At 32.0% G+C, this 144,179-nt stretch overlaps 7 protein-coding genes, 1 long non-coding RNA gene and 1 pseudogene across 21 annotated transcripts; 4 read left to right on the top strand and 5 right to left on the bottom strand.

Moving 5' to 3' along the window:
* Nucleotides 1–1,759: 1,759 nt before the first annotated feature.
* LOC121119686 (uncharacterized) lies at nucleotides 1,760–3,866 on the bottom strand. The gene is made up of 2 exons (XR_005864821.2): nucleotides 2,281–3,866; nucleotides 1,760–2,042 (listed from the first exon to the last, which is right to left on the bottom strand). It is a non-coding gene; the product is annotated as an uncharacterized lncRNA (long non-coding RNA).
* Nucleotides 3,867–25,797: 21,931 nt separating this feature from the next.
* On the top strand, nucleotides 25,798–35,509 carry LOC121119676 (uncharacterized). Its single transcript, XM_040714414.2, has 4 exons — nucleotides 25,798–25,828; nucleotides 26,026–26,117; nucleotides 33,768–34,254; nucleotides 34,755–35,509. Exons 2-4 carry the CDS (start codon nucleotides 26,037–26,039, stop codon nucleotides 35,033–35,035), a joined length of 849 nt encoding a protein of 282 aa, XP_040570348.1. The 5' UTR covers nucleotides 25,798–25,828; nucleotides 26,026–26,036; the 3' UTR covers nucleotides 35,036–35,509.
* A 22,299-nt stretch (nucleotides 35,510–57,808) lies between these two features.
* Nucleotides 57,809–94,593, bottom strand: LOC121113500 (PF03932 family protein CutC). Of its 4 annotated transcripts, none has more exons than XM_071888770.1 (3): nucleotides 94,246–94,593; nucleotides 58,319–58,768; nucleotides 57,809–58,261 (listed from the first exon to the last, which is right to left on the bottom strand). In XM_071888770.1, the coding sequence occupies exons 2-3, from the start codon at nucleotides 58,755–58,757 to the stop codon at nucleotides 57,936–57,938; spliced, it is 765 nt and encodes a 254-aa protein (XP_071744871.1). In that variant the 5' UTR covers nucleotides 58,758–58,768; nucleotides 94,246–94,593; the 3' UTR covers nucleotides 57,809–57,935. The 4 variants fall into 4 exon arrangements, with proteins under 4 accessions (XP_071744871.1, XP_071744875.1, XP_071744882.1 ...); XM_071888774.1 differs by lacking the exon at nucleotides 94,246–94,593 and adding an exon at nucleotides 76,286–76,480; XM_071888781.1 differs by lacking the exon at nucleotides 94,246–94,593 and adding an exon at nucleotides 59,452–59,522.
* On the top strand, nucleotides 79,983–85,269 carry LOC121119575 (uncharacterized). 10 transcript variants are annotated; one of them, XM_040714317.2, is made up of 5 exons: nucleotides 79,983–80,138; nucleotides 81,252–81,443; nucleotides 82,142–82,900; nucleotides 83,376–83,526; nucleotides 83,592–85,269. In XM_040714317.2, exons 4-5 carry the CDS (start codon nucleotides 83,457–83,459, stop codon nucleotides 84,989–84,991), a joined length of 1,470 nt encoding a protein of 489 aa, XP_040570251.1. In that variant the 5' UTR covers nucleotides 79,983–80,138; nucleotides 81,252–81,443; nucleotides 82,142–82,900; nucleotides 83,376–83,456; the 3' UTR covers nucleotides 84,992–85,269. The 10 variants fall into 10 exon arrangements, with proteins under 10 accessions (XP_040570251.1, XP_040570226.1, XP_040570221.1 ...); XM_040714292.2 differs by having other exon boundaries at nucleotides 81,523–82,900; XM_040714287.2 differs by having other exon boundaries at nucleotides 81,252–81,453; nucleotides 81,523–82,900.
* Nucleotides 93,718–94,032, bottom strand: LOC139906933 (dynein light chain roadblock-type 2 pseudogene; annotated as a pseudogene).
* A 14,766-nt stretch (nucleotides 94,594–109,359) lies between the features above and the next one.
* On the top strand, nucleotides 109,360–117,470 carry LOC121119548 (venom protease). The gene is made up of 8 exons (XM_040714250.2): nucleotides 109,360–109,518; nucleotides 110,713–110,787; nucleotides 111,232–111,321; nucleotides 111,768–112,002; nucleotides 112,182–112,327; nucleotides 112,383–112,575; nucleotides 112,629–113,123; nucleotides 117,223–117,470. The coding sequence occupies exons 1-8, from the start codon at nucleotides 109,491–109,493 to the stop codon at nucleotides 117,299–117,301; spliced, it is 1,341 nt and encodes a 446-aa protein (XP_040570184.1). The 5' UTR covers nucleotides 109,360–109,490; the 3' UTR covers nucleotides 117,302–117,470.
* Nucleotides 113,121–116,264, bottom strand: LOC121119567 (serine-arginine protein 55). Its single transcript, XM_040714268.2, has 4 exons — nucleotides 116,018–116,264; nucleotides 113,817–114,072; nucleotides 113,653–113,752; nucleotides 113,121–113,592 (listed from the first exon to the last, which is right to left on the bottom strand). The coding sequence occupies exons 1-4, from the start codon at nucleotides 116,161–116,163 to the stop codon at nucleotides 113,342–113,344; spliced, it is 753 nt and encodes a 250-aa protein (XP_040570202.1). The 5' UTR covers nucleotides 116,164–116,264; the 3' UTR covers nucleotides 113,121–113,341.
* On the bottom strand, nucleotides 117,465–118,944 carry LOC121119557 (uncharacterized). Of its 2 annotated transcripts, none has more exons than XM_040714262.2 (3): nucleotides 118,515–118,944; nucleotides 118,287–118,459; nucleotides 117,465–118,101 (listed from the first exon to the last, which is right to left on the bottom strand). In XM_040714262.2, the coding sequence occupies exons 1-3, from the start codon at nucleotides 118,829–118,831 to the stop codon at nucleotides 117,554–117,556; spliced, it is 1,038 nt and encodes a 345-aa protein (XP_040570196.1). In that variant the 5' UTR covers nucleotides 118,832–118,944; the 3' UTR covers nucleotides 117,465–117,553. The 2 variants fall into 2 exon arrangements, with proteins under 2 accessions (XP_040570196.1, XP_071744865.1); XM_071888764.1 differs by having other exon boundaries at nucleotides 118,287–118,475; nucleotides 118,515–118,942.
* A 24,193-nt stretch (nucleotides 118,945–143,137) lies between these two features.
* On the top strand, nucleotides 143,138–143,934 carry LOC121124425 (uncharacterized). Its single transcript, XM_040719613.2, has 3 exons — nucleotides 143,138–143,377; nucleotides 143,428–143,630; nucleotides 143,706–143,934. The coding sequence occupies exons 1-3, from the start codon at nucleotides 143,159–143,161 to the stop codon at nucleotides 143,770–143,772; spliced, it is 489 nt and encodes a 162-aa protein (XP_040575547.1). The 5' UTR covers nucleotides 143,138–143,158; the 3' UTR covers nucleotides 143,773–143,934.
* The last annotated feature ends 245 nt before the right edge of the window (nucleotides 143,935–144,179 follow it).

The following is a 144,179-nucleotide window of genomic DNA, read 5'->3' as shown; positions in this document are numbered from 1 at the left end:
ATAAAATATGATTAGATTTTACCTAAAATTATCAATAATTATAATACACAACTCATTAAATGGCAAAAACAAGTGCTTAAATGGTCACAACTGCGGGAGTAGTAGATTTGGATGGTTCGCAACTAGTTTATCTGACATTAGTTTCTTCACTTAAAGATTTGGGTATGATCATTAGGTTTTCCAATATTACATAGTCAATAAATATTACTTTTTTATCACTTAAGGATTAGCTCTGGTTTATAAACTCCAAGAAAAGGTGCTCAAAAAACTCATAAAAGGCAAAAACAACTACTTAAATGGGCACAACAATGGGGGTAGTTGCAATGGGTATAGCATTATAATTAGCAATTGTGTGTATCCTTCATGATAATAATATGTTGTTATACAAGCATAAATAACGGGGAAAAAATCTTTTTTGATGCTCTTAATCAGGAGTAATATCGCCGGACATTACTACATAATTAGCTTTTGCACTAAATTTTTACGATGAATTTCATTCTAACATTTTTTTATTAGTATATTTATTGTCTAATTTTATGATTTTCACATTTACTTTATTATTGATAATTATTTAGATCTCATCCGTTGAGATATATATATCATGTGCACAATTGTATATAGCAACTTCCACATTAGGAAAAAAGGGTGATGATCTTTTTTATTAAATTCCACATCTGGCTTTTGTTTAGCAACTTAAAGTTATGACATATATAACTGAATTCATGTCAGAACAAGAAAATATTATTTGAATCAATCTACTATTTCAATATTCTGTATATATTATTAATATTGTTATTTGTCATATGATTCTAATTGTCTAATTTTGTATATTTAACATAAATGTATGATGGTTAATTTTTTAGTATGTACATGGATTATATTTAATTTAAGCCTTCTTTTTAAACTTGGAACTTCAAATATATATCGAAATACTCTACTTTGTCGTTTCATTAGTTGTTATTTTGAGAATATGGTTCATAATGAATTACAATTTCATGGAGTGTAACGTTTTCAAAGCTAGTAGTATATATTCATTCAACATTTTGCTAATAGATACTTTCGTTATACCCTCAAAAATTATAAAACAGCAGGCAGCTGATAATCATATCAATATTTTAAACAATGATACCATAAGTCTCTCTCCCACTCTTCTTGCACGTGTTTTTCTCTACAGAATTATCAAATTTACCCATAATATACAGACATTCCTGCTATTTAAACTAGGTTTTCAAGAAGATAACAGCGTGTCAGAACATATTCTATCAATATCCTGTGAGCATTTGAAGCTCCACCTAAACTTAAAATAGATCAGTTCGGACTTTTACAATCAGGGATGGTTATAGTTTTTAGTGGGACAAATATATATGAGCGGACCCTTTTTTATATAACTTGATTTAAAATATATATATTTCATCACTTTTTTAGAAAGCAAGATGTTTTTTAAGAGATAAAAGTTGGAACAGCCAATTTTAATTAATTTATTCACTTTTGGTATAAGTGAAATTATTATTTTTTATTATTATTAGAAATAAGTTAATGTTTAGTATTTCAGCTTAGTGTATATATTATTGTTTTTACAAAACTCTACCACTACTCCCCCCTAAAATCGAATATACTAAATAATTGCTGCGCATCCATGAATACTGGACAGTGGACGTTTATTCTTACTCCTAACCAGGTAGAAAAGCTTTTATAAAGGTAATTTCTATATACCAACTTTTTCCTAGATGGTCTTGTATTAATAGTAAATAAAAATAACTTTTCATTGACGTAATCTAGATTTTTATTGTATATGCTTTTATGGAACACAATTAGTAATTAAATATGTAATGATGTCCAACATAAACATATTGATTCATTCATAAAGAACATTTCCGTAAGAATACCATCCTTATTGCCAGTCTCACGGGGTTAACTACTTGTTCTCGCGAGATATACATCTTTCAAAGTTAACACGGTTGAAACAACCGTCCACTAAATTGAGTCACGGATTCATCTGAGCGATTCAATGTTGTAAATATAAACAAATAGCTTAGTAGGTCCTAAAATTTATAAAAGAAACAAATATAGATTAAGAGGTCTAATACATAATAGTAATTAATGTAGAGCTTTTGGGTAATCCTTGAATGATATTTCCAAAGTCTATAGACTGATCATCCAAGGGACCATTAAGCACATGAATTGATTTTGCCTACATATTTGACTAATTATTGCATTGAATTATTTACAAGAATTAGCTTCGATAGAGGCTTTAGATATTTGGTAGAAAATATAACTTACACGCTGCACAATTTAATTCCTGATGCGTCCATGGTGGATTCTATCTCTCAACTGATAAAGCATTCCGAAATCCTTATAAAAATTAACATTAAGAACCACGTGTTTCTTTATATGTGTTGCTCTCTTTCGATGCGTGTATGTGCTACAGACTGTTACAGTTAGCTACAAATATTGTTTTCCGTTAATAATAAAACATTTGTTCTATGAATTGGGAAAATTTCCATGGTTTTTAACGGTTTTAAAGTTACACTGAGTGAACTTAAACATTTTTAATCGGTATTGTTTTACAATTCTTCATGGAAAGATATACGCCACAACAACGTGTACAAATTGTTCAATTGTACTATGAAAATCAGCGTTCTATGAAAGAAGTTTTTCGCAAATTACACCCAACTTATGGTCCACACAATTGACCTTCAGAATCCACAATTCGCAGAATAATCGAATAATTTGAAGGGGTAGCAACTTGCTGGGATGCCCCGTCGACTGGTAGGCCACGTAGAGCTCGCAACGTAGAAAATCTTGCGGCTGTAGCCAAGAATGTAGCCGAAGATCGTGAAGAATTGATTCGCCACCGCTCTCAACAACTTGGCTTGTCGTATGCAACAACCTGGCGCATTTTGAAGAAAGATTTGGATTTAAAGGAATACAAAATACAGCTCGTGCAAGAATTGAAGCCGCCGGACCTTTGTTCGCGTCGTGTGTTCAGGGAATGGGCTCTTGAACGTATCCAAGAAAATGCGTTTTTTCCGCGCCAAATTTTGTTGAGTGATGAGGCCCATTTCGGGCACAATGGCTACGTAAATAAGCAAAATTGCCGTATTTGGGTGAAGAGCAACCCGAATTGTATCAAGAGCATCCATTACATCAATTGAAAACAACAGTTTGGTGTGCTTTGTGGGCTGGTGGAATCATCGGTCCATATTTTTTCAAAAATGCTGCCGGCCGACACGTTACCGTCAACGGTGAACGTTATTGCGTCATGGTAACATACTTTTTGGTACCTCAAATTGAAGCACATGCTCTCCACGACATTTGGCACACGTAAGAATAAACTTATTGGGACATCATTTTGGTGAGCAATTAATTTCACGTTTTGGCCCGGTGAATTGGACACCAAGATCGTGTAATATCACACCTTTGGACTTTTCTCTTTGGGGCTACGTAAAAGCAAAAGTCTATGTGGATAAACCAGCGACGATTGAAGCCTTGGAAACAAATATTGAGTGAGTTATTCGGGAGATTCCGGTCACAATGCTCGAACGCGTCATCGAAAATTGGTACGAAAGAATGGACCATTTAAAGGCCAGTTGCGGCCAACATATGAAGGGGATTCTTTTCTAGAAATAATTGTAAAGGATTGTTTTTCCGGTTAATAATAAAGTTTTGACCATAATATAATATTTTATGTGTTTTATTTCTACAATCCAAAAACCGGTCGTTTTGAATCTCCCTTTATATCCGAAAATTGAAGGATAATGTAAGTCATAATTTGTTTCCTGAAATTAATTCAGCAATTAACAAATCTTTTGCTCTTACATTTTGGGGCCCATAGTCACTCAAACCAACAACCTCAAGCTTCAACCTCAGCCTCCACCTTGGCCCTGAACCTGTCATGGGCCATTATGAGGAAATCTTTGTCCATGTTGACCACTTCTTCGAGAATGGAAGCCGCAAGGAGTAAACAGTGTTAAGTGGACGTTTATTGTAGTAATCAATGGCGTCTGCAGCATATATATATTTTTGGTTTTTGGAATTTTAACTTTTTTTTCAAATATTACAATTTTTCCTCCGTTGCATACATTGAATAATGACCTTTCCTTTTAGAAAAAAAATCCTTAAATAAATTTTATCCTTATTTTTCTTGTAAAAATTTATCAGCTTGACAAAAAAAAAAAAAAAAAACCCAAAGAGCATTTAGGAAGTCTGGAGTTCGTCTTTGCTCTCAGAAAAATCATGAGCAGGTGTTTCTAACACATCAAACTCCTCGAATGCCTTGGAAACATCATAAATAATGGATTTGAGCAGCTTCGTAAACTTAATAATCTCACTGGGCGTATTCAGAGGACATTTCAAGGATTTTGTGATCTTTATTACATACTTTTGTTAGCGCAAATGTGTGTGTAATACAAAATGCCAAAATAATAGGTACCTTTGCGTAAAAAAGAAAGTTAAGTGCAATTCAAAATGCCATTCTAGCCTTTCCTGCTGCAAAAAGTATTTTGTATAAGTCAGTTTCTCCGAATGCAACAAGACTTTTTACGCGAAATATGTTTATGTGCGTAATATCAGAGTGCCAGAATAGTTTTTTGTGAATAATATAATAACTAATACCCAGGGCCGTACGTCAGTATTGCGCTTTGTCCGCTTCAGCGGACCAAAAAAAAAAACCTTACTCAACCGTCCACCAATCATATATAAATATAGATGAATTAAGTCATAATTAATTATTAAAATCTATTATATATATATAACTTATGACCAACTCATAATAGTACTGAGTCATTATAATAAAATTACATATTTGTAGCACGTCCACCCAAAAGGAAGCTAGATAATTTTTCTCAAAATTGAACATGGAATACATTTTCCAACAAATTATAGTTCATTTAAATGAAAAAATGATTCTGATTAATCCTTTGGAGGCACCACAAATTGTACTTAAAGTAGCCAAAATTCACCGGCACATTTATAGAATTAGTAAATTAATAAATTATATCTCTAAGACAATATTGGGGCCAAATTAAGTCAGATAGATAAAACGGAGGTTTTAAACTACAGTTAACACTCTCGGGTATCTCAATTCATCGCAGAAATTTGAATTCAAATCCTGTAATTTACCGTAATATCTCTTTCAAATATTGCCTGTCATTTTATAAATATAAATGATTGAATCTTTGGATATAAAACGCGTTTTCCGCTTCCCATGATACATTTCTGATAATTAATAAATTACTGCAATTATTTCAAGAGTACTTTACAGCCAAAAATAAAAAACAAAGACGCACACAACATTTTTCCTATGGATTTAAAGTACTTCACATTGAGTGGATATTTGAGTTAGATATTACGTTTAACTTTACTGGTTGCAAATGTGAAGTACTTTACAGCCAAAAAAGACGCACAGAACATTTTTCGTATGGAGTACTCTTGAAATATTTAAGAGCGTGAGAATTTGTTTCATTGAATACATGATAAATTAAATTATTACTGCTTAAAAGGGACATAAATAATAGTTGTGTACTTTTTAGAGAGGATTGTTGCAGTAATTTATTAATTATCAGAAATGTATCACGGGAAGCGGAAAACGCATTTTAACAGAGAGTTGGTGATTTGTTCTATCTGTCAGAAGGAAATACAGAAGGACAACTTTAATGATCACAAAGTTAAACTCCATAAGAATGCCCCCAGCTGCAAGTATCAAGTGAAAATTGATCATAAGAAGCAGAAAACATTGAACTTTGCTGTTAAGAAAACTTCCTCTACTACATCCTCATCCTCAGTCACTGCCTCCTCCTGTCCCGATGATCCTGCTCCAGTTGAGGCCTTACTGCCTGAACCAAGATCTGAAAAGTCCGTTTCTGCTGAAGAGAAAGTTACTGAAGATACAGAAAATAATGGCGACTCATCAAATTACCCCAGCAGACGGATTTCTCATGGAATAAACTTCCTAATCTCGATATCGGACCAATTTTCTTTCCCAATCAGCTCTCTGTAGTCAACAACAACAATATTCCCTCTGCAGACGACTCTGAGACTAGCGACAATGTCAAGGGAGGTGAGACGAGCAAGACTGAGGAGATGGAGTTTGTGGACGGAGGCCCAGAGTACCCTGTCGTCTTCACGAGACAGCTGGGTGACCCGATACTTACCGGGCGGGAGCCAAAGCGGAAGGACATCCAGACCAGAAACAGAGAGGAGACTGAGCGGGAAACTGTGCCTAAAGTCGAGAGAGATCATCCTCTACAGCCCAAGTTACAAATATATAGTCCTCAGATAGATGACAAATACTCCAGAGACTTTCAATATGATTGGTTCCGTAAGTTCCCGTGGCTAGAATATGACGAGGTTGAAAAGTCAGCCAAGTGTTTCGCCTGTTCCAAATTTTCCATTTCCAACCTTGGGAAATTTGAGTTCAAAACATGGAAAAACAGTTCCTCGTTGAAAGTTCATTCTAACAACAAAAAACGCAAACTGTCGATTCAAAAGTGGATCAATTTCCTCACATCAAAGAGAAAGAATACCTCGGTTCTCGGACATGTTCAGTCTCAACATGCTGAGGAAGTCGTCTGAGATGAAATCAGTATTTGACCAGGAGGACTCAATTGATTTGGAATTCAAGGAGGCGAAGATTCCAAGGAGAATAAAGTGGAAAGGAACAACTGAATCCTACTTCCGTGAAACACATTTCGATGTTGCAGTCAATAAGATTGTATTAGAGCTTGAGAGCAGATTTGCCACCGACGATACAAGCATCACAATGGATCTCATTGCAATTGTCAATGACAGTGAAGTGGACACCTGTGTCATTGAGCGTGTCGCAAGCACAACAGACTTGAACTCGAGCAGCTCCAGTCAGACCATGCAATCTTCCAGCAATTCAACGTTAATATTATAATGTTTCATTTTGCATTATATGTTTAAAATTTATGTTTCTCTAGGCAGATATTGACACAGAAGACATGGTTTCGTCACAAATTGCTGCGGAGTTAATAAGCTCGGGAGTGTTCCGCCTGATGCCGGAGCTATACAAGGTGATCGTTATCCTGGCCTCAATGCCCATCAGCAGCTGTGAGGTGGAGCGGTCATTCTCCTGTCTCAGAAGGCTCAAGAACCACATGAGGAGCACCATGGACCAGGAGAGGCTCTCCTCCCTCACCCTCTTGAACATGGACAGGGTGATGGTGGACAAGGTGCTCCATGAAGACATGGACAGTTTGATTGACACCTTTGCGTCAAGGAAAGAGAGGAAAAACTTCTTCTTCTAATCATGAAAAAGAACACATGCATTTTTTTTCTTCATTTTTTTCAAACACATCACCATGTATACATACGAGTTAAGAACATCAAGACTTGTGAACATAATTTATTTTCTGTCGATGTAACCGTTTCATGGTATATTATAATCTCGTTCATTATCTTCATCCGTTATTATTTTAAAAATATTTAAGGAGGTTTAAATTGTTTGACTTAATTGTATAGTTCAAAAATTTTCTCTCATTCTTGCACCGTGCATTTTATACTCCATTGACTTTCCGTCTGGAGTTTTTCCTTTTCATTTTATTTTTCCCAATGTTTGTCTGAAGAAAATAATGGTCAGACAGTCCATTGGTCGATATTCTTGCAAGATTTAATCTATGCTGTAGCATTTGCCCTGTTTGAATATCCCACGTTCACCACTGAAAATCAACCGTTCACCATTGTAAAGCGGACCGAAAAATCTTCCTGACATACGGCACTGATTATTAGGGTGACCATATTTTGATTCCTAAAAAGTTAACTATTATAATATTAATAATAAGGTATTTTTCTATAATTATTCTACTTTTCTTGTCCTTAATTGATTCCTCCGAATAAATAATTCGACAAATCCAGCCATTTTTAGGTTTTTAGTACATATTACTTTGATTTAATTCACAATTTACTGATTATCATTGGCATCAAGTAGTATTCAATGCTTTTTTAAGTCTTTGATTATATTCATATTAGCATTTGATGGAGTTTTATGAAGGTTTATTGGAAATTTGTACATTTTATGTAGTAAAAATATCAATTTTGTGTCCCCAAGAGGGGTTTTCCTTCAGTTATGATGCAATTTATGACGTAAGTGAAAATGCTCTATATAGGTATTTTTAAGATTCACATGTTCCTAATTTATTATCATTCTATGGGACGATAAACATTGTATAGAATATAGATTGTATAGCACAACATTGTCAACTAACATGAATCCATGTTATCTATATTTGTCCATAGGATATCAGCGTAACGTAATAGCATCCCAGACCGATTATTTAATTTGATTGTACAGCTAATTTTGGGTTTTATACAAAAATCAAGTTTTTATGTTACGTGATCATTATTTTTAATTCAACGTGATGTATGTTCTTTGGGTATGAGCGTCATTTTCTTACATTAGTTTGTCACAACAGACATATATATGTCACAGTAGAGATTGAAATCCAGTAGGATCGTTGATTCTCTTAGTAGAGATCATGATCATTATTTCTAGCTGTACAATCTGTCTACTAGTAGAGATTACAATCCTATTCTCTCCTAGGACAAATTACAATTTTACTAAGGGAGATGGTAGCATTGAATATTTGAAGAGATTGTATGTTTTCGAAAATAGGACGCAAAGTCGTACCCTCTATGGTACCGTTTCCGGTAATTTCATTCCCAGTAAATTCATTCCCTTACATTTCATTCCAACTTTGAAGAGGGATATTTAGTGACGAAATATCGTTTATGTTTCTACACTAGTTAGTATTTTTTGTTTAGGGCTGTAAAGGGAGGGCATGGCGCTGGGCAGTCGGCAATGAAGATAAGTGTGAATGATTATTAGTGATGGGTGGGATACAAAAATATGGTGCATCATTGATTGCTACACTACGGTATTCATTTGTATCAAACTGTATTTAATCCAAATTGGTATGAAGGAATACAAGCTGACTAGTTAGGCTCAGTTCAACATTCCTTGTACGCTAAAACTTCCATATTGCATGAATATATCATTTTTAACTTGTTCTCTAGTTAACCCAGTATTAATGTAAGCGTTCATTTTAGTTAATAAATGATAATAGATAGTATAAACATACGTGAGTAGCATATGATGTAGATTAGTATTCTTATTATTTATATGAGGAAATTTTGGTTATCATATAGAATTACAAATGTTTAGTTCACCTTTAAATAAAATATTACTAAGCTATATTATAAGTTATAACAGAGTTCTGTACTGTGCCATATATATTGGCAATTTTACTATTTCTATAAAGAAATTTTGGCTATTTCTTCACAGTAATAATATAATAACTACTATGTTTTTTTAAATATTACTAAGCAATATTAAAATTTAGTATCGAACAAAATATTATGTAGCTTATTATAATTTGTAATTTTTTTTAAAGTTGGTAAAAAAAAATATGACAGCGATACTTTGTCGGTATATAAGATATAAATAATGGTTGGAATGATTGACTTATTTGGCTAATTACAAGGGTATTCTGGGTTTGTTTGTTTTTTGTCTGTTTTTTTTAAAAGTAAGTTTGCAGGATACAATAAAGTCTACGACGTGATCTCCCTTCTCCGGGATCACTTACCCTCTCCTGCTTCAAGCTTAACACCGAATTGAATCCTACAAATTACAATTATCAACATCATTCATAGGATCAGGCTGGGACTCATTATTGATTTCTAGAATAAATCATTCATCCCCTTCACATCCAATCACAACTGTTCAAACTTCAATTGAATAGGATAAGGAGATCTCCACAGTTTGAGCTTTAATGTTGAAATATTATGTTCTAATAGAAAATTGGATCTCGTTAACTATGAAATTATAAGTAACTTCCTTCTTAAAGAGCGAATCGATATAGATTATATTAATTCATATTTTTGTAAATATAAACGATAAAAATATACTTAAAGTAAAGATTTTATATAAAATATCTTAACGTTTCTACTAGGGTATCTCATATTTTGGATGATTTGTTGTGTATGGATGAAAAAAAAAAGTTTTGAAAAGTTTCAGTCTTGAAAAACCATTTCTGCGACTTATTTAGCAATTTGAAAAGGAAACTTGTCAAATTGAATTTACTATTAGTTAGGGGATTGAGATGCTTTGATTTTAAATTTATAATGCTGAATTTTAAAATTTTCATGAAAGTTCCTCCTGCAATTTTTACAAAATAATATAAAATGTTTAAATTGTAATTATTCGATTGAAGAAATATCTACGACAATGTCATACAAATTTTTTAATTGTTTCATGAAATGTTTTTCTTCCGATCACAATAGCCACTTAACAAATAATAAAATAAGCATTATTCACAATAACTCATCTACAAGAAAAACTTTGAAATTATCTTCTTCATCAAAATGGCTTCCATCATATTAACTCATTGTGTAATTGTATTTTCTTATATTGTTTTTGGATAATATTAAACATAAATAGGCATACAAAAATACGTCACATACATATTTATTTGTATTAATGACTTTTGAGAATTTTCCTTATCATTTTCTGTTGCACGCTTCTTTTATTCATCTCTTTTAGTTCTTTATTTTTTAGTTTGTAAACAAAGGAACAGAGAGTGATGCCGTCTTGCGGCAAATAATTCAACTCCCTAAATGATAATAATATTGAATATAGGTTTATGTAACTCAAATTGAGGGCGCTGTGAAAATTTTTCAACGAGTTACAGACTGTCACAACACCTAGCGGATAGTATATATATTTTACTTTGCTCATGCCCATATAGCTATGTTCCTACTAGAATATCCATTGTATCTTAAAAATTGATCTTCTAAATACGAGTTATAATTTATACTTATCTTATCTCTGAGTATCCATGCCAAGGTTTAAAGCAAAGTGGCAAAACAAATAATAATAACAAAATAAGCTAGAGACAAAAGTACTTACCGACTGAGCTTTAGTGACACGAGCTTGTTCTTAAAAATGAGTTCTCAAACTATATTTCATAGTGTAGTGTTGCATAGAATATGAATTCACCTAAACACCTTGGAGGATATACTCTGACCTCATCACTCAGTCCATGGATCGACTCTGAGTAACTCTCCCTCCTCGAAATACTTCATAAGATACAAACTCACAACCTTTTCCACATAATGAGACCTTCCATTTACTTTGATGATCCTCCAAAGCGCTAATTGCCCAAATGTCTCGAAAAAGTTGAGATCCCTCTCCTCCTAATCCAATAAAATATTCTTCGCTTTGCCAAGTTATTTCCATATGAATAAAGGCTGTGATATTTGAATTTCAACTATCCGTTGTCGTTGTCTCCAATTTCGAGAAAAAAAAAATGATAGAATCGCCCAAGAATACATAATTATGATACAAAAAGGATATTTGAAGTTTTACAGATGCAATGTTTTGCCAGACATGTGCATTAAATTTAGTAAGCGTAAACCCTTCTACACTACCACCGTTCTACATATAAAACTTCTCCATAGGTAAATAGAGTCTTTACATATTTTGTAACTAATCATAATTTTTTTTAAATAGTTATTATCACTATAATAATTCATAAATAGTTAAATAAATGCTTCTTTAACACGCACTCTCATGTAGAAAATATATAAAGCAACTTTACAAATTAGAAATTGTTTTTTTATTATTTAATGAGTAAGTAATTTTTATGGAGGGGGGGGGGGAATAAATATCCATCCTCATTTAGAACTCAATTATGATATTCAAATATGTAGTATTTGAAATGCTTATATGTACTTAAATTAGTGTTGTGGGAATCTTTATTTAGGACTGAAGAGGCCAGTCCCGTCCAGTAGTTCAGTTTCGGTCCGGTCCAGTTCAGTCCAGCATATTAGTCCTAAAACTTAAAAAGTTGGGTCCTTGATGACCTCATTCAACTTTAATTCTTCTTTTTAAATCAGTTCTAGTACTGAGAGTGGGCTGGAACCACAGTCTTAAAAACCTGTCCAAGGACTGGTCCTAAGACTGAACTGAATAAATAAGGATTTTATTTTAAAGCTCCATAAATTCGCAAATTTTGTCTTAGAAATACATCTGGCTGATTTTATTGAATTCATGTATTAAGATTGAAAATCCTTATGTTATCGCTGGTTAATTTTTAGCTACAAATTTGATTATAGCCTTGATTATTTAGAATTAACATACGAGCTGATAAGTCCCGGGCTTCACACATTGATGGTGGTATTTTTTTAAAATTTGCCTCATTTTTAGATAGTGCCAACATTCCAAAGACATCAATCAAAATATCATGACAATTTCTTCTTTAGGGTCTGAGTTATTGTGCTAAGGTTGATTCATCTTATGTTATTTACACTATACTAAAATGTTCAAAATTTTAGTATCCATATTAGAAAGAATTTTTTAGATCGGAAATTCAGTAATCACCTAATTAACACATAATCAATATCATCTTAATTAATAAAGCAGAGTTATTTTTCGGTATGAATGAAACTGGTACAGTAATTTTTGATCCAAGAAATAACAATTTATGAAGGAACACGCCACATTGAATTACTAACTTCAAACTGAATGTATCTCAACAAAGTTCTCATATAACATATGAAAGGGATCTCAACCTGTCTTGTCTTAAAAGTCCTATAATACTCCTCCAAGAGTCTGCGTCAATTACGACCCATTCATTTCTGTGTAAAATAAATAAATTAGCTACATGCAAATAAGTTAATTAGACAATACCTGGTCACGTGCAAGTTCTTCGAGGAAGGGAAATGCCTCTGTTGTGACCGTTGCTAAGAGCCGTGATAATATGTCCGCTACAAAATTGGACTTGCCGGACTTGTGAAGGATCTTGCAGTGAAATTCTGCTATGAAATTCAGCATGGCCTCGAAGTCCATAATGGATTTCGAGAGTCCAGAGCCGGTACCAACGGGTTGTGGTCAGTAAATATTGTGAATTTAACTCCTTTTAAGGACCAACGTAAGTGAGGTAACGCTTCCTGAACAGCCCATCGAATGCAGAATTAGATGGGTTGTGCTGGGGTGAGGGATTTGGACCAAAAGGCTAACAGAGCCCACGAACCATCAACCCACTACTCAAGTGACGTACCCATACCTTTCAACGAGACGTCGGTTGTAAGTGCTAGAGGTGCACTTTCGACACGAAAGCCCAACAAGGTCCGCTCCAACGGAACCATCTTTATTTTCTGAAAGGCCTCATCAAGTTCTGCTTCCCAATATGATTTTGTGTGCTTACGGAACAACAGATGCAGTTTGACTGTGTATTGTGCGAGATCGGGAACAAATCTAGAATAGTATTGCACCATACCGAGGAAAGTCTAGAGTTCATTCGAGACTTAGGAAGAGGAAGAAAAATGCAAAAATTCCTTAATTTGGGGGAAGGGGGTCTATTTTTTTTATATAACTTAGAAAAGAAATAAGAATTGGAAATTTACCATTAAGTTTCCCTATGCGGTTCCAAATTGCAGAAAAATACCCGATTCTCCGATTCCGATTAATTGTTCCATTAATACCATAAACCAACCTTTATGCAAAGGCTCAAGCGCAGCCGCTACAACTCACTAAAAATTTGGGGGATACTTGTCATCAATATCATTAAAACAAATTTGGTTTGGTTTTTCCCCGACACCTAATAACTCCAGCCATGTGGGGTAATACCACTAGTTTTTATTCAAACAAATAAATAGAATGATGGCTTTTTGTTTTGGAATACTGACTAAAGAAAACATAGACTCCTCAAATAATCTTTAAATCGATTAAATCTAAAATTTGTGAATCCTATAATCCTATAATTTTTTTGTACTTCATTCATCTATCTAGAACCCTCCAGAGCTTGTCAATGTTTTCTTTGACATTTTTGAAAAAATATTTTATAATTTTTTAATATGAAGTTTTGTGTTGTTAAAAATGAGTCATCAACTTATATCTTATACAACTCTAGTAACAGTACAAAGTAATATAAAATAGGATTGACCTAAACACTACAAGATTTCATTCATTTTTACAAATCAGTAGGTCATAATATATTATTGAACATATAGAAATAATTCCTGTTGTTTTCTTTTTTAATATGGCACGCACGCTTGATGGAAATGTTATTTCTTAGATCATATATCTACGTAGTTCTAAGATACACTCAAAAATGACTTAAGGGAAAGATACCGCATATAAATACAAAAAAAGAAACACACTAACTTTGCTTGATTTTTATAGATAAATATATCAACAATCAGCAGCCCATTGCACCACTTCCAATATTGATACTAATATCCTTAATTTAATTTTATATTATTAGGGGCTTAGCCCCGTTCATACGTTTCCTGTTCAACCGTCCATTTTTTTAAAACAAAATGACGACCACGTCATCATTTTTTGCATATATTTTTCTGGCTACTAAATTTTTTTTTTCCTTTTGCAGCCATAATTTTCAGGTAACAGTGATTCATGTATCTTTTTTTCGTAGAATTCCCCTTGTAAGTTTATGTAGGCTACATAGTTAGTTTTGGAATAATTTAGGATCCCCTTAACTGACAAAAAAAGTACTATTGATGCTTATTATATTTCCACAAAAATTGACCTTGTGGTATTCGTCTCACTCATTGGTCCTGGGATAAAAGTTGTCTTTGGACAACTTTGAATAACATATTTCTTATATAATTTGTGCATATAAAAGGAAATCCCCAATAAAAACAAAAAAAAACCTCGAAGAAATAATCTTCAAATGGACGCCTTCTAAAGATTTATTCCATTAATTGTTCTTTTTTTCCCCACGTTTAGGCCCCCTTATTAGGGGATACCTTATTTTTCTACTACATTCAATTATATTTAAAACGTTATGTGACATTTAATTGTGTGTGCACATGAAAGACGGAGAGTAATCTTAAGGATTTGTTGTGACTTATCATTATTAGTCCTTGTTGGACTCAAGGTAGAATTGAGGATGTACAGCAGAGTAATTCTTGCCTATCCCCTTGTTTATTTCCTTCTCTCCCTCCCTCCTCGTCAGAGCTGACGTAATGACAGATAAGCTTCTCTCTTCTAAGACATTCTTCAAATTGTCAGGTTCACCAGGTTAGTTTTTTTTTTTTTTTTTTTTAAACATGTCCAAAATGCTACTGATTAGCCACCTAGACGACTAATTTTTTTTCATAGTGATTTCCAGCAGTAATAAATATTTTAAATCCCCCTTTTTTTTTATCTCTATATGGTGTGTTAACAAAATATCGAACAAAAATCATCAAATAAGAAAATTATTTTTCCTCATTTGAAGTGGGCTTCGCCTGAGCACATAACTCGTAGACGAATTTAAAACAAGCTTTTAGTCTTCACATCTTGTTTAATATGAAACATTACCTCTGCATCAAAGCATATAGACATAGCTTGAGGGGGCAATCCTTACACCAGGGATTCTCAACAGGCGACCTGCATGCCAACTGTGGCCAGCAAAAAGTATTTAATAACAATAATAATAGGACAAAAAATAATTTATCAAAGGCTCGATGTGATCAAAGATTTCTAAACTTCGATAACTGGCATGATGTATTTCAACTTTCTTATGTACCCATTTTAATCCCTTTACAATGGTGTATGGAATGGGCAGGTTCATTAATTTATAAATTATGAAAATGTTGCTGGACTGCAAATGAATTTGATTGACCTGCAATCGAATGATGAATTGAAGTACGTGTTAAAGTCATCATCTTTTACTGAATAATTATGGATTGGATTGCCACCCAGATTTGAGCTTCTCAGATTAGAATTGAGGATCAACATCGGAGTAATTTTTTCCCATGTCCTTCTTTATGTATTTCCTTCTCCCCCACCTAACAGCTGCTTGTAGCTGATCTAATGAAACACCATGAAAGCTGAGCTACTTTTATCCAAAACATTCTACAAATCATTAGGGATACCATGTTCATTTTCGATTTCTTTTTTTGACATACCAAAATCCTCCGGATTAGCAAAACTATGTTTGACTCAAGTTGACAGTTACTACCAAGGTTGTACCCTTATCGGTCTAGCGTTTCCGGTTCTTGAACCTCTAGAACCGGAACTGACAAAGTATAACGGAGACCGCAATATATTGCTAATTGGTTTCGGTTCTTGTGCTTTTGTTCCTCTGTATAGAATATATAAAGAAAATACAATATACCTACTATAAAAAATAAATTAGCTTTAATCAACAAGTAAATTTTATGAGTTTGTTATGTGTAATTTCAGTGTTTCAATGATTTTTTACGTCGCCAATGTGATACACTTCCAAATAGCTAAGGGCTTCTTATGGATCTCAAAAAGTGTTGTTAGGCACCAGACGATGTAAATAAAAGAAAGGGAAGGGATGGGGTAGAATATGGATCCAAGTCCGCTACTAAGCTTGTCTTGTCAGAGCCCTAAAAATGATAACTATAATACTATAACACTTTACATTGCAAAGGCTCCCTTCACCAATACATTTTTAGTTGAGGCCCCCTTATACTGCCAAACATGTGTACTATGTATATGTAGTCTGAAATCTTCAATTCTCTATCTTCCTGCATTATTAAGTAACCTTGGTCTTTGGGGCCCAAGAGGGAAATTTGTTGTAGTACGCACTCTGCGACTATAAGGTAGCTGTAGTCTTGTTTGTATCAAATATCATTTCCTGGGAAGTAATTTTCTAGTAACACCCCTTGTTTTAAGTGCTTCTTACCAAACTGAGCCTGTTTAAAAAAGAACCGAGACCGAAGACTGGATCTGAGACCGAAACAGTTGAAATTAAAGAACTGGGACCGATAGAACCGCTGAACTTGAACCAGGCACAACCTTGGTTACTACTTTATTTTACATCTTTACTAAGGATGGCAATGAATGAAAATTACTCAATGCTCGCTCATGTATATATAGTAAATCCTTCTTCTTCTCATTTGTAGAACAATAAAATACAAGCAATTAGATCATTTTTGTTATTGTTCTTGTTGCATGTACACACCTATGTATGTACTTTTTCAATTCCTTAATCACGTAAAACATAGACAGTCAAGAAAATTAATCCTTAATTCAATTACATGTAAGAAACATATTGGAGAAAGATTAAAAAGAAGAAGAGGAAAAAAAAAGAGCTATAATTACATGCCTAACAAACAGGGAGCAGATAAACTAAAGTGCAATCCAAATAAACAGACGGAACAGTGGTAATTGCTTATCGACTTTTCTTAGTTAGGCAGTTCCAACATTTAAAAATAAAATGCATACTTTACCCACTTACTCATGAGAGGAATGTCGTAAATCTAAACGAGTTAAAAGTTATTGCATGAGGGGGGAAAGGCTAAGAATCTCAAATAATTGCAAGAATTCAATTGATTTATAGCACATCTTTTTCTATAAGTTATGGGGCCCCTCCCCTTAAGAAAAGATTTAATATCCAACTTACTTATTTATGAGTATTTCGAAGAAGGTATGTGAACTCAAAATTGTGCCATACTGTTTGGGAATATGTGCATTGTGCAAACAATATTCCGTTATCAATACTAAAATGTGTGTCCCGTCACCCCAAGAGCATAATGTTCCTTTAATTGATCACATGGAGTTTCACTAATTGGGATAATTAAAGAAGGGATCCCTTTTTTCATTATTTAGTAAGTCCTGGAGGTGTTGATCTTTTCCCTGTACTAATGCTACTTTAAATGTAGAAAGTTTTCTTCTTTTAGCAGTAATTCAAATACCCCCCACCCGAAAAAATTATATAACAAGCAGCTGATGCTAACAAGAATCTTAATTTAGGTGTACCAAATGTTTCGCCCACCCCTTCTCCTTATGCTCTTGCACAAATCCCATTTCTAAGTAATAGTACATAGTATAGTACTACAATTACTCCATCTGACCACCTAGGAATTTCCTTTAAGGTCCACATACAATAAGACTATTTCCTTCTTTAGGAACGACCGAGACGCAAACCTTCACACATTGAGTTCAAGAGAGTAATTTCTCCGGATTGCTTTTTTCATTGAGTTACGTCGTTCCGAAAATTATTTAAATCTAAATAAAGTCAGTACTGCATTTGTACTCATCGACGAATTAGCGACGATTTCTATAATAAAAGATTCTTACTAATCCTATGATGGCACGAAAAATTGTTCTTAAAGTAGTGAAAAATTATAGAAATTGATAGCTTTATATTTGAAAAGCCATATTGTGGTTAAATTAAGCGTCATAAATGCAATGAAAGCTATAAACTATAATAGCAAAATTCTTGAATAACTCTCAAGTTATCCCAGAAATTTGAATACAGAGCCTATAATAGACCACAATTTGTCTATAAAATATAGTGGGCTGCATATATGTATACTACTCTGATAAAAAAGAGCCTGTTATTTTCTAATTTTGAACTCAATTGTCATTCAGTTATAAAATTGATTTTTTCGTTATATTGGTACACATGTCCACAACGTATGTTGTTAATTTTTTGCATGGTTTGTTTGTTTTTGATTGGACGTCTTTTGTTGTGCTCCGCCATTTTTTACTATAGAAAACAACACTAACCAACAAAATCACAATTTTTTTTTAATCACAAAAACAACACATAATCAATTTAATAGAGTTTGATCCCCTAAAAAAGAAAAAGGATTTGCTCAAAGGACTCCCTTGAATGTCCGCTTTTTCGAATCCCTCACTCACTACGGCTATGCAACGAGTCATCTTGTGTCTATGGAGCTTGAAATAACTTATTTATACAGTTTGAAGTATGAGGCTTAATGTTATAGCAAATTGTATACTATATATTTTCTTTTTCTCTCTCTTTTCTTCTCCTCTCTCTCTCTTTGTTTCTACCTCTTGTAGCCTGGGAATACGAATATTTAGGGTATTATATTATGAAATCAATTCAAAAATGAGTTTCATCCTTGAAATATTGTCGTGTCTTTATCTAAAATTGACAACGATATAGAGCGGTGTTGGGGAGGCTCTTTTTTTTAATTTAAAGTTAATACTTTCAGCTATCCAATGATATACTTTTTGAATCTATTCGTCTTGAAGCTATGAGCTTCTGAATAAAAAGCACCTATCTTCCACTTAAAAAAAAGATAAACTGAGTCATAAGTATGATGCAGACATTTTAAAAATGGTTTTATAATGATTTAACATTCGGCTTTACAATATATTAACATAATTTGTCCCTATCTTTAACACCGAGGGCTTAAAACAGTTTTGAAACATTTAAATAGCCAAAAATAATAAGAAATGTATGGCCTTTTTCTGAAGGGCATGGTACTTTGAGAGAAAAAATAAGGCCATATTTGGAATCAGGAGATCAAATTCTATTTAATTAAGTATATACTGTTTTTGTTCCATTTTTGCTGTTGAACAGGGTAATGAGAAGGAAAAATCAATTTAGGAGAAAATCCTTTAAAAACTTTTGAAATATTGTTTTTTTCAACTAAAATACTTATTTTTTACAAAGTGCTAAATTTGAAAGAATATATGTCTCAAATTATGACCATTTTCTGGAATTTGATTCTGATATAGAATTAAATATGAAATCACATCCTCTAACTTAGATAACAATACTGTCCGGCAAAAGGAAAGAAAAAATAAGCATATATATTGCACGTTAATTCCATCGTTTCTGGTAGAAGTTCAGATTTTTCTTCTATTTTATTTGATGCCAAGGAAGGACTCTTTTTTAATGACAATAAGCCTTACATAATTGATAATTCATAAAATTACTTGAAATCATCTTGCCATTCAGGGTTTTCTCTTCTGTTAACATAATCCATTGCAACTTGCTGTAGACTTTTTGAAGGGACTCGTAATTCATTGATATATTTTCAATAAATGAGGAACTCAACTCAGATCTGGAGGATAGTTCGTGAATAAAAATAAATATGGTATATTTCAATAGGTTATCGAGAATGTGGTATGGATAGCGAATATATAGTTGTCTCTGAAAAACTCTGCACATGACAATGTCTTGTATACGTTTTACAATCCCATTTATATGCCCAGTATTTACTGCGGTTTTGTTGCAGATATCATACTAAAATTTTTCCAGGCATAGTCATCAATTATCATACAGTATCAAATAAAATACTATGTAGTACTTTATTATTAAGAAATATATATAATTTATTCATTTTATAAATAGCAGAGAAATAATGATTGTCCAGAGATATTTAAGTGACAAATACTGGGCGCAGTGAAAAATCTTTACACTTTCAATCTAGAACTTTATCAAGATATATTTCCGCAACCAGTTTTGAAAGGGTATGTCAATAAAATAAAAATAACTAATATGCACCCTAATAGCCCCCTTGGCCGCAATGAGGGTTTCCAAGCGGCAACGGAATGCCTAGCACCAATTACAGTTATAGTTTTCAGACATGGCATCTCAGTGCTGGTTGACGGTGTCCTTGAGGTAGTTTATATTTGGATGAAGGACGCTGCAGGCCTTGGACTCAACAAAAATTGAAGTGCACTGGGTTGGCATCTGTAGAGTAGGGAGCCAAGCTGTCCTCCAAACACTTCTGGGCCTTTTTGGACGTTTCTGCAGGGGTGCCATCCTGCTGGAATACCACAAGTTGTTCTGGACCCATGGTAACAACTTCTCCACCAATGCCTGAACTTAGAAGCCTGTATCCGACCGGGAACCATATAGGAGCAATAGCCTTGCCATCTGAGGCAACAAAATCCAGGGTAATGACAGATGCCAGGTGCTTTGTGGTAGTGACAGTCCGGAGAGACTCATCAACCTCCCTATAGAGGAAATACCTGTCATTTTGGCGCTTTCACACGGGGTCCACTGTCCATGTCTTCTCATCACTCAAGATCATAAGCCGACTGCCTTGGTCTTCTTGAGGTCATTCAACAGGGCCTTGCAACATTGGAGATAGGTCTCTTTCATGGCTCAATCTCTTGTTCCCAGTCTTTTTGATGGTAATGCGGACAGTTCGGTCCGAAACGCTGAAGTCCGTGGTGTGCTTCCACATCCACTTCAAAGGGTTGCCCTGGCAGCCTCCTTGACTTCTTTCAGATTCAATTTCATTTTCCTACCCTACCTTCCTTTCCACCGTCTCCGACTTCAGAATGGCATAGACGGTTGGCCTTGAAATGCTTTGCAATCTCCATTGGATCCTTGGCAGCGATCAAAAGTGTGCGGACCGAAATTCTTTGGTCACGTTCAGTTGACATTTTCTCGGCTTCTAAGACCCATAGGAAGATCTATTTTTCATTTTCTTGTTTATTTTTAGTATTTGACGATAACAATTTTACGGTATCCACAAAAGTCTTGATTAATGTAGCAAAAACGTAGTGAAAATATTATTTCGCCGCACCCGGTAGATGTTGTTATGATTAACTTATTTCGTTAACTTCCAGATGATTTTGTGCTTTTTTTTGTTTCTTTGGAGGGAAAACTTACATGATTTAGTAATGGTAACTATGTGACATATAACACTGTTCAACAGCATTTTTGTCCGCCGGCTAAAATCCACATTGATATTGTTATTTAATCCGTAAAACACGAAAATTACTATTAAAATCTTCAACAGGCATAGAGTTGGCTTTTAAAGTATTTTTTTAAAAATCCCGATAATTACGATATACATAAATATTTCAAGTTGTAAGAAGTCTATAGTTGAAAATAAAAGTTAATATTAATTGATAATAACATTCCAGAATATGAAACATAATTTATCTAATTCGTTGTCTCGATTACAATTGCTAAAAAATGTATCTAATTATAAAAAAATTGAGTAAAATGAAGAATCTTATTTAAAAGCTAATATTTTATTCAATTAATTTATATTATAGTTCAAACTAAAGAATAAATTGAATATTACAATTAAGAAAGATTTGCCGTACAAACATCGGTTGATTTGAATTGAGTTTGTCAGCTTTTAATTTTAATTTTCGTATGAAAGACTTAATAAATAAGCAATGTTAGGCTGCATAAAAAATGCTTGGAAATTAAACATAATTAACTTTATTATTTTACTTATTGATTTGATTAAGTAATATTTTAGAGTCAAGGAAATGAACTACAATGTAAGTATGATTAATATCCAATTTGTTAAATTAGTATCTATAAAAAACTTATTTATACTTAATTTTGGGACATTTTTCAGGCAACCTATTTTATTGCTTATTCATTAAATATTAATTATAATATTGAATTTGGTTCTTAAATCAGGCATTGGAAATTTACTCAAAATCTAAAAATCCATTCGAGATATGTATTTTTTTAATCTTAAATTGTAGGAGTCCTTTTTATTTTTTTGCATTCTCTTTTTATAAAATAGGTTGAAAGATGAAGTAAGGATTGTGTTGCACATTAGCTGCTGCTCAACGATTTAAAAAAAAAAATATTAAGGAATTTACTATATTACAACATTTCCATGATTCCATTGAAATCACGCTTTTATTTTTTGTACACTTACAGTGTATCAGTAGGTAGTCGGTCTAAATTAAAATTGGGATAATATAACTTGGGATTTGGCTAGGGCCACCATTTTTAATATCAAGCTATATTGTTTTTATGTGAGTTTTTTGCAAAAATGTTATTTTTTAGAAGAAAAATACAGTATTGGAAGTAAGGAAAAAGAATGACTTGTGGTCAGTGCTCCCTAGAACTCTGGTCCACCTAAAAGCAGACTCTGTGATAACAAAAAAATATTATACTAAATATATTTCAATCGAACAACAGACTCAGTCATAAGAACATCTCGTCTCAATTACTTAATATAGATAATTTAAAAAATATATATATTACCTATAATAATTAGAAATAAATACCAGGGGGTATCGTATGGTATTTTTTTTTTTTTTGAATGTTTTGAAGATTTGATGAAGACAACTAAAGTCTATTCAAAGATGATTCCCGTCCAAAGCCATATTTTTTTCTCTGAATATTTAATTTGGAGCCTCGTTTATGAACACTAAGCACTTCAGGAAGAAATACAAAAAATTGTGCAGCTCCCAATTTTTCATTCTAAAATTTCAAAATAGATAAATAAATCTTAAAAAAAGAGACATAACTACTTTTACCAGATTCAAGGACAAACTTGTGTAAACCAAAAAAATGTTTTTTCATAGTCGACACATTTAAACATCTATTTATTGAGGAAGATTTTTTTAACAATGACTTCTTTCCAAAAAAAAAAATTCTTCTCTCTCTCATTAAATTTTATAATGAATATTTTGTTGAATACATATTAATCTGTAATATTTTAATTTCGTATTTTTGAATATTTATATACTTTATAATTCCAAATTAGTTTCATTTTTGTATCTATTATTATTTTTTATTTTCTTAAATACTTAATACTAACATTTGCATTTTGGCATTCTACTCTACATACATGTACATAAGCAAAAAAGTGGTGGAAATAAGAACAATATAGGGTTGTAGTAATTCATGCCACTTTCATTTCAATTTATGTATCACGGATGATGATGAAAAATGAAGCTATATAAATTTTACAACTACTTTTACCAAATAGAAGGACAGCTTCATATAGCTAAGGAAAAAAAAGCTATATTATTGTCTATTTTTAAGCAGTAAGTGTTCTTAGACTCTGAATTCTTCTCTTAGAACAGTACAGTACGTATTTCAGCCCCAATCGTAAACTCTGAATTTCTTGTAGGTTGTCTTGGAATTTTTATTCACGATATTATTCAAACAAAGAAAGAAAACCTTTAAAAATCGTCCTCCTTTTGTCGTTTAATTGGAATCAACTGTCCCTGGATAATTTTATATGTCTTAGAGAGTCCTACAACTCGCATAACATGAATTATCCTAGAAGCGATTTTCCTGTCATTTATAACAGTAAATACTGGAAGTTGTTCGATGCCTCACATTTACCTTGGTGCCTCCATCACCAATTATATAATCTCCATTTGAAAGTTGAGTATCCTTGAGCAATTCAGATCTTTTAAATATTTGTCGCCTCCATACGCATGTGAGAGCTAAGAAAAAGCAACTATTTGACTTATTTCAACCATTATTTTAAGTATATTTCAGTTTATATAGGAGCTTCATGTCCACCCTTGATCTTTTACATTAAATGGTTTACTTATTTTGATCTCAGTTGCAGGAAACTTTAATTTAAAGTCCTTAGGCATGTAAAGGTCGCTAATATCCTTGGATATAAATAGATCAATTTCTTAAAATTGATAATATAAGAAATTGAACCACGTTTTATAAACTTTCTCATAGATTTTTGATGAATTTGTAACAAAATCGAAAGCTCAAAATTATTTTTGTTTTGAAAGAGCTTCATGAGGATCAAGAAAAGCTCATTTTTTTGGTGTTAAACCGTGATTTTTTTAGTGAAAATGTTTGGTATCAGACCCAAGACATGAGGAAATGTAGTTAAAATGATTTATATCTTTGATCTCTGTGTAGTAAAAATAGTTTGAAAAATAAGTATTTTAATATTTAAGGCTAAATTTTAATTATTTAACACATCTGATGAGTCATGAACAAAATTTTTAAAAGAAAAAATGGGTTCGATGAGATTTTCTCAGGTAATTAATCCACCATTTCATACAAAGACTCCTGTCCCAAACAAATTTGTACCCACATCTTATTGGTTAACCAGGAACAACACAAACAGATGGCATATCAAGAAAACTCTTAGTCAGGGATTGAAGCCTTTGGATCGAATAAAGTGTGTGGCCCGATACAAAATCATCCTCAACATGCTTACAAAACAAAACTCTTTGCCTCCTCACAGCCTCAACAGTTCCCCGTAGACTTTGGTACTTTTGGGCATCTCAAAGGGAAGCTTTTAATAGTCTCATATAATACAAAGGAACAATTGAAGGCCCCCATAATCACTGCTTGGGCCAAACTATAGCCGAGTTTCTGTAAAAACTGCTGTGCAATGTTCCACACCAGGCTGGAATTGATGATTAAGGCAAAATACGGCTTTACTGATTGAGAATATAAATTAGGCGTCCCTTCATAATATTTGTTAATAAAATGTTCCAAATTTTATGGTATTTTTAAAAATATAAAAAGTTTTGTAATTTTCAAAAAGTGTTGCATTTTAAACAGAAGAACCTATATTATAATAAAACCATGAATGTTTTTAGCAAGATATATGCAATAAATATCTTATTTGGCTCCATAAACCATCAATTTTCTTGGAAAAATTCAAAGGGCCGACAGCCCTCAGGATCAATAGGACCAGTCTTATGACTGGACTGGGCCAAAAACATAAAGACCAACTCCACGCTTTGATATATACCTTTGACTTCCCCAAAATATACATTCCGCCCTGCCACAATTGCTTTTGGAAACCCAAAAAAGTAAAGGGAGCTCCATGAATAACTAATGGTAGTCTTAGCATGTATACATATCATGAAAATAACCCAATAATTGAAATTTATTGGAAGATTTGCGTGATTATTTTTTAGTTCATAGTCAAGGAATGAGCCATGCTATATCTTGAAGTTATTTATCAAAAATATCCATAAATATAATTTTAATTAAAGACATGAATGTAGGTATACTAACTTATATGCTTTATTCTTTTAATAATACATTTAGGTTATGTATAAACTATAAATAGATATAGCTATATATGAAAAAGGTTAACCTAATCCAAAAAAAAAAAAAAAACAGAAATCCTCCTTAAAGTAAATTAAAAAATAAATAAATAAAACAAGAGTAATACTCTATCAATATTAAAGAGAAGAGAAGCACGTAAGAAAAAGAAATTATCTGGTGTGGTAAAAAAAGGCATTCAAAAAAACCAATCTCCACCCCTCCCCCCCAAACATTCATACACATACAAAAAAACTTGCTTTATAAAAATGCTCTGGAAGGATAAATCAGATCACAATTATAGACAAGACTACAGAGAGGTAACATATATCCAGACACCATTTTTTAAAAGTTAGATTTTTTTTCTTCTTCAAATTTTATTAAAATCAATAAGAAGAGTCATGGAGTTGATTTTTTTGTTTCATTAATACAATGATTTTTTTCAACAACACATTAAATTATTTTAAAATGAATCTTATACAATAAAATACAAATTTACAAACACCCCCTTTCCTAGTGTTTTAGAACATGAAATATTCCACGGAATGGACTTGGTTCTGGATCCTTCTCCTCTTCCATCAAAGCCTAGTTTTTGCTGTAGATGATAAGGTAACGAATATTGCATGAATATCCAATTGATTCACAATTATGGCTGCAAAATTATGGAAAACTTTCCATGGGAATTTTGGGGAATTAATGGGGATTATTGACTTAAAAGATTGTTAAACTGGGAATTTTCTATGTTGAAGGCTAGATACATAAATACTCTTAATGAAAAATGTTTTTTAAACATATTTAAACTAATAGAGGATAGTTTATGTGTATGCATGTTTGGATGAACATAAGGCATTTTTTTAATAATTTAATCTTGTAGGCGTTTGGATGTAGCTCTGAGAGCTTCTACAGGGTGCACTGTATATAGTGCTCCCTGATGTAAATCATATACATATTTTTGATCTAAAAACAACAACAATGTAGTCATTTATTCTGTTGTGTCTGTCATTTTTTTAGGATCGAGGAGTGCGTTCCAATTTATTTACACTAGTCGATACCTTAAAGAAGATAAAATCGATCCCTGGTGTCGTTATTGAGGGTGTTTTTCCTTTTTTCTTTTTTTATTATTCCATTATATAATAGAACCAATTTAGTAAAAATGTAATATTTTACTATTATATTGCAATATAATGAAAAAAATTATATATTTTTTGCTCTTAATACATATATCTTATTTGTCTTAATAAACCATGGATATTGTTAGAAATAATTCAAGGAGATACAATTAAGGACCGGCCCCAAGATCTGACTGTCTTAAGGACCGATAGGACCGGTCTGGACCTAATAAATAAGAACAGACACAGCAGTAGTCACGTCAATAAAATTTATCAGGCGTTTTGCATTTAACATTGAGCGTGTGTAGCTAAGGCTCCGCCAGATTACACTCTAGAGATATAAGTAGTACTTGGAGTTATCAGTCATAAAGTTATATTCATTTTTTTTTTTTCAAGCTCTTATGATTATTTCATTCTTGAGGAGAGAACATCAAAATATTGAGAAACTACTTTTGAGTGTGCTCTGGAAAAATGGTGAGTAACATCGACGATGATATCTTGGCTAGTTATCTCCTATATTTTTAGAGGAAGTTTGTCTGTTTGATGACCCTTAATAACTCCAGGCAATCCCGGGTACTACCCTAAGTAAACATACCAAAAAAAAAAAAAAGTTGCTACATTGAATGGGTGTAAATATTATCCGGAGTAAACTATTGAAATTTCTTCCGATCGGAATTGAATCTTCTTCTTTATTGTCTCGTTTATATTTATCCTAGACAGCCAATTACTCGCATTCCAAATAGGAACATATAAAAATATCTACAAGTTGGTGAAAAATGACATTTTTTAATATTCAGATAAATTGTCATAACGTATCATGGTAGAGTTATGTGAGAGGAAATTCATACATGAGCTCTACAATGTATTTTTTAAAGAATTAAATCCATCATGTTTAAAGAGGTGGTCCCTTTTCGTTATTAGCCTCACTGTTCCCTGATAGCCTGCCACTATCCAAGTGTTTAAATGAAAACCCCTCTTTCTCTCTTCCACAGCCCTAACCAGTTTGATAAGATCTATCGGGCTAAAGTTTTAATTGAAATCATCTCTAAAATATTGTCCTTTTAAATGTTTACGGAACATTGTAAAATCACATAACCTACTGATTACAAATTTTCCGAACATTTAATGAAAACTTTCCACTTCCATACAAATCTATCTAAATTACAAAGAGGATCTTTATAAATTAACACATTTTCTATTTTAATAAAATATGAGTGTCATTCACAAATGGAGATTACAAAGGTTTTCAAATGACACTTAACATCAAGTTCATATGGATTCATTTTAGTCAATTTGTATACATCCATAAAAAATATTTTGATATGAACAGCCGTAATATTGTAACTCGTACCTACAGAGACTCTAAGGAAAGAGACGACAGATATTTCATTCGGAAAAAATAATTTATCACCTTGAATTATGATAGGTTGAAAATAGTTGAAGTTTTTAATATTCATTTTTTGCTTGTGTCACGATTAGGGGTAGGATTTTTGTAAATAAAGTTTTATAAGTTTTATTTTCCTGACGCTCTATAAAAGTCCCTTCCATAGTCATTGTTTGAGCAAATGAGTAAACATATTTGAGAGACATGTTTTTTGCTTTTATCTCTTTGAGGTCAAATTATGTCCAATTTGGTTAGCTCCCTGATAACGTCACACATATATAATTTGAGCCCCACTTCCAAAAACATTCCAGAGCAGGTGCAATAGACCAGCTAAGACATACAATTATGGATCAGTAACTCAATTCAACTCTGATTTTTGAGGAACTACCATTTTGAGGAATATTTGTGTATTGATATATCGTAAAACAAATCATTGATAGGAACGTATAATTCGTCATTAAAAACCATCAGTTCACTTAATAAAACTTATTTTATGATTTTTTTTTATAAAAAATGGTAAATCTTAACCTTAGTCTTTGATCTTAAATTTTTCAAGGCTTTGGATTTTTTTTAAATATGTAAAGGTAGAAACCTTTTTTTTAATGGTAAAAACTGTAGAGTGGAAAATTCATGTAATTGGGAATAGTTGTGGGATTGATAAAAATTATAACTTCATTTATTTTTTGTCCATTATAATATTTTCATATAAAAGAGTAAATCGATTATTAAGAAAATACTACATAAATGATGTTATTATTTTTATCAATTGAAGTTGGATTGAGTTACGGATCCGAAATTTCATTTCTGAGCTGGTCCATTGTCAAAAATAATACATATTAAATATTAGCCAAATTCGCTGCCACGTGAAAATTTCTTATGAAAATTTGGATACTCCAAAGGATATTGAACGTAGAAAAAAGAGAACGCTTTCAGGTATCTCTTGGGCAGCAAAGCTTCTTTTTTTTTTTGTCTGAAATGTCTATGAAAATCATAACAAAATGATAATCAAACTAAAGTTCAAAAAACTAATAGGAGACTAAAAATAACAATATTTTATTTCCACAAAAGTCGTATAGTTCTGTACGTTGTGATTCATATCAATCTCCTCTTATTCACATTTGTAAATACATATAGATAAATTAAGACATCATTAATTATTAAAATCTATTTCTGACCAACGCTTAATAAAATTGCATATAAGGAAACAAGAATATTTTTTCTAAAATTTGAAAACAAAATACATTTTCTAACAAATTATAGTTCATTTCAATGAACAAATCTTGCTGATGAATCCTTTGGAGCCTCTGCAAATTGTACTTTAAGTAGCAAAAATTTATCGCCACATTTATAGAATTAGGAAATTAATAAATTACATTTCTATGACAATATTGGCCTAAATTAAGTCAGATAGGTAAAACAGAGTTTTTAAACTACAGTTAACAATCTCAGGTATTTCCTCATCCCTGAAATTTGAATTCAATGGCTTTAATTGATGCTAATATTTCTTTGAAATATTTACAATCATTTTATAATTATAATGATTAAACCTAACCTTTGTATATATGATTGCTGTATTTTTCATAAAAATAAATAGGTTTTTTTTAACTAAACCCCGACATGTAGAGTACATTGAAAAAATACATTGCAGTCAAGATTAATAGAAATACTATTAACCTTTATTGTAACCAGTAACGCTAAACATATTATGTATAATTTAACTGAAATTTCCATTCAAAGGGAAGTGCTTTAAATCCATGCGAAAAATTACAGCCAAAAATAAAAAACAACGAGCGTGAGAATGTGTTTCATTGAGTACAAGATAAATTAAATTATTACTGCGAAAAGGCACATAAATAATAGCTTTAAACTTTTCAGAGTGGTTAATTCACATTTACATGAATATTAATATCAGGGGCGTTTGTAGGGGAGGAGGCTTTAGGTCCCTCTCCAATTTCTAAAAGTGCCCCAAAATTTGCTATTCGTGTTTCTAGGATACTTATCCCGTACACAACTACACCCCTTCCCAAATTACTATGACCTCTTACAACCGAACGCTAAAATCTTATTTTTAGCCTTCATCGTTAAAAAAAAAAAAAACGTTCCATTCACAAGCCTGGTCACAGCTGATTGTAGCTGATCTAATTAAAGGTATTGACATCTAAGCTGCTCTCCTTCAAACCTTCTTCAAATTGTCATGTTATCATAGAGAAAGGAACAAAATGTGGTGACAAAGAAGGATGTTTACTTATAAGTGTAATACAGCTGTTGTTTTGGGTCTACTTTTAGATATTATGCCATGTTATAATAACAAGGTTAGACAACAAGGAAACACAGGAGATTTATTAAGTAATGTTCTTTCTTTCTCTTTCTGATGACGCCATTGGGTGCATTTATTTGGTTAAGTGTGCTACATAAAAGGTAAAAATTGTAGTAATTTAAATTAACTTCTTCATGGATTCCTTGTTAATTAACACTAGATTAAAGGTTTTCAATGATTTTCCATCGTTATATTCCTGTATGTAGGGTCCAAATGACGTCATCTGTTTTACTATTAAATTTTAGAGTGAGAACTGGAAATCGTTGCTAACTAAGCTTATTATAATAACATTGATATCATGTTAAAACCCCTTGAAAAAAAATCGGCCTATTAAATTTATGTCTTTTGAAAAATAAGTGCATACCAAAGTTAATAGCTGAACCCAATGATAAACTTTTTTATACCTTTTTGCCTCTATATTGCCTTCATTTATGGTTACCACGTTCATAATTGGTTTCTTTTTTTTTTTTTTTTACATGCCCAAAATACATGCAATTTTCATCACTAATCATGAATATTTATAGATACACCAGAAGTTTCTTTTACACCTGTGAAGACACTACCTTAAATTTTGACTGATAAATAAGTAACACACCGAGAAATATATCACAGGGTGTTTGCAGACTGTGGGTTGAAGGGGCAGTATCTCCCAATGAAATTATTTTTCTTTTGGGCTAGGAAAAATTTAAGAAAATCTAGCCCCCCAAAAAAAAAAAAAAAAAAAAAATAATAATGATATATATATATATAGGTATATTGATATAATCCTACGGACGACCCTGTATACCGTAGAATCAAAAATGTAAGATGCACATATGTCAAGTTTTTATATTTTCTTCATCATTAGAATATAAATTACTCCTAATAAATAGTAGTGTCATCTGGATATTAATGCTTCTTCATAAAAGTACACTTCAATATTAGTAAAATGATATAAGAATATAATAATAAAGTAGAATAGATTACATAATTTAAAAATAACAAAATGTAAATAATTATTATGTTTTTAGTCAAGGAGCCAGCATGAAATAATAGCTACAAGATATACCTATAATTAAATACTTGTATTGAGACCAGGGTTGCAAAGTCGGAGTCCGAGTCTGAGCTTTTTTGTTGTTGGAGTCGGAGCCAGGAGTAGGAAAATTTCTACTGACTCCATCTCCACCTACATTTTTTTTAAAAAATTTAACTAAATAAAACTTATTTCACGTCCTTAACTTTATTGTATCACGCAACTTTTCATAAGAAAAGAAACGGGAGAATGCCCGAAATCATTTGGTAGTTTGTCATGTTATTTCTCAAAAAATTTGAAAATGAATTAGATATTTATATTTTACAATATTAAAATACTACATAGTATTTTATTCGATACAGTATAATAATATTCCTTGTTAATATTTTATTAAAAGCGTAGCTATACATTTTTATTTTTACACGATAGCCAAACTTTCTTCATAGAAATAATTAGATGACCAATATATATGGCAATGGATCAACAAGAAATTAAAGTTTTGTCAGTCTAGACTTGAAACATATGTGTAAAATAACTTATGACTTCGTCTATTTATCAAAAAGAATGAATTATGAAATAGCCCAAGTCGTTATCTTTATTATATCACGCAACCTTTCATCCAAAGAGAAACTGGAAAACGGCCCAAAATCATCTGGTAGTTTGCCAAATCAGTCAATCATACCAACTCCCATTTATCTCTTAAGTACCCCAAGACTATCACTGTCATATTATTTCTTTACCATTTTAAAAATAAATTACATATTATTAAAATTTACATAGTATTTTTTTCGATACTGTATTATAATATTTCTTAGTAATATTTTATTAAAATGTAGTCATGAGTAGTTCTTATGTTATTTCTTTGAAGAAATAGTCAAAATTTCTTCATAGAAATAATAAAATAGCCAATATTCTTTTAGAAACAGAGAATATGAATGGAATACCTTATAACTTTTTGTATTTATCAAAAAGAATAAATTATGAAATAGCCATGACGTATCAAGGGAGAAGAGGGAATCGACAGCTGACACAAAAATACATAAGGTATTTTTGTGTTAGCGAAGTAATGCCGTGATTTATACCTCGGCTTTTCTTGAGTGTTTGTTAAGGTTTTTTTCTAAATAGTTAGAAATTATAGGTATCGATATTGTACCGTGCTCACAATTATAAAACGCATATGACATTATAAACAATTTATAGGTAAAATCGGTCTATACTGAATTTTAAATAAAACCAATGCTTTTTGGGACCGAACTATACAAAATTCTTCCTTTACACAAATCAAGACCGAATTTAACCTTGTGACCAGTTTAGACCAAATTATTCTATGAGACCGGTCTAAACCAGACTATTTGAAGGATTAAATTAGTTAGGTCCACCAAAAACCATAACAGTCTCAGAACTGGTCTAGGATTTTCAGGCCAAAACACAACACTAGTAAATACATACAAAAGTAATTGAGAATGTAATCACCAAACATCTTAATGCTGCTATAATTATAAACACTATTCAGATTTTCAGCTACCTGGGTTGTGTTTTTGTCTTTATGGAAGAAAAACTGTAAAGTATGGAGTATTTTGTCTTTGTTGGAGTCCTTCTTTGACACATGCTAAATACTGAGTTACACAATCACAAAACTGTCTAACAATTTTTTTAAGTAAAAAAGCTTGTCTTTCTAAAGCCATCTGTTGTAAACCGATTACACATATAGAACGTGAGATACACATTACTAAATCCATTCATAGCAAAAATAATGGATTTCTCTTTACTACGCCAATTATTATAATACAGATTGTGGCGTCATAGCTTAATTTTTCCAAAAGGTAATAAAAAACGTTCTATAAATCAGAAAAAAATTATTTGGCTTTCATAATCCACATTTACAATTGAAGTTTTCAAAATCACATAGATAAGTGACGTTCCTCATTGTCTATACACTGAATAAACCAAAAAGTTTACGACCCAATTAAGCTACAAGCAATTTTCCTGAATTTTTATTCATTTTTTCAACATAGTCTCCTTGTAACTTGTAAGGTCGTCAACTTTTCAGAACCCCTCCAGTAAGTCCGTAGTTACAAAAAGGTTGTAAACCACTACTTTAAGTGATCACCATTCATCATATTCGTTGGATTTGAGAAATTTACATTAAAAACTCTTCTTGGTAAAAGTATATGTTGAGAAATAATTATGTCATAATAGAATCACACAATAAATTGCCATCAATTATTTAAATTGATATTTAAAAGGGCATGCAAAATATTTTTTTAAGCAAAATTTATTTGTACAGTCTTTTTTTTAAATGTCTATCAAAATTTCTGGCTCACAAAGAAATAATTATTTAAAAAAATATAATAGAATCTAATCTATACATATGTATAATACAGAACCTTCCTTCAATTCTCATTTTACTAATGATCTCTCTATCATATTTTTTAAGACTTTGTCTCTTCAATCCTCATCGGATTTTTGGGCAACACGGGGTCGTCGTGGAGGTGAAAATAATCATAGCCCCGAGGATCTTATATTTTGGGCGAATCGAGGTAAAAGAGTCAACTACAATCTCCCTCGTCCCAATGGATTCCTATTCCCCACAACACTTTCTATTAATCCCAATGGCAATATACTTGATAAGAGGAAGTACTTCAATTTGCCCCGACCAAATGGATTCATGTTCCCAAGCAGCATAGACAAGAGAGGAAGTCTCAATCCCGAGGAGCAAGAAATGATGAATGCCTATTACAATCATCTCATTAAGAAAAATTACAACTTACCCAAACCCAACAACTTTTTCTTTCTCTCAAAAAATGCACAGAATCCCAAGAGAGGAGATGAAGCATTTAAGAATTACAACCTTCCGAATCCAAACGGATTCCTATGGCCAACAAAGCAAGGGAAAAGAGAGGATTTATTGCCATGGAATCTAGGTAATAATAATGGGGTTGCTATCCCCTTTTTAGGTTTAGGGGTGAGCTCCCGAACATTTTCTAAAGCCCCCCCCCCCCAATTTTTATCATATCCTATATATATTTATTATGCATGCTCTTGTAAACTTTTTTTATGGTTTCGAGGTCATTAAGAGCCTGTTTTGACCGAAATAAACCCTAATTTTCCTTCTCTCTTTCTATATATCTCTGTCTTCCTCTGTATCTTTCTACAATTCTGTATTTGTCTCTGTCCTTCTAGCTTCATTCTTTGTCTATATTCTCATTTACTCAGCCCTTCAACACGGCAACCCTCTGCAAGTATAGATATATAAAATAAACCTACTTATAAACTTAAATAATAATATAACGGTGTTAATCATTTTTGGGCTAAGCCCCCCCCTCCCTGCCCCAAATGATGAAAGTTAGGAAGGCCCTTACAAATAACAAATAATATTATCCATATTTCATTCAATTTATTCATTAAATTATTTTCTTAACAGCCAAGCCAAATGGATTTTTCTTCCCCACCGTCATCAAAAATGGAGATGGGCAACAAATGGGTAAGCGCGTTGCACTAGAAGAAGAAATAGCTAAGCTTTACAACAAAAGAGGTGAAGAAGTGTCTGGAGATATATTTTTTGCGGGACGTGGAAAGAGGGGAAACGTCGATTTAGATACATTCTTTGCAGGACGAGGACGTCGACCGGATCCAGACTTCAACGATGATAACATGGACTCTTTTTGGGCTCTAAGAGGTAAAAAGAGTGAAGAGGAGCATTAAGGCCCAAAAGAAGGATACTTGAGTGACTTCATTTATTTTCATTCTCTTTAATTTTTAACTTTGAGGCTCTTCCAATGATTTATTAATTAATAATAATAAAATTTATACCTACTTATTCATTGTTTGAATCCCTATATTTTGTGATAGGTCATTGCTAATCTCATTCCATAACATTTATTGAAATATACTTTAATTGAATTAAGAGGGTCCTGAAAGGTTTTTGAAGCCTCCATAAACATGCATGACGCAAGTCATTTGTAGCTACTTGGGGTTTATTGTGTGGAAAAGTATTTCAACTTTATTATACCCTATAAGTATAATATATACATGTGTAATCCAGTAAGTGGCTGCGTGTTCCCTAATTCCAAACTATTCTCTCAATGGAATGAGAAACAAAAAATGATATATAGATTTATGTAATAATTTAGCTGTACATTAATGAATACATATTTGATTATAATAGTTTATAAATTATCTACAGCAGTCTTATTATTATATTATAACATACCCAAGTGTATTTTAGTTCCGTATCTTCAAAGAAAATGTAGTGTACCTTGCAGGAGCGGCTATAAGTATAGAGCTTAATTAATTAAGACTAACCCGGTATACAGCAATGTTCTGTCCTATAAATGACTTATAATTACTAAGAGACGCGTTTATTGCCTTTTGTTCTTAAGAAAATTCAGTCCTTCGAGAGGGAACACCAAATATCCTTTGATTGCCTCTTCTTTATAGTTCTCGATACCTATGTAATTAAGCACAATAAACCGCTTACTTATTAAAAGAATTGGACAGTCAAAAATTAAAAAAAAAAAGTTATTTACAGTTATCAAGAATTGAGCCGTAAATTTTATTCCATCATTTATCTTCTAAGAGTGTACAATTTTCTTTTCCCAGGATTTATCAAGGTTGAGAAGATATATAAAATAAACGAGTATTTCCTTAGTTTACATGAAAAGAGAAATTCTTTTGACCAATTTTAAACACCAAGGAGTTAGTGGAAGATGATTTAAATCCATTTTTTGTAAAGAGAAAAATAATTTACCTATATCAGAAATAGAGTTGTGTTTAAGGTCATGGAGAGTAAGTACGTTATCGTCCGTAGCGATTTTTTCCAGCTCACTTGGACCTATAAGATTCTTAAAAAGTTTTTTTGTTCAGGTTTTGGCGAATAAAGTCGATGATGTTATTTGAATTAAAACAATAAGTATTTTCCAAGATGATTCTCTGAGTGACTGCTTATTCCTTTGATAGATAGAGAATCTGGTTATTTTGAAAGGTCAGTGCCAAGTATTAAATATCTAAAAGCATTAGAAGCGAATAGAAAATTTATCCATTCCCAGCGAGGCTTAACAATTATATCTTTAAAAATTTTGAGTTTGATTTTAGGTAAAACATTAGCTAGTAAGACAAGTCCTCCTAATTTCGACGGTCGTCTCTTTAGGACGGGGATGTAACGTTTATCGAACAATGTACCAAACCATATATCTTCCTCAATTAATAACCAGCTCTTTCACTGATGCGTTAAGCACATTTTTATAATTCCCCAACTTAGCACTAGATGACTAGCGATAGAAGTTTTTATCACCATCTGAGGACTTCACATCTGGCCGCAAATCTTCAACAACTTGAGTATTTACACTAAGGCTATGAGACAAATATATCTTCATCCCCTTCAAACCTTTATCAATGCCTTAAACTGATAATCTCTGAGTCACTATAGCTATTGAGTATGTGCTAGACAAGAAATACGCTAAAAATTACAGTTACTGATATAAATAAATAAAAAATTTCACATGCTACATAGTAAATGTGAATTTCAAAAAATAAGAACAATGTCCTCTCCGAGAGGGCAGTGCCAGTTTTAAGGGGGTATTTGGGGCACTTGCTTTATTTTTTGTTTTTCAGCGTAAAAAATAGATACTTCACATTGAACTTTTAATACGATTGTCAAAAATTAAGATTGTAGTGTCAAAAGACATTTACATATTCATTGCCAAAGGTGAAATTAATGCTTTCAAATTTTAATATACACTTTAAATTTGTAAAACATTATGTTAAAACACGCTTATCATAAAAATTCCAAGTGTTGTTATATTTGTTAGTATCAAAAAAGTGTAATTATAAATTTCTCTTGAAAAATAATTTTTAAATTAACATGAAAAAAGAACTAGTCAACCCCCTCTCCCACCATAAGACAAATCTTATTCATGGCTTCCATCCATAAAACTGTATGAGGTATATCAGGGTCCACCATTGGAGAAGGGGGATTTGAAACTATTTATTTTGTAATGCATTTTATTAGCTATCGACTAATATTTTCATTCTATTATTCAATCCTTAAATGAAGTTCGTTCTGGATCAGTTACATAGAAAAATTTGCCAAATATCATCCTCACAAAAAGAAAATCCGTATTTGATCGTTCTGATATAATATTCAGTTTAGACCAATTTTATAAATGAATTGTTGATGAGAGCTATGCGCGTTTCCAAATTGTGAGCATTGGTAGAAAGTTAAGATTTTTTCATATATATAGAGCGTTTCATCGCCCTATAGTGCTCATAATAAGTAGGTGATAAAGGCGCTCTTATTAGCTTGTCTTTCACAAAGATATGTTCTGCTTCAGATAATTCATCGGATCGAATTTTCTTCTCTTTATTGTACGAGGCTTACGATGGCAGATGGCATCCATGCTCTGAAGAAGGACTCTTCGAAAATTACTCCAGGGAGTCGAATGGCTTGACCAAAGACGGATATTGCTGGGAAGAAATGTGTCTCTTCAAATGTGGCAATCCGTAGACTCAGCATGACTAGAAGAATAGCTTGGACCCAGATCTCCGAATCGTTGAGCAATCTGGTGCGGAGGCTAGTCTTAATGGATATGTGGAACCTTTCGATCAGACTGTTTGATTTGGGGATGATAGGAAGTTGTAATTCATATTTGGTGTCTAATGTCTCTAAAGATTTTTTCCAGATATTCCCAGTAAACTGGGTGTCTCCATCCGACGTACTGTGAAGGGAACACCGTATCGAGTGATCCAACCCACGATGAAAACCTTTGAGATCTCATTCGCCGTTGTACCTTTTATGGGGTATGCCTTTGACCATCTGATTTATCAGTCCATGACTGTAAGGATATGTAAATAGTCATCTATGCGCTAAAATGGGTCGATAATGTCGACATGCACATTGATAAAGCGGCCATCTGGAAGGAAAATTTCAGCATCTGGTCTTGAGGATGATTGTGTATGTTTGACGGATTGACAAGCGATGCACTCTTTGGTAAATTGTCTAATATATTTTTTAAGTACAGCCATTCGAAACTCTTATGAGTGTTTCTTTAATTCCGTGGTGGTGTGGATCATGTGCTTGACTAAAAATTTCTTTATTTGAGGGTAAAATCATTCCCTAAGGCTATTTTACATCTATAATTACAGACAAAGCCTAAAATTTCATATTTTCCAAAAGATTTTACTTGACTTGGCTGATTTTTAAAATATGAAAGGGAATTATGTCTAATTGATGTTCTACTATTCTCTTGCAGAGATTATCTTCTTCGTAAACGCCTAATACTTCTTTTGATAGGAAGTATGCGGAGACGTTACATTTACCTTCAATGTGTGGTATGTCAGAGGTAAATTTAGAGATAAATGAAAATGCTTGGCTTGTCTTGGAGTCCATGATGGAATTGACAAATAGCGTTGTTAGCGGTTTATTGTAAGTATAAACCGTGAAAGGGTATCCTTCAACCGCCCACTGAAAATTTTTAATTTCTTCTGGAACTGCAGTGAGCTCTCTATCAAATGTAGAGTATTTACATTGAGTCTGTGAAAAGGCTTTTGACCAAAATTGATAGGGGTTCCCAGCCTTTTCTTGGTTTGAACTGCTCCAATACGGCAAGGTTTCTAGTGAATCTAGAGTTATATTGTACTAATTCTAAGAACTTTTCTAAAGACTTGACAAATGTAGAGACAAGAGTATTTTTAAGAGTCTTAATATGATCCGGCTGAGGTCAAAGGCCTTTTTCTGAGATAATGTGGCCAAAAAATTTAATTTCCTTCATACAAATCTCACAATTCACCGTGGAGAGGACCAGTCCATTCTCTTGTAATATGATATCCAAGCGTTAGTAATGTGTTTCAATACCTTCTAAAGCTACAAGGATATCATCCAAATACTCTTGTAATGTTGTCTAAGACAATGCCAATTCATCGTAGAAATGTTTGGGCGGAGTTTTTTTTAGACCAAAGGGCATTCGTACGTATTCGTGCAGGACAATAGTGTAAGCATTGCAGTTTTATAATTAGAACCGTTCTCCATGGGGATTTGGTGATATACTGTAGAAAGATATAGCTTATAGAAAATTTTTCCCACCAGACAAATAGGACGAAAAATCCCTCAAGTTAGGATGAGGATAACGATCCGGCTCTGACATGCTGTTTAGAACACGATAATCTCCACATTGTCCAAACCCTCCATTGGATTTTTGAACTATGTGAATGGGTGATGAAAATGTTGAGTTTGAGGGCACATTTATTCAGAGACATTGAAGTTTCATTACTTCATCCTTTATAAATAACAACTTTTTGCCATTAATTCGTTTCGTCCTTGCATGGGATGTCATTCTTGGGGTAACAATAGAGTGTAAGACTTTAAGTTTTGCGTCACCCAATGGCTTAAATTCGTTTTTTTCGATGAAAAAACTTGAGAATTTCATTTGAAAATATGAAACATGGGTTCTGTCGTTTCCCGAAACATGAAGGTGCGACTATTAGAGTTTTCTTCTTTACGTTTATGGAATATCCGAAATGCTCCAAAAAATCAGCTCCAAGAATTACTTTTTGTGTGCCCACTACATAAAATGACCAAACTGTTGGATTATTATCAAATATATCAATTGTCTGATTTATTTTTCCGAAGGTTTTCACTTTATTTTCTCCAAAATCTATCAATGAATGAGCTTGGAGTAATTTGTCACACTTGAGAGTTTTGATTTGGTTTATAGGTAGCACATACACTTGAATTTCCTGAATAAACAAAAAAATTAATGCCATTCAAATACTCTTTCTCAAAGAGCAGTTTTTTTTTCTAATAAATTTACCTCATCAGTCAAAATGCTGAGGAATTATGAGTTTTTTTGGCATCGTGCTAAAGAAAGTGTAGGTGGAAATAAAAGTTGTGGTTCTTTTTTTCTATATGAAAGGATAAACTCCTTAGTGAAGCTCCTGATGTTGTAGACAGTCTGAATGGAGATGCCAAAGGTATCAGCAGTCATCTCGGCACTTACACCGGATTGGAGGATATCGTACACGTGTTGCCTATAATGCAGTGATCATGCATTTTTACACTTAGAAACATAGGATAAAAACAAAAACGCTTTACTTTTGTTTCAGATGTCGTTTAGTTGTGTAATGAAATCCTCCAACTAAAAATAACGGAGATGAAATCGTAAATGAAAGCTATTACAAGTGTTGTATGTATAAGAATATTCAAAGACTTGTACTTGTGAGAAAAAACTTGTGATTCAATATGCAATGCAAGGCTTTTTTCCCCACCTCTGGTGTTGTTGATACTAAAATTCTTTGTTTCAATATCGATGTAGGTAATATCAACCACTGTTTCCACTTCTTCAATGGTGTTTAATGCATATGTTTATCTTACTCGTTTATTCAGATATTTAGGATGGGTTTCATTCGAAATTTTGGTGAAGGTCAGAATAAGTTCTCTCTTTAAACCATGGTTTCGAAATACTTTAGCATCAAGCTCAACAGTCTTACCTTTTACCAATTCAAATATCTTTTTAACTCTTGCAACCTATTGTTTATTTTATTTATTATCAAACTCAATGAGTATAATATAATCCACATTACTGCCAAAATGATAAATTCATAAATTATGTACTATAGACTATATGGGCAATGATGCTAAGCTGTTTTTTTTTAAATTTAACAGTAGAAAGCTTGTATGATGGCTCCCCTGATGGAGTCACGATTATATAATTTCCCCTCTCCCTCTACTTGCAACTACATTACAGTTGATATAGATTTATAGATCTCTAGCTCAATCCAACACTGAGCTCCGAAGCATTAAAGATGTAGAAATTAGCATTTTAAGGAATATTTGATTAGTGTTAAATCTAAGCAATCATGGGTAAGTATAATACGTCCTCCGATAACATTCAGTTAGCTTAATAAAACTTATCCTATATATATTTTTTTGATTTACATCGAAAAAAAAGTAAACCGCAGTTTTTGACCTTAATTTTTTCTTGTTCTAAGGTATTGTATTTTTTATTTTACCCATATAAAAGTAGAAGAGCCCTTATTGTTTCTTACAAAGAATTGTAAATTTGGTAAATTTATGGAATAAGGAATAATGGTGTGATTTATAAAAATCCTAACTTTATTTATGTGGTATTTTTTGTAGATATATCATATTTTCATATATAAATAGGTATTTTTATATGAAACATTCTTTTTTTACCGTGTAAATGATGTTGAGGCTTATAACTCACACCATTATTGAAAGTTCCATGAATTTTCCGAAAATAAAAAGTAATACACAGAAGCTTAGTTAAGCTAACTGATAGCTTTTTATTGATGCATTATAATTGCCTAACCTTGCATTGTTTAAGGGTATATCGTTAATGGAATATTTATTATCTTTAAAGCCTCAAAACTAATATTTCGATTAAGTTAAGGATTCGAGATTTCATTGCTCAAATTCCTTTTGAGTCAAATCTTCGAGAAAGTTTCTCATGGAATTATTATATTTACAATATAGGCTTGGGATTTTAAATCTGGAAAATTTCAGGATAATGTATATTACAATTTATTTCCCAAAATTAGTTCATCAATTCACAAGCTTTTGCTCTTAAATGCCGTGGTCAATAGTAGTAAAATCAATCACTTAAACCAACGACCTCCAACTTTCTACCACAGACTCCAAACTGGCCCTGAACCCGGCACAAACCTTGAAGAGGAACTCCTTGTCCATGTTGGTCACTGTCTCAAGAATGGAAGGCTGCAAAGAGTCAACAGTTCTATGAACATTTTTATTACACTCCACGTATTTCCAAGACACCCTACAAATACTAGTCTAAGGGGTTAGATATGGCTAGCTAGGAGGCCTAATGTCCGTTCATTTTAATCAACTATTCCATTAATTTATTAGCCAAAAACAATTATGAGTCTTCTTTGCAGTTGTTCACTACCAATCATACTCCTTGAAAGTCTTGGCAGTGTCATAAAAAGTTGATTTGGGTAGCTTCATAAACTCAATTATCTCCTTGGGAGTGTTTCTGGCACGGAAGTACACCTTAGATGTCTTCTGTTTGTATTCAGATAACATCTCAAGGTTTTTTATTTTTTCTTAATCAATTTAGTCAGTTGAATCTGATGAGCGCAGTTTTAAAAAACATATATTTCAGGTTTTGCCAAGATACAGAGGTCTAAATTTGTTCCCGGATTTAAAATCCCCACCCTTAATATTCAAAAAATAGATATATTTATACAAAAAATTACATTAAAATACAATGATAACTTTTGGGAGGTGTCAATAATAATAATAATTAATTAAAGCTATTTTAATTTATATAAAAAATTAGCGGTCATTACCCGCAGAAATGGGACGTCGCCCAAAAAATAAAAATTTTAATAATAATATAAAAATTAACTTCCCAAAAAATCATCAGGTTTGCTTTTCTTTTTAATGAGCAAGCTCACACGTAACAACTCAATACTTATATCAATTCATATGACGTGGTCTCTCCTCAAGATTAATAATGAGAGTTTGGGAAAAACAAAAATGTTGGAATGACTGATGAGTATTTTAGCCTTCAGGGCGTTCAAAAATAAAAACGAACAAAATTCATTTTTACAGAGCAGCGTTTATATTTAATTCAAATTTTAAAATACACTAGGAATGCAAAACAATCAATTTTAAAGAGAAAAAAATAACTTAATAGTATTGAATTTTTTGATTTAATATAAAATATACCAGAGGGGAAAATGAGATCAATAAAATTGAGATTCATTTCACCTCATTTATTTTTTCATTTCATTTTTTATTAATATTCTGACACAGTTTTGATTTAAATCCCTAAAAAGAAGCTCATCTCTTGCAAAATATAAGGACAATATAAATATGGTCTTAAATTATAAGTAGAGTCAACTAATCCTTAAAAAAAGAATGTAAAATAAACGAAACTCCACTTTAAAGAAAAAAAATCTGAAGAGATGAATAATGTTTTGATTATTTATTATTTCATGCCCAGATTGAAGGCCTTTAATGTTGTGGTGTTACGATATTCATATTTTTTTGTACTTGTACCAATATTAGTATCGGGATTTTAATTTTTTTTTTCACTTAAAGTTATAGATGTACCGATACCAAAATTTTATCCCATTCCTTATTATGTACAAAGGAATTACATAGGCAAAAAACAAAATGATTAGTCTCTAACTTTTTATTGATTAGGGCTAGGCAAGAAAATAATAAATATTTTGATCATTTTTATATATATTTTTTGTAGTGCTCCTTTAATTGATTAAGTCTAAGTAAACATTATAGTATTACATTTACTCTATCTGACTTAGGAATCTTCTTTAAAGTCTATATACGTATTTCCTTCTCTAGGAACGATCGAGGCGCAAACCTACGCTCATTGAGTTCAAGAGAATAATTTATCCCAACGCGTGCGTCGTTCATTGAGCTACGTTGTTGTTTTTGTGAAAATTTTGTTTCATATGTCAAAATTATTAACCCAAGGTATATTGAATCATGAATACTTATCTGTATAAGTTTGACTGAAATTGAATTGTATTAAAGAATTTGGGATTTTATATACTATTCGCTCCTCTACAAATATTTGAGGGTAGCAGAGCTTCTGTTCTGAGGAAAATTGACGATTGTTTCTTGCTCAAATGAGATAAATCTAAATTATGACGGAGGGATCTCAAATTTTGAGCTTGTGTGAGAATTGGAAATATTATAGCAGTTTCCCACATTTAAAAAAATTAAAAAACCCTGATTTTTAGAGGGGTAAATTGCGTGAATCTCAAGACAAATGTTGATCAGCTCTGATGTTAGAAACTAAGGGTGATAGGGGTCATCTATATTTTATTGGGTTAGTTTTTGATATAACTCTCACAACTTTATGGAGTCAGTCTTAGAGAACCAAATGAATACACATTGAGAGTGGGATTTATTAGGTTTTGTATATTCAAAAGATTTCATCTAGGTATATTCGAATATTATTATACATCTTTGAATGCTGTAGTTCAATCGTTATTACCTTTAATTTCCATCCAAATGGTTCTTGCACGACAGAATATGACTTTGAATCGTGAAAATGTCTTAAAAACCTGAATTTCTTAAAAGAATTTAAAGATCAAACCTGGATCCGTTGAAGGTTTTAAAGGTCATTTTCGTGTTTTACGACTTGCAATAAAACTAATTAACGTAATAGACCAACAAGTACATGTCATGACTTGAATTTTGTTGTACACGTCTATCATTATAGGTCACTTTCGATTTGTTAAAATAAAAAGGGAAGAAAAAATAATCTTATCTACAGCTCCTATAGCCCCTTGTCTCAAACTTTGGTTGATCTATAATATGATCCTCACCTCCAATTATTGTGACCATTTCGAATAATAAATTTTCAAAAATTCGATTTTTTAAAGTATCGGTAGAATTGCAAGTATTGAGCGGATTCATAAACTTAAAAAAAGACCGATTCTTGACGATTTCAATCCATTGGTATACCCCTATTTAAAATATAAAACAAAAATGTAGTTGAGGGAAATCCCCAGGCACTTATAGGAGCCTTCAAATAAATTTTATTTGAGAGGGGAAGAGGCAAGTCAGAAATTTGACAATATTTCTATAAGATGTTTTTATTGGGGATAATTTTTCCAATATCAATATAGTATAATACCTTTTTAAATACTTTATTACCCCGTTACTTATTTTGGTAGTGAAGAGAGAATTTTCTTATCCTAAGATGCTGTTCATTATTATTTAATTTCTGAGGAGTGAACTTATTTTTCTACTACATACATATACAAGCTACCATCACTGATATATACCTACCACGTCTGATTGAATATTTGTATTCCCTCATAAAAGACAGAGAGTTATCTTGAAGAGTTGGAGAGTTTTTCACTCGGTAAATCCTTGTTGGACTCGGAGTAGAATTGAGGATCAACTTTGGAATAATTCCAGCCTTGCTACATACGGAGTGGGATTTCTGTTTATTTTCTTCATTTCATAACTGTTTGCAGCTTATTTCATGAAAATTCAAGACAGCTCAGCTTCACTTCTACCTAACATTCATCGAATTTTTATTTCAATCTTTCCTAATACTACTACATATAATTAAGTTTCAAATTTTATTGTAATCGTACTTTAAATATTAACCTTCACTAACTATATAACCTTAAAAGAAATACTGGTCAAAAACACCACGTTATTAACTCGAAGGCTTTCACCATCCTAGAAGATGTATATGTATATACACATTACACATAATGGAGATTTTTAGTCCACTAAGATATGTAGCATAAATAAATGTCTTTTTATCTCGTTATTAATGCTTGAAATGTTACGAGATATAAAAATCTTTCATTTCCAAGGAATATAAGTTAAAAGATCCCTTTTATGGAGGGCTAAAAGAATTAAAGGATGGGGGAAACCACTAATTTATTTACATCTTTTATCATTGTATAGTAATAGCATTGTAAGAACTTTTGATGAAATTCACCTGGATTCCCCCCCCCCCTCTTCTTAGTAAAAATGACCAAAATGATTCATAACAATGTATATCATTTTTGTCTATCTTTATTCAATAGGCTATTTGACGAATTAAATATTCATGTTAGAAGATCTTTATAATGAAACATGTAATTTAGCAGTTTCATATCCCTATGTAGGTTTTTACCTATACCTAGAGGTGTAAACAATATGTCTTGGAAAGCGAGATCAGCTTATTCTACACTGTAATCTGAATAGGTTTTTTATTTTTATTTTCCTAAGCTGCTCTCATTATCACTTAATTATTGAGAAAGGAACATCTATCATGGTGTAAATCGTGTGTATTGTTTTGCTGGCCCGTTCTTTGGAATTGGTAGTTTGAAGAAGGAATTCTCTTTTTCTTAGCTCCTATCATTATGATTTATCTCCTGATTAGTGTACTTCCTTTCCCACTATATTGAATTATATTCAAAACCTGATTCAACATGCGTGAGTTCTCATAAAAGCTGGAAAGTAACTCTGAGGATTTGTTGCAGAGTTATAATTACAAGTCATTGCTGGACTCAGAGGATCAACATCGAAGTAATTATTACCAATGTCCTTGTCCTTGATGAGATCTAATTTTGCTCTCCTCAAAAAAAAAAAAAAAAAAAAAAATCAAATTCTCAGGCTTACCATGTTGATTTTTGTTTTCCTTTTTTTTTTTTTTTTACACTCACAAAATACATACAATTTTCATCCCTAAACAACTAAGGATAACGTAATATCTAATATCTCTGCTCTTGAAAGATGGACAGTAACAATAAAAGTTTGTTGGGGAGATATAAGTGTAGGTCCTTGTTAGACTTGGAGTAGAGTCGAGGATCGACATAGAAGTGATTCCAACTTATCCATATGTATTTGCTATATACAGAGTGGGATTTGTGTTTATTTCCTTCCTCTAACGGGTACTTGCAGTTGATCTAATACAACGTTATGACAGCGAAAGCTGCTCTCCTCCCAGATAGATATCAAATTGTTGGGATTAAAATGTTCATTTTCCGTTTTCTTTATTTTAACATAACGACAGGACATGTTTTTATGCACCACTGTAAATTATGTTTGAAGTAAAATAATAATTCATTAATTTAATATTTGCTTTCCTTTGTTGATATCCTTAACCCTCTCCACCTTTGTCATGGCTGATTGTATCTCATCTAATGACACGTTATAACAGCTAAGTTATACTCTTCCCAAACATTCCTCAAATTGTTAGAATTACAACGCTCATTTTTGGTTTATTTTATTTTTACATACCGGGAGGACATGTTTTATACATAACAGACATTAACAGGTGTTCTATAAAAAAATTAGGACTCTCCAATTAATTCTTATAACTTGAAGGTATGTTAACCAATTTCAAATCTTCAAAATGTGTCAGAAACTACTGAATTTATGTTTGTTTCCCTGCATCACACATCACTCCAAGGGTAAAAATGAGCTTCAAGGTGTTCAAGAACACAATTTACGTCTTCCTTGACTATGCTATTACCCTCCAGCAGTATGGTGCTCCAGCCCTTATAGAAAACCTTGCAAAGCTGTGAAAACAGCAACAGGCTGGATTTCTGGTCCAACTCGTTGCGGTTCACTACATCCCTGACTTGAAAATGCTTCACTTTACATTCTGGCCGTACGTGGGCTCCAGGGTTTGTGCCATACACCACCTGTACATACCCCGAAATTATCTGTCAATGAGCAATTGGAGAGGATGAGTAAGGAGACTATCCAACACGGGGGTGCAACCTCACAGTATTGAGAAGTAATGGTTCTGAAGGAGTGTGTAAAGAAAATCTTAAAGCTGTATTTCTACCTATTTTTATTAGGTAAACAGGGTGGGAGATTTTAAATCCTGAACAAGTGTGTTCATCAGATTCAGTGGAAAAAATTATTTAAGAAAAAATACAAAATGTCCTCTGAATACGAATGCCATGGCGTGTAGCCATTATTGTGTGCCTCCGTGCAAAAGACACGTCCGGGACGGAAATAACTCCATAAATAATTATGATAGAGGGTTTAAATCGATGATAACAGATCTGGTGTTATAATAGAATTTTAAATTGGTGCGGGTTGTCCAAATCGGGTAATTGAAACTGGAGTTATTCCGCCAAATCCTAACATTTTTAAGACTTTTATGTTTTGGGCAATTGGTTCCTAGCTCACTGCATTTGAATCCCTTGGACTACTGAATTCATTTTGGGTAAAAAATTGTAATATACTTTATCCTTAAGTTCTTCGGATTTAATATCACCACCCTGTATATGTTATTGAAATTTTAACTAAAAAGTCTTCTAATTTAGATCAAACACCCAGTATGTAATAATTGTGAACAATATTATGTATTGAAAGTTCTATTTTGAGACTATGATTGAATAAAAAATTGTTTAATAGTAAAAACTTTTCAAAAAATGGCATTACTATTCACAATGTATACACATTCAATATTCATAAATTGAATTATATAATGATAAATTTAATTTTTTGTCAATGTATAAGACTCTTTTAGCAAATATATTTTCAACTTACGCTAAATTATGCTTTGTCTTCTGTGATAGAAAAAGGAAACAGCAAATTAGTGAGGACATCTTAAATTCCTTAAATTATTAAAAACAAGGCCCACAATATTTTTTTAAAGATCAAAGAAATACTAAAAAGTACAATTTTTGACTCATATAACTCAAATATTTAGGGCGAAAAAATTGACATATTTCACTGACTATGTAAAGGAATATAAAAGTCTACCTCTACAAAATATGAGTACATCAATCACGAAAATAATAAAATACAAAACAGACAAACAAACAAATTTTTTCTCAGAGAGTGAAAGTGGAGTAGGCTAACAAAAGTGAGCCAGCTAGCCCCTACTCAATGGGGACCCAAAAAGTTGCCGTAGCATTAAATTAGCATTTTATTCCCGTTATATTTAATTACGAAATTTCATTTTGCACCCAACGAGAGCAGAAACAAATATAAACAAGTTTTGTTTATATCCCATGTCTCTAATTGCAAAAATGTCGGAGAAGTAAGAAAAAAAAGCCAACGCGTGAGGGATCTCGTCTGCAAAATTGCCGAAAAGAGATACTATTAGTATCTTCATCCGGATTACCTAAAAGTTGAAGAAGTCCATTAAGGGAATTGAGAACCACAACTTCTGCAACAATAATATGGCTGACGTCTGGCCACCCTCTATGTGGCCCTCCTCTAGCCCTGATCTCAACCCTCTGTACTTGTGGGAGAAAAATGTCTACTGCACCTTTCATCCATATTTGTAAGGCTCTGAGCGGCCATTTTGATAGCGTGGTAAGCCATAGACTCGACTTTTATTGTCAAGAGCTGCCAATCTGTTTGCCTACGTGTGTAGGATGTTATTGTTGGTAAAAGTGGAAATATTGAATATTTAAACATTTCAAAAAATTGTTTTTGAGTTGTCTTTTCTGGATTCCATAAAATTCGTTGTTTTTTTTTCCCCGTAATTTATTCATGCTACTACAAGTTTTGAGGTCCACACACTGTATACTTTATCACTAACTTAAGTAAAGCAAATGAGTATTTAGGAACGAAGTCAGTAAAAATAAAAAGACCAATATTCAACTCGAAGAGCAGATACAAAGAGCAGATAATGCTGGGCATCATATTTGCAAATTGAAATATTCTTTACCACTCCAAAAATTAATTGAGAGGCTTCAGCCATTGTCAAAATCAGGTTTTGGTTATCCCCCGCTGAAAAGGTCTATATTGAGGGGGATATCAACCCTAAAGCAGGACTATTTAATGAGCATTATACATAGTCAAATGATCTAGATTTTCTATCACATTTTCCTAGCATTTGAATGGGCCGTAAAAACGTTGATGTAAGCAATGTTTTATTCATTTATTTAACTTAAACTGTGCTATTTGCATTTTTTTTAAATGAATGAATGAAATGATTAAGGATGGGCCATTGGATTTTAAGAGGTTCTCCAATATGGTTAGGGGTAATATTTAGGCATATAACAAAAAAAATTAAAAGTAACGTTTATTACATCTTTTAGAAAAAATGATATTCACCACATTTATCTCCTATTAATTGAGATGAATATATGTGTCGTGTCAACACAAAAGCAACCTTGAACATAACTATCGAAAATGAGTAATTTTTTGCTATTTTTGTTTCATTCATCGTATTATTTCAATGTCTTATTTCGATCATTTATGGGCTTTATATTTAAATTTATGTGATAGAATTAGATACGTAAGTATATTAACTATAGTTGGGGCCTTTATTTGAGATATAAGACTTAATTTAGTTCCGATTTGACCTTTCGAATAAAATTCATTTAATCTTTTTTACAGTTTTTAAATGCAATTTGCGGGGTTTCTGAATGATTTATCAAGATAATATAATAATAGAAATTTAAGATAATTAGATTAAGAATACAAATGTAATTCAGGCTCTTTTATGAGAAAAAAACATCCCAGTTCTTTTTGTGTTGATGGGGTACATATTTCAAATGGGGACTATCTTAATAAAACAAATTGTAATGTTGGTTTTTGATTAAAGAGATTTAACAGTATTTTAAATTAAGTTGGACTTATCTACTATTTGTAAAACAATCTCTCATTTTCTGCAGGTTTTTTGTCTATACAGGGTGTGGCATCACAACTTTCTTTGTTATATAACACAAAATCAGAGCTGATGTCATCAAGACCTGCTCCCGTTTCCGAGATGGAGTCGATGCCGTAATTGACGCCAAAAGTGAATATATTGATTTTTTTAAAATCCTCTTTCAATTAGCATTGGTTTTTATTAAAATAGGATGATTTAGTTTAAAGAAAATAACTATTTTTAAAAACCGTGTTGGTTTTTCAATAAAAGTTGTACCATGAATTCCTTTTATGTATCGATTTGTAACGCATCTATTTTAGGAATTAGCGAGGGTGGAAAACTTTATGGAACTGTCTGAGTTTTTTTCATGTAACGACCCTTAGTTCATTTCAATTTACTTCTACTCAGTATTTAATAACTTTGTATCATCATGGAAAAAAGGATAAACCTACATAAATTGTATAAGATTTAAATCGTCTTGTTGACAACGTATCATATCCATTCTCACTTTCTCTCATTTGCAATGTGAGGAATCTCATATAAGAAAAATGTGTACGAAATAAAAAAATAAAAATCATGAAGACACTGTGCGCACAATAACTTAAAAAAAGTCAACAAGTTGCTTTCTCGGCTTTTCTTCCTTCCACTCTCCCCCTTCCCGTCTATCTATTTAGCTTCTACCCCCCCTTCCCCGATATTTATTGTATATAAGTAAAGCTAACTACATGAAAAGCCCGCTTAATTCATGAACCAAGTTTTATATTTCTTCCCTGATATATTTTTGCATAGTATAACATACATTTATGACAACTCCTTCTTCGAGGCTTTCAACTTTGTGAAAGTTGAGGCGCTTATGGTATCATATAATATTAAGTAATGCTTTATACTCTGAGATAGCTGAGGGAAAAAAGGACTTTACGCCCTCTTTTGCTTACATTAGTGGCTTAAAATAGGATCATAAAAACAATAAAAAAATGTCTTTCTTAAAATGTTTGTCAAGTCTAGAGAAATTAATTCTGGTTTCAATCTCGTGGGATTCGGATATTAAAGAAATACAGTACATACATCACTAGAAGATATAGTTACGAGAAAGAAATTTTTTTCTTCTTCAGCTCCTATCAAGGTAATATTTTATATAGTTTTTAAAAATGGAATAAATTACAAATGCATATGTTCATAATATCCAGAGGATTGATCACATACCCACACTTATCTTCTAAGCATCATATTTTTTCCTCTTTTAATATCTCAATCCCCCCTCCTGCGGTCTTTCTTGGATCTTGTATAAGCCAGCCAAATGGTAAATACAGAAATGAGGGCTTTATTGAATTAAAAAATGACCAATCCATGCAAAATATACATGTAGCATTAAGAATTTGTAATTTTTAAAGGGCGGTATCGAAAAAATGACCTTCTTTAAAGTGATTCTAGTAAACATTTCATTCATATATATATAGTGAACTATTTACAAGTACAGAGCAAATTTGCACAATGTTTTTATAACATTATTTAGCCATCCGTCGTTCTTATTTCTACTATTTTGGCATACTTTAAACGCTTGTCTTGATCATTGAAATATTTGTAGGGATCCTACTTAAAATATGTTATTTGTAAAAAAACAAATTCAAATATTTAAGAGAAGGAAATAACTGATTTCTTATAATTGGGATTCCAAATTATTAGCAACTTTTTAAGTCACTTGTCGATTTTCTACTTTTTTTCCCCCTTTGTCTTAACTTTGATAAGTTGATCACGAATCAGTATCTTTTTGCTGCTGTAAAATATTCCTAACATTTAAATCAACTGCAATCCTAAAGTTATTTATAATTGACTTACTCCCCAATAATTTAGGATTCTTTTTACTCCCGTTTTTGAAGTGAAGTTGAAAAAGATAAATACAATGAAGGTTCCTATATCCTTTATTATTGCATATTTAGAACTATTTCAATTTAGAAGCTTCAACTGAATCCCATTTATAACCCTTTACAAAGGCTTTTTAGATGGCCTCATTAAAGCTTTTACCAGTCCACATCTTGAACTAAAATCAACGAATTATACCATGATGTATAAATCAGATATACAAAAACAATTTTATCAATATAATTTATAATAATAATATTAAGGACAGTTATTATTGAGTATGATAACCGTATGCAGCAATAACGCCTTCTAGGCGGCAGTGGAGTTTGTTGCAGGTAGTTTTGATGTAGGTCTATAACATATCAGCCAACTGCACACGGAAAGAGTCATTTAAGTCAACACATTTAGGTTTCAGATTTTGCAGGCCTAGGACTCTACTTGTCACCAGATACTACGATCAAAAGGGATTCTGATATGGTGATTGGAATGGTCCAGATTTCTCGTCCCAGAATTGGACTACAACTTCAGTAGTCAATTTTCTTGGATGATATCTCATGGAGGCTTCTCTAAGATCCTCAGCCTTATCCAACCACTCCCTTACACGATATACGGCTACCTTTGATTCATATTTGGCCGTCATAACTGTTTTTAGGAGTATTCTGGCGGCAAGGAAACTTGCAATTTTTTGCTTTTATTATTCTTGGGACATGATAATAAATGATAATGTTTTGAATTTAAAGTAAACATAAAAATGAGACACTGGGCTCTCTGTCGAAGGGGAGAAATGAAACTGTAGATGAGTTATTAAGTTTTAAAAATTGTCTATAAACTTTTGTACAACGCAATAGTGTAAAGGACATGAATAAAGGATGTTGGAGATCTCAACGTTTTTGTAGATGTCATTGTGTTACGAAACTCATTTTTTTATTCGTATAGAAAGGATGGGATTTTTATACATTGCATGGGAACCATATTGCATCTCCCATCATTTGGGATCCTTATTTGTGGCTATTTAGGGTTCTTATATAATATAAGTACATACTAATGAAATGTTTCGAGATTCAAATTAGTTCATTTAAAAATTTGTTAGTTGTGAGCAAAAGCCTTCTTATTTAAATCCCACGTTAGTACCTTGTTATACTTCATTTTATTGCAGTTATTAAATTATTTACTACTATAAATCTTCGTGTCAATTAACATGAGAGGATTTGACATGGACAAGAGTAAGTTGTACTTACTTTTATGACTGTTTTTTTATGATTTTCATATTTGTCAAACATAATTTGAAAGAAATTTTATATTATTTTTAGTGTTAAATATAATAGAAACTCTCCAAATACATGATTTATGGTTTTTTATTCTAGCAGTAGAACATGCAAATCAAATATATGATCTGATTCCATTTTAATCTGACTAAAAGCAGCTGACTTGTACATTTTTCTTATAAACATTATACATAAAAATATAGATTTCATTTGAAAAACTAAAAAGTTAATATCTAATTATATTAATATTGCAATAAAGCCTCATTGATTTATTTGGATCTGAGATCAAAATATAAGACAAAGAGCAATTTTTACTTTTATTTCCCTTCTGTTATCCTATGTGGACTTGAATGACTCAATTAGAAATAAGGGATTCAAGCAGCTCGTAATCCTGTGAGGTTTATTCATGTATACATATGAACTCCACAAAAAGGAGCTACCAATCATATACATTTCTTTAATTTGTACTGAGGACATTCATATATATATATATACTTATATTAAGCTATAATGGTCTGGAATAGCCTCACTCTGCAATTTACGCGTATGCAAGTTCGTGTACATATCGTTAATCCATGCCATATGACAAAAGCTTAAACTAAGATATTAAACTTTCTAAATTTGGGTGAAATCTTGATCAATATTAAAGCTAGGAGATTCAAATTTTGCTATCATCTTTAACATAATTTAGTCATTAAATTGTAAGTTTTTTTAATAATGTATACATGATACCAAATTTATAAAATAAATTTACTTGATACTACATTTTTGCTTGCAAAGTATCTAAAATAGAGCGCTGAAACTATGCTTCTGGTCTGGATTGCACAATAAAGTCTACATTTCAAGGATATACCACTATTTAATTCAACTAAGAGATGATGTAGTTTACTTAAAATGTTGTTGCATACTAGTACATGTAGCTATTGAAGCTAAATATCTGTTAAAAGCTAATGATATGGATTGACCAATACTGTAGTTAATTGATAGTGCAAAATATTCACAATTGCTCTGAAGGAACGCAACACTACTTTGTATATAGGATTGTTAAAGTTATATGGCATGGTTTCGTCACGAATAAATTCATAGTTTATTGTAGTTTTCATATTATCGCTTCTGAAGGTTGAAAAAATATTGACTTTTTACAAAAAAAAAAAAAATTAGAATCAAAATCTCCATTTTATGCTTACCCCCAAAAAGTTTTAAACTAACTTTTTATTTTGCCAATTAGTATTTTTGGCGCTAGTTGAATGACATGTAATTGGTATCTATTATTTATTTATATACTATTATCAACAAAATATTATGTTGATATTATTAATTTGATTAATGTCCCTAAAATTTTTGGAAAAAACTGGGAGTGACATCTCTAATCAAATAATTATTTGAATCTGAGAGGGAACAGCACTGTTTTAATTCAATTTATCATTTAAAATAATGGGGCTTAACCAGGAGGAGGGGGAATTAAATGTTGTTGAAAAAATGTATATTAATAATCACCTAAAGCGCCTTGATTTTCAGGTTTCATTTAATTTTTGAATTAAAAAAAAATTAATATATATATATATTTTTTTCAAAATTTCATTTATTTTTGACTTTTACTTGCAAGGTATCTAAAATTGAGCGCTAAAATAGGGCCTGAGTATTTGTAAGTCCTTTTTGGACTTAGAGTAGAATTAGGGATCCATATCGTATTAATTCTAGCAAATACCCTTGTTTATTTCCTTCTCTCCTTTCTCCCTTGTCACAGCTGATTGTAGCTGCTCTGATGAAACGTCATGAGCAGTATTCTTTCTCTCCGTCTGTTTGGGTTACCATGTTGATTTTAAGTTTCCTTTTGTTAACATACCCATTCGACACTAGATTTTGATCATTAATTATTCTAGGACTCCATGTACACAAATTATATAGAATATATGTAGATGATATCAAATAACAAAATGAGGGCAGGTATTGTTTACTCCTTGATGGAACCAAACAAATGCACTATGACAACGTTCATATTTATGAATTCATTAACACCCTTAATGTAGACAGTTTAAAAAATATGTAGGTATAGTTATTAATTGAGTCCCGTAATATAATATGAGAAAAGGAAAAAGTAGGTGTGGTTTTTTTGGTTGTTGATGAGTGAACAAATAATGTAATCATTTCATGAAGATCGAAAAAGAAATAGAACCGCAAGGAATATAGTTGCAAACTGTATGAATAACACACTTATTATTCTAAAAGAGTAATTTCATTATTTTTTATATGAAACAATAAACACAATTCAGGTTTCATAACTCAAGAGGACGGAGAGATAGCAGAATTATGATGTATTGTAGGTAGAAATAGGGAATGTAATAAGGTATACATAGTAGGTACCTACAATATTAAAATAGACTTGCTTAAAAATTCACTTTGAGTCTTCAAAAATCAAATCAAATAGTAAAAAATAACAAAGCATAATATAGAAATGATGAATGGATCAACATAAAATATGATCATAGAAGATTGATTCCTCTCTGAATAATTAATTGCTCAATCGACATCGAGACTATTTACATATATATATATATTTAAATCTTTTTTTCACATTTGATCTATTTACACATATTTTGACAAGGGATTGTTGTTTTTTTATCGTTCACTTTTCTCAAATTTTGATTACGACTAGTTCGAAAAAGTTGTAATATGGTTAGAAAAGGACCTACAAAAAATTTCATTCTCGTACAATGACATCTTTAGGTAGCACATCTCGTTCAAAGTTTGAAGGAGGCAAAAGTTCTTTACTGCGGCAATATAGATTAAAAATAAGGCACTAATAATTTTTTTGTTAATATTAGTTATGATAGACATGATTCTAACCTACAAAAAAGTAATTATAAAGTTTATTTTTCTAAAGCTCCCTTTTGAAGCAAAAAAAAAAGAGAATAACATTAAAAAAATGATTTTTCCTTTCTGAAGTTGTAAAAAAATGATGCGCCTTATACACGGATAATCCCATTTTCCTAAAAAAAAAAAATATTTTTTTTTCTATAAGGGAATTTGAAAAAAAAAAAAATTGAAACACTTTTAATAGGTTAGAGAAAGTATTTAAAAGTGATTTTAAGCCAAATAACTGAAAATATCTTTTTATTTTCTATATTTACTTCGTAAAGAGTTTGTGTGTCTTTTGTTCATAATTTTGATCAAGATGTGGAGCCTAAAGATGACCTTGTAGGAATATGCAATTTGGGATAGGAAATTTTTAAACTATATTATAATTTTTCTACTCTCGCCATTATCAAAATTCGAAAAAGCCGCAAAAAAAACAGCGTCCTAATGTTCATATAGCTACGTTATAAAATATGTACTTATCTCCCTTTGATTTTCAGAAAATACAAAAATGAGTCTCCATACATACTTCTTCTTCATCTCAGCCCCCCTTCTCCTTGCACTCATCTCAATCGTCTCATCCAACATGGAGGCAGAGAAGAGAGCCCCCTTCAACGCTTGGGCTGGAAAACGCTCTCCTCCTCCACGATCCGGGGATCTCATTCAAATTTTACGTGATCTGAACGACTATCTCCTTCTTTCAGGACAGGAATCCCAAGGTTACTTTTTGGATGAGGGCTCTAATGAAGAGAAACGGGGTGGTACTGGGACTCCTTTCAATGCCTGGGGTGGTAAAAGGAAAGTAACTCCCTTTAATGCCTGGGCTGGAAAGAGGTCAATCTATTTAGATGGTGATGACGAAGAGGCTTTTAAGGCAAATCGATACAAAAGGGCCTCAGAGGATATGACCAGAGATCCCAATGAAAGGAAATATGCTAAAATGTCGATTCCTTTTTCTGCTTGGGGAGGGAAGCGAGGTCTTTTGCGGTTTGCACGTAATGTGAATGTTCCTTCCTTGAAAGTTATGCGGCCTGCACGAGCCGTTTTTTCAGCATGGGGTGGAAAATAAGGAGAGCATCTCTCAAGTACATTTACATTATTTCATTTATTTATTATATAGAAGTAAATGAAAGGCAAAAATAGTCTTTATATATTGCTTCTAGATGGCTTCACATTTTCTGATCTATTTTTGAGGGGATACCATTTAAACAAATAAATTTCTATAATATATAAATTCTTCTTCGATATGTAATATAATCCTTGGGGAGGAATACCTATGGTTCTGATGGCTCACAATTCCCTCGTCATCTCTTCATATGTACTACATATATAATATAATTGTAATAATTCATTTGTCATAATACCAAATGACCTACCAATTGTCTAAGAACATTTTTCTTATTAAAACACAATACAAAAGTTAATAAATATATAATTATCATTATCACTCAAATATATATTTAATTTAAATTCAATCAATTCATGAATATTTAACATTGAATTATGAAGTCCATTAATGTAGGTCTCCTCATTACTGTTTATTCATGTACGCACATAGTGCTCATATATCTGGGTCAATTCCATCACTTTTTCCTGGGAAGTGAGCAACAGAGAATATTCATCTCTGTTGCTCTGTCCCATATAACATTTATCATTCTTAAAACTCATATCTGAAGGATAAGAGCTCCTAGCTGAGGCATGAAATTCCTTGATACGAGTCGTTTCCAGAATATCATTCAAGTTATCCTTGTTTATGCCCCCACCAGCCATGAACGTCATGTTTGGAAACTCTTGCACTAAATCTCTAATCATAAAACGTCCTTCATAGGCATTTGGGTAAGTTCCAGAGGTGAGTATTCGATTGACTCCTAAAATAAGAATAGTAAATGATAATTTACATTAGTAAAAATAAATTAGGTACACACCCAGTTTCTCAAGGATGCGCACAGCCTCAAAAGGATTCTTGCACATATCAAAGGCACGATGAAAAGTAATTGGCAATGCTAGATCCTTTTCTCTAGCCACTTTAATCAACTCATTGCAACTTTCTACATCAATTCCTCCATTTGAAGTGAGACAACCAATGACGAATCCATCAGCTGGGGAAAGAGCCATAATATCCCTCTTCATGATACTTACCTCACTTGTCGTATAGAGGAAATCTCCTCCTCGTGGTCGTATAATGGGGAAGATAAGTAAGGGATCAGGTCTTGAATTGGATTGAACAAGTCTTCGAGCCATTGAATGAAAGCCATGGGAAGGGGTCAGTCCACCTTCCAAAAGAGAGGAGCAGAGCTCGACACGGATGGCAGGGGTTGGAAGGATATTTTCCAGGGATTTGATGTTGTCGATACAAACCTCCATTATTGTAATGACTAAGGAAGAGGTAAAAATGGACAAGTAAGAAAATTGAAATGATGATTCATATTTTAATTGTGGCTGATCACGAGAAATATAACACATACAGTGACGATACTGAGCAAAAGCAAGGGAAATTCTTTTGACGTCGCGACAGCAGACGAAAGAAAAAAAATGTTTACCAAAACAATTCAAAAGATAGTATTTCCACTATAAGATCCAACAATTCTATAGTATTATTATAGCGGTTGTTACAATTATCGGGTTTCAGACAAAAAAAATTAGGTCTTTCAATTTATTAATGATCATGTCTTAGATTCATCTCCTGAATCAACCCATATATTCTATTCCAAAATGTTATGCACTTATAAAATTACATCATTTGGGAAAACGTGAAAGTGAGAAGTTTCGAGGAACCAAAGTTTGGAGCACACATACGAATATTATTTAATTCAAGAATCAATGATTCTTGAATTAAATTATTGTCTGAATAATCTCCCAAATCCATCATAGATATCTTGAAAGACTGGATAAAATTATATTGAAAAATTGGAATAATTATTAATATACTTCATAGAAAAAACTTTACTAACCTATTGGCATCTTTAAATCAATATAACTACAGTAATAAATTATAATTGTTACAATAAACATTTAAAAAATATATATAGTTTAAGCGCCCTCTATGTTTTTAAAATACCTAACTTAACCAATTCGAATGGTTTCGGTCGACTATTTTTTCTTTTCTTTTTTTATGGTAACAACTATTTTTCACATTATCCCTCTATTTTATCTCTATAGACTGATCATAATGACGCAAAAACAAATACTAAAAATGATAAACAAAGAATTTATCTCTTTGTTTTTTTTATTTATAGCTATTAACATGAGTAAATTATAATAAAATGAACATAAATTAGACGACGACTATATAAATAGAAAATAATCAGGACAATTATGTAAAAAAAAAAAAATCATAAACAACATTATAAGTCAAATTTATTATCATAAAAGAAAAATACCGTTCCACGTCATGCAATATTCGTCCATATTGATTGCACAAAACAATGAATCATTCGGCTTACTTTTGGTGAAATAAAAAAAAAAGCATGATAAAATAATAATATATTTATTTTTTGTACAAGTTGCAACTTGTATAAGGAAACTGTACAAGTTACAACCAAAAATTTCAGATAAAAAATTTACAATACTTGTGATCTGAGGATAATTATAGCAATGATTGAATATTCCAGGGATGATTGATATATTAGAGTGTCTTTTTTGGCTATTTTAATAAAAATGACTAAAACATAAGAGTATTCTGTGGTACATATTAAATTTCAGATGCCCACAGTTATACTGCTCATAAATTCATACTAGCTAGACTTAGGATTTGTGAGCGATCACTTTGGTTGCTTCCGGAAAATTATCGTCTGTGGGTCTTCCACATCCTGCTCGACACGTTTTTTGATTTTTTTTGACAAATCAAGTAGTGCACCCGATCGCTTTAGCCAAAACTGCGTTGTCTTTTTTATCATTTAAATAGTACAAAATACAGAAATGTACAGACCGTTTTTGTTTCTGCTTAAAAGAAGACGGGGTATGTTGTCGTAAAGAAGCATAATGAACAACTGACGTAGTAGGGTAACATTTGTACCGGTCTTACTCTCCATTAGTGTGTGTTTGTATTAAAACCGGCTTGTAGGGGGATGAGATGATTCCAGAGACAATTGTCAACGTTTAAAAGAACTACCCTGTATATCATGCAATCAGAGTTATGCTTAAATGATCGGATATGTGAGGGAGTCAGATTTTGACAACGGCCGATTAAAGGAAGAGGAAATGTAGCACAAATATTGAATATTGGAAGAAAGGAGAAATAGTTATGCAAATAATTGCAAAATCTTGATCTTCTATTTATGGAAAGGTTGAACGTATAATCATTGGTGGTCATGATGAGATGCCTCCATTTAACAAGACTCCTGAAGATATCATCCTCTTAAAATTTGCTTCAACTACTAATGAGGAAGTCTTTTAGTATGTTTAAAACTAACAATATTGATCAAAGTCAAACATAAACGGATGAAACCTTGATTTTCGATCAAATATAGCAAAATTTATGAATCAATTATGATAAATATAAAACAACGCTAATGTATTTTTGAGTTGTCCTCATTAAACTGTATTTTTCTTCTTATACAAACTGCTGCATTCTGATATTGTGGGTGCTTATTTTTACAAATTTTAACGCTCTTTTTATCTCATTTTGGCAAAAAAAAACCCATAAAATTCTAACTCTAATAATAAAATTGTTATAGATCAAAATGAAATGATAGTATCAATTCATAGTTGGTCACTTGAATGACCAATGTTGTAATTAAATATACATTTTATGATAAAAAAATTGCAACTTTTACAATGAGCTTACATAGGTTGCAAACTCGTATCGGCATTGCAACTTATGCACAACATATAAACTCAAATATCCTTGTAATATTTCCCAAGGGTTAATGCTAATTTAAATGTAGAAAGTTGTCCCCCCAATCATGTAAGAGGCAGCTGATGTTAAAAGAGCCTTAATTCATAATAGTATAAGTTGAGGTGGAATTTGTGCAAGAGCACAAGGAGAAGGCAGGAGCTGAAAATATGGATCTTGTGAATTAAGACCCTTGTTAATATCAGTTGCTTGTTTTATGATTCTGGAGAAAGAAAATGAATTACTCCTCCTATAAAGAGGAGAACCTTTTACATTAAATTAGCATTAGTACAGGGAAAATATTATAGCTGTGTATATTTAAATTCATATCCCTTTATTTTACTATTCATTTTTAAAACAATTTTCACCAAAAATAGACGAGAATTCTTCTTTTAGAGGGAGATGTTACGACCCCCAAGATTCACTAAATAATGAATAAACGGAAGAAAGAGCACATGCAACAACCGTTTTCCTTTTTTAGTATTCTTTGACTATAAGTTTCCTTCCTGCATTCTCATTGCGCTTTCCAAAGATCTCATTCAATGTTATTATAAGAGTTTTATAAAATATTACCTATATTTTTTCTTGTTCTTAATAACGGTTTTTATTTTATTTTCCAAAGCTACTGTAATTATTATTTAATTCTAAAAGAGAGATCATCTAGATATTAAGTCTTCACTATTGCAGGTGCTCATAATTAATGATGTAGAGCTAAGGTGGGCTAACTGAAGTGCTTACGCACTCATATAGCAAACATTATGTCTCTATTTTTATTATTACTATTGCACTTCATTTTTTATTTTTTATTTTAAAGTTACAACCAGAGAATAATAATAAAAAGAAAGAAGATATACGAACAAAATTGTACATAAACACTTAAGTGAACCCACTTTAATATTGAGGAGCCGTTGGGAAGTTATAACCAGTTTTTCTAATCGGTAGCATTTTGGCTTCGAAAGAAGCACACTACTTAACAAAGCTCAATCCCACTTTTTGTCATTCATGATGCCCTAGTGATTACTTTATACTTATATTTTATCTCTTCAAGAATAATTATAACAGCTTCAGAAAACAAAAACACCTTCAGGTTCCGAATAAAAAAAGTATTGCACTTGTCCAATGTCTTATTTTTTGCAAATATAAATAGGGTTGTAAATTCTAAGTGTCTTTTAGCGTGGGATTGTTGACAACCTGGCTTGTGTTTTTGTTTTATTTTCTATTTTTATTAACATAATTATTTCATTCTTGAAGAGAGAATATCTGTTGAAGAGATAAGTATACAGCAATGACAAGTGTGCAAAATGAATAACTGTGAGTAACAAAGAAAAGCTGCTGGAGAATTATAAGGGTAAGTCCTTGTTGGACTCAGCGTAGAATTGCAGATGGATAACGGTGTAATTGTTTTTATTTCCTTCCTCTCAAAGCTATTTGAAGCTAATCTAATGACAGCTAAGCAACTCTTCATAAAAACATTCTTGAAAGGGTTCCTTAAAGCCCGCTAGCCCACAAAAAAAAGTATTCTTGTAGCCTGGACTTAAATGGATCATGAGCTTGTCGTTTCACACCTTGGTTTTACCTTTTGTCCTTGGATAAAGATATCTTTGAAGAACAATAAGGGAGGAGTAAAGAAATAAAAAGCTAAATTAACGCCGTACAAAATACTTTTTCGATTTATTATTATCTCTACCAACGACGTTGAGCCGAGGTTATATTTTGCCTCTGTGTGCTAGTCTGTTGGTCACCAAGATTATGATGATTTTGATCTAACTCGCTACGAAGATTGTATATGGTCACAGTAAGAGGCTATTAAATTTTGAGAGGTCAAGGTTGTAAAAAATGTTAAAAGTACATAATTGAAAATATCTTTGGGACATATTGAGGTAAAGAGTTATAATTTATGTCCTTTTATAGGTTCTATAAAGATGCTTCAAATAGCCAAAAATCCATGGTCAAAATTAATGGTAAAAGTCACAGAAAAGGTCATCAAATTGAACAAATTGAGATAAAGAGTTAAAATCATATTTTTATGGTAAACAATATCTTTACAGTGTGCGAAATAAAATCGTGGAATTTTTGATAGCAAACAAATGGGTTAAACTTTTACAAGAATGAAAGAAGAGCAACTTGAGGCTTCATCACAGACTTCTTTATTGATATATCCTTCCATTTGTCAGAATAATTCCGTTTGCAAGCTATCATGGCCTCCAACTTGGGCTAATTGCACCACAGTACTTCTTGCTGAAGTCCTGTGATATGAATGGATACTGCTACTTGACGGAGGCCTTGAATCCATCAAATTTCTGTAAGAGGTAGTACAGGCTCCTTCTTCAACTATGCCCAAATAGTATGGTCGAGGGAGGGACACTCTGGGGAGGACAAACCAACGACAGCCAGAAGTCCTTAAAATTGGTTGTACACACCTTCCACGACTTCTTGGCCATGTGATATAACGTTCCGTCCTATGATCATACATATTTGACATCCTTGTAGATTATTCAAGGCTTCACGACCATCTCAAAGACCCCAACCTAATCATTTATCCCAATTTTAAGTCCCATAGAGGCTTGGTCTTCCCGTCCGAGGCCACAAAGGCCAGCATCATGGTGCATTGAGATTGTTTGGTTCTATTGATTGGACACGTCGATGCCTTTACTGTGTCACACAAGCTTTCCTCCAAAAAATAAATTGAAAAAAGCCCAAAATGTAGCCAAATCATTCAATCATAACAACTGACATTTATCTCCTATAAATATTAAAATCTTCCATATTATTTTATTCGATTGTGTATATAACATGGGTCCGTAATATTTTATAAAATCATAGCTAAACGTTTTATTTCTTTAATATGATAGACAAAATTTATTCATATAAATAATAATCTGTGGCCAATATATAAAAATACAATGAGGGATCAACAAGAAATTGTATTCCTGTCTTTTTGGAAACGGGGCATAAGTATAGTATGACCTATTAGTTCGTTTATTCAAAAAAAAAAAGAGAAATTGTGATTTATCAATGAGGTATTTAAATAAACGAGGGGATCGACAGTTGACAACAAAATACGTAGTATATTTTTGTGTTAGTGAGGTAACACCGTGTGGAGGAACTTTGGCAGGTGTCCCAGCCAAGTTTTAGGTCAAATGAACTAAAAGCATGAACTTTCCACTCAGAATTTAAAGCCTAGGCCTTCATACTTCTTGTTGTGACTCTCCGTTGTCATATTTTTTGTCAATTTGCTTATCATTATTAATCAAAGTATACATATAATTGTCCATAAAAGAAAATGGAAGTAAATAACAACTTATTAAGAATTTAATATTCACTACTTTAACAAAACAGATGAGATTAGCTCATATATTCATTACTCTTTTTATTTATGTACAATGTATGGTACATATGAATTATTCACTAATTATAGGTATCATGACTTTTTTTCATTAGTCACTCGTTCCTACTTGGGAGTTTGTATTGATCTATAAGTCAATTTGCGTTACATATAAACTATGTGCCGTTGCAGGGGGCTATAAGATCCATGACTCCTAATGGAGAATATTTTATAGAGCGTCATAAGTGAAAAAACGCCACAATTCGCGGAAAATAAAGAAATTAAAAGAGGGAAATTTCCTTTTTTTAAATAATTTAATAAAAATAAGCCCATAAAAAGGATTTACCTTTTTTAAGAAAATTAGTAGTTAGCCAATTTGTCCCAACTATGGAATTAATATTTATATATTATTGAGAAATGTTGGAAATAGTACCAATTCAACCAATCAATGCTCAGAACATAATATTAATTTTATTGAAATTTATTTTTTTAATCAATTAATTATATCTTGTTGAATTTTAAAATTCAAATTGTTCAGTATTTAATAGATCACTCAATAATTTTTGAGTGAGTGTTCTCATGAAAACAGATTTTAACAGAAAGAATTTGTTAGGTTGTTATCGTTTATATTATTAAAACAAACGTCTATGTTTGTACACGCCTAAATACTCCAGGCAATGCCGAGTACTATCACTGGTATTCAATCATCCTCATCTCAAGTATGAATTGTAAATCTTTCACTTCATTTTTACTTAGCAACTTTGACATTTTGCTTATCCATGTTTGAACTTGTTCACATCATATATATATTGGACGAGGGATCAACAAGACATCGTATTCTTGTCTTCTTGAAAACAGAGCATAAGTATAGTCATACTTATTACTTCTTTTATTTATGAAAAAGAAGATCAAATTGTGAAAAAGACATGACACATCATGTCTGACAAGCTGAAAATGGCTGAAAACAGAATACTCCGGTTATTTTTGTATTGAAAAGTAAGCTGTCGTATATGCCATAGTTGTGTTATGTTGAAGTCCCGTAAAAATAATTTATAAAACGAAAAGAAATAAAATTTTATGTCAAGTATCATACGACGTACGTATATGCATAATCACAATAAATTCTGGAACTACTTTATAATAATCAATTTATACGATTAATGTATTATGTATTTATTCACTGTCAACTATGACGCAGAGTAAGATTAAATTATGTATTCATTTATTTTAACTGCTGAGTCAAGGCTCAATGATGCCATAAGGCATCATCAACTTCAAATTCGATTTCTGGCGTATTGAATATTTCGATGGATCTAGTTAGCATTCTCATAGGTAGATGACATTGCAATAGTGACATTTTGCATCAGTTTTGTTGTTAGGTGTGTGCTATGCTTCTGTTATAGATGATCAGTTACACATGAAGTGTTCTTGAGGGAGTTTGTCGACACTGCTCTGCTTACAATCACAAATAACTAATAAGGTATAGAGACTATTTGTATATTTATTTATTATAATTTAATGTAAACATCCTATACATGATACTAAAAATTTCAGGTTTACTCAGAATATCAATATTCTGTGGTCTAGATTTTTTTAAAGTAGTATGACTCCATATGACATCAATGGGATGCTATAATGATTTTTAGTAAAATCCAATTTGTACATTAGTTATGGGAATTCTTTTAAAACTAGTTATAAATCTTCATATTGTGCTTTCATCACTGATTCCTTGTATTTTTACCACGTAATCGATTTGAACAACTGATAAGTTTTCTTTATCTAAACAATAATGCCAATATAAAACCCAGAGAAGATTACCAATATGATAAACATTTCAAAGTTAGACCATTCATTGACTCTCTCAACAATAACTTTGATAAAATTGAGGCAGAAGAATGCAATTCTGTTCACGAAATTATGATATCCTTCTAGGAACGTAACTCATTGAAGCAAAACATGAGAAATAAACCTCATAAATTCAAAGTTTTTGCTAGATGTAGTACAAGTGGTATCTTATATGACTTTGATATGATTTGTAGGAAAAGGAACCACAGCATCTCATAGTAAGCAGTTGGGGATAAGTGGAGATATTGTCATAAGGCTGGTTAGTAAACTTCCAAAGAATCGAAACTTCAAGCTTTACACTGATAATTGGTTCAAATCTCAGAGTCTACTCATTACTCTCAAGGTGATTGAAATTTATGGTACAGAGTCAGAAAGAAGTAATAGATGTCCTGGCTGACGTTTGAAAAGTGATGCTATGCTTAAAAAATGATGGTAGACGAAGCTATGATATTCGAACCGAAACAAAAAACAACATACTGTCGTCAAATAGTATGATAATAATCCTGTAAATGTTGGAATTGCTTATGTACATACTGGATTCTTATCCAGTATGTACTGTGAAACGATGGTCAATAGCTGAAAAAAGCATAGTGATGTTCCTATCCCTGCAATTGTGAAAGAATACAGCACGAACTCGGGGGGTGTTGACCTCAATTAAATGCTTGTGGCACTGTACAGAATAAAAATATGTAAAAAAAAAAGATTATATCTCAGAATATTATATCATTCTTGGCTACTGTACCTAAAAACATTCCACAAAAAGTCTCTAAAAATAATCTTTCCATATGTATATGGATCAATATAACACTACTTTGCAGAAAGGGAATTCAAAGGAATTTACTCTTTTACATTTGTAATATTTGAATTATATTATTAGGAAGTAAAAAAAAAAAATATATTTTGCCTTTAGATTATGCCATAGGATCTTCCCAATGGTTCCATATGGAATCATTCTCTTTTTGGGCTTTCAACTCAAAATTTAATTTTGAAATGTGCATATATGATACCATTCCAATAAGATTTCGTTATTATTATTATTTTTTTTTTTCACTCCCAAATTAATTTGGGAGTGAAAGGGTTAATAGAAATACAAGGTTAGACCATAATGTAATCGGGCTTGCTAGAATTTTCAATTTGATGTATTCTACCGACTGCTGGCAAGAAAAACAGATTTTGAGAGTCATACATCAGTTGTGCATGCGTTATGGTTAAGCATAGGGGTGGGTATTTGGTCAAATAAATTACTTTTTTAATATTGGAAAAGGAAAAAAGTAGTTGCCTTCCCTTTTTCTTCTTTTTTTCTTCATTATTCATTAATAATATTTAGTTAAGTTGAATCTGAATTTACGAATAACGAAGAACAACTGCCTGAATGGTCTAAAATGGTAGGGGTTTTATCTTCAAATAGTATACAAGATGTTTGTCTAACATCTGTTTCTTCGGGATTCAAACATGTAGATGTGCAATTTATTCAAGATAATTATACGCTTTTTTAGTGTATTTGAAGTATGATTGGAGGAAGACAGATTTTATTTCTATTAATAATAATTAGTATATTTATTTCTGTGTAAAATTTCTAAAAATTATATTTTGTATATATATAATTTACAGTTGTCGCTAATAATTTTTTGAATCCATTTGCAATATTTAATTTTAATAGCTTAATATATATGTCGAAGCATTTGTTCGACTTTGGTATAGATATCAGTCATGATTGATGATGAACTTTTTGTGATATTTTTTGCGAAATGAGGAACAAAAGAGCGCATAAATCTTGAAAAATCACCTCCGTAAAAAACAAATTGAGCAATTTGTATTTAAAGAAAAATACGTTTTTGAAGGAAAATCCAAAGTAATTAGTTTTGTTTTATATTTTGCATCATTTATTGATCAATTTTGCTATATCGTGTCGACAAATCAAGATTTTTAAAAATTTGAGAAGAAATCATGACCTGAAAAAAATTATGTGACCATGAGATACAAATTGAGTATATAGTGAGTTGAGACAATTTTACTGAATTGAGTTCTTTTACAAAAAAAATCTTGTTAATTGTAGTAAAAAAGTCATTTAAAAGTTACATTGATTCAACTTAAGAGCGAGTATTATTAAGATGAATGCAAAAATCAACGAAATCGGAGGTACCCCACAGTAAACATTGGACAAATCCACATTTTCTCGGATCCGAGTAGTTTCAGACGTAAATATTAGAGTAGGGTAGGCAACCTTTGAGACATGGAGTGCCAACTTTAGCCTTTCTAATCAATGAGTGTGCCACTATCAATAATATTGGTAAAAAACACACACAAACTACAGAAATATGTTATAATATGCGCGTGCCAGTGAATATTTGTCCACGTGCCAGCAGTGGCACGTGTGCCATAGATTGCCGACCCCTGTACTAGAGTATATTTAAGGTATTTTGGATCCAGATTTGAAACCAAAATTAAACGGATAGTTGCTTTGAACTTTATGAGCATTTATCCACAAGTTTGGATCTAAAAAAAATAGGATCCAGATTTCGTTTACATGTTTACTCATTACTGATGCAGAAACAATGACTAACACAATGTTATTACTATTCCAACATAATAATTATTATTTTTATGAATTATTGTTATAATAACATGGGGGCACGTCGTTACACAAAATACAATACAGTATATATTTTGTCTAAGTAAAGTAACGCCTTATTCAATATCCACGCAGCGCAACGGTTTATGTAGAAGTGGTTGGAAGTACTAATCAGGATAAATACAGTTTACGTTCGATATAGATTATATCTTTATTTTATAACTAGGATTATGAATTAATTAATACTAGAAGCATTTTAAGATCCGAAGAATCCCTCAAATATTTTTTATGATCCGTAAAACTTCGAGTAACCGAAGCCAATATAGCTCTCAGACCTTTTCAAATAATACAAATTTACGTATACCGTATCCGGATACTTTGGATCTGGATCCAAGACTCATCCTGGCTGTCTAAATTAAGATCTTGATCTAAATAAGGCAAATATGAATTTATTATACCAAAATACCAAACATGACTAGGTTTAAGGAAAAAATAGGAAGGTGAATGGTTTTGATGTTATGTTACGTATATATGCAAGGGTGGTCTGAAAAGTTTTCAACTTCAATGTGAAGATGGCAAAACTCATAAATAAAAGCTACTACTATCTAGTATCTGTTGACAGTTCCTAACCAAAATTTCAGTACAGTTGCTTTGTAACATTCGTTGGAGTAAATTGATGTGATTGTTTTTGCGAAAATTGAGAAAATCGTGTATCATGCTGTTATTAAACTATTTTTTAAAAGGTGCAACCTATTAAAAAGATTCAAACAATAGTAAACATATACAGGCCTGATGTGGTAAAATTTGACGCATCCAAGTCAATCCAACTCGGAGTAATTTTACCCAAAAAACAAATAGTGTCTCGTGAACAATTTTTTTTTTTTAGAGAAAAACGTCCAGTACTATTTGGACAGAGATGGGAGAAGTGTGTAGAGTTGCAGGGAGACTTTATTTAAAAATAAAATAGAAAATAAGAGAAATGTACCAAATAATACCAAAAATGCCTTAAAAATAATCGTATAGGAACATGATTCGTGCAACTACTTTAATATGTGTAGAGTAAAATCTATTTAATTTTCTATTTGTATGTTAGAAATAGGAACTCCAAATTTTTTAAAATGGAAGATGGACATGAATCCAATCTCAAAATTGAATTATTTTTCAGATAAGTATAATTCATGACTTATGGAAAAAATGTATTTTCAATAATATTAGTTTTACTTTTGGTTTTTTCTGCCAATTAAGTTTGAGCATGAAGTGCCACAAGATAGAAAAGTGATAAATCTATTTCTACATTCATTTTTTCCTCCCTAGTAATATAGAAGAACTTATGTAACTGAATGGAAAAGTACAGTCATAGTTATTATTCTAAAAAATAATTTTTTGTACTTGCTGTCTACATATTTTCATTCAATATTCACCAAGCGAGGGTTTTACAATAGTTTTTGAATGCTACTGAAAATGAGATGAAGAAATCATCTCGCTATCCATACTATGGAACAATTGCCATATTTGAATATCCCATTATCTGCCATAATCAAACACAAAAATGAAAGTGCTGAGAACCTCTGAATTGACGACAGAGGAAGGAGAGCCTTGCTCAAAGAGTTACTATTCATTCATATTGAGATGCCTGTTGTCGAGTCATAGAGGGACTGTATGATGTACAAGAATAGCCACTTGGGCACCTTCTATCGAATCAAATCATTCGTTGGATAAATTCTACTCGTGAATAATTTAGCATGGAGGTAATGTTGGTTTCCCACCAGACTGTCCAGAGAACTATCAAAAAAGTGGGTGGTAAGAGCATTGTGAGGCTGGAGAGACCACTTTTCGCAACAGCAATGAAAGAAACTATCTCATCCTCTGCAATACTTTTTTAAATAAGTTTTCAATTAGTTATTTTAACTCTTTATTTACAATTCCCCCCCCCCTACAATCCTCATGCCAACTTCCTTGACTACACCTTTTGGGTGTATATCGAGGGGAAGGCCAGGGCACTGCAGTGTCAGCATCCAAACACAGAGACCCACAAAATCACGGTCAGCCAGCACTGGGTTGCCATGACAGAGGATTATATCCCAGCGAGGGTCAGGTCTTCCGCAGCCACCTGGAAGCCATCATTGATGCTAAAGGTGGCTACATTAATGGTTGAGAGAGCTCTGACACTCATCTAGTTATGGTCTTAATTTTGTCGAAATTCTATTATTAATTAATAAATTATATCCTGTTGTAGTTAAAAAATCAAAGTGCTTAGATTATAATGGACCACTCGGTATTTGGTAAATAGACAATTAAGTAATTAATCCCAACCATGGGAAATATTTTCCAATTAATGAATCATCTTCAATGTCTTCGATGTCCTTTGAATTATTCCTAACTACTGTTTGAGATGGTATTTGAGTTAATTGATTATTCCGGGGAGGTAACATATGCATTTTATTACCCCTTAATTAAAAGATTTAAATTAGCTATTAATAAAAAATATTTAGCTATAGGTTTATCCCTGTTTAAGTGAACAAAAATCAACCAAATTAATTATGAAGTATTTCATTTAGTCAATATAAAAATCATGAAACTTCTAGGAGCTATATTTGTAACGTTTAAAATATTAGGTCAATATTCATGAGAGATACAATACAAGAATGAGCAGTAATGAGATTTGATCCTACTCCCGAGTTCTTCCAACTTTGTATGGAGTCCCCTTGATACTCCGTAAGAGACCAATTATCAACCTCCTTCACATTGCGATACTTTGAACTCACTTTCAAAAAACCATTCAAAAGCTAAATACATGTTTTAAAAGCTCCTCGAAAGGGTCAATATCCCTCTCCTACTCCAAGGGTGACGTCATTTTTATTGTGGCGAAAATTCTTAGCATTTCGGGTATGCTAACAAAAAGAAACTGAAAATCAACACCGTAACCTACCCAATTTGCAAAATCTTTAAAGGCAAGCATCTTAACTGTCATGACGTTTCATTATGTAAGATACAAAGGAGCTGTGACAAGAGGGGAAGGGGGGAGAAAAATTAAATAAACTGAGACATATGTTGATCCTCAATTCTACTCTAAGTTCAACAATCCTAACTCTGCAACCAATCCTAAAGTTTACTCTCTATCTTTTATGACACTGCACGAATGTTCAATCATGTTTTATACATAAATGAATGTAGTTAAAAAAGTTCACTTCTCAGGAATTAAGTTATAATGATAACAGCATAGGAAAAGAAAATACAATACTATGTTTGCCAATTTAAAACAAAAACAGGTGAGCTAAAAAATGCTAATGATTAGCGTCACTGCGTATTTTTTGTGAGATGCCAGCTGGTCAGGGGTACCGGAATGTATTTGAAAAGGGGGGTCAAATTATACAATGGTGACGTCATTTTAAAAGAAGGGATCTGTGTCAAGAAAAAACCTAAGCTTGGCGATTAAAAAAGGAAAAACGGCTGTTTCGTGTTCATTTTCTTCTTGTTCATTCATTATTTAATAGATCGTCGTCGTGTTAACTTACCCCCTCTGAAGTAAGCATTATTGACTATCTTGTGTGTAAATTGATTTAAAATGCCTAATGAAATAAATAGTATATGGGAATTTAAATATAATTATTACATTTTCCATGCATTTTCCTCTTTATAGCAGTAATTCATTGCCCCCTCCCCCAATGATCTAACAGGGAGTTGATATTAACAAGGGTCTTAATTCAGTAATACCATATTTCTTGCTCCCGACTTATTCTCGCGCTCATACAAAAATTACATATCTAATCATGGTAAAGCAACCTTACAATATTATTCAACAAGAGGGGGGAGTGACCATAGGTCCCTATGGTTCTAACAACAGGCTTAGATTAATCCCCCATTAACGATCATTGAATTTCCATTTTTTGTATTGAAACCACAGCACTGTCCATAATATTGAAGTAAAAAGAAAAAACTATTAAGTAAATGCAAAATTGTAAACGGAGTCATATTATCTTCAGATGTTTAATATGATTTAAATCAACCTGAATCGAATTCATTTATCCGAACTTTACAAGAAAGAATAATCTTAGTGTCTAAATATGTTGAGTAAAGATCTTAATTCTTCTCTCTACTTTTCCTTCAAAAATGGGGAAGTCACAAAGTATAATCGACAGCTTACATAAGAATACAGTGTAAATTTTCAATTGTTTGGATAACGCTATGATAAAAATTAAAAATTTATGAATTATTTATCGATTGTTATATTCTAATTTTTTTTTAAATAAATATCATAAAACGCAAAACTGTTAACTATGATCCTCTATCGGAGAAACAAATTATTGAAGTCATTCTAAATCTAGTTTTAACTTTATTAAATATCATTGAAAATCAAACAGTATGTTCCACAAATTTATTGAAACACAAATTACACTTGAAGCACGTTCATATAAAGAGGGTCTTCTATTGTTCAATCATTGCAGTTTTTGGCCTGGGTGTATTTGTTTTATTTAAAGTACTTTTCTACATCAGGTAATCTAAACAGGCTCTCTGTAGCCCAAGTCTGGCTGGAAAGGCATTTCATGCGGCCCACAAAAATTATTTAATGACAATAATAAAATTTAAATAAATATATTTCATGTCGGTATAATTAGCCTAAACTGTGTTTTTACTTCAAAACTGACTTGCACTACCCAATAATCTCAGGAGGGGTGAATCAGTGGCCACCAATTTTTTTTACTGGTTCTATGTAATATCTTAATTTTTTTACTGGTTCTATGTAATATCTTCATTTTTTTCCCTCGCGGACCTTCATATCAACCAACATGACCTCCACGCTAAATTATTCACAAGGATAACACAATGCAACATAATTTTTGCCCGCAGACTGAAACCCGCATTTACTATTGTTATTTAAGCCGTAAGATACAAACTTTCTATCCATGAAGGTATGGCCTTAAATGCCTCTTTTTTTTAAATCAAGTTTTTAGGTATAACTAAGATTCAGTGGCATATTTCGATAATGAAAAAACGATATATATCAAAATCAAAGTAAATAATAAATGTATAAAAACATTTCAGCATTTAAAAAATGAGTTATTAATTACGTTATCCTGATTACATTTAATAAAAAGGTATATAACCACAAAAAAATCGAGTAAAATGAAGAACCTTACTTAGATGCTACTTAGATAGGCCTTATATTTCAATTTACAAAAAAAACCTTTAAAATATGTCAATTTTGATTGATTTATGGTCAATTAAGTTTATTATATTTTTTTTAAATTTAAATATAATAAGCTTGTTAGGTTGCATTGACATTGTGTAAGGGGTTGAGGGGGGGGCCTAACTGGTATTTTATATAGGACTGGTGATAGTATGTTTCTGGCGGGAAATGTCTGAATGGGATATTCTTTGCAACACCGTTTTGAAGAGCCCTTTATTTTATATGCAACGGTCAAAGTTTTGTCGGTCGACGTTTTGTCGACGCACCTAAGGATGCGAGTCTAGTGTTCACAGAACTCTACCTAAGTATTAAAGTGACGGAACAGGGGAAGAGCTAATAAAATGGAGGATTGGATTTGGGGTACAATCATACCCTAACTTATATTTGTCAGGGATTACTATTTAAAAGGATGTGTCTAAATCTACAATAATAAAATATATACACAAGTAGACACTAAGGCTAAAAAGGTACATGACTAAATCTTATCCCTACGTCATATTCATAAAATTAAATGAAACAATGGAGATACACAACAGCAATCTGTTTTCTCTAAGATGAATGTAGTGACAAATAAATATTGTAGTAACCTCTTTTGTGAGCTCTTAAATCAGAAAATGAGGATTGCAACAATTAGTCTGGAAAGGAAGTTTAAAAAGATAGCTCAGAATTAAGAAGCAAATTACAGTCATTACATATGTATATAAATAAAATATTCAAACATGAATGACTTTTATCATTAGTCATATTTAATTAAAATGAAAGACAATGTCATATATGTGCGGCCCAGGAGATGATCTCTTCATATCATTTTGCCTAACACTCAAAAACTGCTAAGAACTCCTGATCTTCATCATTTAGTGTTATTTTTCGCCTTGAAAGTTCAAAATAAAATGAAAAAAGCATAAAATGTAGTTCGTAGGTACATGTTTCCAGATTCAAAAAATAATTTAATTATTTCTGTATCTGGTTCAGATTCGGAGAAAATGCTTTGTAAGTATAAAACAACGACAAAAAATTATCCTCTCTATAAAAGTCAAATAAATTCTTTAGTTTTGATCATAATGATTATAATCTTATTCTTTTGTAAAGTGATGACATACAATATCTTTTGGTCGGCGTTTAGTTAATCCGTGCAATCCCGGCTACTACCACTAGTGATTGAATAATATTACAACTATTCTTGAATCATCAATCATTGTTTGTTTTTTAAGTTCTTGAGGTTTTGTAGATACAAAAAACTTATTAATGCTACGTAATAAATAACTGTAGTTTTATTTTAACAGTACAATTTGTATAAAATCATTTCCTACTATGACTTTTGTTTAAATCATGGATGGCATTTCCATGGAACGTTGGAAGTTGGTACCAAATTCTTCAACGACCAGATCTGCCAATTTTACAATGTATTATCAAAAGTCAACAATTAATACATGCAAAAAAGACTACAATTAATACATGCAAAAAAGACCAAAAAAAGACTACAATCTTACAGACATCCTCCCCATCCTTAAATTATATGCCAAAGGTATTAAAGGAATGGACTATTTATTCAGTTAAAAAAAAACTCTTTAGCATATCGTTTATTTTATTTTTAATTGTTATTCAGTTATTTTTGATTTTTCTGATTTGTTCCATTTTATTAACTTAAAAAATTTTATATTAATATTTATATATTTTTTTTCGCTACTTTCTTTGTAATAAAAAACTTGTGTCTAAATTTTTTAATTTCTTGGAAATATAGTTACTCCAGTGGGTTAAAAAAAACATAAATTGCTAATAAAATGATGGAAATTGTTTTTTGTTTTTGAGAATTGAATAACCAAACGTTCTTTTCTGCAAAAAGTATTAACTATTTATAATGATTACAAAGTATGTCATGAAAGTGACAATGAGTTATAAAAGCACTTTATTTTATAGGATGAAAGGAGAATCCTTATTGTGTATTTGTTTATCGAATTCTAATATAGGAAGAAATCGTAAAATTGTACATTATGTAAGCAAATATTGAGTTAATGAATAGCCATTTTACCTCATACATAACTTACAGTAATGCATAAAACATGTATTGTTATATTAGATCAACAACTGTAAGCAGCCGTGAAATGAAGGAAATAAAAACAAATCTCACTCCGTATTATGAAAGGAAATATGGGCTGGAATTACTCCGATGACGATCCTCAATTCTACTCCGAGTCCAACAAAGACGTACACTTATAACCAAGGTTGTGCCGTTATCGATCTAGCGGTTCAAGCAGTTCCTGAACCAGAGCCAAACCAAGACCGCAATATATTGATTATCGGTCTGGGTTATTGTACTTTTGTTCCTATTTAGAATATATAAATAAAATAAAGTATATATCATAAAAAATAAATTAACTTTAAGCAATAAGTCAATTTTCTGAGTTTTTTTTGTGCAAATCCAGTGTTTCCCAATGATATTTTTTTTTCATCGCCAGGGTGATATAGTTGTTTATGATTTCCAAATAGCTAAGAGCTTCTTATGAATCTGGAAAAGTGGTTTTAGGCACCAGATTGTGTAAATAAAATAGGGAAGGGTCGGAATGGAATGGTTCCAGGTCCGCTAATAAGCTTGTTGGGATCCTATAATATGATAAGAATAATTTTTCTTAAGGCAGGGTTTCCCAAACTTCACTATGACAAGCTGCACCTTGAGACCCCTTTTTTATACGAGTTTTCAAGAGTCCCTACTAGAACTTGGGGTACTACGCACTCCACGTATGAGGTAGATGCGGTCCTGTTTGTATGGAATATAATTTCCTGGGTACAAATTTTCTGTGACGCTCCTTGCCTGTTACCAAACTGATCCCGTATAAAAAAGAATCGATACCGATAAACTGAACCGAGACCGTTGAAATGTTAGAACTGCTGAACCTGAAGTGGGTACAGCCTTGCTTATAACCAATCATTCATAAAATATCTTCCACTTGTATGTAAAAATACAAGTAACCTAAAATGAATATGTCAATCCTGATCATGTACGGGAGAGTACGGCTTAGCTGTCATGAAATTTTATTAGATCAACTGCAATTAGACGTGAGAGGAAGGAATTAAACACAAATCCTCTCCGTATGTAGAAAGGATATACAAATATATAGGCTGAAATGACTCCAATGTCGATCCTCAATTCTACTCCGAGTCAAAAAAGGACTTACAATTATAACCAGTCATGCATAAAATATTTTCCGCTGGTAGGTAAAAATAAAAGAAACCGAAAATGAATGTGGTAGGTAATCATGACCATTCGAAGAATAGTTGGGAGGAGAACAGCTTTGTTGTCATGAAGTTTCATTAGATCAGCTGCAAGCAGCCTTGAGAGGAGGGCAATAAACAAAAATCCCACTCCGTATATACAAAATACATATGTATAGGCTGGAATTACTCAACTGTCAAGTCTCAATTCTACTCCGACTCCAACATAGACGTATACAAGTCCCGAACAAACCCTCATTGTTACTCACCGTCTTTTATGAGTACAACCACTAGTTATTACTTTATACTTGGATGTACTGTCTTCAATAATTCAGAAATAAGGCTAACAACTTTGGAAAAATAAAAAAATATGAGCAGATATCCAACTAGAAAAAGCCACTCATGCTTTCTAGTACATATTTCATACAACTCTCATCATTTAGTTAGGAGAGATTCAAGTGAATATATAATATAGCTAGGTATATATTACTTTATTTTAGTTAAACTAATGGTTTATTAGTATTACAAAAATCCATAAATAATGAAACTAGCTTCATACTTTAATAACTAAACAATTTATGGAGTATAATTTGAAGATTGGCGATACCTTATAAGTATTACTCCTTATTATATGAAGAAAAAATAAGTTCAACTTCTTATATCGCACCTTCATTCTTCAAATTATTATTCATTCATTGGTTATTTATTAAGATGAGAGTTTAGTTTCATTGTTTATTTTTGTTTTATTAATACAATCAATGGTTTAACTAAAGCATTACAAATTTTTGTATGACATTTTTATTTTTGCCTAATAATAAAAGAGACGTGATAACAATAAATTGCACAAGAGATGAAGATAGTACGAATAAATGATTGTAAACCAATCAGAATTAGAAATCATAAAACAATTGATTGATGTACATGAACCCCATAGATACTTACAAGAATAGCCACTCGTCACTAAGAAAAAGGCAAAAATTTAATTGCTCCATTACATCATTTACTTGTGATATAAACTTGGCTTTGGGCTTGGATTTATTACATTTTATAATATTTTCTGTCTAAATTAACGTTTAAAATCCTATTGAATTTCGCTGCAGAGAAAACTAGTCTGACGTTAGACGGTCCCGATAGATTTCTTAAGGGTGCAGGTGTCACGTAAGGTCACGACAACTGTTTTATGCCCCTACTATACTGTATGGCATACATGTATATTTTTTGAAAATCAATAAAGAAAACGACATAACTATAGATTATCCCAAAAAAAGGTGACACCATTTAAGTCGACCACAACCTCATCAATAAAAACTTCATATATTCTCCATGATAACACCTCTTTCCCTTTTAGCCACGTCAGTAGCTACTAGCTAGCCTTCTGTATTTCTCTAACTGCCAACTGTAAATTATTATAGGCGGATAATTATTTGAATGTTATTATAGAGAAACTTACATTTCTCTCTATATTGATATTCTATGCATATACATTGAATTAAAGTCCTTGATTTATATAAATTGATATCAAAATCCTATGTATTACACTTTTTTGAGTTCATAATAAGTAGAGTCAGCTGCTTTAAATCGTACAAGATTCAACTCATGAAAACAGTTGAATTGAGACTACACTTTATCTTTGTTTACAACTAATCGTGTGACTGTTATAACTTTTGTTGGACGAATCTAATACTTTCCTTTAGACAAAGACGATTTAATTCAAAATTTTCTATAGATTTTATAGATGATGTGATGTATGTTATGTTTCTGATTTGTGAACAACGGTACAATAACGTCATATGAAGTTTAAAGTTTTTCATGAATGTACAACTTGTATAACAGAAGTTACGGGGGTTGGTTGTCAGAAAGAAGATCGTTTTGAGTTGGTCCCGATGAAAAACAAGGCTTTGATCGAAATCATTGAAAAAAAGTTCCAGAAATATTCTATTTATGAATTGTTGATCCTGTCTTGTGTATTCCAAATTGTGAACATAGGCACATTAGAACTTCATATGAAGCATAATTTGTTCTTCTAAAAAAAAGACATATCCCTAATTGTATTTTTTATTTTCCAAATCTTTATATTTTAAAGGAACTATGTAAAATATAAGTTTCATGTTCTTTATACTCACATACATACATTTTTTTAATTATGAAATATTATATGTAATATAAAGAAACCCATTTTTTTTAATAAAATTATAATTATCAGATGTGGCTCAAATTCACAATATTTTGATCGATAATTTATTGCATCCATAAAGGATACTTCATTATTCATCGGGGAGAGTCGATTTGGACAAGATTACATATATTTAACCTAATTTTTGACACTGCTAAATTCTTCGACATAGATAGTACAAGTTGGCAGAATAGTGATAATATCATAAATCAATACAAAAAATTGTTGTAGCTCATGGACAACACGCGCGGGAGAAGTTCTTCTATTGAACTTAGTGTGTGTAGGTTCGCGCCTAGGTGATTCCTAGTAAAGGATCACCTCATTTTGTTGTCAAAATCTATATTCTCTTATGAACAAAGAAATGAGCTTACTCAGCAGTGCATAGAATGAACATGAGAACGACAACTACATGTGAACACCGAACACAGAAAGAAAAAAGAAACGACAACTCAAATGAACGGCTATATAGTTCCAACTTTTTCAATTTTAAATTACACATTTATTTTGTTATACACCTAGTGTTAAATAAATAAATACTACTAAAACTCAATACAGTTTTATCTTCGCCTTATTTCAAACTCCATAACTATCTAATTAAGTAAGATTAAGTCTTTGTTCTAAACTATTTCGCGTGCATTGTAGCAAAAGATTTTTGCTTCTAGAGTATTCACTTGTGTCTTATAAATATTTATTGATCATAGACGTACATATCTTTTTGTAGTTTCAATTCTTTTAAAAATGGGCATTGAAATAAATTTTGTTTGTAGTGTATTAGATTCTTTTTTTTTTTTTTTTTGCCAAAATTCACTCGAACCAACCAAGTTGGTTTTAAATAATTAAAAGTCGCTATACTAGAAAAAGAAAAACTCTTAATGTATATGGAATTCACACAAGATGGAGTAAATGTAATACTATAATGTTTACTTATACTTCATCAGTACAACTCCTGCATCTAACCAATCAAAGGAACTTTTTTTTTTTTAAATATCGTTATAATTGAAACAAAATTAATTTTAACAACAAGTATTTGTTATTTGATTCGTGATCTCCAGTCATTGCAACATTTAAGTGGCCTTGTGCAATTTTATACACACAAATTAGTCCTTTTTTTAATTAACATAGTAGGTATGCTACATAATATAATAAATTATATAAAAAATGTACATATAATATATTCGTTCTATATTGCAATATAATGAAAACACCAATATTTTTTTCAAGATATGTGCCCTTAATATGTACACACCTCATATTGGCTTAATAAGCAATCGGCATTGTTAGATCAAATCGAAAGGCCGCTAGGATCGGTCCGAAGACTGGACTTGACTCAATAAATAAGCACAAAACACAACGGTACCTTAATTAACCGTAGCTAATGCAGCACTATTAGTCGATAATGCCACAAAAGTTCGGAAACTTACTTGAAAATCGTATTGTGTACACTTGCCCACTTGTCAACTATCCTTTTTCCCTAACACAGTCAATGTATACATTTGACAACAAGTTAGAGGAATTGAAAGAGTCCCAGAGTAGATTTTTGACCATCAAAAACTCTAAAAAAAAAAAAAAGACGGGATTTTTCCTTATCCCAACTGACTCATTTTTTTTTCTTTGTTATTATATACAATAATTCAGTATGTTAAACAATTACAAAAAAAAAATGAATGCAATAATTAACGTTATTTGATGGTGTCCTTTCTTTTAATTTCAGTGATGTCAATATTTCCTAAAGTTATTCGACACCGAATAAGAAATTTGAATTAATCAAAAGAAACTATAATATTTTTTTTTTTCACAGTATGATTTTTCGGGATCCAATATCGCATAGATGGTTAATGTCACCTTGATGAAATTTTGTCAAATGATAGCCGAAACATTTGTGTTAGTGGGCAAATTTAAAAAAGTAAAAAATGGTAGAAATATATATCTAAAATTATTTTAAACTTGAAAGTATTAGAATAGCCTTTCTATTCCTTCAACAGGGAAAAAATATTTGAAATGGCCCCTATGTTGTTAACATACCTTCTAACAATAATGTATCCGAGTCAAATAGGCCACGAATATGTTGTGTTTCACTTTTTAAAAATGTCAAATTAAAAATTGGAGTGCAGATTGATCTTCCCCACATTCTTTATTACAATTTTAATCTTATCAATTATTTTTGAAAAATAATTTTAATTTTATTTAATTTAAAACAAAAAGAACAACAATACTTATCACAAATATAGTATTTAAATACAAATGATGCACTAAGAATTGTAATTAGTATTGTGTCAGTCATTACTTATTCATTCCAGTTCAGTCCAGTATTAGGACCGATTTTTCGGACTATCAGTACTACAAATGATTTAAAAGAATGAAATAAAGTTGATTTATGTCAATAGGACCAATTTTTTCCCAACTCACAAACAAGGTTATTAATTCAAGAATATATGCATTAACATAAAAAAAATTAAACCTTATAGTTTAAAGTTAATATTCTTAAATGTAATCTCATTATTCTTAACAAAAGTAAGTAAAATGCTCATGGAAAAAAATTAAAACAAAACCAATCAAAACTTCAATAATACAACATAAATAACATAAAATCTCTCTCTAAAGGCCAACATTATTCACTAATGGGCTTTTTATATTGACGGATAATTAACTGAAGAGTATTTTCAACTCGTACGTAAATCTGTGGGAAGTATTTTATTAAAACGGATGCATAATTCTACGTAGCCCCATCGGAGGTGAGTATCTTCAATGAAAAGGTAGCCTAATGTTTTGTGGAGTGTTGGCTGTAGTTTTTACCCTGCTTGGTGTATCTTCCAATCCCTCAATCAACCCATGGTCCCAGAGTTCATTTTAAAGTAATAGAAGGGGCCTAAATGATTTGTAAAGTGGCGGTGGTGGTTTTTAACCTGCATGTTGTCCTTGCCGAAGACTTATAAGGCCCATGAGCTCGGAGTACATTATGAACTATTTGCAGGGGCTTAAATGCTTTGTGAAATAACGGCAGTAGTTTTTAATCTGGCTCTGCTATTCCATAAAACAAGTTTTGGGCCGAGATGTTCTGATTTTGTGTAGTAAATGACGGGAAATTTTACCAATGGCAATTTTCTCCAGGAAAATTTTCCTGCCTTCTATGTAAGTTATACTCTAAACAAAATTAGCCACATAAATCTATCAATATTCGTCTCTAACAAATACGTATGTGTACACAAGAATCACCACTCCGAAAAAATGAGTAAATAAAAATAAGTATATCATAAATTAATTAGAAAATGCCATAGATTTTTTAATAAGACTATATTTTTGGTTCCATCTACGACGTACATGGAGATTAATACATACAACTACCTTGCAGTGCATATATAGGTATATATCTGATTTTAAGTAAATGAAAATATATTGCTTCGAAAGAGAGGGGGGTATAATGGATTTGAAATCTTATATATTACTACACAAGCCATGTTTGTTGTTAATGCATAACCGAATATTTTTAATGAGTTCCCTTTAATAAATTAATAGGCTACTAATGAATGAAATATAATTTTAAAACAAGGAGGGCTTTTTGGCCGGCAGGCTAGAAATGGTTTGTGGGCTCTTCTCTTACATACATATTAATCGTAATATATTAATTAGTAAATAACTCATTGCAAAGCAATGAAATATCCATGGTGGGAGAAGAGGATTTTGATCGGGGGAAGGAAAGCATGGAAATTAATGTAAATTCTCTATTAATTAATAAAGGCATCCCCGTTAGAATACCCTGATATTATTATTATAAGTAAAAATAATAAACCTTTCTTGTTATTTTTCCGTTTCTTGTACATATTTGTTTGCTTAAAAGCATTTGATAAGTTGACTGGATGGTTTCAGTTGTTCTTTGGAATCGAAGCTTATAAGAGGGTGTAGACTGGTGACGTCCAGAATGAGTACTCTATGTATTCAACTATCCTTTATCCTTCATATGTACATTATCTTCACAAAGGAAGTCTATGGTAGGATCCCTCACCCCCCCATCTATGTATTTATAGATTAACCGATACATTTTCTACATCTCTAGGCTCAAACATCATCCAAACTCCTACCGACTACGAATACCTCATTTTCGCTAATGAAGACCACAAATCCGACTCAAATGATAATGTATTTGATCGTCTACATAAAGATAAAAAAAACTATCTCTTCAGTCGACTTAGGCGTGGAAGGTTCGACTTCCCAACACATCATTACAATAAGGAGGATGTAAGTGAAATAGAAAGGGTCTTTGGGCAGTTCTTGCAAAATCGTTTACGTAAATATGACTCTCGATTTATGTTCAATCGACTCAGAAGAGCGGATACAAAGTTGGGACCCACTGATGGGGGATACATGTCTGAACGACCTAAAGAAGATGGCACCAAAGGAAATGATGCGTTCATGTTTCACCGACCTAAAGAAGATGGCACCAAAGGAAATGATGCGTTCATGTTTCACCGACTTAGAAAAGATGGTTCTAGTAGAAGTGATGCGTTTATGTTTGATCGACTAAAAAAAGATGGGACCAAAGGAAGTGATGCGTTCATGTTTGACCGTCTTCGAAAAGATGGTACACGTGGAACTGATGCGTTCATGTTTGACCGTCTTCGAAAAGATGGTACTAGTGGAAGTCACGCATTTATGTTTGATCGACTAAAAAAAGATGGGACCAAAGGAAGTGATGCGTTCATGTTTGACCGTCTTCGAAAAGATGGTACTAGTGGAAGTCACGCATTTATGTTTGATCGACTAAAAAAAGATGGGACCAAAGGAAATGATGCGTTCATGTTTAATCGACTTAGAAAAGATGGGACCAAAGGAAGTGATACGTTCATGTTTGATCGACTAAAAAAGGATGGTACTGGTGGAGCTGATGCGTTCATGTTTGATCGACTTAAAAAGAGTGGTACTAGTGGAACTGATGCGTTCATGTTTGATCCACTTAGAAAAGATGGAACCAAAAGAAGTGATTCGTTCATGTTTGACCGACTTAAAAAGAGTGGTACTAGTGGAACTGATGCGTTCATGTTTGATCCACTTAGAAAAGATGGAACCAAAAGAAGTGATTCGTTCATGTTTGACCGACTTAAAAAGAGTGGTACTAGTGGAACTGATGCGTTTATGTTTGATCGACTTAGAAAAGATGGAACCAAAGGAAGTGATGCGTTCATGTTTGACCGACTTAAAAAGGATGGTACTAGTGGAACTGATGCGTTCATGTTTGACCGTCTTCGAAAAGATGGTACACGTGGAACTGATGCGTTCATGTTTGACCGTCTTCGAAAAGATGGTACTAGTGGAAGTCACGCATTTATGTTTGATCGTCTGAAAAAGGAAATGCTAGAAAGATTGACTCGTAACGGTTTTATGTTCAATCGGATGAGAAAATCAGGGTCAAGAAAGGGGGGAGAATTGCAAGACAGTTCCATTGTAGTTGCAAAATGAACAATTAATATGTTCTTCTTCTTCAATTATAAGGTCCACTACAACTAATCCGCAAAAGTTATGTGGATATATGTAAAACTAATTATAACAATAATAAGCTCTTGAAAAATATACCTGAGTGGCAACCTGATCTTGATTATGGCTTTATTTATCCAATATCCATGATTTTCAAAGTAGTTGTACAAGTTCTTCATTTTAATATTATAAGTTTTATTTTTGTTTTAATGAATTGTTTTAAAAATTTGTATTCTAAAATATAAGAGATCAATTGAGAATTATGACTTTCGAGTATAGACATGTTCTTGAACTGTGTGTTCAAAATATAATCATATCCTATTAACCTTCTCGTTCAAATGACTTTTCCAACAACTCGGATCTAAAATTTTAATAAAATGCATTTTTGCATAATATGACATAAAGCAAAGACAGGTTTCTCAACCCTCATTAAAATTTGCACACAAACAAAATCAGTTAGAAGGAAATCACTATTATTAGTGATGTAAATCGTGTTTATTTTTTAGGTGGTCCATTTTTTTGGAATTGGTAATCTGAAGAATGAACTTTCTTTCCCTTAGCAGTTGTGATTATTATTCAACTCCTGAGTACTGAACTTCTTTTCCGACTGCATTCAATTATATTTCAAATCTGATTGAACATTCTTATGTGCTCATAAAAGACCTTCAGGATTTGTTGCGGAGTTAAAAAATTGGGGATCGACATAGATGTAATTCTTGCCATTGTCCTTGTTTATTTCCTTCTCCACCTCGTCAAAGCTGATATTAGTGGATCTAATGAAACGTCATGACAGCTAAGCTGGTCTCGTCCAAATTGTCAGAGTTACCATATTGATTTTCGTTTTTTGTTTTTGTTTTTATAGCATGCCTATAAATAGACAGGATTTTTATCATCAAATAAAAATATTGTGTATATGGATTTTCAAGACACTTCCTAGTTCAAATGAAGTAATTGTATTATTATAAAGTATACTAATACTTAAAGCTGAACAAAAAATATAGATCCATATCTGTTTTGAGATTAGAAAAGGAAAAATGGTTGCCAAATCATTGTTGTGAAAAAACATCTCCCAGTAATGAAGGATCTATTGTTTGCCACCTACCTTTGTGCAACATAATTAATATTATTTGTGAAAAGCTTAGGTTTCACTTACCATAAATAAATAAAAATTAACTCTCCTTTAGTGTTATTTGAAATTTGGAAGATTATCAAATTTAGTGCAGCAATACGACATTTTCTATTTTCGAAATTCATTACATAATAGGCAGCTGATTTAAATGTGGCAACAGGACTCAGCACCCTGCCATGTGTCCAAAATCTTCATGCAGTGGTTAACCGAGAACTGTTATGACGTCGTAACCAAGGATTTGTGGCCTCCTAACTCTCCCGACCTTAATCCTTTGGACTATTTTGTCTGGGGCTATGTCGAGAGACATCACCATAGCACCAAGGCCAGCCTGATGGACTCCATCAAGGAGGTATTCGGCAACATGGACAATGAGATGGTCAGAAGAGCCTGCGGCCGGTTCAGAGGCCGTATTGAGGCCGTTATTGATGCCAACGGGGATTATATCAAATGAATGGCTACTCTATGCCTATATGCTCGTCATAGTTTTAATTTTTAATAAAAAAGTTAAAAAATGTATATTTTGTGTTGTTTTTTGTAGAAAAATATTTTGGCGACAATTTGATCCCCGCTCCCTTTATAGTTTTGTAACTTATTTTCCTTTAAATCCACTTCAAATAAATATATACTTAATAAATTCATTAAGATATATTTATAATAGTTTATTAAATATCTGACCAGTGATTGATAAATGATGTCGAATATGAGAACAATATTATTCTTTAAATCCTCAAGGAATGGAGTTTGTTAATTCAAGGATAGAAAGTAAGAAACCAACGTCAATTTATTAAATAGGAAATTATATAACTATGTGGAAAAATGGGCAATTTTTAGTGATTAGTATTACGCTGGTTCCAAAATTTTCGATCCCATCGGGTCCAGTCCAGACAATTAAATAAAAAAATGATCAGTTTTGAATAACTATTTTTTTACATTTTTTATTGATATTAAGAAAAGAAAATTCATTATATCATTAATGACTAGTTTTTCGACGTTTTGTGGGTCTCATATTTGTGATTGGACTAAATTTGATTGTGGTCCTAACTAAGGATAAACGCAACGGTAATCATTTTATCAACTATCCCATATACAATTTTATTGCGAATAGTTCGATTTTAAAACATCGGAGCGATTTCGAAACAAAATGATGATTTGAACTCGGACGAAAGATAATAATTTTCGCTCCGTAACTCCATGTGATAGGCGAATCAGGAAAAAAATGAAAAGAAAAAGTGACAATGTGAAAAAAGTTCTTTTAAACTAACGTAGATTATAAGTAAAATGTGTAAAGAAAAAAACTAAATTTATCAATTAATTCAATAATATCATAAAGGTTGCCCCTGCCTTCTTATCGTGCTCTTACAAATAACACATCTCCAGTTATAAGAAAACACTATATAAAAAACTGCAACAAAACAATTTATATTGATGATGCGCTTATTTGAATTTATCTGCATAAAATTTACAACCAGTGGCAACATTTAGGTCTGGGACTGGTGAAAATTGATAGCAAAAAGTTTTTACCAATTTTAATAAAAATTTACATGTATGAAAGTGTTTTGTCCTTTTTAGCTATTTGAAATGGCATTGCCTATCAAACCCCAGAAGATGGTCAAACAATGTTTAACAAATAAATAACATAAAATACTCTAACAACTAGAAGTATGTAGTGAAGAAACTCGGTTCGAGACCGATTCCTTTCGATTGGGTCTTAAGCAATTTTTCTAAACTTATATTTTGATCGAGACTGCAAATATTTTTTCTCATATACAATTACACAAGTGGTACAAATATGAAACATTTGAAATTTAATATATCCAAAAATTATTTCACATAGATGGAACTTTAATGGAAAGTGCAATATATTTTGCTGCTATAAGAGAATCAATTACTGCTGGAATATTTCGGGAAATATCATAAATATTAATGTGCATTAAAAACAACTTACTTTATTCTTAGGATTTTTTTATTCAAGATAGAATGCATTTTTTCTGCCTAAATGCCAGATAAAATTCTATACTTTACATTAAGAACCTTTATTGGTCTTCAATTCTTAGTATAAATTATGTTGCCATTTTTCGGAATACGGACGATTTTTTCATTGGTTAAAGATTTTGGCATTTTACGAAGCTTTTTCATAGATTTACTGCCCTGCCAGAGATAAAGTGCACTTTCCTCAGAGAAAAGAGTAAAATTTCCCAACAATTTCATCTAGACCAGGTGCTTTTTTGCATATGGTTTTATGTTAATGTAGGGCACTATTCGTTCATTGGAGAAAACTTGATTATCTGAAGAAGCCTTGAATTATCTTTTCCTGGAAAATTCAAACTTTCAGTGATAACAGTTTCTTGGATTTTTCTATGAATTAGATTCAGAATATCAACTGTACTTATTAGAATTTTCCCGTCATATCTGATCCTCTTAATAGTAAATGCTGGTAAGAAACGTTCATAGAAAGCAACTTTAATCATTTATTATTGATCATTTTCTCCATTAACTTTTTTCGTGCTGTCTATAAATCTTACTATTAAATCATTTAAAATGGCTCTGTTAGGATAATTTTTGGATGGATTGTCTAAATTGACGTATAACTCTCCTAAAAGTAATAAAGGAAAGAAATCATTTTTCGAATTATTTATAATGGCTTGAAAGAACGAAGGGGAGCCCTCATTTTATGCATTTATGAGTGAAAACTTAACGCCATTCGCCATTATGCAAGTCACTTTTTTGTGAGTATTTTTTCAGAGAAGATAAATTTTTGAATTTCTTTGTAACAAGAGTTAAAATTCCTCTATTTGAATTAGAGGCCGTAAAAAAGGAATGAAATCTTTTTTTGGCAGGCAGACTGGGCTATTAAAATTACATGAAGTAAATACCTCTGCCTTAATGTCTTGAAGACAAATTATGTGTGTCTTAAAATATAGTATATGAATCATCAATGTACTATGATGATAATCTAGTGTAGAATAGACATGTTAGTTAGTTAGTTAGTTAAGAATGTATTGCTGTTTGCCTTAGTGCATACATACTTTATAAAATAGTACAGCTTTGCATACATTACAATAATATGCATATATACGGCAAAGAATATGACCACACAGAAATATGTGCTACTTGAGGAAAAATTGATCTTAAGTCCTACTTAATTTTATAGTTTTTATCAATAATTTGTTTCACTTTTCTACATTTCATAAACTCAAGAATGCGAAAATCTTCATCCCCTTCTTGTATGACTTGGTATCTCTCATACGAGCAATAAACATCTGTTAATAAGATGGTCTGCACTTTGTGGTTCTTCCATGCAAATATTACGCTTGTATTTTTCTACTACCTCTATTTCTATTACCTGTATAGGCTTGAACAATTAAGTTCATATTTTCACACAAAAGATTGACGTTCTTTTGTTTTGCTATCTTCAAAATGTGATGTGTATGTTTCATTCCTTGATCTTCCCTGTATCTGTTGCATCAAACTTCGAAGAAGAAATCACCACCACCTTATTTATCTAGTATTAAAGGCGCTCCAACGCACAAACGATTTTGATTTTCAGTACCAATCTTTGCAGGATAGTCTGCAAATTCGTTTCCTGAAATATCTGAATAGCCTTTTCACTAATCGAGATGTATGTTTATTTCACATTTTCCGATGTTTATTATTTGTTTGCACTTTTTGTAAATGTATTTAGAATAGCAGCAATTGGCGATTGAGAATTAGATCGAATTATAAGGTTTTTGATGGCTTGTCTTGGTTAAAACGAGCTACCACTGATTGTGTGATGTTCATAATTTCTGCTTTGAAGAACGATGCTTAATTATTCAAAGGACTTGTTGAATAAAAAGAAACCGAAAATCAACATGATAACCCTGAAAATTTGAATAATGTTTTGGAGAAAAGTAGCTTAGCTGTTATGACATTTAATTAGATCAGCTACAATCAGCAGGGACAAGAGAGGAGGGGGATAAGGAAAAAAAACAAGGACAATGGCATGAATTACATCTATGTTGATCCCCAATTCTTCTCTAACTCCAACAAGGACTTACAATTATAACTATGCAACAAATCCTCAAGGTCTTTTATGAGCACATAAGAATGTTCAATCAGGTTTGAAATATAATTAAATGCAGTAGGAAAAGAAGTTCATTATTCAGGAGTTGAATAATAATCACAACTGCTAAGGGAAAGAAAATTCATTCTTCAGATTACCAATTCCAAAAAAATGGACCACCTAAAAAATAAACACGACTTACATGACTAATAATAGTGACTTGATTCCAGACGATAAATTAGAAAAGATAAAAAATTAAGTAGAGTATAAAATATTTTTACTTACGTTATAAATTGGTTATTATAATTGAAGGATCTTGGGAGCTTAAAGTTAATATTTTTTCAACATAAAATGCAAAAAATTTTAATAATTTTTATTAAACTCAGTCAAATAGCTTTAAGAATAAAAAAGATTAAAGACCTACATTGAATACTGCATGATTCCGATTTTAAACAGTGATAAATACTGAAAATCCCTACAAAATGCTAAATTTGGACCAGTTTTTCTATCGATAAGGAATGAAAAAAGTAGGTTAATTAGAGAAAAATATTTTATTCTTTCAATTGTAATTGTTATCTACACTATGGAAATAAGATTGTATAACGATATAATAACATATTTTTAATATATTTTAGTACCAGATATATGATAAAACTAGGCACAATAGAGGAATATATATTTTTGATATATTGTCAGTTTCAAGTCCTTCTGTTTGTTGATCTCATTTTGAGATCCAATAGTTCACTATTTTCCTTAATATTAATGGAAACAGTGTTATCAAACTTGGTTGTTTAGCCCCCCAAAATAGCTGACATCAACAATCTTGACGTCAAATGAAAACACCTATACTTGCCAATAGTCGTGTTGCGGCAAATATTGAGCTAATATTTGTTAGTAACATTGAATTTGTTTAAACCCGTGGAATATATCTAGACTATCTCTTCAGAAAAAAGAAGAACATCATGGAAAATTGTAATTGATTAGAAAATCACATAGGCAGAGCGTTATATTACTCTAAACATTTTTTTGAGGTTGAGTGATATATATCATCCTGACTCAATAAAATATAATGTCGAATAGGGTTTTTTTGAATTTGAAAATCAACTCCTCATGAGAGTTCTAGTCGAAATAACACTAATGTATAACATTGAACATATCAAATGTCCGCTTTGTAATATTTGTTAATGATACACCGTTAAAATTGCAATGGAATCTAAGGATAATTGTTTCATTCTATTGTCAAAGTAGCTAGAGAATATCAATGATGCTCTGCTTAGAATAAAATCCCATTAATTTAAAGATCCGATAGTTGTCAAGCTTCGCTTGGGAAAATAATGTAATTCAAGTGAGGGTACTTGTTACGGAGGAGACATGTTACACTTCCAATAACTTTAAAATGTCAAGTTTTCTAACTACCTTGTTTTTATACAATTGAATTTCTTCCTTTGTTTATCAAATCAACATACAACCCGGGTTGCCTAATGCTTACAGTTATAGAGAATTTCGACATTGAAATAGTTAACACAAAAAGAAAACGTTATAGGTAAGTGTTTGTTGATATATATTTATTTAAAAAAGCATGAGATTTTGATTTTATTTTATTAAATGTCATAGTCTAGCATGTTGTTCAATTAATTAATATGCTTTTAATATATATTATTAGTGTCAATGTTCAGTTCACATCATTTATTTGGATTCCAGGACTATGGAGGAGACTTGTTACACCCTATTTTCATTATATATTTATATAATATATTATATTTACTTATGTTTTGCTTTTTGTGTAATTTCATGATATACTTCATGCTAACAAACTGTAATAAAAAGTAAAATAAATGCCTGAATATAAGAAATGGCAGTTTTAAGATGGTTCCTCCCGTTGTAAGATGTATAATTCTACCCTGTATTATGTATCCTCGAGAGGTGTATCAAGAATCCTACTGTTGGTTCGTTTGGAAAACACCAATAAGTAGCTATTAAATATTGGACTACATCAAAAATACTTTGGAATTATTAGTCTTAAGTAACTACCTATATCATGTTGTCCGGGCATTGAATTATCTTTTAAATTGTGACTTATGACAATTTAAAAAAAAATTATTTTTTGTAACATGTATCCTCACTCTCCGCTAATATTAAGACTTACCAAAAAGTATCATTCGAAATATATTAAAATCTCTTCTGTCCCAACGTTAATAGAAATACAATAGAAATAGTATTTGTATTAACCTTGTTCTGTCCGACATATTTACATAGTTTTCTGAACCCATATGCAAATATATATAAGATTTTAAGATTGACACATGTAAAGGATTTGTTGAGAAGTAGGTCTAAGAAAATTAGTCTTTCTAAAAATCATTTAAACCTCATATGCATATTCAAAAAAGACGAATAAACAAACTCGTAATAGAAAGAAAACTTGGTTTCTTAACTCCAAGAATTAAACTACATATTGAATGTTAGACCTATTACTCCTATGATATTTAATTCACGATAGATTTAATAAGAGAATTAGCGAAAATAGATTTAAAACATAGAAATTACACGTATAACACAAAATATCATCTAATAGAATAGATTGAATAAACATCTAATTGAAAATAAATAATCAATACACTTACTGACAACAAAGAATTACAATTACTGAGCAAATTTGACACAAATTCATTTAACAAACAACCCTTTGTCAGAAATGATATGCTAATGGTTTTATTGAAAAGGCTTAACACATTAAAATAGAAATACAGTAACATAAAATATAAAAAAATATAGAAACAATTATGGCGCATATTTGGCAAAATAAACTTACTAAATTATATGTTTTGTATTAAAAGATAACATAATATATAAATTAAATTTTAAAACAATGAGAGACTAAAAACAGAAGAATTACATTTTCAGATAATGAGTTAATGATTGATTGCGTTATAAAGATTCATATGAAAAACAAGTACCTCAAAAATATTTAGAATATGTTACATACATAATTAAGAAGTGCTATTTTTGTAAATAGTATATGGAAATAATGACTATTATTAAATACTTTTTTAGATCAAATCGACTAGCTTATAGATCTATACTTGTTTAACGAACACGAGGGTTCAAATGCCATTATCACGTATTGCAAGTTGCTTTGATATTAGTTTATTTTTTAATGGGAGGATGGGATAGCATGTTCTTCATAAGTGATGGGTGATTTGCGTTTTTTAGGGGGTTAATATGATTAAATGCAAATAAATTAATTAAGTAGAGGGTAAAAAAATCAACAAAACAATATTTTATGACATGGGTTGATCTTTTTTTTTTCTTCTTATTTCAAACATCACTAACAAATTATAATTAGTCATACTAGTAAGAATGGTATGTTTATTCTCCAATCTAAGAATCTTGGGACGACGACGTTAATGTCCTCAGGAGGTATGAAAACTTTGTGGTGATTCATATACACATGTATAAAACATAGAACATGGAGATGTTTGTATTAATGAGTAAAAGACGAGATTGCTTAGTGGCTGTGTTGAATTAGAAAAAATGTAATCATTAATTGACGTTGGAGGCTAAGTAGGAGCTTGTGAGTACAACAAAAAGAAAGGATTTATCCAAGGCAATCATCACATTGAATTTTTTTGTTGTGTATCGAAAGAAAGTAACGTCATCATCAAGATTCCGAAATAATTTACGCGCATTGCTCACTAATTCCGCTATAAAATCCGCATATGTCTCTGTTAGCTTATTATCCAAAGTGGATTTAATAACAGAACCTTCTTCGTCAATGATGAGGCCACCTAGGACATCTTCGTTGCGTGTGTGACTCACGATACGTTTAAATTTCTCTTCCATTTCTTCGACGAGCATGATGAAGCTGTTATATGCTACAAATATGTTTGTTTGTCTAATAAAATAGAAGGAAGGAAATTTATAAGCTAATTGTAACCTATGTCAATGGGAATGGCATTTGAACCCTTTACCTGAGGAAAAGTACTTTTTCTAATTTTGCAAGTACAGTACCACTCCCACAAATGAAAATATTAAATAATAAACAGCATATGTCATCATATATGTACTCACCTGAATGTATTTCCTTGATTGCCCAAGCTTAGAACCAATCACTAATTATGAGCAAAGCTCCTTACTTATAGTTCGTACAACAATTAATAACACTGTAGGGATCCACTCATTCCAAAAGTCAATAAACCCAAAACTATTACTAATCGGGAATTATCCCCCCTCTTCTGTCTCTTTAAAAAAGTAAATCACTCCCTAGTAGAGGCAATAGCCAATATGTATGTACAAAATGAATTACAGAGCCCTCCCTCTTTTCAGCTGTTTGTTTTTGTCATTACCAGGCTGTTTTTCATACTCTATAGTCAGACGAAGCTAAGTCAAAGGTAGCCTTTTAATGTATATATTAAATTCTAATGAAGAAAAGGAGTACTTCCTTCACTCTAAATTTCTTTCTTCTTTTTCGTAACAAAACAACGCCATCTATAGTTCTCTTTATTTTACATCGATTCAAAGAAGCTCACGTCATGTATTGACGTAAGATACTTTTATTGAGTATTATATTTTCAATAAGAAATATGTATTTCTTCATGAATAGTTTTCTTTCTACGTCATTTCAATTTCATAATCTGTAAATGAAATAATATATATTTATATCGTACATGGATCTAACATTGAAGGCGTTATAGAAAAAATATGAGAAAGAGGGTTCGTGTGTTGCATAATTGCACCATATATTGTCACCTAGCCAGCTCATTGAATAATGATTAATCGCTCTCATGAGTGCATTGCATACTTCATGCTACATTTTCTTGCTATTTTTCAATAATGTTGTGTTGTAAATTTATTTCGATTTAGATTTTTTAGTATGACACTTTTTATTCGTAGAATATATTTCTAATTCTAAATTATGCTTACCAAAAAAATTTATTGAATATATACATCCTTCTGGGCGAATTCACAGTTGGTCCTAAATTATTTCCAAATTATTCAAATAAATTTTTAATATGTTGTGTTTCAGATAGTACAGATTTTGGTTTCTGAGTAATTTTGCCGCGAACATTTTCGCCGTCGGTCTTTGATATTTTGCCGCATGAAATATTCATCGCCTTTTTATGTTTTTTAATATACTAGCGAAGGATTACCTGGCGTTGCTCGGGCTAAGGAGGCAGATGGAAATCAGATTGAAAATGGTCAAATTAATTGAGAAAATTAAAAAAATATTCAGAAAATACTTCTATTTACTAATAGTTATAATATAAATGTTTCGTTTTTGTCGCAAAAGTTCCTGATAATTCTAACTCTTATTCTCTTTGATTATTCACACTATATCAATCCGGTTAAGTAAGGTAATCAACAAAGTCATCATTGCAACTCCCCCCCCTAAAAAAAAAACTTCTTTATTATTGCCTCTTGTAACCTTAGTAGTATTATTATGAATATAAAAATGCCAACATATGCATCTAAAAAAATTGTCTAGATGAGAAGTCCATTTTTTATTTTCCTAAAAAAAATTCCCAAATACAAAATCCCAAAGAAAATTGCAAAAAAACTTTTTTGCACTAATTTTGCAAAAAAATAGTTATTTATTCCATTTATTGGAATTGTAAAAGAAACACAAACCTACAAATATTTTTTTCGTATTTGCACAAAAAAAAAATTATGAAGAATAATGCTGTTAAAAAATAATACTCGATAAATGATTCATTTTTGCAAATATTGCAAAAACTATTTAATGAAATGTTCCGTGAATTGAAAATACTTATTATCATAGAGTTAGAGTATAAAAGTTGTAAGTCCAAAATGTATCGTTTTGTGCCATTTACTATAAAAAAATTGAAAATTGACGTTTGGTGAAAAAATGAAAAAAAAAAGGAATTAAAATGAAAAATTATTCAGAAAATGACAGCTATTTCAGTTAAACATCAATTTTTATTCGGAAAATTTAAATGCAACCCGATCTTGAGAGAAATTTCTACAAACTTTATTCTATTTACGAATCCCATATTCAATTGGAAGTTATTGTTGTTTTTTATCTGAAATACACGAAATTGCAATTTACATCGATTTCTTTTTTTGCCAATAACTTTTTTGATTTTAAATAAATTTAGAAAGAGTAGTTATTCATATAATTGTTGTTTGTGACGCCGATAACTTATTGATAAATAATTCAACCCCCTATCTAGTCTCCTTGAGCTGCAATAGCGATTTTTGTGTTTCTGGTATTGCATAAGGTCCCCTTATATGAACCCACAAAAATCGTTACCTTCAAAACACTCCCTTCTTTCTATCGATGGAGTTTCTTTCAAGCCTCAACTAGGATAATGGCAATGAATAAAGTATCTCTACGGTGTGTCTCTCCGAATCATGAACAAATTTTACCAAGCTCAACTTTATCAAGATTCTCAAAAAGTACTAATAGTAAGACAATGAGAATTCATATAATTACTTATTTTGTTTTACTTAAACAATTAAATCTCAAAGGCTCTTTGTCTTCTTGACGTATTTCTCCAACATGTCAGCCCACTCGTTCTCCAAGGTAGCTTTTAGGACCCTTATATTCACATGAGAGGTGGCACTTATCGATTGCACAGGGTTGCAGTCTGGGGAGGATGGAGACCATATTGATGGAGCCCAGAAATTCGCCAGTAGTCTTTACAACACTTTTGAGTTTGTTTGGCCTTGTGGCCAGAGTTTTGCTGGAAAGGCCACTGTCTCCATGATCTCTAATTATACGTCTGCAGTGATCTTGAGGCCCTTTGGAAACCAAAAAGTCAATGAAGTCTGCTGTTCTTTTCTAGTTTTACCCATAACTTCCAGGCTTGCTCTTAAACCTCTTGGTGTCATCCTTTAGCTTTTTAATCTTCGTAATAAGACCCTTAGAACAGACGCTAACACGGAATTTCTTTTGGCATCCATCTCAGTTGCCCTTGATAAGATAAAGAAATTTGATTTACAGTAATTGTTTATAGTTAATTGCTCTATTAGTTGATATTACGGGGCAAAATAGGTAAGTTATTTAATAAGTCAAAGTTTCCTTCATGATTTGCTGGGACACTTAGTAGTCAATTAGTTCTTTTGAAATAGACTCATTGTCCCAGATTCGTGACTCGTCCTCCTATGTTTCTTTATTATTTTCCCTGTCTTTTTTTAAATAATCTATAGCTTTGATACAACAGTAAACACTAATTGTAATGTTATAACCTATAATATAAAGACATAAAAAGGAGGCGAATATGTCATGCAGCAAAATTACAGGTCATGCAGTTATTGTACTGGTAGGATGATATAAAATTGATTTGTTAATTTATATCCAATGGAGACTGGAGTTATGATTATATTCATAATTTATTCAGTGTTCTCAAGTATTGAAATTATTTCGACGAGAGTCTTAATCTCTCCGCGTAATTCCATTGGTCATTTATTAATCTTATAACGTCATTCAACCGGGCTCTCAAGAATTTGGAGATTACTACTGTGTTACCTCCACCGACCTAATTATATCGATCGGTGGTGACATTACAAACACAAAATATAAATTCCATTTTGTTGTGCAGCTGTCAATGAGTCTTCTTCTTTTCCCCTAATCACTGTTCTGATCGTTGATTGCTTGATTTAGAATTAGCTCTTGTTAAGTTGTGAACACTACTGAACAATTATTTAATAATAATTCCATCGCTTGAAAAATTGGTAAACTAACATTTTTGAATTTTGAACCATTTTCCCGGTTCCTTTTCCAAAGAAAGGTTCCTTGATACAATAAAGGTAAATGGATGAAAAATAGAAAATAATATACGCAATCAAAAATAATTAGTTGACGACAAACAAAACAGTAAACAATCTATGAGCTTTTATTACAAGCATTACTTCTACCTTTTTTGAGGTCTTTACGTCAGTGGTGTTAATATCACCCAATTAAAACATTTGGGTAGCTCTAAATTAGGAACTTTTACATTTCATAATTATCATTACCAAGTATCCAACTGTTTCTATTTTTGTGTTTGTTTATTTCAAATGAGCAGAACATCTTGCTATGTACAAAGTATACCCATAGAGAAATAAATATTTCTTTCTCTAACAAAGAAATCCAGCACTTCAGATTTCCGTGTTTTTCCGGTATATATGATGACTCATTTCGATCAAATATAAATATAATTTATATAACTGTGATATATGGATTGATAAGATTCCCCACCCAAGGAAGAAGTCGACTCTACTCTTTTGAGGCTTAGCTTGGTTTGGTTTTCTTCTTGGGATAAAGTTTCAACCTACCAGCATTCCCGTAGGTATTGGAATTCGAGCATCTCTTGTTGAGGATAAAGTATCACGGATCCCTTCCTTTGTCCTAATTCTTAGAGAACATTGAAGTATTTATGTCTTTAATCAATGAAAATCTAAGGCTATGAAAAGTACATCTAATTTTTATTAACAATTAAATATTTCTATTAACCTTGGCTTGTACAGATTTTTTGGGACCGAAATAGACCGAACTTTTGTATGAGACCAGTTCAGAACGAGCTTTTTTGCTGGTGTTATGTATTAAGGTGGAACTTATAGAAATAGATCGTCGCCAATTTATTAATAAATAGGGAGTCGTGAAGGAGTATGTAGAAAAAGGGTATTTCTCGAGATAAGAGCAATTCAGTACTAAAAGGTAAAAAGATTATGTACGTATATAAAAGGATAAAACTAAGTACATTTATATAAAAAAATATAAAACCGGGATAATCATCCCACCCATCTAATTAGGGTAACAAATAAAATACATGACATCAGCCCCCAATCAAGACGACCTTCGAGGGCGGAGTTAATTAATGTGTCTTCTCCACACATCATCTGGACATTTGATATACCATGGAGTTGCTCCCAATGGTTTAACTAAAGTTCCCGGAACCCACTTTGGTTTCTCCCGTGCGTAACATAGGACCCAAATTTTCATATTAGGCAAGAATTTATCTTGTGAGAGACTCTGCTGATTTTTTTGGAATTGGGCAACAATCCATGCAAGCGAGTAATCTTAAATAAAAATTATACGGGTGTTTTTCCACATTCCAACGGTATTGCCCTATGCTCAAATAGTAGTTTTTCAATTGAAAATGATTGATTCTTTCGAAGGAGATTCTTGACAACACCTACTGCTCTCTCAGACAAGCCATTTGACTGAGGGTGATTACGGAGGTGACAAAAACTAAGGTTACCTTCCATTCAGACAATTTTGTCTTGAATCCCTCACTTGCAAATTCAGGACCATTATCAGTGTAGACTTCCCGCGGAAACCCAAAGCGAGAAAACCAATGAAATATTTCTTTCAATGTTGCTATGGTTGAAGTATCTTTCGTTACTTCGGCTTCAATCCATTTTGATCCAGAGTCAATTAAAACTTAGATGTTTTTTTTTTTTAAGGATAGGCAATCTAAATAAATGTACTCCCATTCGGGGAAGGGGAGGAAGGTGAGTACTATCCTTTTGGGTTCGAGTTATTCTCCTGACATATAGAGCTAGTGTATACGCAATTTTCTATGTCTATGTCAATTCTGGGCCACCAAACTAACATCCAAGCAACTGCCTTCATCTTAACTATCGCTCGGTGGTTCAGGTGTAGCTAATCCAAGAAGATCCTTTGAAGCGGGAGTGGAACCATGATCCCAGTTTTTACATGTTTCCCCCTGTTGTAACATGTCTAATCCTACCCTGAATTATGTCTCCTCCTGGTGTATCAAGTATCTTACTTTTGGTTAGTTTCGAAAACACCAATAAGTAGCTATTAATTATTGGGCTACATCAAAAATACTTTGGAATTATTTTTCTTAGGTAACTACATATGTCATGTTGCCCGAAGCTTGAATTATCTTTTCAAATTTGAAACTTATGACAGTAGAAAAAAAAATGATTTTTTGTAAAATCATTCCTCACTCTCCCCTAAATCTTTTGCTAAGTTTCTTATAACTTGGTTTGATATCCAACGGAGGTATGAATTCCCAGTTCAGATATATAACTCAACGAGTTCAAGTTCCCTTGAGTGACTACATAATAAGCCTGCTTCTAATAAAGAAGGTTCACGAAGAGACGAAGAGTTTCACCTCTCTAGTCCAATTCTAGGTTACTCCAAATTTTTCAGAACTGTACAGTTTTTCTCGCAAACATTTCTCATTTTCTACGACCCTACCGTTGAGTAGTTTTCAAAAATATAAAGTTCTTTGTCAAATTTTCTTCTCGGCTCCTCCTGTCGAGTGGTTCTGTGATTTAAAACAAGTGATCAGTCCTCCCTTTTTTAGTTCCAGTTCGTATACTCCTTTGTTTCGTTAATAAATCTGCACCAATCTGCGGAGATTGATGTTCTTATAAATTTGTTCATTCTCTATTGATAATACGTCACGAGGAATCTCTTTGAATGATAATATGTGTTCTTATTTATCTAAGTAGTCTGTGTGACGTATGTATCCCTTTCAGGGGGAGGGGGAGAAGAGGTCCCAGTGTGTCTACTTACATCAAGGTCTAACTTCTTCTTTTTCATTTTTGATAGGTAGATAATTACTTTTCTTGCAAATTCTACCCATTCTCATCGTGGGGTTGTAAAACCTGTTCAATTCTCTCTTTGAGTAGAAACCTATTATACCTATTATGTACGTGTATATATTTATCTAATCCCTAATTCCAAGGAGACTCACTTGCTCAATAATCGTCAAAATATGCCTGCTTTTTGGGCATATGTATTCGTTTATGGCATTGAATCGTATTTGATATTTATTACAATCGATACAAAAATACTCTACTTCATGAGAAAGCTTAGATATTTCATCCATGAATCTTAAGGTAGCGACTACTAAGATTCGTTTCATTCGTCCTATGAAGATTCGAATCAGTCCTCCCCTTCTCATAGTCCTCTTCTTTTAAATGTTTGCTAGATTATTGCGATTTCTTGTTCGCTTCCTAGTTTTTCTAGGTATAGCATGAAACCAACTCTGAAGAATATCTTTATTTTTAAAAGGGAATCGGTGGAAAACAATACGACTATATTTGTCTTCATCTACTCTACATCTACCATGCATTTTCCTGATTATGAAATACCTCTATGCAAAATCTCGGCAAAATAGGGGCAGCTGTTCCTCTTTCTTCTTTAGGCTCCAGTTGTAGATCCTCAAAATAAGTGATCATTCCTCTTTTATTAGTTCCAAACAGGACTACTGAGTCGGTATATAAAATGCAGAACTCTGACTCAAGTATTTTGAATATCTCCGAATCCAACACACCATTTTTTTTAAATTATATAAGAACTATTGAGTCTAGAGACTATAAATATAGATTTGATTTATAGCTATAGGTAGTTATTACTTACTAGTAAATAATTATGACAGGTATAAATCAAATATTTGGAATATAAGATATTTAGCAAGATGAACAACAAATGAAATTCATCAAAAACTATCCATTGCTAATACATTCATAAGTTTCTGAACATGATTAATACACTCGTAATCGTGGAAAAACAATACAAATAACCTCTTAGACATAACACTGATGGCATTGACTATTCACAAGGCTAAGTAATGACCTAGCATAGCTAGGGGCTATCCTCTACCCAACATAATCATTTTGACTTTAGAGATTTTCGGGATCTACAATTTTATAGACTATAAAGCACGTTTGAAATTTGTAAAGTAAACTTATAAATGAATTAACTTTCAAGCTTCATAAATTAATAAAACTTAATACCTATTATTATTTATAATAGGGAGGAAAAAACTTTACGAAAACTCAATGTAGATTATAAATAAGTTTAATATATTTCACACGATAATTATGACTGATAACATTATGAAAAGTGAAAAATCCAAGCTCAATGCAAAGTTTATATCACAAGAAAATGATGCCACAGAGTAATTTAAATTTTTTCTCCTAGTGTTTATAAATTGAGATTCTGTCAGGTTTTGACTGGATAGAGGGTGCCCTAATGGTTATTCTTTTGGATCAGGCAGTCCCTATAAAAACAGCTAATAAACAATAATAAACTTAAGACGGTGCCAATATACTGGGGTATGTAAACAAACTATTAATAAATATTGTAGCTTCAGTCTTTATTTATTTGGTCCAGTCCTGTCTAAGAACCGTTGGTACTAAAACTGATTAAAAAAAGAATACATAAATTTAAGTGACTTCTTCAATGATAGAACTTTAAAAGTTTTAGGACTGATATGCAGGACTGTACTTGATGGTACTGTAGTCTTCAGTTCTGAATAATGACCGACTCGACACTCCCAATAAGTAAAGGACCCTACTACCCCATTGAGCATATAAAAACGAATCCATTTGATTAGCATTGTCAAAAAAACTTCCAACTTGTTTATTGCAAGAAATTTCCCATTTACTATCCTCATACATGAAAATGTATCTGGTTCATATATCCGACTTACATATTATGCATACAATTAGTAAGTACCAGAGGCATATTTAAGTAACTCTTTACTGAAAGAAAGATAACCACGACCATATAAACACTTAAAAAATAATAACTACATACTTGATTTTGCAATTTTCATAAATAAATACTGAGGGTCTATCATATGTAATAATAATGTATTTTCATACACATTGTGTTTTCTCCTTGTATGAAAGTTCGAGAAATGGTTTAGTCGAGTGACCAAGAAAGTATCAAAATAAACACTTTCTATATTTTTTGAAAATGAAAAAGGCTCAACGTACTAGTACCAGGTGTTCAAAAAGAATTAGACCATCGATATTACGATGATTTAAGAGATTTTGTATTGTTCCAATCAGATTTTCCCATTACATCAGATGAAGCTGAATTTCTTAGTTAACGAAAAAAAATGTTGTAACATTATTGTACGTTAATTACTAATAAAAATGGAAGCAAAAAGGTTAGAGATTCCCAGATTAGTCTGCGCCAGCCATAGCACCTCTGACATTATTAAGAGAGTTAAGTTTAACCATTATGCAGTGTAAAAAGTCAAAAACTTGTGGAGGATGGAGAAAGCCTCAAGGATCGATCTAGAAGTGGTAAACCAATAAGGTTTACCTCAGAGGCAGCTAAACATCTACAAGATCTTTAAGAAGTCTGGAAAGAAGTCATGGGTATTCCTACTAGATAGTGCTCCATCGCATACAGCAAGCCTGGTTCAAGTCTGGATGAGAAATAACATGAATTTCTGGCCCAAGTTTAAGAAAATAAAAAAACTTAAAATTAAAAAAATCAGTCTACGAAAAAAAAAGTCAACAAGTGGTCTATGTACTAAAAAAGTTTGGGAACCCCTAGATCAGACATGAATTGTATTTAATTCAATTTATTTTTATAAAAAAAAAACAGACAATTGATTTTGCTTTTATGTTTTTTTTCATTTTAGAAAATAAAATCAATCTTTTTTTTTTTTAAATTGTTTTAGTCGTGTCTTTTTTCAAATAAAATGTCTTGCTTTTTTGTATTTCCCAATCTATTTTATATCATTGGAATAATAATTATTTTAATACGATTCACTCTTTTCTACTAGTAATAGAACAATAAAAAAATAGCCCTTAAGAGAAAAAGAAAACAATGGGAAAAAAAGAGTGCGTATTCCTTGAGTTGGTTATATATTTTGTTTTAAGTGCATGGCAACGTAATCTGCGATGAAAATTGTTGCATTTAAGATTTAAAATAATTTAAATGTACGTCTGGGGTAGACAGTAGTGTTAGGTATCGTTCTGAAAATCCTAAACCGGTCTTTGACCGTTATGATTTTTAGGTGACCGAACTAATTCGGTCACCTAAATAAGTTCGGTCTAGATCAGGCACAAAGAAAAATGTGGTATGGATTGGTCTCATTTAAAATTCGGTCTAGGCCAAAAACTAGAAGAGCAGCGTATCAGCTGAATGAAAAAAACGAAGAAGAAATTATATATATAGAAGTAGATATTTTGTTGTTGACCTGAATTTCAACTGTTTAACACACACTACAAAAGAAAGTTGTCGATTCATTTGTACTTCCGGCATTGCCCTTTTTTAATATACTTTTAATTTTTTTGGTCTAGACCGGTTTTATAGATGAATTGTTCATGATGTCACGTGTGTTTCGAAATTGAGAAAGTTGGCACCATAGCGTAATATGGAATTTAACGTAACGCATAAATAATATTTGTACAATTCATAAATCAGGTTAGGGTAGAAAATCGATCTACAGGTATAGACTGAAAAAATAGGTGCATGAATTGAAAACGATCAAATTTTGGTATACGGTCTAAGATTGCAGTCTGATCCAAAATATCGGTCCTTATCAGTCTAGAAAATTACTTAAGACCAAACCGGGGGGGGGGGAATTGGTCTACAAACAGAGTCTCAACACTAGTAAACAGATACTATTAGACTATGGTAAATAAAGAACATTGGTATTGAGACTCGATCCAAGACTGACTTTTTTTTCGGGTCGGTATATAGTGATTTTTTTTTCTGGGTCGACCTACTCCGATATTTTGGTCCAGACTGTGGATCGAAATTCAAATCGTAGTTTGAAATAAAAAAGGCATATTTTTGTTTGGCCTATCTTTTTTTATGACAAATTTTAGTACAAAACCGGTCCTGAGAAATTTAGTTTTACCTTTGCAAAGCTATAACGGTTACAGGCTAATCTAGAACTTTCAGGCCGAAGCCCAACACTAGTAACCATGTTTGCTGCATAACAATTAAAATGACACATATAGGTAGAGTTGTGTTAGTCCATTCCAGTCTTAGGACCGGTCTTATCAATCCTTGTGAGGGATCTTTAAGATTGTAGGTCATCTGCTCTTTCAGTACTAGAACTAATTAAAAAAAGAAGAAATAAAGTCATCATGGACCGAACTTTATAATTTTTTAAGACTGCTATACAACACTGAAATTGAACCAGACCCAGACTGAACTAGACGGGACTGACGTCTTCAGGCCTAAATAAATACCGATACAATACAATATATAGTAAGTATTACTCTAACTCGAGAAAAAAAAATGATTTTAATAAAGCCCACAATTTTCTAAAAATGATTCAAACCCACCCAAAATATTTTCTTGAAATATAAGACTTTACATGAACTCGAATAATCAAAACTCGATTATATCAAATATCTAGCATCCGTCAAAAGGGTTGTAAAAAACTAATCACAGACGCTCCTTTCTTATAAAAATAAGTGTTGGAGTATCCAGAAGGAGAGACCATACAATATATTATGTGGAAACTCTCAAAATTTTATTTCAACGGAACTCGAAAATTTGTGTATCCTAATAACAATAACTCAACCGATCTCTACTTTTTTTACTCGAATTCAACACTAATAATATGTTGGGAAAAAGTAATTTCGTATTTCCCACCCTTTTTTTAATTTAATATATCTTGCTTATTATTGATCACACTGGATCATTCGACTTTTAGGACAGTATTGCACTTGGCAGGTTCAGTTGTGAATTATTACATGTCATAGATGGAGATCTCAATGGAAGAAAGTCGCCATATTTTACATTTTTAATACCTGAAAAGGAAAAACGCGTCTAAAGTAGCACAGAAAAATGGGGATGAGTACGGGGCGGATACTCTTTCGGTTCTTGTTGCACAACAGTGGTTCGATTGATTTTTTGCCGCTGAATTCTGACCTCGACTGTCAACAACTCCACCGTTTGAAGTTGTCGATCGAACAGAAGCGACCAGATTTGGTAAATAGGAAACAAGAAGACATCATCAAGACAACGCCAGGCCGTACACATCTTTGATGACGGATCAGAAGCTCTGGGAGCTCGGATGGGAAGTTCTCATACATACACCCTATAGTCTGAACTTGGCGCCAAGTAATTACCGCGTGTTCCTGTCTATGGCCAACGCGCTTGGGGGTACAAACTTGGCCTGAATAGAGACCTGTGAAAGTTTTTTGCCAATATGGGCAGGGGCTGCTAGGGAAATGGTTTTATGAAGTTGGAATATCGTTGGCAACAAGTTATCAAAGAGAACAGAGCATATTTGGCTTACATCAAATGATTGTTGTACTTCTTGTAAATAATAGAAATAGAGCGAAAAATACGAAATTACTTCTTCCCCAACCTAATATATACGGAAGAATTTCTTGCTCAAGGTATTTCCTTCAATAACCATCCTTGAAAAACGGATAAAATTATTTAATTCAACTCTTGTTGATGAGATATTGAATCACTAACTTATATAGATAGAACTTGCTAACCATTTATTTTCTGTTTTTAAAAATTGTCAAATGATAATAATCTTTCACCATCGGAATTAATTAATTGCACAGATCAGTTCAAGAGGCATTGAACATCATCAAGGACACTCAAGTCATAATTATTTATTCATAAATATATATATAATTCAAGTTCAATATCATACTAATAATATACGTAACAAACTCTATCTGTAGGATTAAACATATGTATATATTTTTTTGGAAACAAATTTCAAATATTACATTTTTCGGAGAAAAATTTCAAAAATCCATAGCTATTTCAAAAAAATAAAATTTTTTGAAAAAAAAAATTAAATATTAAATTTAAAATATCAAAATTTATAACTGTTTACAAAAAAATTCAAAAGTCCATAGCTATTCTCAAAAAATTAAATTTTTTGGAAAAAGATTTCAAATATCAATTTCAAAAATCCTTAGCTATCAAAGAAAATTGAATTTTTAGGAAAAAAAAATAGAAAAATTAAATTAAATTTGAAATCTTAAATTTTTTGAAAATAATTAAATTCTAAATTTTTTAGTTAAGAGGAAAAATTCCTTAATTTTGGAGGTCTCCAGCCCCCCTGCGGACCCCCCTGATAACTCATATACCTTATTTGGCTCAATAAACCATTGACATTTTTAGGAAAAATTCAAATGACCGACATTTAAAGACCGGTCTTACTGACCAGTTCCAAGGAACGACAGTTCTAAAAACCAATCAACGTTCAGAAGAAAAGAATGCACATTTCTCTATATGTGATCCTTCCATTTATATAATATAAATATAATACATCTTGAAGACTTCCATTGAAGCTTACTTAAATTGTTCATGGATCCAAGGTTAAAAATAAGAATTGACTTTACAGACACACACACAATATTCATCATTAGGGAGTTTTAGCAAACATATTAATGGTAATATGTTTACAGATGGAAGGACCTTGAAATCCTCCACTTGAGCACTATTTCATTTTCTATTATCCCTCTTCCACAGTCAATTATTCATTTGCGAATCCGGCAGATGATGGAATTTATGTATTATTGCAACTTGATCAAATAACTAACAATTAATATGTTGTCTTATTCGGGAAATGAATTGGATTGTTTTTTTTTAAGTGAGGGAAAAGTTCAAATTTGACGGATTTTCCTTCTTTTTCTTTGATATTCAATGGATCGAGCTTTATATTAGAGAGGTGAATAACTCCTTATATTTATAAATGTACGTACCAATAAACAACATTATATATTTATTTTTTTAAAGAAAACAGACATGTTTGTGTCGAACCTGTTTTGCTGATGTATGTATGCCCCATCTACTTTGACCTCTCTTTATCATTATCATCAACTAAACAAGGGGAGAGATTCAATGTCATTTCCTTACCAAAAAATGGAAGGGGTTATAAAATGTTTTATATTTCAAGGACAAGGATAATGTTATTAAAGGGAATTTGAAAGAAAACTGATGTAGCACTAACATAGTCCACAATTTATTTCCACTAACATAAAAAGAATGCATTCTATCTTTATCAGCTCTTGCTTTTTTCTACTATAGGTATACATAATAGTATACTATATAGTGTTGTGTTGGTCCTTATTTAGGACTGAAGACTACAGTCCCGTCCAGTTCAGTCCTGGATGACGTTACTTAACTTCTTTTTTTAATCAGTTTTAGTACTTACAGTCCGAAGGATCCGTCCTAAGACTTCATTGGACCGGATAAATAAGGACGGACACAACACTGCTTCAATACTCTGATTGACTGACCTTGAATTAGCTCTTCTTACGCTCTGATCAATTCCTTACTATAAAGCATTTTCGCTGACGTCAATAATTGAATCATAGTCGAAGGAGACGTCATCTTGGGGCTCAAAGTTGATTTTTTTACTACATAAAATGGACAAATTACTCATTAATCTGGATTTAAACATCAAATGGTGTTATGAATCAAAAAGACTTAACAACTGCATTGGCTACTACTTATTGCCAATGATAAACACTATTATTTGAATCAAATCAAAGTAATATGTACTAAAAGTCATTAAAAATGGATAGATTTGTACAATTTTATTTTATTTTGGATCAATTAGGGACGAGAAAAGTAGAATAATATGAAGAAAAAAATATTGTATTCTCTCCTTTATATTAGTGTTTTTGTATCTAAAACCCGGAAATAAGAGTGTATAACGATGTAATAACATATTTTGTATACATTTTAGGGTCAAATTTTTAATAAAACAAGGCAATTGAAATACAAAATTTTTATATACAGTGAACTTTAAGTCCGTCGATTTCTTGGTCCTTATTTTGACATCCAATAGTTGACATTTATCCTTAATATAATTAAAAAAAGGGGCTTCATTGTTATAAAACTTGGTTGTTTAGGGCCCCAAAAGAAACATCATCAAAACAATTTATTCACACGGCGCACTAACACAAATATATATTGTACTTTGTTGTCAGCTGTCGATATTTCTGCTTCTTTCCTCTTAATTATTATTTTGAAGATTGATTTGTCTAATTAGAATTAGCTCTTGTTAGGCTGTGAACACTTCTCGACCCTTAGTGAAAGTATATTTCCATCTTTGTGAAGAAATGGTTAACTACTTCATTTCAGTACTGTGAGGGTTTTTTATTCATTTTATTTTGGGATGAAAGGTTCCGAGATACTATAATGAACTCATAATATAAAAATAAAGTTTGAACATCCTTGGAGTAATTCACTGAAATTTCTATTTTGTATCAAAATAGAATCAGTGGTTTAAAATATACTTGATCGCATTATATTTTATACTGATCTTTTATGAATTATCTTATTTTCTTTATTTTCATATGTCCATTTATGGAATTCAATTAATACCGACCCTTGTATCTTGGAAAATGGTCGAAAGAAATATGGCGTGCACGAAATAAATAAGCAACGTTCTATACCTCAGCGGTCTAACCAAAAAAAAATATATATATATGTATACAAAAAACTTATTGTATCCTTTAAAATACATAAAATTATATGCAGTTTAGTTTAGTTAAGGTTTTGAGATCGGTGTGGAGTGAGAGACGACAGTGCAATACTACCTAAAAAGTTATTCTTTAGATATTATTTATTTTTTTAAATTATTTTCATTATGTTTATATTCAATATTCAATGTAAAGGTAAGATCGGCTCAAAGAATTAGTAATGAATCACTATTACATATAATATCTGCTGTATTTTCTCTATTTAACAAAAAATGTAATGCCAACGTTATTTTACCATTTGTATTTATAATTTAAAGTTTAGATACATAATTGATTTCGTGATAAGCATTTTATTTGTTTTTTGAATGTTCATTTGTATCCCATTTGTTCTCAGATGTCCCCAAATTAATAATCATTGAAATGTCGTTATTGCTGAACTTAGACGCCTTTTTGGTTCACTCTTATCAACAAAATAAATGCAACAACAATACGGATATAGGCATTTCCTTTAGAATGTAATTTTTTGTAAAATCTTAGGCCTAATATATTATATTATGAAAGAAGATACTTCCGTATCCTTTTGGAGTATGTTTTAGCTTTTGGGTAATCCCTCGCTTGTTTCAAGGGTTTACTTCATTGGAAATAAGTGTATTCCTTTAGAAATACACAGAAATCGACATACATATGTAAATGAGTCAACCCGGATATGGTTATATAAAAACCATTTTATAAACATCATTGTTGGCTAGTTATTTTTGCGTCATTTACCTCTCATTTTCTAGCTTTTCATACACCTACTTACAAATATAACAGTAATTATTTTAAGGACAAAGATAAGGACTGGAATGTGACTGTCCTTTTGTTGTACTTGTACATTGTGATAAGTAGTGTTGAGCCTCGGTCCGTGAACGATTTTTTATCCAGTTCGGTTTAAAGTGATTTTATCGAAATTACCAACTGTTTTGATCATTTTTTTTTTTTTTAATTTCTTGAAAAGTTGTGTGATGTGATAAAAGTACCGACGTGAGACCAATCTGTACCAATATTTCGATCCAGGCCGCGGTTAAAAACAGTAAATTGAAATTTACTTCTTTTTTTTTATTTTTATAGTGTCATTTTTTAAGACTGATTCTTTTGTAGAGATAATTTTATTACGATACCCGATCAAGACCGAAATTGGACCGAATTAGTTTCCAGTCTCACAAAAGCTATAAAAAAGTATCGTATCGGATTTCCAGACCGAAACCCAACCCTAAAGATAAGATATCTTTTATCAATGTACATAAATAATTCATTTGAAAATGATTATCATTCAAAAGGGAATCATGAAGGGATTTACCTAAATATCTTGGAAATTATAAATAATAAGAAAAATATATAATTTTTCAGATGTCCTTTGGGTCTTTCTACTATCTTCGATCCTCACAAAATCCTCAGAAGGAACGCATCGTATACAAAAACGGGGTAATTATATTGCATAATATAAATAAATATATGTTCATCCATAAATTTGGGGATTGCATCAAACATAATAGATAATAATTATATGTAGTTCAATTATACGAAGGTTCTGATTTCAAGCGTTCCTTAAAATATAAATCATAGGCGTCCTTGTCCATGAATTTAACACAGAATACAATCTGCCAAAGGGGTCATTTGGAGCCTTATACATTTTCCCCTTCCCCTCCGTTAAAATATAAGTGTTAAAATATTATTTTAAATGTTTTCGGAAATGGCATATTGCATAATAAATCAATTACTCTAAAAGTTCAAAATTAAACCCCCTATGGCGGTTCTATTTGTGTTAATAATAATGTCAATAGATTTGGAAATTACTACAAAATGTAATTTGATCATCTTTATAAATGTCAATTATATATTTAATTAACTTATATTTGTCATATACAGGATCATCACAACGTCGAATAGATGAGGGTGGAAGTTTATTTTCGTTTGCACTCCCATTTTTAAAAAGTCTTGGACTACCTAAGACAAGTGGTAAGTTGATTTACTAAACTAATTGGTCCTTGATTGACAATCCTACCTTAGACATTTTTGCTTTTCTATCAATATAAAAACCAATTTCCTGACTTCTACTAACTTTTAAACTCAGACAATAAGCACTCCCGCTTATACGACATTTTGACCAAGTCCAGCTCTGATTTTTCCAACTCTCTAACAATTATCCTCAAAAAAACGCTTCCATATTCCCTTTTTGATCAAAAGACAAAGCTAAAAACCAATACTGATGACAATACGTACGGCAGTGGTCCTAATTACACGGTCTATTCATGACATTAAAAATACCGCGATTACAGTCTTTAACAATCTTCTTAGCGAAAATAAGACGGAGAAATACTTACTTCCAAGAGCAGCAATGCCTGGGAAAGGAGTAAGTTCTCTTGAAAAGGGCTTTAAATTAATCCGTGATGCTTTATTCACAGTGGAATTCAATGGTGCTAAGCTTAGTATTAAAAGTGAGGCTGAAGCCAATGCCAGAAACGAGGATGTTAGTGGAAGAATTACCACTGCTCCACGATGTACAACACCAAATAAGGGAAATGGAAAATGCTTAGACATTCAATATTGTCCTATACTTCTAGCAGACTTTGCAACACTCAGGAAATCCATTTGTTTTAAAACAGGATTCGTACCGGGCGTGTGCTGTCCAGATCAAGGGTATAAAAATTTAATTTTCAGGAACGGTGCCACGAAATTGAAACTGAAAATTATTAACAAGCCCTTCTCATTTCCCCCCTTTATGCATATCTAAAAGCCATCACACCTCCATTTTTCTATTGGCACCGTGCCTGATATATCAACGGAAACGAAATACATAATGGCAAATCTAATTTCAGAGTTTCGCTCTTGGACTTTGGAACTACTGATACTAAAGAAGAAAATGATAAATTCGAAGAAAACGAAGTTATTAACGACCAGTCTAACGACTCCATAAAAGGAGATTCAACCAATGCTACTTCAATTAATCAAAATGAATCACCTCGTAAGATGAGCTTTAATCGATTGAAGATTTAATTTATTATCATGCTTCTTTTAAGAATGTGGAATTTCCCAAAAACCTCAATCGCGAATTGTGGGCGGCAAAGCTACTTATGAAGGTGAGTATCCATGGATGGCAGCAATCTATCTACATGGAGGAGGCCGAACTGAGTTTTGGTGTGGAGGAGCACTTGTTAGTGAAAGACATGTAATTACAGCTGCTCATTGTACTAAAGATGCCAAGAAAAAACAGTGAGTCTGAGAACCTTTTAATTCGACTTAACTTTCTTTAAATTCAATTTCAGATTTAAAGCACGTCAATTTACGATTCGATTAGGCGAATGGGATCTTGACGATAAGGAAACTTATAGTCGAGAATACGAAATTGTAGATGTGATCGCACATCCAGATTTTAAAGCAAATGGATTCTACAGTGATGTTGCGATACTCAAAACTATAGAACCAGTGGAGTTTTCTGAATACATTCAACCAATATGTCTACCCACGGGCTCAATGAAGAATGATAACTTTCTTGGAACTCTTCCGGTTGCCCTAGGATGGGGAGCAACACATTACCGTGGAAAGGAAGTGAACAAACTTAGAGGAGTTGCCCTTCCAGTTTGGAACAATAAGGACTGTGATGGTGCATACTTCCAACCCATCACAGAAGTTTTTCTTTGTGCTGGATACGCAAGTGGAGGAAGAGACGCATGTCAAGGAGACTCAGGAGGTCCCTTAATGCTTTACAGTCAAAAGAGAAAAGCTTGGGTATTAATAGGAGTGGTATCATTTGGAAATAGGTAAGATGATTATTTTATTTGAAATAGTATTAAAGAACATGAGATCAAAAATGAAGAAACCCCAAATAATAAGATATTTTTTTAAATACATATCTGACTTGTTCAAAGCCAATGTCTATAATTAGTGATTTGAAAATCACTTCAAAAATTAAAAAAAAATAGGAAATCAAGAACTACGAGTAGTGCTTTGTAATGTATGCGTTGATATAGCGTTGATATTAATTTTCATCACGGAATCTTGAGTTAGAGCGCGATCTGGACTTGGAACGAGACCTAGATCTCCTTTTGTCACTGGGAGAGCGACTTCGAGAACGTGATCGAGACCTAGAATTTGATCGAGACCTGGATCTGGAGCGTGATCTGTTACGCCCATAAGATCCTGAACGAGATCTTCTATGTTCTTCAAAGACTTTGAGACGTCGACCATCCAACTCGAGTTCATCTTGGTGATCAATAGCATAGTCAAGTCCTAAATATATAAAATAACAATAAGTTGATCTAGTATGACTAAGTATTATATCATTTGCACCTCTTGAGCTAGCAAATTCAACCACTCCTTCTCCTTGACGTGGGGTATGTGCATTGGTGTAAGTAATTTCACCTGCAGCTCTAAAATAATCTTTCAAATCCTGAAAAAAATGAATATAATATATAATAAATTTTCAAAAGCAATTATGTATTGCAATTATGTACCTGCCAAGATGTTCGTGAAGAGAGATTCTGAACAGTTATTCTGTAGTTGGTTCTAGGTCCAGGAGGATTTCCTCTACGTCCTCGATCCCCCCTAGTATCTCTACGGTCATAACCTCCTCCTCCCCCTCCTCTTCTTTCATACCCTCGGTCTCTGTCTCTTCCTCTACGTTCACGTGGATCCCTAGCCATCTCCACACGAACTCTTCCTCCTTGAAATTCTTTTCCATCCATATCATTGACTACATCATCCGCGTCCCTTCAAGGAAATATAGAAAGATGAAAAAAAAACTATTTCATAAAGTTGGTCTCATTAATTTGTATGCTATAACATGTGTATCTCTGCCTTGAATCTGTATAATGTGTGGAGTGACTGACTCTGATGTGGCCAAAATTAAAGTCTTAGGTGAACTCAAAATATTGCATAGTGTAAAAACTGTACTCCACTTCACATTAAAAAAATGAAATTTGGACAAATTGAAATCACATTTAATCTTTTTTAAGTGCGTGTGTGGTTTTCTGACTCGATATACTTACTCATAATTAAATCGGGTGATTGCCAAGAATTTTTAAGCGGTAGTAAAATGAACTTTTTCAATGAACATGATAAACCAAATAAGATATTTAATAGTTTACTCTAATTTCTGATAAAATATGAGAAGATGAAGTAGAAACGTAATGATCCCACAGACAAATAAAGTCCTCGTCAAAACTACAACCTCTTATCCACATATTCTCGCTCGCTTGCTTATTTATCGTTTTGTTTTTGATTAAATAATAAAGTACGGAGACGACGAGGATGATCTTCATTTGAATGCATCACCGATTTCAAAACATAATAACATTTAAGATAAAGATTTTAATATATTTCCTGGGCCACATCAATGCGATTCCATACACCTTTAACACATTATACGAGAAGCCTGATATGAAATAATCTAACGATCCGCGATGCGATCGTTCGATTACAACCTTCAAAACCACGCAACCAAGACGATCAAGTGGTCCTGTATATACATTCAAATAAAAGGTTTTGTCAGTAGTTACATTATAAACAAACTCATAAAAACAATAAATATAGTCTACACATAACATAAGTCAATAATCATATGTTACTTTTTACACTGTTTGTGAGGTTAAATACTTGATGAGTAGTTATTGCCTTGCTTTACAGGAGTTTGCAATTAGTTTTTCTAGATCTAGTTATATTTTTTGCAATTTTTAGTAGTTTGAAAATGATGAAATTGAGGAATTCATGGGTAAAATTATTTTCTGTAGGATATAACATTGGCATATTTGTTTTTTAAATGTCATTACAAATTTAGGCTCATAAAATATGTAGAAGATAAAAATTAATAAAGAAAAATTAATAAGAGGCCAGTACTCATAGAATCAGGATTGGAACCTCACATCCTTTGTTTAACATTGACTTGTCTCATTCATTTGATCATGAGTAACCCATAATGGACATAAAACAGTTTTTAATAGACGAAGAATGTTTGTATGATCCATGGGTATGGTTTACAAGTTTGCCCACTCGTCATATTTTCTCTTTCCATCTCGAAATTGTAGACAGTTTGAGCGACAAGCTGAAATTCAATTCTTGCAACTTTTCCATAAGCAAAGTGAATAATATATCAGTATTGCCATTGGAGTAGAAGAAGAGGAATTTAGACGCTTTTGAGTAATTTGGACAAGTAGTATTTTGTAGGATCTTGAAAGTAGATGAGAGGTCTCATTATGTGGAGGAGTAATGAGTTCGTCTCTTATTGATTATTATTAGGGAGGGGGGTTTGTTCTCGGACTCGAACTGTGTAATAAGGGATGAGGAGATCACATTTCACTATGTAAGTCGCTACAACTTTTCCTGTATCGACTATGATCCATCATAACACCTTGTCATCTCTTCCACCCTCAGTCCTAAGCGCACAGCGCACAGTTTGACTACGAGCACAAACCCCTCCCGTGATACTCAATAAGAGATGAACTCACAATCTCCTTCACACATTCAGACCTTTCATCAACTTTCAAGATCCACTTATCAATTAATTTTGTCTCCAATTTCGACATAGAGAGAGAAAATATGAGGATCGGCCAAACTGGTAAAGCGAACTCTGCTCCATTATGGGTCATACATGAGAAATGCAAGTGAAAAGGAAGGAGTCAGAGAGAGAGACTCAGAAGAAGTGGTACTCAATTCAAACCTCGGATCATCAAACTCCACAAATCCATAACCGGACTTGATCACAACCTCCCGAATACGACCGTACTCCTTAAATAACTTTTCCACATCTCGCTCTCGTACATTCTCGGGTAAATTACCCACGTAAACCCGTGATCCGTTAGGCATATTTTGAATTCCAAAATGGCGAGTCTTCTGTTGTCTGAAATTGTTGTCTTATTTTTCTTGGTGTTTTTTTTTATTTTACAACTTTATATTATTATTTTCCCTTTCTAGCTTATTTCTACCTCAACTGTTTGAGTGAGTACTCATACTATCTGGAGGGTCACCGGCGACAATCACGCAACCTGTTCTGCTAAAAAAAACCTATCTTTTTTGGTGAGAAATAAATACATATTGTGAAATATGCAGAGCTCAGATATAATTATTATAAATCTTATCTAACCTCTAGAAAATATACGAATAATAATAAGTCAACATTAAAATTTTTCTTAAAGCTACACACAAACAACAATTCATTTTTCTTAATTAATAATCTGAATTATGCGATGCGAATCCATTCGACTCTCTTTGCAAATACACTCTACTAAATAAATTAATATAATCAGTATTGAAAGATAGAACGAGGAATCATATATAATATTAATTAGTTATTTGAATAAAATTTATTGAATATTAATCCTATGCAAACACGAACAGAGGCTGATACTTTATTTTTGAAGATCAAATTTACTTTAGAAAACCTTTTGACATATATCATATCTTCTTACAATTTTCGTTGTATACATTCAGTAAGTCCATCATTTTTGCTTCATGAACAATTTTTTAGGGAATTGACATATTACACTTAAATGAAATAGTTGGTTAAAATACCAAGTGATACTGATATAAAATTACAACTACAATAAATATTTTAGTTGTATAATTGTACTAGGTTAATATTAGTTTACCAAGAGGAATTATTGATTAAATATGAAGCTTTTTTCACCAAAACAGGTTGCGTGATTGGAGATTGCACTCTTCCATATAGTATTAAAACTCATGGGTTCTTTTCCCCCCCTTCTCTGAGCAGCTCAAAGCATCAAGCGCTGCGCAGCTAGTAACAAACAATAACCTACCTAAATGAAATAATAATATGTGTAAGGGGGCCGGGAAATGATGTAGTGAACGTGTGGCGAAGAACTTTTAGCTATTTTAAACTATAATTTTTTTCACTTTATCTTCCAGGTGTGCGGAAGCGGGCTATCCAGGGGTTTATACACGACTTACTCATTTTTTGGACTGGATCCTTATTAATTTGAACTAATTTATGAGATGAACCATTATTCATTAGTATTTATTGTCCAAACCATTGATGCAATTACAGTTTGTTATATATTACATGTTCATATATATTTATTTATATCTACGGTTTTTTTTAAAATTATTTGTTAAATATAATTATATTTACAAAATAATATACTCTTCAATAATTATTAACTTGTTTCTTTATTGGGTTACAATCAGTTAAATGCAATAGTTTTAAAGATGGGTTAATTAATAAACTTATTATAATTATTCAACAACATCGATGAAGACTTTTCATAGGACAAGCACCGGTTTTATCATGATCCACTAATTTATCTAAATCATACCAATCATCAACAACAATTTCCTCACCGTAATATTTCTGTGATTTGATCAATTTTCCATCTCCCCAAATCTCCAAATCCCTCTTTCCAGGCATGGGAGTATCCTTACCATGAGTATACACAACTTTACCCTCCCAAACTCCGTTCTTTTTAACTCCTTCGCGAAAAGACCCATTGGCCCAAGTCATTTTTGTAGGGCCATTTTGATTTCCCTCCTTGTCAAAGAGCCCGACCTCTTTAGAACCATCCTTCCATGTATAGGTAAAATTGCCATTTTTTATACCTTTCTTATAGTTAAATTTGAATATATCTCCATTTAATCCTGTAAGAATGGCTGGGCCTTCTAAAAAGCCTTCCTCATAGCTCCTTTCCTCTTTATCCCCATTTCCATTCGTTTCAATGGAAGGGCCGTGTTTGATTCCATTTTGATAATGAGATTCATCCACAAGTTTGTCCGCTTTGTAAATTGCTTTTCCTATAATAAAAAAGTGATAATAATGGGAGAGATGGATTGTGCATTGAAGTATTCAAAATCGTAGTATTAATAAATTATAAATTGACTGAAACATTAGGCTATGTCAAGAAAAAAAAGATTTATTGGTGTTAAACGAAGAATTAGAGACGGATAGTTTTTTAACAAGCACGAGTAAAGTCACATACCTTCAATTGAGTCATTTACATAATTAAACTCCAACGTGTCTCCATTAGTAAGAGTGAGCTTCGCGTTTCCATTCTTCTGTCCATTGATATAACTTCGAATTTCCTTCGATCCATCAGGATTCTTCACGTGTGATTTTCCATGGGGAATCCCCTGGACAAATTCCATCTCTTCTCTTAAGAAACAAAGTTCTAAAAACAATGGAGTAATATCCATATAGACTCAAATACCTCGATCCCTCTGACGCAGATTTATAGACACAACAGCCATGCCTCTCTCCATTCTCCCACGTCCCATCCTCAATATCCCCATTAGCATATAAAAACGTTCCAACTCCATGTGGTAAATTATTATCAAAGGCACCTTTGTAGACGTCCCCTGATTTGAAGGTCATTTGACCCTCTCCTGTTCGAATTCCAGATACCCAGTTACCCTCATACTCTAATCGCTCATCCTCTTCATTAAAAGCCAGAGTTCCATTTCCGTCCGGAAGGTTATCTTTGAGAAATCCTTTGTAAGTCCCAATGTTTAACTGATATGAATCCATTCTGTTTGTTTAATGTCAAATGAAATATATATATATTTTTTTTTTTGTATTCTTGAAAGCAAGTGTTCTCAGGGGTTGAGAAGGTATGCATGTTGCTTTAGAAGTTGCCTATGAGTGTGTTTAATTATTTATTATACCAAGCTCTAGCTAAGAGTAACAGTTTGGCAAAGTTCCTCTACCCTGATGTTGCAGCTTGCTATGTAGCCTATATATTGTTCATATGTAATATTCGATGTCAGACCTTCAAACTTCAATGTAAGAGTATTAGTGTTGGGGTTCAGTCTAAAATTCATAGACCGGTCTGAGACCGTTATAGTTTTATTAATTTGGTCCAACTTTGGTCTGGGTCTCAACACTAGTATTTATGTTAAATGTACTTGGGATTTTCCCCTTAGTACCTCTACATACATACATTTATTAGTACAATCTATGACGCATTTGATCTAGATTTGTCTATAAAGTTATTTGAAGCCGCGTGTATTTAAAAAAAATATGTGACATTGATAAAAAATTTAAATGTGTAATGTTCTAGTAAAAAACGATTTTTTTTTAATTTTTTTTTTGGGGGGATGCTACAGCCCTTCCAGTCCACTCCCTGCGGACGCCCCTGAGTAGTCATTTTACTTCAGGGTCTATGCTAGTGTTGAAACTCGGCCGAACACCTATTTTTTCCCAGTTCGTTCTTGGATGCTTTTTTCTGGCATGAGGATGGCCGATATTTCGGCTCTGATCATAGAACGTAGACTAAAATTTAATTATTTTCTAATCATGTACCGATTTTTTTATTCTCAAAAAATAGGCCAATATTTTTGGTTTGGATCTATGGAGCGATTTTCTCCCTTATCCTAAATTATGAGTAGAGTTTGTAATCAAAAAACTACATTTAAAAGTCAAAAAAGGGTTGTTGCAGGTGTGCAGGTGAACTACTGGACGCCCAGGCATATTTAATAACTCCGTCACCACTTTCATAAGCATCAATGAACGCGTTCTAATATCTTAAAATATAGCTCGGCTCACGGGTAGTGCAAGTGAATTACTGGAAGCCAAGGCAGTTTCAAATCTTCCACCAGGGTACAAAAAAAAAAAAATTAAAAAGTTTTTTCAAAGATATAAAACGAGTTTGGTTTGGATCTCAGCAGTTAACATACACAACCCATGGAACCGGGTGTATTATATCATATTAAAATGGGTCCTTAATGTTTAGAAACACTGCAAGGGTGGAGTTTAAATTCTAAACTGTTTCGGGGCTTAGCATTTCACCTGCAGAAGTGGGGAGGGGTTGTATTTAGATATTAGAAGGGGATCCATGACGCTCAGGGAAGCGGCTACGACGGATTTTATCATTCAATAGTTTGATAAGCCGAATTTAATGTAATTGCAACGAAATTACACTCTATAATATTGTCTGCAGTCTTTTTACCACAATCATTATACATTTCAGAGACCGGTCTAGAATTTTCATTCCGAACTCCCACACTAGTATATACAACTATACTTGATATGATTCTTTGACTTTCCCCTCCTTCATTCCTATCGTCTAGCACATGACTTTGTTTTTAATTGATTTCAATTGTAAAATTATCTTTTTTTTGTTTTTTTTTGCACAATTTTTTTTTAATATCAAGATTCAAGGAACACTTTTATTCAGGCACTATAATGTATTTAGTTTACAATGCGTAATAAGCTTTTACACACTTTTATAGTATGGTGGTACTTAGCTGGGTATGAGCCTATGTCTACATATAAGCAGATTAAAGTTATGTGTCTATGTAATGTACTACCTACTTTTTCAATGTAATTTATTACTACATTATACGTACGGTAAAATTATTGATGAAAATCGTGTGTATTTTGGGCATGAAATCAAAAATCAACATGGTAACCCTGACAATTTGACAATGTTCTAGTGGATCAAGGGTGTTCGACTGCGCCTCTATTGTTTGCTATAGCCATAGAATAATTAGTTATTAAAATTAAGCACAAGTATGGTGGCTGCGGTATTTTATTTGATGGCAAACTCCAGATAATTGATCTTTACGCCGACGATGTGACGTTGTTTATAGAAGCCAGCCAATCAACTCAACTCGTTAGGAGGATCGAGGCTATTTTGATATTTTTCACAAAAAAAAAAAAAATCAGAGTTAGAAATTAATCGAAGAAAAACGAGTACTCTTCCATGAGATGAATTGAGTCTAGTTATAGGATCAAAGCTTGTGGGTTGCACTATCGATGGAAAAACTACTGTATTTTAAAGATGTTTTTGCCCTTGCTTACACAAAAGTGTTCATGCCATGGTCACAAATGATGGTTGAACGATTGTTTTTGGTTATGAAATTCATTTTAAGTGACCAGAGGGCATGAATGAAGGAGGATCTTCTGAATTCAATCCTTTTCTTAAGAGCAAACTGGGATGTACAAATACTTTTTTGTTTGTTTTTTAAATATACTTAATCGAAACGAAAGTGTTTAGTTTTGAAGATAATTATTACATTACGTTTTTATGAAAATCCCAAATATTGTACTTAAGTTTTCATTACTCATATACTTTTGCAGAGTATGATAGAGTTTTTTCATGTTTTTGCCATAGTGTTCATCAAGATTGATATACAGATTGCAATATAGGTATAGATACGTACCTGAAATTCCCATCAGACTAGGTAGTCAGACTCACCTTGAAATTTCGGCGAATCCACAGCCGGGTTACAAACACTAATTTGAAAGACTTAAGTCATGAAATGCTGATCTACCTTCACTTTATGCATAGAAGTAAAAGGTAAGTTGAGGGTTGAAAATATTCTAATTATTTTATTTACAAAATTGTACCGGGTGCAGTTTACATGGGTGTCGTTCAAGGTTTAACGATTCTAGTCTTCATTCCTAATGATGACGGGGAGCTTAAGAATATAAAATTTGGAATTATATTTCGCCCAACTCTTCTTCTTTATCGTCATATTCATGACTGCACCTTGGTGAGGATCATCTTCGTTTTGTGTGTCCAATATCTAAGATGATTATCTTTGAACCTCAGGCGGAGTCTGGATTTGTTATAGTTAGAAAAGCCATGGACTTTGATAAGTTTCTAGCATTATGAGTCATAACAGACTCCGTCTTAAATAAAATTTTAAAGACCTTCATGACTCTTGTAAGGGATTCAGCCACGTTAAAGTGAGATTGCAAACTCTAAAACTAAAGAACAATATTAAATTTTGAAATACTCTTAAACAATATTTCCCGATCTCGGTTTCAATCTTAGTTCTGGTTACATTTTAGAAAAATCAGTCATTCCAAAATTTCTTCTCACCTCAGCCCCAAAAAAGTGAAATTTTTTAATAAAGAATCTTTATTTTTTTACCATATGTTTTTACATATTTTTTATTCTATGTATATTAATAGTACAAAGTCTGTCTGGATTGGTGGATGTTTAGATAGATTGATATTGAACCCCGTAGAGTCATTTTTGATCTAAAAAATAGCAATGCAGTCGTATCTATGAAATCTGGCAGGCATTTTTCATGTAGCATCGAGCGTGCACTTCATATTAAAAAAGGAAAAGTATATATATATAGAGAACGGTATGTAAAAATGAATTAACCTTGCAGGGGTTTAGTTCAACTCATATTTTATACAACTCTATAAAATATGAGATGAAAACTTATCTTAATAACAAGAGTGTGAAGATAAAGTTCATATCTAAAAAGAAAATAAGTACATTATATAAAATAATGATGTGACTTTAGCGCTCTAGAGACTAAAGTGCTCCCTGGCTCATCACGTCATATTTTTTTTCTCAACCTGTTATTATTATTATTATTTCATTCTTGAGGAGAGAACATACAAATGTTGAGTAGCTACGTGTGAGTGTGCTTATGAAAAACGGAGGGTAACACTGAGATTTTGTAATTGAGTTATCTTCTGTATATAAAAGCAAAGTTTGTATATTCATCGACGCCATAACTCCGGACAAATGCCGGGCAGTCCCACTAATATATAAATAAAGAATGGCAATGCTATTTTTAGAATGACTTAATTAGAGGTAATTAATGTTTCCATATTCGAGGTGTGTCTCACAGCTCGAGAATATAGAACTTGTGCTACAATCTGAACAAATAAAGTATTCTTGGAAAGTAATCAACATAATTATTTTTTTCAATGTTGTTTTCAAATCATAATCTTATTTTTTAACCTTTGAATTCTACCTAGTAAATAGTGGGGCAATTTTTATCATGTCTTAAATGCCATAAAAATTCAGACATTTTCTATGTTATCTTCATCAAGTAAAAAACTGAATTTGATAAACTTAATCATTTGAAGGCCATGTTACACCAACTTACATATAAACTGGGAACTTTAAGAAGTAATTAGATATAAGCTCAAATTAAATTTAAGTCAAGTTTGTGAATTTGAATTATTCAAAATTCAACAGAAACCTATATTTATAATTTGTATATTGGGTGATCCTGAATGAGAGACCCATCAAAAAAATATAATTAATCAAAGATAGTTAGTTTTAGATCTTTCTAAAAAAAAAAATAAGACTGCAATCCTATCAGCCCTACTCTAATAAAATTAGTCAGTTCTAGGACCGGTCCTTTTCGTTCTTTTATGGTAACTACAACAGCTGTAAAGACGTAAATACTAACTTGTCCTTTCAAATGTTCAACATAACCTTTGTCAAAAGATAAGATAGCTGAAGTTTAAAGTAGAAAGTGTGTGGCTAGAAATTATAATTATACGTTCTAGCTATCATTTATCATTTTCTTCGTTTTTATTTTATTCGATCCTATCCCTGACGGAATAATATCTACAAAGATGGATAGGACCGTAGAACTCACGGACCGAAGTATCGGTTCTTAGGACAGTTGAATGGTAAAACAGATTGGATCGATAAATTAAAAGACTGAAAGGTTTGGGGGAAGGGGGGGGGAATTATAAGGTAATCAGTCCTTCCACCGATCCAATATTAATTACACAACCTTTCACCAAAAAGAAACAGAAAAAAAGACCCAAAATTAGTAGGTAGTTAACCATTTCTTCCCAACTTGGAACTATTGTTCAATGATTGTTGAGAATTTTTCACAGTTTAAAAAGAGCTAATTATAATAAACCCATCAACATTCAGGAAACTGATTAGGAAAAAAGAAGCAAAAACCTCGACAGCTGACAAAAAAATACACAGTATGTTTTTGTGTTAGCAAGGTAATGTCGTAAGACATAGGTTGACAACGTCATTTGTGTTTCAAAATTCTGCACATCTACCTAAAACAACATATTTATACAACTCAAAAATTAGAATAGGAGCGAAAATCACACTTAAGAACCTTTGAATGATAAAAAAGATTGGAGTGATGAAAAAAAAAACTTTATGAGGAGAGAAAAAGACGAAATCAGTCCTCGAACTGATCCAACATTACTCACAGATTATGATTTGTATTAAAATTAGAAATGCACAGATACCAAAATTTCTCCCCATTCCAATACCATCTGTATGAATGATTCTGAATCTTTATTATGTATAAAGGAATGGCATTAACAAATAACAAATAATTATTTAATTTTTTTAATCTTTAACTTTTTATTGACTAGAACCAGGTATAAAGTAGATAAATATATCAATCATAAACAGGGGGTCGTTAGGTTTTAAAGCCCCAAAATTTTCTTATCAAATACATATATTTTATAAATAATAGACCAATTTGTAAAACTAATTGTGTTAGGTTCTTGATATTTTTTTTTGCTAAGCCCCCAATGATGTAAGCTAGCAACGCACCCCTTATCATAAATATAACTATACTTAATTGTAAATAACTTTATTAAAACAAAAAATTGTCTATAATTTTAAATTTAATTTAAAAAAAATTAAAGCATCTCTGTGCTCAAGAGTCAATTTATTCCTGATTGACTATTAAAATTGATGCAGTAAAAATAAACCATTCTTTTTCCAATAGATGGCATTAGTAATTTGTATTTTGCGTTGTATAAGTGAGATCGGTTTACACTAGATGGCGTTTGGAAGATAAGATTTCGTTAGACTCAGTATTGTTTGAGTGTGCGTCAAAGATGGACACCAGTAAAGAGAAAATATTCCATATTTAAAATTTTTAACTTCGAACAAGGCGAAACCACAACCAAGGCGGCTGAAAATGTGAAATGTATCAATGGTCTTGATACTGTAACAGCCCGTCATGTGTAATTTTAGTTTTGTCGATTCTGTTGAGGTAATTTTGACGACAAAAATGCAACACTATCTGGAAGCCCAATTGTCGAAAATGGGGATAAAATAATGGCAATCGTCGAGACTGATGGTTATGTAGGCATTGTTTTGATTGCCAAGGAGATTAAAATTAATTCAAATAAAAGAAAATCTATTAAAAAATTGTGGATTTCTTATAGATTATTTTTACTAGTCCTTATATATTGACCCTACTACTTTCAATAGATGAAAGGGGCCCTGATAAGTATTTACAAGGAATTTCCTACCACTTCTTTGTATTTTTGAAATATGTGTGATATACATATAAGGTCAATTGAATAATCAATACTAATCTGTAGCAATTTATATATTGATATTGAATTCTAGGCCAGAGTTTTTGATTGAAAATAACATTTACTCTTCTAAAAAGATTAAAGGATATGTTTTTTTCACTTCTATGCATACAAAAGAGCTCCTACTATGGAGCAATTGTCGATTGGTTCTTGCTCAGATTAAGTAAAGCAGGATTATGATACTGGGCTCTCAAGTATTGAAATTGGTTGATTTTTTTAAATGTTTCTTTAATTGGACAGATGGAGTTGCACTGATTAAAGTATAAGTAAATTATAGTATTACTATTACTACATCTAACCAAGTAAATAATATTTGATTTTCATATATAATAAGCATATTTCCTTTTATAGGAACGACCGAGACACTAACCTACGCTTCTTGAGTTCAAGAGAATAATGAGCGTGTTGTCCATTGAGATACGTTCTTCCATTTGAGAATTGGAGATATCATGATAATTTAACTTCATACAAACATTTAAAAATCGATTTTCTGAGAGAAAAGTTGTGTGAATATCATATCTAATGCATGACATCTTGACATCCCTGATGTTGGGAACTACTTATGTAAGGAATCATGCATAGGTAATTCATGTGATTCTTTTTTCACTTATTCCAACCTCCTTAAGTACTCAGTCTTAGAGAGCCACATCAAATACATTGAGAGGTCTCAAATGTTAATTTTTCTTTGCATGAGGCTTGTGTATTTAAAAAAACCTCCATATTTTAATACTAGCAAAGCTTTACTCGGTGTTGCTCGGACCAAGGAGGGAGCGGGAAATCACATTGACAAGTGTCAATGTTATTTCTTCTTAATTCGGGCAACCATTATAATAAAGTGCCTGTATATTATATGAAATGTATTATTATGAATTTTTTTAAAAAGTGTTATAAACTTCAAATAACATACCAATGCATATGCATGAAAAAAATTGTCTAGATGAGAAGTCCATCTTTTTGAAAAAGCTGTTGGGCACATATTTTGCAATAAATAGCATTTATTGGCATTGCAAAGAGGAACACGAACATATGAATAATTTTTGTACTTGCAAAAGAAAAAGTTATGGAAAATAACTTCGTCGAATAAATAAACCTCAATAACTGCTTCACTTTTACAAATATTGTAAAAGTTATGTAATAAAATGTTCTGGAAATTAAAAATTATACAAGTTTTAATTTATAAAGTCTCCAAAATGTATCATCTAGTGACATTTATTCTTAAAAATTTAAAATTGACGTTTAAGGAAAAAAAGTGAAAAAAAGGTGAAAAATTATTCAGAAAATGGCAAGTATTTCAGATAAAGATCAATGTGTTAAATTTATATGCAAACGAATTTCCAGACAAATTTATATAAACTTAATTTTATCTACGAATCCAATCTTCCTTTGGAAATCCATCTTTTTTCATTTGAACAAAAATGAAACTGCAATTTTCATCAATTTATTTTTTTGCCAATAACTTTTTTGATTTTCAATCAACTTAGAGAACGTTATTATTTGTAAAGTTGTTTTTTGAGATGGTAGTCCCTCTTATGTTTATAACTTCACACCTATCTAGTCTATTTACCTCCAAAAACAATTTTTGTTTTTTTGCTCCATGAGGCTGGTTTTTAAGGTGGTCAAGATGAAGAATGATGGAGAAGACAAGAAGGAAGGAAGTGGAGGCACAATTTAAAGAGGGATGCAGGGTTCCTGTCCAGCTTGGAGAAGAAGTTCAAGGAGGATGAATCACCTCGCCAACGACTTCTTCGGGGCTGCTAAGACAATGTGGAAGTTCTTTTAAGGTGACTTGGGATTCTTGTCATACGCGAAGACGCTATGCCACCTTCTGACAGAGATCATGAAGGCCCGGAGGCTCGAGAGGTAAAGAGCTGTTGTTAATATCATAAAAGGTATCAATTTGGTTTCTAAACTACACGGAGGCCTGGAAAATAGAGCCCTATCTAAATTCTTCCATTCCAGGACGATGGAGTCGATCAGGGACTTCTTGGTGACGTGAGGACCTATATTCACCTTTTACTCAAAGACAAAATAAAAGCTGTAGGGGGCGCTCATTCCGTTCTCAGCAGGAGAGAAGGGAATAATAAGTAAAGTTGATAATTATGTAGAGAAAAACGCGTGCAAGGAGACGGGGGGGGGGAGAAAGACTTATGGTATCATTGTATAAAATACTGATGTGATTATCAGTTGCCTGCTTTATTATGATAGCATTTATTAGCAAAATGTTTTATGAAGATATACTACGTATAATTGACTTAAGACATTTTTCATCCGTTACAGTAGATTTGAAAACGTCACACTCTATGAAATTGTAATTCATTATGAACCATATTCTCAGAATAATAACTAATGAAACGACAAAGTATAGTATTTCGAAATATATTTGAAGTTCCAAGTTTAGAAAGAAGGCTTAAATTAAATATAATCTACATACTAAAAAATAAACCATCATACATTTATGTTAAATACACAAAATTAAACAATTGGAATCATATAACTAATAATAACAATAAATTATAAATACAGAATATTGAAATAATAGATTGATCCAAATAATATTTTCTTGTTCTGACATGAATTCAGTCAAATATGTCATAACTTTAAGTTGCTAAACATAAGCCAGACTTGGAGTTTAATCAAAAAGATCATCACTCTTTTTCCCTAATGTGGAAATTGCAATATACAATTGTGCACAGGATAGATATAACTCTATCGATGAGATCTAAATAATTATTAATAATTAAGTAAATGTCAAAATCATATAATTAAAAAATAAATATACTAATAAAAAAAAAGTTAGAATTAAACCCATCGTAAAGATCTAGTGCAAAAGCTAGTTATGTAGTAATGTCTGGCGATATTACTCCTTATTAAGGACATCAAAAAGATCCCCCCGTTATTTATGCTTGTATAACAGCATACTATTATTATGAAGGATACACAAAATTACTAATTATGATGCTACACCCAATATAACTACCCCCGTTGTTCTGACCATTTAAGCAGTTGTTTTTGCCTTTTATGAGTTTTTTGAACACCATTTTTTCGAGCTTATGAACAATATCTAATCCTTAAGTGATAAAAAAGAATACAGATGTTCCTTTAGATAAGTATTGTCTTACTCCTCCACGCCATTCCTTCCCCCTCATTTCTCTCGGTCATCCTGGATTCATCGTTATAAACAGTTTGTGTCTCCTCAACCTCGTCAAGACACGACAGTTTGTTTTCTTTCAAAAATTTAAAGGATGTGATTGGCCTGGTCTTGATACTTAACCTCCTGAACAATTCTTCAAGATTTGGGCGAGGATTTGATAATATACTTGGCACCTTTGGATTAAACATATTGGATATTTTTCATTTTATTAGATAACATAAACAATACATTCCTATATTGTTTAACAAATCGAAATAATTTATATTTGCTTTCAATATTGGGTTTAATCAATAGAGTTAGATACCATCTTTTATTATCCGATAGATTTTGTCACAGGTTTGGTAAGTGATGTTCCCACGTAGTCATTGCAAAGCTTCTCTCATCTCTTCGCGGCATCATTTACAACATGTAAGTTTTCTACGGTCGATTTTATACTAATACTGTTTCATTTTTTAGGTATTTGTGGAAATTTTGGTTTTCCAAATCCATAAATATATCTATTTAAGCATTTCAATGTGTCTTCTATTGTGAGAATTTTGCTCATAATCCTCATTTTTGCCACATTATCTAAACTCACACACTCTCTAAACAATACCAATGAAACCAATTCTTCTGTCAATCACCACAAATGCAACTCCATTGCTTTAATAGCCGCTCCTGACAGTGTAGGTTGAACATTTCATATTCTAGGATAGTATTAATTATATTTAAATCATTTATAGGAGGAGAAGCCGAAGATTGCACATTTATTCCCCAAGGAATACATCAATATACAAAGAAATGTACAAATTAATTTAATTTTCTCGATTCTACAATGTAAAATACAGTTTCTTTGCGGCAATGAATTCATATATTTGACTTGATGAAAGTATCATTTAAATTGGGTATAACATTTTTACTTTTGACCAAGAAAACTGAAGCTCCAGGTTTTGATTAATTTTTGATTAATTTCAGAGTTAATTCACCAAGATAGATGAGTGTGAGCCGAATTAATTCTTTAATGTCCCCTCTTTAATAGTTAAACTCCAAAAACTTGCTCGCCGAGTGAAACTATCATATTTCTTTGTGTTTGAATTTTTCTCCTTATTCTAGGTATGTGAAGATAGCTTCACAAACTTAGTATTTTGTTACAAATCTAAATGTTCTTTTTGTATTCATATCTTAAAAAGTACTATTTTTTTTAGACTATTCAGCATAATTTTCTTGGCATTGCTAGGGAAGAATGGTGTCGTGTCTTTCAGTTTTTCATGGACACTAAAAACTTTTTTAGTTAAGTAATTTTGTAGTAATAGGAATTTTATGACAATTTTTCTAGTCATTGTCCTAGAACGATATATATTAATATTTCTTGTAATGTTTTTTTTTAGTGATAGACAGTATTTTTGCTTTATCATAGAAACATTGAATCTTATACGTTACACATTGGGCTGTTCATATTTCGCTTTTTGTTCAGTGTAGGAAGTTTTCAACTTTAAGGCGTTTAAAGTTTGCTAAATAACATAAAGAAACTTATTTATAGCTTGGTAATTTTAATCTATTCAGATATACATGCTCTTTGCATTCCCATTCTTTACTAACTGATTAGTAGATCACCGATGCTAATGCTTATATTATGTTATTCAAATAAATATGGCAAAGAGAAAACTTAGAACAAAGGATGTTTTGCGTAATAATACTTATCAAAAATATTAGATATATGCCAATTTTATAGAATTCTGAATTTAACCTCAGTATATCAAACCTCCAGACTATTCAAATGGCCAGCAAGATCGAAAGAGGCTGGAAGAAAGCGATTACCCTAGTCCCTACTCTGTAATAATACATGAAACTGCTTTCATCTAAAAATATTCTATAAAAAAATTTATAGACATATATATGTATTAGAATCTATAAAAAAGTAAAAGGTTGGTAAAGGGTGATTCAAAACAAGAGGTTTTTTCCAGTAGGGATTTTTTGACAGGCGCGCACGAATTCTGTCAAATTCATACGTCATTTTTACACAGTATTGTTTTACAATTCTTCATGGAAAGATATACGCCACAACAACGTGTACAAATGGTTCAATTGTACTATAAAAATCAGCGTTCTGTGAAATAAGTTTTTCGCAAATTACGCCCAACTTATGGTCCACTTAATCGACCTTCAGAATCCACAATTCGCGAAATGATCGAAAAATTTGAAGGAGCAGCAACTTGCTGGGATGTCCCGTCGTCTGGTAGGCCACGTACAGCTGGCAGCGTAGAAAATATTGTGGCTGTAGCCGAGAGTGTAGCCGAAGAAGGTGAAGAGTCGATTCGCCACCGCTTTGCGCCATGGTAACATACTTTTTGGTACCTCATATTGAAGCACGTAGTCCCTACGATATTTGGTTCCACTTGCCACACAGCCTGCGTAACAATGGACTTATTGGGACATCATTTTGGTGAGCAATTAATTTCACGTTTTGGCCCGGTGAATTGGACACCAAGATCGTGTGATATCACACCTTTGGACTTTTTTATTTGGGGCTACGTAAAAGCAAAAGTATATGTGGATAAACCAGCGACGATTGAAGCATTGGAAGCAAATATTGAGCGAGTTATTCGGGAGATTCCGGTCACAATGCTCGAACGCGTCATCGAAAATTGGTACGAAAGAATGGACCATTTAAAGGCCAGTTGTGGCCAACATATGAACGGGATTATTTTCTAGAAATAATTGTAAAGGATTGTTTTTTTGGTTCATAATAAAGTTTTGACCATAATATAATATTTTATGTGTTTTTTTAATTAATTCGGTCTACTAAAGATATTATAATGGTCTGAGACCGGTCTAGGATTTTCAGACCGAACGCCAACACCATTTTAGTGCATTATAGTACTATTTAGCAAATAGCAGGAATGCTGTAAATATGAGTCTTGAAACTTTAAAAAGAAATATTATGTTTAATATGAATAAGTATTCATAACATTTAATGACGCCATTAAATGTTTTTTGAAAGGAATCTCATAATTAGGAATAAATATATATTTTATGGGTATTTATAACTGATTTTATAATTTAGAAGTTACTTTGTTATCCTAAATTAATTAAAAATTCATATGGATTTTTGTCAGCTGTTGATCATTTGGCTCAGGCCTCTAATTAGTTTTCTTCAATGAATTCGAATTATATCTTACTAAACAGTCAACTATTATTGTAAGTTAATGATTGTCAGTAGGTGTGTGTTGTGCTATTTAGGAATGAAAACTTCAGTCTTGTCCAGTTCAGTCTCGGTCCGGTCCAGCTCAGTCCTAAAATTTTTTAAAAATGGTGATTGATAACGTCATTCAATTCTATTTCTTCTTTTTCAATCAGTTCTAGTACTGACACTCCAAAGGACCGACAGTCTTAGGGACTGGCTTTAAGGACTTATAAAACCACTCCTCAGACTTTACTGAACCTACAAAATAGGAACTGACACAGTACAAATGGTGAGGTCGCGTTATTCATTCCTCAAATTACAGGGTGTAACAACATAACCTCCTTTTTTATAATGCATGGCAATAAGACTGTAGAACTAGTAGCGGGATGAACGTTGTTTATTCTTGGAAATACAGGCAGTCTCTATTATGCGCTGGAGTAGTAAGAAATGTGCGTTTACCGTCGAAAATAAATATTGCCAAACAAATGTTTGACATAATATTTTATAAGATTAAACTAATTAAAATTGATCGCATGAGTTGCTTCTTTTAATTTGGATCAATTCATGAAAATAAGTGAATTGCTTCAATTTTTTAATACAAGAAAACGATTTTTCAGTTTATTTTCATAATTTGAAATTTTCAAATTCCTTAAACGCAAATAACTCCAAGAATAATAATTTTAGAAAACTAAAATTGGTGTTTTCAGATTTGATGTTATTAAATAATATAACTTTGAGGAAGTTTGTTCAAATTGTGTGATTTAAATCGGATTTATTCGAGAAAAAGAACATTTTTAATAACTTTGCAAAATTGCCTATAACGAATTACTTAAGCAATTAATCATGAAAATTCAAAATATATAATTATAATTAAATTTCGCATCTATTTTATGAAATAATTAAACTCATGATCGTTCGATACCAGGTGATTCTTATAGAAAGAAATATATAAAGACAAATTTAACTTTAAATATATAATATCGTTATGAAAAAAAAAAAATATTTTTGGTTTATATAATTTATAACTGTCTTTTGAAAAAAAAAAAGTTATGTCATTGCATTTTATATATTTTCATGTCTATTTTTTAAAATTTCTAACTCAAATTTGATTTTATTCATAATTTTTGTTAAATTTTAATGTGTTTAAGTCAAACCAACACATAAGCCTAATGCAAAAATGTTTCAATTGTATCAGGTCTTCCTTACTTTTAAATGTTTCAAGCCGTTTTGACTATTAATTTCCTTCAATTAATTAGAAACTAAAGGACAAAATACTACAATTAAGGACTTACAATAAGATCTAGCATTCCATAATCAAATAAATAATAAATCAGGGTCTATTTTAAGGGTACATTTGCTCCGGCCCCACGCTCAATTATAAAATCTCACACCGAGTAGATTTAAAAATTGAAGATTTGAAAAAAGGCAATTTAAAAAACTTTAAATTCTATCAAAAAAAAGGGTGCAGAATAATCATGTTACTTTAAAAAAAAGATCATTTGAAAAAGTTAAAAACTTAACATTAACATAAATAACATTATGTTAAAAATATTCACAAATTTAAAATAAATAAATGTCATCTTGAAAATGAAAGAAAGAGCCCGTATTTCTTTTTTTTAATAAGGATTCGAAATTAAATGATTCAAAATACATTATCTACAAAAAATAAAAATTGATGTGAGACTCAAATTTAAAGAAACGAAAAAAAAGGTCTGCACCATTATTTCTGTCTAATTTCCCGCTTACAGTTAAACTGCTAGGATTTGGGGCATGTTAAAAAACGAAACCCTGACAATTTGAAGAATGTTTTGGAGGAGAGTAGCTTAGCTGTGAATACAGCTGATACGGAGAGGGGGAAGGAGTAGCAGGAAATAAGACATAGACAAGAGGAGCTCAATTCTACACTGAGTCCAACAAGGACTTATAATTATTAAATACACTTACAAAATTTTGAGTATTCAAATTTCTTTTTTAAATCAAAAATCTTAAGCTAAGCCATCATTGATCATATTAAGGGTATAAGAGGGAATCATTTAACAACTACTCTAAATAAATCTGGATCTTAGTCAGTGGAGTGACACCCTCGCTACCCTTCTCTGATGCCGATCCTGTTTTACAATAACATTCACATAAGTCATCCTCAACGAATAATTATAACTATTTTAATATAAGTGAGGAAATATAAATATTCATCTTCACACAAATGTTTTTTTGTTTTGTTTTTGTTCCTTTAGCTTCGTGATCCTTATCTCTATGACAGGAGTTTTTAAAACTGCTGACCTAGACATTAATATCACAACGGAGAAGGAAATAACTTTAGGTTAGTTTGTTATTCAATATTTTTCCAATTGCAATTACAGATATTTCGGAAAATTTGTCATGCGGTAAGAAATTTCATTCTTTATGATGTAAAGCATATCTTGTCCAATGTTTGAAAAGAGATAAAAGTTATTTATTTCACGAATAAGGATTAAAATACAGCATTAATCATTATTTTGCATAAATTAATTATAATAGACATTATTATAAAGCTACGCTATCGAGTAATAAGAGAAAATAACGTAAGAAAATTTTGATCTTTCCTTACTGAAAAAATAAAAAAAGGATGCGCGCCATACGCCATTTATCTTCTTTTGTTCCATAGGACAATTTTAGAAGAAAAAAATAAATAATTCAACACTTTCTAATGCAAAATAACTAAAAATGTCCTCTTAGTGTCGATATCGACTAAGTAATAGTTTTTGCTAAGGATGTACCGATGCCAAATTTTCAGCCGATTCGGGTATCATTTTTATGGACTATTCCGATTCCTTATTACGTATAAATGAATTTCATAAAAAATAACAAAATTGTTTACTCTTTTTTAATGTTTATTTTTTATTATTAGGTCATTTCCATACCATATGACAACATTTCTGTACTAGCCGTAATCGATATTTGAAAAAAGTTGAAAATCAAACCACTCAAATGAATTAATGTTGAATGGGTCCTTGCACTACATTCCTAATCGGTCTTTTTTTAAATAAAAAGGGGTACATATTTTTGTAAAAATGTAGCTTACGAGCTGTAAATTTCATAATTTCTCTCCTGTGATATTCATATCAATCCACCACTGTGCATCATTAATATAGTGGAGTAGTTTGTAATTAAAAAAACTACTTTCAAAAACGGTTGTTGCGTGTGCTCTTTCTTCTTTTCGTACTTTTTTGAATTAGTCGTTGTATTTTTAATTTATCCCTCTGAAGTATGCATTATTGTCTATCTTTGGTGTAAATTGTTCTAAAATACATTATTAAATAAATAAAGTACTTTCCCTGTACTAATTATATTTTAAATGTTGAAGTTTCTCCTCTTTATAACATTTATTCCTTTTGTACCCCCAAAATAATATATCAATCAGCTCATATTAACAAGGTTCTTCATTAAGTAGCACCATATGTGTAGCTTTCACCATCTCCTTTGCTACTTTTTTTTTGTTTTTTTAATTACAAACTACTCAACTCCAATCATTATACATATGATCTTTAAATCTTTTTAATTATAATACCAAATATTGTTTTAATAGATTCACCATACTTGTATCCGTATAATTCCCCTCTGGGAGTGGAATACACTCATTTGGAGCATTACACGCTTTAAGTAGATCGAAGTTGGATCGGTATTTTCTATTCCTATTGATAAAACGTTTGTTAAGCTTTTCAAATGTTTTGCAATCGTAAGAATAATTCAATCTGATGCAAGGAATATCATATTACATTTGAAGTTTTTATATGAAGGAATTACTGTATTTTAGTAATCAATTCGGGATGAATAAATATTTGATGAATATTTTCACTGAAGAAGTCCAACAATAGGATCAAGATGGTCCTTCATCTTTTCTAAATGAACTAATACACATCAAAATGGTTCTAGGACTATTTTCCCGAGGACAATTATATTGATATATGTGTTTGCCTATTTTAATTCAGTTTAAAATGATGGCAGGATTAATAGGTATTGTTCATATGCTATAAATATCATATAGTTAAAATTCTTTTTTTATTTGAAAAATTGTCCCAAGACAAAACTGTCTTTGGCCAATAGTGTTAAAGCTCAAGTGTTAAAATATTGTTTGCATTCGTCTGAAGCTCCATTTTTTTTAGTTGAAGAAATACCTTAATATTACTTTTTTTTAAAGCTTTAACTAGATTTATAAGATTTCCAATCTTTAATCTAAATTTTGATCAACAGTCTGGCTAAACGTCATTGTCAACTAATAGTTTAACCTTACAAAAATGCTAACTTTTTTATCAGACTTTTTGCATCTTTAACCGTTTTGCTTTTGTTTTAATTCCCCTAAATAAAATATCTGTAGTTTATTCTAACCGACGTAAGATTAGCAATCTTTAAAGGAAACTATCTAATGACTGAATAAGATTAGCAATAAAGAATGCAGGATGATTAAGCAACTGTTCATAATAAAACATTTAAATCCTAACTTGTATTGTTGGGTTTCTGTTTGGAAACCATGGGCAGATCTGAGACTGTTATAAATTGACCTCTATCGCTGTTTCAGGTATTAAGAAATTTCCACTATTCACGTATTAAGACCGAACGGAAAAAAGTATAAACATTTCTACCTATTGTTCTAAGGTCTCTTTAATGGTTCTAGGACACTTTGCCAAAAGACTAGGTAATTGCCGAACAGGCAATTTTCCAAAAAAAAAAGATAAATATATTTGATGATGAGTCATGCTGAAATACTATGTAATTATCTACTAAACTACTCCAATGATAAACACCTTTTGATCATTATAAAGGCAGAGACGACCTCAAAATAGAGAAGTGTCGATCATGACACGACCATGGTATAGGTGCTCCAACATATTCGATCTAAACGATTGATCCATTCGTATTGTCCATTGAATCTCAAGCATTGATTGATTAACTACCTCCATTCTTTAGAAACAATTATCCTTTTATTGTCGTTCTCATTGCATTTTGTGTCAAATAATTAAACATTTTATATTTTAAAATTGGTGTAAAATGAATGGGAATCATGAATCATCATCAAATATACTTATTATTATTTTCATCACGTGTCAGCGCACGCCCTTTATAAATCGTGATGCATCACTGGTTACAATATAAATAGGATTCAAAAATGAAACCAAAAATCCACATGGTAATCCTAACAATTTGAAGAATGTTTTGGAGGAAAGCAGCTTAGCTGTCTTAACGGTTCATTAGATCAATCAACTGTGACATGGGAGGAGGGAGAAAAGGAATAAACAAGGGCATTGCAAATAATTATTCAAATACCGATTCACAATTTTACTCAGAGTCTAACAAGGATACAAGTCTAACAATTATAACTCCACAGGATTATTCCCCGACTTTTATGAGCACGCACGAATGTTTAATCAGGTTTTGTCTATAAATAAATGTAGGAGGAAGATAAGTTCACTTTTCGAGTGTTGAATAATATCGACAATATCTGAGTAAAATTAATTTCATTCTTCAGATTACTAATTATAAAAAAGGGGACCATCTAAAAAACACACAGGATTTACATCACTAAATATAATTACTCACTATAATTACTCCGTTATGTTTCTCTAAATGAATACATATTCATAAAAAAAAAAAAAAATAATATAATACACGCATCTGCGTGTTGTACTCCTTTATTGACTTTGCGACTGTTGGATACACTTTTTTGAATAGATGGATGGATATAATATGGGATACATACTTAAACATGAAAGTGACTTGTTTACAGGAGGACACAAGTTGAAAGAGCAATCATGACTCATTATCCACACATTTGTTTGGAAAATAAGTGTCTCACAACGTTGTGAATTTATGCATACAAAAATATGTAAATAAATACATTTATAACAAGTGTTGTGTCGGTCCTTACTTCTTCGGTCCAGTTGAGTCCAGCCTTAGGATCGGTCCTATCTCTCCTTAAGACTTTGGGTCCTTAGGCCTGTCATTACTAGCACTGATTAAACAAAGAAGAAATAAATTTGGTGAAGTCAGCTATTGTCATAGTTATTATCCTACAATAATCTATACATCTTTTTTGCTTTCATTTTTCTTCTTGATTTTCAAAGAATATATTAATAAATCATACAGCGGAGGCCCACAACAGTTGACGTGATTCTACTCGACACCAGCGCCCTCAAGTAATCTATACTTATTTATGGGTATCAGTTATAATAAAGGAGTTGTTCAGGAGTGATGTTCATGAGTTAGATATAATTTACAAGTTTTTCAGCTCGAGTCCAAGTCCAGTAGCGTGTTTTTTCAATTCAATTATAAATTGAGTTTGAAATCGTAGTTTTCCTATAGTTCAATGCGATTTGAATGCAAGTTGTGGGGCATACAAGTTCTCATTTTTGATTCAGGGATCTCCCATCATGAATATTAAACACTTAACAATATAAGAAAATCAATCGTATTAAAAAGATCATTTGAAACAAAAGGTGTTAGTCAGTTTCAAGCCTTGTGTTTTCATATTCAAGTCTGAATCGTATAAATTCTGATTTGATTATAGGCAAAAGTTTGAAATTTCGATTCCATATCCCCAGACTGGCCCATTTTTAGCGTGGGAGGGGTCTGAAGCAAGGATAATAAGTTGTTTGTTTGTTTTTTTTCGTTTTTTTTAAGATTTTAATTTTCACTTTTTTTTAAAATAAAATACTGCCCATTCTTTGTCAGCCTTGCTAGTGCATACCACCCTATCATTTTGCTTGTTGTAGACATGTTCAACGATAAATGTATTTTCATCAAAGAAAAAAATTACCCGGTTATTGTTGTGCTTCAGATAATTCAAGAGTTGTTGACATTGCTGTAGACGGAGTTCTTTTTGACGTTGGGAGAGGCATCTCAATTCTTTTAAGCAACATTCATCCAGTCTTTCGAATGGCCTTGCCCATGGTAAACCGATGCACCCTCTTCTTCTTGACGTAATCTGAGATCTACATCAATGTGTTGAACTTAAAGGCCTCCATGATGTATTCAGGGTTCACTTTGGTGGGTCTTCCACTCCACGATTTCGGACACGACATGTCTTGCTGACATTTAAGGCTTTCATGATGTCCGAGGTGTTCCTCGAGGTGTGGATTAAATTGTATATGATAGATCTTCCTAACTCCATCGCGACATATACAGCATTTTTGTTTACAACATATACATCAATCAAATACTATTCAAAATAATTGGACCTTTTTTTGAAATTGTCGCTGAGGCAACATTTTTCAGCGGCCTTTCTTGAAAATTGGAAGGAATTATACATATGAATGTTGAGAAAGAGCTCATTTGATGTATCCACATCAAGCATCAATCATAGCCTGGATCCGGTACCGGAAGGAAGAGCAGGCGTTGGCGAGGTAGTTCATTGGCATGTTGGTCGTTATTTTCTTTATGGAGGAAATCAGAGATTCCATGATATGTTTGATTTGTTTAGATTAAACGCAGCCCTTGACAAATAATCCATCAAATTAAGATCCCGAATGCTGGGAGCCATATTTTCTTCTCAATGAAGTCATAGCAGTGCTCACTCAGCCACTTAGGCGACATGTCTGAGACATGACAAACTGCTGAGTTTGATTTCCAGACCCAAGGCCGATCTCTAGCGATTTGTAGGATCCAAAGCAGCAGAATTTGATATTCTCCATATTGTGTGGATAAAAATCACGGCACTCCTCTTTATATTCAATGTCCTTTATTTGTAGAGTAACCGTCTCCATGATACCTAAAACTAACCAAAGTTTGTTCATATAACAATGTTTCTACCGGCAAAAAAAAAAAAGAAACACCATCAGACAGCTGCATTATAGCAAAATTGTTGGAGCCCATCAGCGCCGATTTGATCTTCACGCCTTGTATTTGAATTTTGTCTTGATTTAGGACGATCCCTAAAATAATACTGACTTACCCATAAAATTCCAATTACTTGAGTAAAAGATGAAAAGGAGAATTTAAGGAATTTAAGGAAAAAAATAAGTGACTTTACAGATAAAAAGTATAAAAATAATGAAGATCTAACTGTTTCAATCAACTGAAACAAATCAATTTTCCATGCGTTATTTCCGAGAAAATTACAAGGATTCTACTGTGCCGTTTTCAACCTATTGGTTTAACTTTTTCCCCTCGGAACAAATAAATAACTGACGTTGGTAAAGTTTGAGGGATATGAAGCCTTTTTTAGCGTGGTACATGACATTTTAACTTGAAAAAATGGGATTTTTCGATCAAAATTGGGTATTTTTAGGTATCATTTACCATTCCAAATATGAGTCAGAAGTAGTACTTTTTACATTAATTGGTATTTGGTTTATCAGAGAAAAGTACTGTACACCTTGTCCTAAATAATGACTTAAGAGGTATACTGTGTGTGCAAGTAAATCTTGAATGAAAATTTGGAAAGATTTTGTTAATTTACTAAATAATTTACCGATTTTTTCTCCGTAATATCAAGTAGTAGAGCAATAAAAATAAACAATTCTCGTGAAATAAATTTATCATCAGCCCATGGAGAACTGAGATGGAGAACAAAAGATTTCGTTTGTTAGTGCTTCTTGACGCGGGAATGAGTTGTTATGACTAGATCTTCCGCACCTTCCTATTCTCCAAGGCTCTCATTATCAAGATTAAAAAACTCAAGAATGACAACAAGACCCTTGAGAGTAAGACTGGAAGTGCTGCAAAAAACGGAAAGGACAGGGAAGTTCCTGGACTTTTTGGTTTTCAAAGGGCTTCAAAAACGTTTACCTGGAGGTCATGGCCCTTCTTTGGTTCAAGACTAACTACCCCAAGGGTAATTATTTTTTCTAGTAAGACTCCAGCGCGGCCCCAAGGCCAAAAACACTCAAAAGTGGTAAGAAGACAACTTATCGAACTTCTGGCGTGGTCAATGTGTCTCCGTCCTCACCAAAATGCAGCCTCCTTGACTATGGGATCTGCTCAGAGCATCTAGAGGAAGACTTGGTGTGGAAAATGATAGATCCGAGGAATACGTGAAGAAATCCTGCAAGGCCTTCAATCCTAGAATCGAGGCCATGGTAGAGGCCAATAGTGGTCACTTTGAGATTTAATTGATTATATTAAGTAAAATAAATGTATAAAGTCTCATTGTCCTAGGAGTTGTCCTTTTTTAGAATCTTGATAGAGTGAGCATGGGAAAATTAGTGGGTACACACTGTAATATGTACTCCATGATTTACTCCTTCCCTATTTCATCAAACATAACGCATACAAATTTAACCCTAGTAGAAGGGATAGTAAACCAACAAAAGGGGAAAACATTATCTTTGATAAAACATGGAAGCTGCAAATCATTGAACAAATCCTAGACCCTTAGAAATGGCTCAGTTTTACCCATTAATTCAGGTTGTTGTTTTTTTACAAATTATAACCACCTGTATCAAACCCATATTGACCTGAAAGACATTAATCTTTGTCAAACTCAGAAAATGTATTTGTGCTAGGTGAAAAATCAATCCCAAATAGTTATTTGGTATGGATTTTTCTTATTTTAAATTTTGGTCTAGAACAATTCTAAAAATAAATTGTTGATGAGCTCATGAATGTTTCAAAATTATGAACATTGACCTATAATAACGTCATATATAGTTAAATGTGTTGAATAAATTGTATATGTACAGGGAAATAATCGGTCTTTATATTCAAACCAAAAAATCGGCCCACAATTGGAAAAGGACTCAATTTCAGTTTTGACCCTGAAATCGAGGTTTAAATCGAAAAATCCTTGCCGAAAAAATTTCTTGAAACCAAACAAAAAAAAATTGTTCTTAAACTGAGTCACAACACTAATATGTACAGTATTTTTACTTTATTTTTTTATGCAAAATGGTCCTTGGTACTGACAATGATTTTTGGGGTTAGAATATTCATTCAATGATTTCTATGAATTAAGCGAAGATTCATGACCATTCGAGGCCTTGAATGAATTGAAAGATTATACTTAAATGTGCATGCTACGTTGTATAAATAACTGAAGGATTTTTTCTAACTGACATTGAATCTACATATGTTTATACAATGAAATTCTAATAATATTAAATTTTCCGTATGTTAAAAAAAAAGAAACCAAAAATTAACGTGGTCACCCTGACAATTTGAAGAACGTTTGGGAGACAAGCAGCTCAGCTGTCATGATAGTTTATTAGACTTGCTGCAACCAGCCATGAGAAGAATGAAATAAAAACAAAATACAATCCGTATCCACAAAGATATAGGCAAGAATTACTCTGACCGCGATTTTTAATTCTACTCCAACACCATCAAGGTCTTACACTTGTAACTCCCGAGCAAACCCAAATTGTTACTCTCCGTCTTTCATAAGCAAACGCACTAGTTATTACATTCAGATTATCACCTAGAAAATGCCACTCCCGCTTTCTAGGACATATTTTACACACCTCTGTTGTTGTTTTTTACATATAATACAATATCTATTAATTATATATGCTATATGTATATCTGTACAAATTATAGTTATAACAATTATAGTACTGGTAAATCTATATTAATAAAGCTAAGGGTGTTTATATTCCTGTTTCTTCGGTTGTCTGAAAAAGACAGAATTTTAACAATAAACATGTGTAGCCATCCTTTTCTTGTCAAATAAACTTTAGTTTGAGCCTGGACAATTCACATTGCATAATTTTTTCTGTTATTATTCCCCAAAAAAATCCATGAGGTTTTGCTACGATATTAGAATACAGAAACGGCAAAAAATAGAATATAAAGTGAAACATAAACAGATTTTGCAGACACAAAATGGATGACCTGGATGTAAGAGTATAAAAAAGTAACCGTAAATTCAAAATGATTTTATTTATTAGGTTTATGACTTTATATAGTAACAGTCTGATTGTTTTTATTTTTTCTTCTAGGCTCCCATTTCATTGTTGAAGAGAGAATGTCTAAGTATAAAGTAGTAACAAGTGCATGTGATAAATGCAATAAACTAAAAAAAGTCTTTTGAAAACTACGTCCCATTTAGATTCCTTTCATGGAGGACCAACCACTTCATCATAATTACATTCATTGTTGTGTCGGTGTTTTTTTATTCGGCCAAGTTCAGTCTAGTCTTAGGAACGATCCTATTGGTCTTTGGGACTGCTCCTTAAGACTGTCGGTCCAAAGAAAGAAAAAAAGTTGATTGACGTCATCTAGGACCCAACTTTACCAGTTTTAAGAGCTTATAATCAGAACTGAACTGGACGGGCCGAAACAGAACTGGAAGGGACATCAGTCTTCAGTTCTAAATAAGGGCATGCCCAACACTAATTACAATGCATCCCAACACTTACAAAATGTCACTCTTGGATGGACAAAGGGACGGCGCTCCATTAAAGAAAACAAATCATTTAAACAAACAAAAGTTTCACATTTTCTTTCTTTCTTTATTTTTTTCTTGGAGTACCTTTTTTAAGCTTCAAAGTCAGTGTTCATCATGAATATCTTGATTGTCAACCGTCTCATTTATTGCCTCATTGTTTTTGACTTAAATCCATCCCTCGCATCAAACATCAAATCCCTCATGTCACAACTAAATAGCCTTACAAACCAGCGATTTCAAGGAGTTGAAGAGGAAAATAGTAATTTGAATCATGGGCTGTACGGTGTCATATTGGGCCTTTTCCTTGGATACTCTGGAGGAACCATTGAAACGGTAGTCACTTTTCATATTTCTATTGTTCTTATACTTAAATGTTTTATCAGTTGAATGATCCCTCTAAAGATCCTCTTCACAAAACTCTCATCATTGGTGGAGACTTTTTTACAACAATAACTTTTGCTTCCTCCCGATTTATTGCCTTTAAAGACTTTGAGTCATCTTTGAGACAAAAGAATGCTATCTGGAAGAGGCTAGTACCTAACCAAGAATGTAATTTGGGATATACTCGTTTTAGAATCAAAGCCGAGTAAGTTTTTACTGGATTAGAATAATTGTATCAATTCTTTAAAACTTTAACTGAACTGTATCTATTATATTCCAGATATCGAAGGTTATTTCGTCAATCAAATATAAAATTTATGTCCTTGAGTGAGTTTCCCTCTTGTTAAAAATTATCCTACAAATTTTAATATGCTATTTAGTGTGTAGAACTCTTTTTCAGTACATTTATTATATATTCATCCAATAAATAAATATGAAGAAAAATTGGCTTTAAACATTTTATTTATTTACATACATGCTCGTAAATTATGTTAATAATAAAAATTCATACGACCTATTAAATAAAATGCATTGTATTTGTTATTTATTACTATACAGTCCTTGTTATGGCCTGGAATAGGGCCTATTTTTATATAGTTCATAATAAATATTAAGAAAAAATATAATTTACTTGGTTAGTATTTGAGGAAAAATGAAGATTTGGCCAATATTATTATGACAGGGTTAGTCAGCAACAGTGGCGTCACAAGGCTCTTTTTTGGGTAGGGGACGGAGGCTTCACTCCTTCTAAAAG

The sequence above is a fragment of the Lepeophtheirus salmonis genome, chromosome 1, assembly GCF_016086655.4.
Source record: "Lepeophtheirus salmonis chromosome 1, UVic_Lsal_1.4, whole genome shotgun sequence".
In the NCBI taxonomy this organism is placed as follows: domain Eukaryota; kingdom Metazoa; phylum Arthropoda; class Copepoda; order Siphonostomatoida; family Caligidae; genus Lepeophtheirus; species Lepeophtheirus salmonis.
Note: the sequence above shows the minus strand (reverse complement) of the source record. Positions and strands in the feature narration are given on the sequence as shown.

Excerpts from the sequence above, each read along its gene's own strand:
- LOC121119548 (XM_040714250.2), top strand. The coding sequence starts at position 109,491 with ATGTTTATATTCAATATTCAATGTAAAG. Across the intron at positions 109,519-110,712 it reads ATTCAATATTCAATGTAAAG|ATGTCCTTTGGGTCTTTCTA; the intron begins GTAAGATCGGCT and ends ATAATTTTTCAG. Across the intron at positions 112,328-112,382 it reads TAATCAAAATGAATCACCTC|AATGTGGAATTTCCCAAAAA; the intron begins GTAAGATGAGCT and ends GCTTCTTTTAAG.
- LOC121119557 (XM_040714262.2), bottom strand. The coding sequence starts at position 118,831 with ATGGATTCATATCAGTTAAACATTGGGACTTACAAAGGATTTCTCAAA. Across the intron at positions 118,460-118,514 it reads TCTGCGTCAGAGGGATCGAG|AGAAGAGATGGAATTTGTCC; the intron begins GTATTTGAGTCT and ends TTGTTTCTTAAG. Across the intron at positions 118,102-118,286 it reads TGTAAATGACTCAATTGAAG|GAAAAGCAATTTACAAAGCG; the intron begins GTATGTGACTTT and ends TTTTTATTATAG.
- LOC121119575 (XM_040714317.2), top strand. The coding sequence starts at position 83,457 with ATGAGTACTCTATGTATTCAACTATCCTTTATCCTTCATATGTACATT. Across the intron at positions 83,527-83,591 it reads CTTCACAAAGGAAGTCTATG|GCTCAAACATCATCCAAACT; the intron begins GTAGGATCCCTC and ends CTACATCTCTAG.
- LOC121119567 (XM_040714268.2), bottom strand. The coding sequence starts at position 116,163 with ATGCCTAACGGATCACGGGTTTACGTGGGTAATTTACCCGAGAATGTA. Across the intron at positions 114,073-116,017 it reads GTGGAGTTTGATGATCCGAG|GGACGCGGATGATGTAGTCA; the intron begins GTTTGAATTGAG and ends ATTTCCTTGAAG. Across the intron at positions 113,753-113,816 it reads CTTCACGAACATCTTGGCAG|GATTTGAAAGATTATTTTAG; the intron begins GTACATAATTGC and ends CATTTTTTTCAG.
- LOC121124425 (XM_040719613.2), top strand. The coding sequence starts at position 143,159 with ATGAATATCTTGATTGTCAACCGTCTCATTTATTGCCTCATTGTTTTT. Across the intron at positions 143,378-143,427 it reads CTGGAGGAACCATTGAAACG|TTGAATGATCCCTCTAAAGA; the intron begins GTAGTCACTTTT and ends ATGTTTTATCAG. Across the intron at positions 143,631-143,705 it reads CGTTTTAGAATCAAAGCCGA|ATATCGAAGGTTATTTCGTC; the intron begins GTAAGTTTTTAC and ends ATTATATTCCAG.
- LOC121119676 (XM_040714414.2), top strand. The coding sequence starts at position 26,037 with ATGAAATATTCCACGGAATGGACTTGGTTCTGGATCCTTCTCCTCTTC. Across the intron at positions 26,118-33,767 it reads TTTTTGCTGTAGATGATAAG|ACTTTGTCTCTTCAATCCTC; the intron begins GTAACGAATATT and ends ATATTTTTTAAG. Across the intron at positions 34,255-34,754 it reads TTTATTGCCATGGAATCTAG|CCAAGCCAAATGGATTTTTC; the intron begins GTAATAATAATG and ends TTTTCTTAACAG.
- LOC121113500 (XM_071888770.1), bottom strand. The coding sequence starts at position 58,757 with ATGGAGGTTTGTATCGACAACATCAAATCCCTGGAAAATATCCTTCCA. Across the intron at positions 58,262-58,318 it reads GCGCATCCTTGAGAAACTGG|GAGTCAATCGAATACTCACC; the intron begins GTGTGTACCTAA and ends TTCTTATTTTAG.